The sequence below is a fragment of the Epinephelus lanceolatus genome, chromosome 11 (assembly GCF_041903045.1).
Source record: "Epinephelus lanceolatus isolate andai-2023 chromosome 11, ASM4190304v1, whole genome shotgun sequence".
Classification (NCBI taxonomy): Eukaryota; Metazoa; Chordata; class Actinopteri; order Perciformes; family Serranidae; genus Epinephelus; species Epinephelus lanceolatus.
In genome coordinates, this window is record NC_135744.1 from 34,084,522 (window position 1) to 34,228,700 (window position 144,179).

At 42.2% G+C, this 144,179-nt stretch overlaps 2 protein-coding genes across 2 annotated transcripts; one reads left to right on the forward strand and one right to left on the reverse strand.

The window, feature by feature from the left end:
- Positions 1-2,532: 2,532 nt before the first annotated feature.
- On the reverse strand, positions 2,533-106,458 carry kctd16b (potassium channel tetramerization domain containing 16b). Its single transcript, XM_033634550.2, has 2 exons — positions 105,390-106,458; positions 2,533-5,288 (listed from the first exon to the last, which is right to left on the reverse strand). The coding sequence occupies exons 1-2, from the start codon at positions 106,225-106,227 to the stop codon at positions 4,825-4,827; spliced, it is 1,302 nt and encodes a 433-aa protein (XP_033490441.2). The 5' UTR covers positions 106,228-106,458; the 3' UTR covers positions 2,533-4,824.
- Positions 106,459-128,920: 22,462 nt separating this feature from the next.
- Positions 128,921-134,406, forward strand: yipf5 (Yip1 domain family, member 5). The gene is made up of 6 exons (XM_033635960.2): positions 128,921-129,022; positions 129,879-129,996; positions 130,207-130,382; positions 131,751-131,896; positions 132,087-132,268; positions 133,159-134,406. The coding sequence occupies exons 2-6, from the start codon at positions 129,887-129,889 to the stop codon at positions 133,319-133,321; spliced, it is 777 nt and encodes a 258-aa protein (XP_033491851.1). The 5' UTR covers positions 128,921-129,022; positions 129,879-129,886; the 3' UTR covers positions 133,322-134,406.
- The last annotated feature ends 9,773 nt before the right edge of the window (positions 134,407-144,179 follow it).

The following is a 144,179-nucleotide window of genomic DNA, read 5'->3' on the forward strand; positions in this document are numbered from 1 at the left end:
AAACTGACAAACTTAACATCAGTTCAGTCTCTCTTCTTTTTCATACATCACATTTGACTTAAATAAAAAAAAAAAAAAAAAGAATCAGTCACTCTTTATCAAGAAGATTTACATCATCTGTTATTCTGTTCAGGTCCTCATGTGCTCTGAGTCTGGTCAGCTTTCTGTCTCATGACAGACACATTATTTGTGGCTGTGTTGTGCATGATTATTAATATTTATCTCTTTTCAAATACTTTCTTGTTTGTGTTTCTTTATAACTTTATACATTGTGCAAAAACAGCTGTATTCTACTCTAGAAGGCCACCGGGTGTCTTGGTATTCATTTCCACTCTGTGTCTGCCCAACAGCATTCCTAATCGCGTCCTAAGACAAATCTTTGTTTGAAAATTCTCTCCGATGTGACTGATCGACCTTGTTGATGAATCATCTCAAAGTAAACAAATGGCAAGCAGAGTCAAGCAAACACGATCCCTAATATCAACTTGCTTTCTTGCTTAAGCTGGGCTAAATGTGAATGGCACAAGACTAACTACTGCAGATGTCTAAAAAAAATGCAAAAGCTATGCGTTCACCTTCCACGTGAATCATGTTTACAGCAGTTTACTCAAACTGTTTACTGTGTTTGGATCATGTGGCCAGATATTAATTGTAACAGCAACTGAAAAGACACAATTTATGGGACAAAAAGGAGATACGGTGTCTTAAATCAGCATGCTGGTTTCAAAAGCTTACGCAAAAATGAACAAAAGTCTGGCCTACTGCTCAAATTCAGCTTTTTCCTCCTGTATTTATAAGCTGTTTGAAGAGCAACATACATGTAACTTATAATCCAATCGCTGTTTGTATCTGGTCAGTATGAAGCCACTGCATTTTTCCTTTGGTTCAGACCAGGAAAACTAACAGGAAATACAGTACCTGCACACACATTTATATTTATATCTATAGTGCAGCCAGTTTTGTTGTGTTGGAGATTTAAATTGAAACAGACTGTGATGCTGAAGCTCTGATTCTCAGCTTTAACTTGGTGGGAAATGTTGAATTGTGGCCTTCAAATTAAGTTGTCTTACTCAATATTTGCTGTGCAAATCCTTTGCAGTCAATGCTCCCCACCTGGCCAGGCCTGCTGTATACTGCGGCCGTCTGCACTTTTTGTGGTTTTAGAAGCTTTTTACCTTCAGTCTTGTATTCAGGGGTAAAACGTGTGATCAGCTGGATCGAGGTCAGGCGACTGACTTGATCAGTCAACAACACTGACTGTGTTTGGCCATAAAAGCTCCTCTGTTGCCTTGCCTGTGTGTTTACAATCATCCTGCTGCATTGCTCTATGACTGGGGGAGAAGGGCTGTGAATCTCACACTGTTCACCCACTGAGGATGTAAACACCCTCAAACATTGTTAGAAGCTGAAAGTCAGCACTTTCACCTCATAGTAGTTGTTTCATTTCAAATCCAATGCTCTGAAGTACAGAGCCAAAACAAAACCAAAAAAAAAACCAAAACATATCACTGTCTTAACACTTTCTGACTGCTCTGTACGGTAACAAACGCTCAAGGCTTAAACATGGTTTTACCTTTGGAGCTTTGAACAAACTTTTTGTTTTTGGTTGCTTTTCTAAAGCCTGAACATATATATATATATATATATATATATATATATATATATATATATATATATATATATATATATATATTTTTTTTTAGATTTACTGATTGCAATTCAGCACCACTAAAACATCTGAGTCACCAGTGACTGTCTCTGTGGCACTGCTAGACGAATGTGCAGGCAGTCAGTTTATGACAGTTGTCTCGGAGAGCAAGTAGCTCATCATTTGTTACAGTGGTAAATATATAATATGTTATAGATGTGTATTATATTTCCCCTCGTCCCTGATGGCCCAACACCCAAAATGATAAAACGTGAACGGCTGTAATACATTAGCGTCAGTCTACTGCATCACTAAAAGCAGCGCAGCAGCCTCACCTCATGGATTTGCATGTTATGTACAGAGAGTATAATACATTATTCTGGATAGGTATGATTTATGGTGTTTATTTACATATAACATGTAGTCTGGATTAACATATTTCAACTTCGGCTCTTAAAATAAATGACTTTAAAATGAAATTGTAATATACCAGCAATGTAGAAAAATAAGTCGTATTCACTGTATTGACATGAGGAAAATGGTTTTTATCTAGCACCTATTGCAACCATGTTAATGTATACTATAATTTACCACAGCAGACGTATGGGCACCACAGAATATACTATAACTCAAAAATGTCTTACTACCTATGAACTGCTTCTCTCACAGGAAATACATTTCATGGGCAACAAAAGGACATTTGATAAACTATGAATTTAAAGGCCTTTAGATAGAAAAATAAGTATACTAGAACTTTTTTTTAAATTGTCCATTTCTAGTAATATATAAGGGGTGTATTTTTTAAATAAACTGATCTTTGAATAAGTTTATACTCTGCATATTTTATTCTGTTTGTGTGCTTTTCATTTACCTTTAACTTTTCATTTAACTTTGTACTTTGTGCTGTGTAAAAGCTATGATTGTTTATAAAGCCCATCCCTTTGCACTTTCATAAGCTGCAATAACAACAAATAATGAGAAGCTTTAATCAAGTACCTGTATGGAAATGTGATCCACTGTCTCCTGTTTTTATTGTCCTCCTACCATCGAGAAGGTCGTTCTAAACTTTTTTTTTATCTACACAAGTCAATACATCAATATTTATAAGTTTTTATTCCAAACTACATCTTTCATCACAGCTGTCTATCAATCTGTTCACAAATACCAAGAGTTTTACCTGAAGCTGAGATCGACAAATATGTTTCTGTAAGCAGTTTAACAGCTGCTTCGTCTTATGGAAACTAAATCTGAATAAATTTCTTTCATACACTGGACATAATGGAGGTTTGGAAGCTTCCTTCCACAGTACTTTGTATGGCATGCTTTTTATTTGCCCCTGAATGTTATATTAAAAAGTCTGATTTTGATATTTTGAACCCTAATTCTCACGGCATCATGTATTTGTTTGCTTCATTGTTTTCTACACTTTATTCAATCATTTTTACACATGGTCTGTCTTTTATACGTCTCTCCTAAAACAGAGATTGTGCCGTCGATTACAGATACCCGTTCAAATAAACAATTTCCTTTGTCAAATGGCATCTATCATCTTCAAAAGTTTGTCCTCCAAACTTTCAAAAGAAATAAATTCATGTTTTACATTTACAGCATCACTGAACGTCTGTGTGCTTTTGCAATTCACGGTGGTCAATAATTTAATTTGCATCCTGAAATAATTTCGAAATCATTCTGTCAGTAACATATAATCCAACCAGAGCCTTAAATAAATAACAATCATGCTCCTGAGGAAATTAAATTGTGTTCTTGAATTGTACTCTTTGAAAATAACTGTTTGCCATCTTTGTGTTTTTAGCCACGTCACAATACATCAGATCGACTCTGACTCAGCCGTGACTTCACAGATGCATACATGAATAATGGCTAATTTGCACTTTAATACATGACCAGCTTGTCTTTGTAAAGTAACCCAGGGGTTTCATTAATGACTGTAAACAAGAACCGCATCTATCAGCTCCATCACTGGACCTTATCATCCACAACTATCGATCACCGTGTCAACAGCCAGGGTAGAGAGCATCCGTCTGTGTTGTCGGGTTAGCCTGTGTAGCCATCCTGTCCCATTCTGTCTGTATTTACTGTCGGTGTCATATTGAACACGATTTAAATGACCTCATGATTGATCACTCTGTGTGTTAGGAATGACTGTTTGTGAGTGCTTTGTTAATTTATGTAAAGTAATGGGAAAAAAGTGTGTGTATAGGTGTGTTAAATCAAGACTTGTCTATATGGAACCTTTGTATTTCCCCCTTGTTTGGCCATCAAATCAAATTCTCTTTCACTTATCCTCCACGCAGTAACCTGGTAATTTCTCAGCATCTTGCCAACACAGCAAAAAAATCAATGCAATGCAGGACACTTTGATTCGCTTGGGGTATGTTTACAATATAACTGATATTAGAAGAATAAAATTAATTGTGCTTCTGATGAAATTGTACCCCCTCCTGCCTCAGAAGCCCCAAATGTTACCTAAAAGTTAAGTAATTGACCTAGCTATTTACGCCACCCTGGCAGCAGAGAGCTCTGAGTGTATTTATAGTGAGAGCACTGTCGGGACAGCATGAATTATTAATGGGTCCTGATGCAGATTTATCTGTGACCTCTAGGCCACCTGGGTGCGAACACACACACACTCGCACATAAATACACACACATTCACATACTAAATCAGTTTGTCTTTGTGGACCAAACCTGTGGCTCCTGTTATGGTTTTCCAGGGAAATTATGACAGATGACAATGTGTGCAGTCCAGTAACCCTCAGCAACCCCCGCTGTAGCCATTAGCAGGCCTTCGGTTGGTTTATCGGTTCATAAGGGATGTCTTTCGCCCACTTGGGTTGGTCCTCAGGGATAAATTATTTGAAGCTCTGAAGCATTCAGCAAGGTACAGCACATACTTACAGTACATACAGTAGGCCTAAACTACATACACACACATACGTACTACATATGTCAATAAGAGAACAGTCTGGTTTTTATGCTTCTTACTAGCTTCTGTGTAGACTTTCAACCTACTGGCATAAAGGTGAAGTTTCCCCCAGAAACTGGATTCAAATCAGTTGAGCGTTATCTCCCTTTTGCTGGAAAAGTCATAATCAAAAAACTTGTAAACTGATCCTTGGCCTCATGTGTCTGCTCCCTCTGTCCTGTTTCCTGGCTCAGAGGCGGTACTTTCTCAGCAGGTCGGCCTGCCACATGTACTTCCTCTCGGGGAACCTCTCCGGGATCTTGATCTTGCGGAAGTCTTGAATGCACTTTTCCAGCTCCTCCTCGACCGTCAGCTTCTCTTTCGCCGGCCTTTTCTTGCAGGTGCTGGTGTCACGGGAGCTCGCCGTGAGTGTGCGCAGCAAGTCACTCTTCCGTCGTTGTTCGCCCTGCTGGAGCATAGCAATGGGGCCCTTTTTCAGCGGCCTGTCCAGGGTTTGGACGTTGGCGTGGGGGTGTGACTGGCGGCTGACCGGGCCGCAGATGACTGTTCCCTGGGGAGAGCTGGCTTCTGACTGGCTCTCGGAGCTGGAGGTGGATAGCTCGTTGAAGGAGGTGCCGCTCTCGCCCTCGCCATCACCTTTGTGGTTCTTGCAGCAGCAGTCACATGGAGGGGAGGACCAACGTGATGGACCACCTGGAAAGAGACAGAACCAGAGAAAGAGCTTACATTAGAGTCTATGCAGAGCTATTTTTTTCCACCTTTCATTTCTTTCTGGACAGACAATCATGAGGAGAAAAACGAGACGGTGGCACAAAGAGAGCCACAAATTAGTCAGACAGGAGAAGAAAGCCAAAGTAAGAAGCAGGGAAGACAGACAAAGAAGGAAAGTCAGCAAATGCCAAATGGCTATCACCTAGAACAAAGTAAAGTGACATCAGGGACACCTGGCTTGCTTCCAGCCTAATCAAGGAAGTGAGCTGGCTGACTCTGTGACAAGCCTACATTGTTCAGAAGACTACCCTCATAGATCCATGCTGTCACATGAAACAAGTGGAGGAGCTAAAACCGTTTGCAAACACACAACAATGGTCCCTATTTGCATGCTAGAGATATATTTACAGTTTAACAATGAAGGCAGCGGTACAGTATTTCGGATTTAATGAAAAAGGAGCCGCTACAGTACAAACGGTATACCTCTGAACTCTTAGATTAACTCTTGAGTCTTTGTGATGGCCACACAGTGGAATCTGTCACATGATGTCTGTGGCCAAAAAAGACTTTTTCCCATTGACTTACATGGCGAAAGAGACATTTGTAACTAAGTGAAAAAATGTAGTTAATGTGTTGCAGCACTCCCAAAATGAAACACTTCTCACCATCAGAATTTGATCCATTCAGTCCGATAGCATTTGGAAAGTCTAGAAGAGTCACAAAATTGAAGCAATTCATCCCCATTGAAGTTTGTGGAGCATAACACTGAGTAAAGTATTTGGCTCAGCCGGCGGAAGTCTCTAGTGCGCCCGCTCTTTGGGCCACACAGTACGAAAGCAGTGCCAATCATCCAGGTAAATATTTTTGCTGCATGTTTTGGGCTTCATGCACCACTGAGCACTTTCATAGGAATGAACAGGGCCCTGCCTTCACTGCTTTATCCAGTTCTCTCTGCACATCAGTATAAAAATACTGTATCTGCAGCTTTATTTCTCTGAAGGCTGCTGTCCTGTTCAGCAGCCAACTTATTCATCTGTAGCTGCAAGAACATTACTAGGGCTGGGTATTGTTTGAAAGACAACAATAGCAGCACCAATACCTATACCCTTAAAGCGATACCAGTACTTCATTTGATACCTTTTTTTTCTACCTTATTCGATACCTATCATCTGAACAGAAGCATTCATTTGCATGAAATACCACCAGACACCACAAGCGTGTACTACAGCCATACTTTTGAATGTTTCGGTGGCATCTTAGCATGCTGTCCATCAGATACACCCCATTTAACTTTTCCATACCACAGATTGAATGGGTTATAGCTACTGTGGTAGTGGGCCAATTACACGTCACATTAAATCCATGAATGCTTGCATTGATTTGTTGTGAGCAAATCCTTACACAGATGTTTTTGTTCTAGGTCTGGGTATGAAAAGGATCCAATGCGGGTATCATTTGACTGAAGAAGTTGCAGTACTACTTGGTACTGGGTTATTTCAAGTGGTATCTTAAACTGCAGATATCCTGCCCTAAACATTAAAAATTCATGCTTAGAATTGAAGTGGTACAGGTCAGAGGAGAGTTGCCATTGAACTATTGTGCTTTCAATCATATGATCATCAGACAGGACCTACCACAACTGTTTTCACCCACCCTGGAGCTTACAGTGAGCAGGATTGTATTTCAAAAAAAGTTGCAAAGTATCTCAGTTTTGATAAGGTTGAGGCAGCTGCCCAGAAGTTGTGGTCTGGACCAATAACAAGACAAAAGCAGTGATCCGCAATCATAGCTGAAAGGAATCAATTGCCCAGCCTAACCTCTGTGTGAGTGTACAGCAAAGGGCTGAAAGACTCACAGGAACCAGGGCAGCACCACACCTCTCACTGCAGGAAGAGGCCATTTATTTTTCATGCTAACCTCCTGAATAATTGAAGGGGTATCTGTTGCTGATGGACTCCACTATGTTTAGTGAGGAGAGAGATCAAAACCCTTGAGGCAAACACACACGTGCAACGCCCCCACCCATTGTGGTTTTGAGCCCATTCCTCGCTGTCGACACGACCACACACGCAAGCGCAGGCTCCAGCTTGTGATGCATCCTCTACTCGTCAAGTTCAATTGTACCACTGATTCTTTTTATGTTCTGCTGAGCATATCACTTCAAACGAGATTGTACTAGGCTATAAATAACGCTGCTTAAAATAAATAACCCCTCGCTTTTACGTTTGTCCTCAGCATCGTATTTGGCTTGTTTATAGAGAGGCAGTAGAACAGAAATCAATTCATCCAACAAATATTTGTTCCTTCGAGTACCACTCATTACCAGCTACCACATATCGTAACTCTATATGAGTATAAATAGAAGAAATATTTCTTGGATGGCTTTGACACTTACACCAAGTGTTATTCTAAACTGCAAGAGGACAAACATTCAGTGCAGAACTAAATATACGTGCATGCTACACACACACACACACACACTGCTGCTAGCTGTATGTGAAATAAACATCACCCATCAAAGGCAGTGACAGAAGTGGAACGCAACACCCTTTGTCACCCACAGCAGCTCTGGATGTCTTTAATTACCGCCGGCATTTACAGCTTTCACATGCGCAAACACACAACGACAGAGAATGCACTGTCATGCTGTCATAATGTGATTTGAAGGTACACACACAATTAGAAGTGTACCAGCCTCAGATAAAACGACGCGTTCGTTATACAGTTGCAGGATAGAGGACGTAACCCCATGATTGGTGCAATTATGTCTCTTCCCAACCTTTGTTTAGGGACACGAGTTAATTTGTGTCACTCTGAGTGAATAGCTAGCCCTGTGATCAATGAGATGCAGACTCGTAATTGGTGTTTTGAAAAATGGCCCCAGACTCTGGTGAATTGTTAAGTCTGCCAGTAGCCAGTCTGGCTGTCCAAATATATTTAACGCGATGAGACGGCTGAAGCTGCTGTAACAAACGTCTTAAAGAACCTTGTGTGTGTTTATGTGGTGTTGCATCTGTGTATTTGTTGTATGACACTTTTATTAAACTTCGCAATTATATCCACCTCCATGTAGCTCCTTTTACAGGAAGTGCTGACAGTGACATGCTGCTTTAATTTACAGGTATTGTGGATATCTATTAGCCTCGCTAATGCAAAGACCACCAGGGAGGGATCTTATTTATCATTTTGACCAGTTGGATTTCCTGTCAAAGCTTTGGCTTCATAACAAATTGTCTAGCAAATAATTCAATTGAGAACACCACTTACAGGGACTTTAAAATCCAAGCACTGATAAATGAGATTTGTCAAAACAAGTCATTGTGTAGTGTCTCTACCCTCATCAGTGATACTATAATTACATTCCCAAAAGGATATATCAGTGCAAAGTGTTGATGCTTCATAGCACATCGAGTCATGTTAGTGGTAAAAACCAATTTCCCCTGCTAATTGAAGGGGGAAAAAATGTGTAAATGTGAGGACCCACATTTTCTCATTGGTATTTACACTGTATGGTTATAATATTCTTGCTAATTGAGGTGAAAATTAAACCACTGCTTATGGCATCACACTTCTGTGTGACTCATTTCTATCTTTTTTCTACTGCTTCTGCCGGCAGCATAACTCAAGTTACCCAAAGCTACGGTTGGTAACTTTTATTAAAATAACTTTGTGTGATATCTGCTGAAACTGTCACTATATTCTGAAAAAGGTACATGAGACAGTCTGGGGAAAAATCATTTCACACCTCCTCTTCCTACTGCTTCAAATGGCATTTGCTAGAATCAGACCACGGCACACAGAACGCAGCTACTCAGAGCTGCGGATTCTCTAAGGCAGCCTTCAATCATGCCAATCACTGTAGGGGTGTGGTCAGACTTTTAAAACTAAGCAGCCCTGATTGAAAATAAACCAAGACTGTGTTTCTGCATTGCCTGTTTTTCACGTCAGATGTTTTCAGAAACATATTTTAGTGTACTGTTTACCTGTAAAATGAGAATGTTTGTGACCCAGCCACCGTGGTGGAAACAGTTACATAAAGCACCAAGTACCGCCCACTGGCCAGACCAACTTTCTCATTTTACAGCTAAACAGAACACTGAACTATGTCTCTGAAATCATCTGAGGTGAGAAATAGGCAACGCAGTAACAGAATATTGATTCAAATTCGATCAGCGTGGCCTAGTCTGACAGTTTGATCACAGTCAGGAGCAGTGATTAACATGATTGACAGCTGCATTAGAGACTCCTCAGCTCTGATTGGTTGTTTTGGTTCACTTGCCGTAAGGCCATTAGAAGCACTACAAGGCAATAGAGTGGGCAGATGAACAGGATTTTTTTTTTTTAACAGATTATCTGTCTCATTTAGTGCTGTGTGAATATAGTGACGGTTTCAGCAAATATGACAAAAGTTTTTTCTGCAGTAAGTCCACATATAGCCTAACTTTATAAAATATACCATACCACACCACTAATTTGGTTTTTCAATATACAATGCCCTATTTTCCACAGTTGGTCAGATTAAGGGTCAAAATATTTGCCACAAACGTCATTTTTCAGACGCCCCACTCCAATTTTGCCTAACCATAGATTAATGATGCATTTTGGCAGTGTGCTCTGGAGCTTCAACATTTACACTGATGGAGGTGCCATAATTAAAGGTCAAGGTTTCGGAGTCTAAAGGCTATAGCTGCCACACAAACTGTTTGATTTTAATTATACTGGGGAGGAATGATGCATCTTGTTACTAAGCAGCCCCAAGGATGCCTGCATCCATCACTTTAGGCGGACAATTTTAATTGAGGCTTGCTTCTTCTTCTACACCTGAGGTCATTTAAACTGCAGGAACTGAGATAAATTTCCCTGCATTATACCTGAGCAGTCCAATCACTGGGGTTATATCTTTGTACAGCTTGTGAAAAAAAAAAGCCTACACGATTTTTAGAAAAGGACCAATTTCCTGCCTGCTTGTCGTCATAGACGAGGTATTTTAGCTCTCTAAATGCCAGGGATTTGACGGTTTCTGTCTATGACAGGTAGGCGACGCTACTGAATGATCCACTCAGTCAGAAAATAACCTGAGGTTCATTATTCATACCAGTCAGGAGATGTCTTGGGGAGAGCGCGTCCCCACTTCCTGTCAATCACGCCCACGTGCATGTCAGCATTTTTGGAAGGATGTAGAATAAATCACAGGAGGCGAGGCGAAGCGAGGCGGAGGCGCAGTTACTCAAGCGAGAATGTGTCTGAATTTTAACGGAATATTATTGTTTCATTTTGCACCATATGGCATCTTTATGCACAGTTTTACAGAATGTGTTTATTGTCAAATTACAGTTTCATTTCTAATTGAGATATATGTTTAAAAAAAGTGACATTTACAAAAGGATTTGTAAGATTAAACAGCAGAGCCTACTGACAGGACAGGACAATACACTGCTCAAAAAAATTAAGGGAACACTTAATGGTCACAGTATAACACCAAGTCAGTTAAACTTCAGGGATACCAATCTGACCATTTAGGAAGCACAAGTGATTGTGAATAAGTTTCAGCTGCCGTGGTGCAAATGAAAGTGACAACAGGTGAGGCAAAAGCAAGACAACCCCCAAAAAGAAAATGGTTTTACATGTGAGTTGCTCTCTCCTTATCCTTCCTGACTGATTCTTCTCTAGTTTTGTGTTCTGCTCGTGTCCTTGTCACTACTGGTAGCATGAGGCGGTACCTGCAGCCCAATCAGGTTGCACAGCTCCATCAGGGAGGGCGCAAGAAGGTTAGCTGTGTCTCCCAGCACAGTCTCAAGAGCATGGAGGAGATACCAGGAGACTGGCTGTTACATAAGAGAGCTGGACAGGACCGTAGAAGGGCATCAACTCAGCAGCAGGACCGGTATCTGCTCCTTTTGTGCGAGGAGGAACAGGAGGAGCACTGCCAGAGCCCTACACGATGACCTCCAGCAGGCTACTGGTTTTCATGTTTCTGACCACACTGTCAGAAACAGACTCCATGAGGGCTCGACGTCCTCTAGTGGGACCTGTGCTCACAGCACAGCACCATGCAGCTCGATTGGTATTCTCCAGAGAACGCCAAAATTGGCAGGTTCTTCATTGGCTCCCTGTTCTCTTCACCGATGAGAGCAGATTTACACTGAGCACATGTGACAAGCGTGAAAGAGTCTGGAGACACCGTGGTGAATGTTATGCAGCCTGAAACACTATCCAGCATGCCTGGTTTGGTGGTGTGTCAGTGATGGTCTGGGGAGGCATATCCTTAGAGGGTCACACTGACCTCCATGTCATAGCCAACAGTACCCTGACTGCTGTTAAGTACTGGGATGAAGTCCTCAGAGGGACTGTCAGACCTTACGCTGGTGCAGTGGGCCCTGGGTTCCTCCTGGTGCAGGACAATGTCCGGCCTCATGTGGCCGGAGTGTGTAGGCAGTTCCTGGATGACGAAGGCATTGATGCCACTGACTGGCCATCTTGTTCCCCTGACCTAAATCCATTGAACACCTATGGAACGTATATCGATGCATCAGATGCCATCAAGTAATGCCACAGACAGTGCAGGAGCTCACTGATGCCCTGATCTGAGTCTGGGAGGAGATCCCCCAGGACACCAGGAGCATGCCCAAACATCAGGAGTGCATACAGGTATGCGGGAGTCATACACACTGCTGAGTCATATTATGAATTACTGTTATAAAATTTATAAAATAAAATTCTCAGTGGGTTAAAGATTTTGGTTCCCACTGGCTGCTGTTACGTCATTTTGTTCTCAACAAATTATACAATATACATCAGTAAAGATTTTATACTTGGATAATTTGTTCATCAAGATCTGATGTGTTAAATGTTCCCTTCATGTTTTGAGCAGTGTACATAACAAGATCAGCGGATGAGGTTCTGTACATTGCTTGTTCATTATTGCCATACACATCGTCACATGTGACTCTTGACGAATATCTCTCTCACTCTTGTTGGTCTTATTTCTTGAGGCTAAATTATTATGTCTCTCTCCATAACAACTTTTTTTTTCAACCACTTAATGACCCAGCTGCCTCCTGCTATTATAATCACAATGAATAATATATTGGTTAATTTAAAAATAAATTAAAAATACCAGCAAGACGGGAAACGACATGTGTTAATAAACAGTATAACAAGAATACTGCAGGCAAACAGCTCTTGTGATGACATCAGCCAGCCTCACAAACTGATAGCAGTCTATTCAAACTAGACTTCACAAAGCTACATACTGTCCAACAGATCGCCCACAGCATTGTTTAATGCAAAAACAGCAGCCCAAAGGTAGAGAAGTGGGCTTGTGGCTGGAAGGCAGCCAGTTCAAACCTGGACCCTCAGGCTAAAATTGTTGCAAGCAAGTGAATCAGGGGTGTTTGCCTTGAGTCTTGAGCAAGGCACTTACTCCCCAAACTGCTTCAGGGACCAACAGAAAATGCTTTGGTTGCACTGAGCTGCTCCTGGGTGAGATCATGTTTAACTGTATAAATTTGAGGCTCATTGCTCAGCCGGCGATAAACAAACATTCAGTCTTGACAAGTGATTTAGTCTCACAGGCATAAAATGCGTTTCTCTAAAACACACACTCCTTGACTCTGCTGGTGACATATGCCTCTTTTATATGTCCACATTGCAGATTAAGTAACGCAAGTGGTAAAAACACACACACACTCCGTTTCTGTTTATACATCAGCGTGTGTGTATAAATATGAAAGTATGACACTTATATATAATGTGGCATCCTGTGCTCTCATGTGAAAGTAAGGTCACACTTTCCTTCAGGGCTGAGTGCATGATTGTGTGGAGGTGTGTGTGTCTAAGTGCACATGGGAATGCATATGTGCACATGTATGTAACATGTGAACGATGATGCACCGTAAGTGAGAGCCTGATGTAGGTCAGTTTGTGTGCTTCACTGCCGCCTACTTTCCTCCACATACGTCACACATGCTGTAGTGTGGGGTGTGTGTGTGTGTGTGTGTGTGTGTATGTATAAAGTATGCACCAACAGTGTGTGTGTGTGTGTGTGTGTGTGTGGCCCGCCTGTGGTCATCCCTCAGTGTGTAAGTGACATTGGCCTTGGAACTATTATCTGTATGCCGTTGGGCAGAGAAAGGGAGGCTGATGTCAGGTGGGGTTCCCATTCGTGTCATCAGAGGTGTCAGACTGTCGGCCGTGCCTCTGGCCAGCATCACTCAGCACACACACTTTGCCTCGTGTGTGTGTGTGGGTTTCTGCGTGTGTTGTGATGTACTGTAGCCTGTGTGCTATGTGCAGCAGTTGATTCATGTGATCTCATGTTGTTTCTCTTCCAGGGAGGTGGGCAGGAGGTCTGACTGAAGTCTAATGACTGTCACATGCTATTACACAAACACACACACACATACACACACACTCGATGCTCCCTGACAGGTGCTTCAGGCTCTGATGTATTGATCTCAGCGGGGACCTTCACAACTTCTGTTAGCTCTGGCCAGTAAAAAGACCTGGCTGACTCACACCGCACTCACAATTGAATAAACATCATACTCACGGACGCACACTGCACACTGAAACGATCACACACACACACATGTATTCAATACAAACCTAATTTTCTGTCCACATATATCATTCATCATCTATCATTTCCTCCCGTCAACTACTATCCAAAACACTGACACAATATGTTATCCAGTCACCAGAATAAATGTTGGCATTGTGTGTTTCTGTAAACCATGGATATGTAACATTTGTGTGATATTATATTATGGATATGTTGAAACTTTCTTTACATTTCAACAACACTAAGGTTAATGTGGTGTTAGGTTTAGACACTGCAAAATGCAGTGAAGTGAGGCCAGAAAACACCACGGCTGGAAATACATGTGTTGCTGAAAGACGCTCAGTTTTGTTCTTTGTTGGTCTAGAACATCCATCCATCCATTTTCTAACCTAACCTATCCTAGTCTCTATATACAGACTCTACATTCAGTGAATGTAGAGTCTGTAGGCAACCCCCGGAGATCTTGCCTCCGGAAGAAAAGCGGAAGAGCCCTGGTTTCCGGTTGTAGGCAGTTTGTAGTCTGCGTGATATTGACCAATCACGTTTGAGTCGGCTGCGGTTGTTGCCAGGTTAAACGGTCCGTGCGGTGAACTAACGAGGCGGAACACAATTGGCGTCACTGCAAACTCTGAATCCATCACAATGATTCAGCATATTTACTTATATATAAACGGAAGTCGGAAACGGAAATTCGCCTCCTCCGCCCAAATCAAATCGGAATGCCAAAAAATCGGGGGTCTGCCCCCAGAGTCTGTATCGCTGTCTGCTGGAAGTCAGATGCCGAATACAGCTGATGGGGTCTGAGAATTAACCTGTCCCAGCTGACATTGGGCAAGAGGCAGGGTACACCCTGGACAGGTCGCCAGACTATCACAGGACTAACACATGGAGACAGACAACCATTCACACTCACATTCACACCTACGGACAATTTAGAGTCACCAATTAACCTGCATGTCTTTGGACTGTGGGAGGAAGCCGGAGCACCCGGAGAAAACCCACACTGACACGGGGAGAACATGCAAACTCCGCACAGAAGGGCTCCCACACCCGGGATCACCCTCTTGCTGTGAGGCAACAGTGCTAACCACCACACAGGTAAGCACTGACTGAGAACACTAGCAAACCAATGACTGAATCCATCTTTGATTCTTGTATTTGTCCATTTGCATTTTACACAAAGTATCACCAAAGTTTGTAAAACCGAAAGCAAAGATACAAAAAAGTACGTACAGTTACTTTCCAATGTCTTGACACAGTTCATGCAACATAATTCAAGTCTTTTGTTGGCAAAACACTGCAGGCAAACTGAGATATTTCCCTCGTCATGTTGGGTTATTTTGGGAAAAAGAAGTAATTATGTTTCCTTACTGAGTAGAGTTTCAAAACAAGGGAGCTGCTGGAGTATTTTGTGGTCATACAAACAAGGAGAGAACGTTTGACTGACACTTGAATGAAAACACATGCACAATATTCATTCATATTCATTAGGGATAATGAGCTCCCATCTCTATTCGTCTGCTCCTCTTTTTATTTCTTTTCTCCTGTATTTTTTCTGCATTTTTCACCCTCCTCTCTTCATATTCTCATGTGTCTTTTCCTTACTGTTCCTCTCCTAATGCCTGTATCGATGGGTTGGTGCATCAGTGGAAGGGTATGGACGATTGCCCTCTGATTGATTTCTGTCATACAGCCTCTCAGCACTGGGAGGCTGTTCACCAGAGATAAATGATGTTGGCACAACAAAAGCAAATAAACCTCTTCTATCCATCACTCCCTCCCCGTCAGTTTTTTTTTTCTGTGTCCCACCTTAGCTCTGCTGTCTGCATCTCTGTGCCACTGTGTCTCGCTCCCTGCGCCCTCTCTTCCCGCCTTCCTGTCTCTTCCTCAGCCTCTCCCATCTTCCTCTGTCTTTCTCGCTCAGACTGAGGTCTCGCCACCTTCTCTCTCCGGTGGTCACTTTCCATTTTTTCTCTGTCCGATGTTTTTCTTTTTACTTTAAGCTCTCCCTCTAACTCTCTGTCCTTCCTAATTTGCTTAATTTTGACAAGTCAGCAGCCCTGATAGAAGGTTCTGTGTGTCATATACTTGCTCTGTTTCTTTGATATCGAATGGACGACAGATTTATTATTTCATGAAATAATGCAAATTAGCTCAGGAGATCTAACCCTAACCCACAAAAAACACCAAGAACAGTTCTAAATTAAAAAGACAAAACACGAAGAAAAGCTCACTGATTGGAAATCATTTCTTTCATTTGTTTTCATTGTCATCTGATTTAAGAAGAAACATTTTGGAGCTATATCCACTCAAATGCTTGTTACATACCATCAGTACTTATTATTTGATGAGGTGTTGCAGGTAATTTTTTCTGTATATCTGCCTCCCGTCATCGTGCTTCGTATCAACTACTATTATTCAATAATTGACCTTTTACTAAGTCCCGCCCCTGGACACAGACTGGCCAATCATAACGTAGCATCTCTCAGACCAGGGTCCGACAACAACACAGCTGTGCTCCATTGACTCTAATGCAATCGTTTCAGATTTCCTTCATTTTCAGGCTGGTTTTGTGGATTTGGAGCTAAATGTTGTGTCTGGGCCACATCGTGTATTAATGATACTTGTTACCTGGAGAGGTTGGAAAAAGATATACGTTTCTTCCCTGTTCCAAAACCAAAATCAAACCCTGAAAAGTGTAGGGTTAGCTAGCTAGCTACTGAAGATATAGCCTACTGAATGTATACACATGCTGCTTTTGCTTTTTAATGATTATAACAGTGAAACAAAGACCGACCCTGCTGTACAGGAACCAGTGAAGGGAAGCAGGGAAACTTAACTGATATTCAACCAGCTGTGTGTCATCGCATTTGACTTCCCACGGAGATCCCTGCACATCCGGCGGCAAAGGTCCGGGTGCTGGCAGCAGCACGGGGTTGTAGCCAAACACTGTTCATCTGCACACACTGCAATGCCACACAGCTGGTTCAATATCAGCAAAGTTTCCCTTTATATTCATTGTCTTGTGTGGCGATCAGCAGTGATGTGGTGGTTCACTTTTACACTGTGATCTGTAGTCTATAGTTCGGCTTTAGCTTCTAACTATCTTTGTCTTTTTAACTTGTTGTTGCTGCTGAGTCAGTTTGACATCCTGGATATATCCTTCAAACACAGACTGTAGACCCCTCTGTCTGCTTCTCTCTGGAATCACTGTTTCATTTCTCCAAAAATGTGATTTCTTCAGGGAGTGCAGTTAGTTACAGTGTGGGTTCTGTGCTTACTGCAACAGCTTGTCAGACCGTCGCAAGGGGGCGGGGCTTAGCAAAAGGTCAATTGTGTCACACTGTCACACTGGGGATTTATGTAATTCAAGCACAATTCAGCATGTGGCTGTAAGATACAAAATTGTTTTATTTCCCTCTCTAACCTCTCACTCTAGCCTAGCATTAAAGAGACGGTTTTGGTGTGAGTTGCCGAGTGTTTGAGAAATTGGCCTTAGAGATGTCTGCTTTCTCTCGAGTGCCATCTAGTTCCAGTATATTCGGGAGATGGCAGACATCTCAATGGCTGATTTCTCAAATACTCTTCAACTCGCACAAAAATGGTCTAGCTTGATGAAAAGCATGACAGGTAACAGGAAATATATGTATTTTTGATTTTGAGGTGAACTGTTCCTTTAACCTTTATCAGGCTTATGATTATAAGACAAGAGCCCTGAAATGTTAGCCTTAATCCCTGTGCTTACCTGTCAGCTAGCCCAGATGTCTGCGTTTGTGCATTGATGTTAATTGTCTGTACAAACAGTCACCTTCAGTCACCTAATTCCCAGGTATACCCAAATTTAGTTGTAAGACTGCAGGTCTTGACTGGGTATGGTTTGGATGCCTCATATCAATAATGCCCATGTTTTTTTTTTCTCTTTTGAGACGCTGTCTACTGGATCAGAATGGATTAGTTTATAATACATAAAGTCTTTGTCAAAGGGTGCCATAACAGCATAATACCACAAGGATGAAAATATAAAAAATCCCTGAGCCTTAAATCATACATATAGTTTCTATTGTATTTCCCAATGAGGAGAGTAGCCCCTTTGATCAATCACCATACTGCATTTAATACAATTAAAGCAGAATTATTAATGGACTCAACCCTCCATATGCTTTGACTACAATCCCAGTGAAAGTTGAAATGATATGAGTGAGTGTTCGGTCTACCCGAGTGAAAACAGTGAGAGACAAAAAGAGAGAGTTTGTTCCTCCCTTGAGCATCAGACCGATGTGTAGCACCATAGAGAATCAATCAGAAAAGAGGGAAAATGAGACGCTGGCTGTACCCTGTGTGATTTTCTGGGCATATGAGTCTATTTTCTGGTTCAGAGCTGATATCACTTGCTATAAAATGGATTTTATTCTAGTTCAAAAGCTCAGACAAAATGCTCTTTGGGTCCACAAAGTCAGTCTTCTTTTATTGTGGAGCCGCTCCCAGCGCCGAGGCACAGCCTGAAGTTATCACAGGTTAAATGTAATAAAAAGGTGATAATATGTTTATCCCTATAAGGAGATTATATTTTCAAATGCCCTCTTCCAGGGCAAGGAGAGGGCAAAAGAACAGCAACTAAAGTTGGCAGTAATTCAGACTCATGCCTACGGACTCTTCAGCATGATAGATGCTGGTCAAGTCTGAGCCTGCAGGAGCCTGCTTTACATCTCAGCTGTCTGGCTTTTAGCTGTGGGAAGAAGCTCGTTCGGTCAGATATTGATTGAACTGTCGCTGGCCCTGCATGGGAATGAGTTCTGGACAAAGATGTCAGCTGCCAAATGAAAATTCAGCATATTCAGAATGCAAGCGGTGTGTGTTCCTAAGCAGATTGTTGGTTCGAGCTATATTTGCAAGGTTGGCACGATAGATAACAAGAATGAAGCATTTCTTATCCCTTCCCCCTTTCCCTCTCTCTTCTTCTCCCTGTCTCTCTTGATGCAGCATAATTAGTCCCTTGCAAGGCAGCGTGAAATGATGTGTTTGACTGTTCAGCTTCTTAAACCAGCCACTTCTTTCATGCCAGCGTGTTTTCACCCCTGTATTTAAGAGCTGTGTGCCTCGGTGAGTGCGCTTTTGCACTCACGCTTGTTTTGTTTTGTGTGTCTGCTGAGCCAAAATGCCTCTCTTCCCTACAAGCAGGTGTAACGTTTCGCTTCTGAGAGCGACACTGCATGGTGACAGGAGTTTCCATCTCTAGCAGCAAATTTCTTTCCATCTTCCCATCCCTCATTCCTTCCATCTATATTGATTTCCTCCACTCTTCCTCCCCTGGAGTGCGTACTGTAAATCTTAGTGTGTCTATCATAACGCCACAGTAACCTAGAACAGTATGTCTAAAAAAAAATGTACGTAGCACATGCCAGTGAATGCATAAGTCACCATATGTTACAGAAGCACACTGGCAGGCATTTTCCTCAGAGATTACAAGAGGTACTTCGGCAAATTGCTGCAAGTTCCGAGAACAAATGTGATACCACTGGCACTCGCTTTTATTCTCATTTCAAGTTGAATGTGCAGAGAAAACTACTAATAGAAGTATGGGAGGTGGAGAACAGAATGACGCAAAGAATCGGCAAGGAAAAATAGTTTTCAAAGTGTTGGTAATTTGTATGGTTTGAACATGAAAGAAAATTACCCTTTAATGTCTGACATCGATCACAGTGCCCTCATCGTAACAACAGCGTGTTTGAAAAACCCCACAGTAGCTCTACTGATGCAGGCACAGTGACATTTTCCTCTTGAAGACCAATCCTACTGATTACTAATCAAGCCTCCTCTCCAAATCTTCAAAAAGTTCCCATTTTAGAGTTTTTTGACAGGCACCAGCCTCCGTCAGCACTCATTAATAATACTTGCAAATTATCACTTTCAAACCACCGTATCCAGACTGCTCTCTTAAACATTCATCATGATGCAAATTAATGATCCTTCTCTGAAAAACCACCAACTCTGGTCTGTCTCTCGCAGCTCACACCGAGCGCCAGGCCATCAGTGCTCACACTGTTACTGTTTACATTTACAGCTTCCCTTTTAATTAGCCATGCTTATATTAATACATGTCACAGGAGAACATTTCAAAGTTTAAATAAAAAGTATTTCTTCTATAAGTTGTAGAGATGAGGCTTCGTGCATTTTCCTTTTTGGGTCACAAACAGAGAAATGTCCCAGCTAGTAACACTTGTTAGTAATGCATGAAATGGTTATTGCAGTATCAGCCACATTTAAATATGTATTGATTCCCGCATTGTTAGTTAGCTTGATGGCTATTTAGGGGTTTCCAATATTATCTCCACTTCTATTCACAGCCATCCATCAATCCAAAGACCTTTCAGTCAGTCCTACATCTTCTGTTTCTCCCAACACATTGTCACTCCCACCTTATCAAATACCAATGCTTGGTCAGTGGCACCACATGTCAAACTATGACGCTGAAGGTGCCTCTCTATTGTTAGTTTTGGACACTCAGTTTCAGCTTGTTATATGCACAGTGTCCCTTCAAAATAAAATTACATGTTCACAGACACTGTGTAGAGTTCTCACTCAATAAATGCATACAGTAAAGTGTCCTTTCAAAATAAACTTCCAACGTAGATTTAGTTCATTGGTTAGGCAAGAAAATAAGTGGTTATGTTAAGAAAAAAGACCATTGTTTGATTGAAATATGTACGTTTGTTACTAACATAACATATCGTGCAAGTAAGTAACTCAACGTTGACTTTTGGTTTCACACAGGACAAGAACAGTGGTCTTTTGGGTGAAAGTCCTCTGTTTGTTTGACCTGCCCAGCCATTCTATGTGGACTTCCTCCCTCTTTATACTATGTCTGTTGCTTGAAATGTCAAAACACGTGGTGACCCAGTGCGTCTCATACAGACGCTAAAGGGTGTCTAGATATCTGATGCCAAGGCCTACTGACCAAGCGTCCGTATTTGCAGAATTGAAAGTGAGAACAGGTTGACTTTTTCCAGTACTTTTTTACCTTCGACTCATCCATTTATCAATCATCCAGCGCATTTGTATGTTAATGAACTGGAACAGCAAACATCAGTATTACTTACAAAAAAAAAACAAATAAAAAACTGATAAATGCCAACACAACATTGCTGCAAAGGGTAAAAATTGCCGTCAGATTTTTTAAAAATACTGGTAAAAATAAAAACGTGTGCGTTAAAGCTATAAAAAGCATTAAATCCAACGATATTCATCTACAGTTTTCAAGACCAGTTTCCTTTGCACTGATTTCAAATTTTCATGTGCGAATATGACTGAGTTCCCCATGGGCAAACCTGGGTGATTAATGTGAGCCTATGACCAGGTGATTCTTTACTCTGATTCTTTATTCTTTGAGAAATAGAGTGGCTTTTAATCTGAAAGCAACCGAGCGAGCAGCCTGAAGCAGCAGAAAATCTTGGCACCGTGCAGCCAACAGTAAAAGGAAGCACAGACCGCACATACAGTAAAGCACTGCTTTTTCCAGTTACAAAACAACTTAACCCTACAGTCGAGGGGTGGGAGGTGTGCAGGGAGGAAAATATGGCAATTTATGAAAGGCAGATTAAGTTTAATGTAACACGTTAGTATTGGTTTGATTAAGACAGAATAAAACATTTTTCATCTTAAATATAAATCAAGGAATAAATGTAGATTTCTATAGTCGGGTGTGGTTGTACGCACAACAGTTACTGTATGTAGGCTACATCTGTGGAAATAAAAGTGCACACCACCAGAGCATTTGTGTTTGTCAGGAGCAATACACATTGTGTCCAGTGATGAATTATCTATGATGTCAGCATCAACAAACAGGCTGTAATCAGCAAACAATCGCACGGGCATTATCACTGCCAAGCAGAGCGCTCGCTATCTCTGTCCCTCTGTCACACACGATCACTCATTATCTATTACACATACACACACACACACACACACAAAGGTTACTTTCAAACTGTAATCACTTACAGATTACTTAATATTTCCTCATGACTGTAGTAATCCTGACACTCTGCAGACTCTGGTGGTTTCAGTTATATCTGGATAACTCTGCTTGCAATCTGAGGTTAAATGGCACTTCATTTCATTTTTATTCCACCATTATCATCACTTGCAAGAATGATCATCCATTCTTCATCTTTTATAAAATAATTAATTTTTTTCATCATTAGCGACATTAAGCCTTATTTTCTCTCTTTCCCTCCTCCTTTCCTTTTCCCCTCTGCTCTCCATCAGTGTCATTTTTGTTCATTTTCCGTCCAATTGTTTCATCCATTCTCAATCAATTTCCACCCTTTGTCTCCCCAATCTGTCATCTGACCCCTCTTACCCCTTTTGCAAACATAATGGAGTGCCTTTGCAGGCTTTTCTCCCTCCTCTCTTTTTCTTACTTAAGACTCAGTCGCACTTAACTTTATAGCTCTATCCTCTATTGGAACTGAAGATGGCGCTTCAATAGCACTTTTGCTGTGATATGTGACAGCCTTTTCGGCTGTCCATAATAATGAGTGTCAGCCTGAGCCTGCCCCTTAGATTCTTGAAGCAGTATCCAATCTAGTCAGTAAGTGATGCAAGACCTCAGCCACATACACTTCAACTTATAAAACAACCCTGCTCCTCCTGTGCTCAGTGGCCCGTGTATCAGTTATACCTACTTAGCAGCATATAGGACCCTCTTCTGCCCGCAGGCCCTCCTGAAATTTTTCAGGCTTGGATTCAACAGAGTGCAGGAAATGTTCAACACGAATCACATCGGCTTCCCCTTCTCACATTTCTCACTCTTTAGACATTTTCATCCACAAGAGTGAAACTGATTGCTGGTGTTTTTGTTTATTGTCATCCTCGGGAGACGAAAGACACTGTGGTGCGGGAAAATCCCAGGAGGCAGGCTGTTTCTGAGCCGTAATGATAATGCTGTGTTCCGTTAATTAAGTCACACATCTTGTCCGTTGTAACTGGAATTTTCAACACCGTCTGCATTAGTGACTGCATGACTGAGCTGTCTGTAACTACAAGGAGGTGGAAATTAAGCGGCCACTTGGTGAATTAACTCCTACTGGAATGCATTTTTTTCCCCAAAGCATTTTCATTGCAAAGTATGATTCAATTTAAGCACTTACATACCTGAAAAGTGGGTATTGACTTATTGAAGATAAATAATCATCTCCTGTGCTGCTAACTGTATCTCTGTCACTGCTGTACACGTCAGGTATAAAGGTATGTGGTGCATGAACATGACAAATGTACTATTACTCTGCTGCCTTCGGTGGACACAGCTCTACAGGAGTTCATGATCAGTCAACCATAGCCTCATGTGACCATTTGAATCTAACAGTTCATGGGACTGGCACTGATTTCCCCTGAGGAGTCTGCAGCCAGACGTCTCAAGTGCCTGGGCAGCGGGAGCGTTGTCCATTTTGTGGCCTGGATGCCAACATGTGCAGCATGACTGAGGCGACTGCGAGGAGTGGTGGACTGTCAGAGGCAATCCAGGCAGATGTCTGAAATATTACAGATACAGAAAATAATCAGCTCGGAAAACAAACTGCGAAGAGACTTGTGCCACGTCTCAAAATCATAAATTTCAAAGCCGAACAAGGGTTTAAGACAACACGAGCAATTCTGGATTTTAGACAGAATCGATGCAGATGTCCAGGATGGATGGTCGGAGTGATGAAAGGATTGACTGAAAAGTAGAGGAATCAAAAGATTAAGAAGGGCTGTTGTTGGCTCTGAAAGGTATACAGATTGAAAGGCGTCTGATCAATACAACCTTATCGTGGTGTTAAATCCTCTCACGTCCTGGCAGGACTCTCTGTACTTGGCCTCTTTATCTCTGATTCCATCATGCTCTCCTTTTTTACTCGATCTGTTTTACTCCTATAAAGCAGACGGCCACATGCTCCGGAATTGTTTTTCTTTATTGAGAGGAAAAGCCAAGAGAGGAAGCAGATGCGATGAGCTCTGCAGAGATTTGGTCCTAGGCCAGCAAGGATAATTTTCAATTTAGGCATTTAGGCAGGGTTTTACCACGACACCATCTTCTGGTGTTGTGAATCTCTCTCTTTAATGCTTTCTCTCCATGCAGGTGGCTGTGAGAGTGCATGCTTATGAGTGGTTTAACATCTCATCCCCATGAACTCTGCGAAAACAAAACACTACGTGAACTTGAGAACTGCTTTTCCCTCTTTACACTCCACTCCAAGCATCTACTCTATGTTAAGTGCCTCAGTCTGGAGCATCATCTGTAAAAGGCTCATCGCAGTTGTCCCATTTTACCTGGAGTATTCCCAGCAGGGAGGGTGTAAAGAAAACAGCACAGGACAGGATGTGCAAGAAAAAAAAGCATGGTTGGTGAACCAAAAGGAATATTCCCCGAGGGGAAGTGACATTCTTTAACTTAACCTACTGTAAATCTCTACATGTTGATGCTCTCTCTTTCTCTCCGCCTCACGCACATTAAGCAGCCTCTTTCTTCTCCATTTTCTCATTTCTTTGCAGCTTTTCATTTCTGCCTCCCCGCCAGTTTTTCCATTGTGTTGCCCATTTGCAGGCATTTTGTTAAAACTAGAGGCATTATTTTTCTCGCTGTGTAGTCGCTCTGTTTTAAGTCACTGCTGATTCTCCTCGAATGCCATTTGCAATGAGATGACTGACAAACGGGAGAGAAATGAGAGGAAAATGAAACAAATTTGAGCAAGCAAAGTCTGCACCATGCGAGAGGCTCTAAGCAATTTGTTGTCGAGTGTTAGCTCGCCTGCGTGGGCAGTTTCTCAGTTTGTGCAAATTATGAACAAATGGGTGTTTGACACTATTCCAAACATCATCATATAGTCCAGATCTGATGGTGATAATGTCATTAAGGGCAATGACAAAGCTGGACTGCTGGTTACCACCCGTGGCAGTTCAAAGGCTGCACAGCCTTGCAGAGAACAGCTTTGAAATAGAGTTGGAACGGGGGCCGTTCTGGAGAACCACAAGCTCTGGACAGCTTCCCAGGGGCCTCATTAGGGACTATGCATGATGGGTAGATGGAGGAAGTGGGGCACAGCGACCAAACACACAGACACAACACAAAATCGCACATGTGCATGTAAACACCACACACACACACACACACACACATGCTGTGTCTCTGTCGCTTGCCCACACACATTCATACATGCAGACACGTAGCAGGGGGCAAAAGCCTAAAGCATGACAGAGTGCAAAAGTAATTGGCAGTAAAGTGATGTGTCAGAACTGCTGTGCAAATGGCAGAAACAAGTTCAGACAGATGAAAAGAAAAAAAATGTGATTGTGCCACTTGAAATTTCTTTACAGCAAAAGCCAAAGGAGCTTACTGAAACCCCAGTGTTTAGTATGCTATGTTGTGATTTTGTTGTTATTTTAGTTAATTATTTTCATGTGTTTATGTGTTTGTTTATGAGTGTGCATGAGTGTATACATCTTTGTGTGTGCATGTGTGTGTATGTGTGTGTTGGGTCATTAGCTACAACAGCTTTGGCTCATTGTGACTTTTAGAGCGTCTCCAGAGTTGATCTCACGCTAAGTGTCATTAAGCCACTCGTCTTTTCACGCAGCTGGTGAGCATGAGCGTACGTCTCAGTGTGTGCGCGTGTGTGTGTGTGTGTGCATATACTGGGAGCGGGCTGTGTTCCGACACCCTACATTTAGCTCTTCTACAGCTCACTGACGGAGCTCCATATGGTGTCTCTCAGTTTCTTCCACACACACCCATCACAATGTGTGATTTATGCTTTTTTAATAGGCAGGTCCCCGTACGTACACACACAGACAGGACACTCACTTTTTTTAATGATGTGGCATAAAAAACAAATTCCCCCCTAAAAGTCCACATTTTCCCAGAGAGATCCTGGCAAAGGTAACTTAAAAAAAAAAAAAAGGACAAACAACCACGTCTACCCGATATTGTCACATCTGCTGAGAAAGACAACCAAGTAAGCAGATACACATTTTCTCATCTACAACAGAAAAAAATAAGTCATATATCTAATCCATGACGTTGAGTTCTCTTGGCTGAGCGAGCTGAAGCATGAGTGTTCAGCACCATTTTGCTCACTATGTCAAAGATTAAATCCAACCCACATAATCATCTGCTCTCCCTCACACATAATCCCTGTCACTCTTCACTTTAAGATACTCACCAAAAGACATACTGTGAAAATGTCAAGTGTAATTGTATTTAATATACTGTAAATGGAAATACTCACCATGCTTAAATACTATATGTTAAACAAAATGTATGTGCACATTTGTACACATACATTTTTTTTCCATTTTAACTTCAATTATTGATTTGTTTCAACATGATTAATTGGGATACATGCCATTTTGAGCAGACATGTTGGACATAAGTGCGAAATACTGTATGCATTGTAAAAAGCATCTGTAATGTATCTTGAGGGTATTTATAGTGAATTATAAAGCTGTATGACTGCACTCATAAACACATATAAGACTTCCTGATGCACTATGCCAACAGTCATTAAACATTATAGATTTGACTTAAAATGAATTATAAGTGTCTTCTGGATGTTCTTGACTAGTTATAAACTAGAGGCTGACTGATGGGGCTTATGACGCATTACGAACACCTTTACTCACCTAGACTCACTTAAACAATCAACTGAAATAAGGAATCATGATATGTCTTTGTGAAGCTAACAATCGTGTAAATAGTGACTCTGCAAGATGCCCAGTCTTTGTATAACCTTATTTTGTGACTAAAAACTCTCTGACTCATGACACAATGTCTTTAGATGTGAGAGGGCGTCAGTCTTTTAAAGGTTTTTCCAGTGTATGATGACATTAATCACTTATGATGAATCATAGATTATTTTAAATATTATATAGTCATTATAAGTCACATCTATAATGTTTTCTGACTTTTGATATGGTGCATCAGGAAACATTATGTGTGTTTATGGAGCCCGGTCTCACGCCAAAGTCATCGAAATCCGGAACTTGGGCAGTGACTTGTGGCATCAGAAGCCAATGAAGAAAGACGTCCTTTAACATTAGCACGTTTAACGGCATGAGGGGGAAACACGGTGGGACATGGTCGAAAGTGAAGGCGGCTAAAGTCTGTGTGAGGTGGGTGGGAAAAGTGGTGGACAGGTCCAACAAAAAACGACTTTCACCAGAGAGAACAATGCTCGAGTCCCGTTTTGTTGCCTAAACCTAGCCATGTGTTTGTTGTTGAAGAAGGAAAAAAAAGTAAATTTGCACTGTTGTACCAACGTAGTGCGTTTATTTTAAAAGAGACTCTATGTAAAAGTTAAATTTCCTGTGAAAACGGAAGTGTATTAGGCCAAAGTTGACACGGTGTCCCAGATCGTCAACAACCACTGGACCCAGGGTACCTTTCATGTCATATCTGGACGTAGAAAGTCCATAACCAAAATGTCAATATGTGACGAGGTCAGAGTGAGAATGTGTTGGTTTATGAGTGCAGTCATACAGCATTATAAATGCATTTTAATTCATTACAATGGCCTTATAATGCATTATAGATGTGGTCGTCATAGAAAGTGTTACCAACATTTTTTTTATTATTATTCAAACAAGAAGAATTTAAATGAAAACCACCACATTATGAAACTAAAGGAGTTGTTTCCCCACTGTGGCTAAATATGTCAATTACAAATACATAGTGGAATGTAAACTGATGCTTTTTTGTAAGTTAATGGCAGAAGATGAGGAGTTTCACAGTGTTTATTTTCAGCTTTTTAATTGATCTATCTCACCATTTAATGCAGACTGACTGCAGAGAATTTTACCTCAGCATCTGCGACTGAGACAAAAACAGCTCAGAGGTATTGTATGCCTCCAAGCTGCTCACATAGCTCCCAGTCATGTGGCATCCAATCAGATCTGCAGTGTAAAAAGACACACACACACACACACATATTGTGTATGCAAATGTATGCTGATATATATGTATACAGCTAGTCACTTCTGGCATGCAGAAACAGTGTACACACAGTTAAGCTCATTGGTCAATAACTGTTCAATAACATACAGACGTTGTACTATAATAAGCCCAGATGGCACAGTAGGAGGGTCTGTTTCCTCTCCTCCCCACCAGGAGTTAAAGCATTTACAGTGCATCATACTGCCCCTGGCAGCAGGCAGCAACATACCCTTCGGGAGGCAGACAAGCAGAACTGCTTTTCTGTTGTTATCAAGAGGAAATTTACAGTAAGGAACAGCACGGGTGTAAATAATAACATAAACAATGGCAGAATTCTGTTTAGCTGCTTCAGTTTCTGGGTCCTGCATTGTGAGTGGAAATCCTGAGTGAAATGGATGAAATATTTTAAAAGTTGAAAGGGATGACTTTACCCCGCTAGCATTTCCTAGCTTGTGCCGCTGTCACAAAGACAACCAGATTGCTTTCCATTTTCCTCAGAGCCTTTGCAGCTACCACAGTTTCCTTGGTTGTTCCACTGTAAACTGGAGATAGTTTCTGCAAAAACTTAAAGTGATATTCTTTGTAACTGGGGATAGCTGCCGATAGCTACCAGGGAAAATGAAAACACTCTACTTCTCCTGTTTTGGTTGTGCAATGGTTGAGATCTCCTTTGGGCCAGAAGTGCATAGTTAAGTGTAAGGTGATGTCATAGCCATTACATTGTACAATCAACATTTACTTCGTAATCCAACAGCAGAATGTGACAAAGTTTAAACAGAGCTGGCAAATGAATCGTGACATGGAGCATGTGATTTAAACATCCATTGCAGCTTTTGCTCCACGAAAGAGATAAAACTTTTCGGGAGACAGAAACATCAGATCTTTGTGGAACAATAAGGAGAATGTAACATTACTACAATTAACCTCTTAAGACCCTGTGTCCTCGTGCAGACATCACATTTTGGGTTTTCTTGACCTTATACTTCATTCTGCTTAACTTAGACCTGTCGTCCTCGTTCATGGACACTTTTTTGTGCCATCTAGTGGCACTAAGAGCACAATACACTAATCCATGTAAAAACAAGATGGCAGCCATCTCTGCTAAATCAGTCTGCAGCCGATCCTGACACTAATTATGTTTGTAGTTTTAATATGGCAACAAATCACCAATTTCAGCAACAGTAACAAGCTAAGACATTTATTTTTACAATTAGGAAGTACTCGTCTGAGGACACTGGGACTTTATTACCATTAATAACATTTAGTTTTTTATGCTTATTGGGTTCTACTGCTCCCAGATAGCAAGGAGAAAATTTAAAAATGCATACCAAACAAAAGTTTGGGTCTCAAGAGGTTAAGACATGAAATACACATAAATGCTATATTTCAATCATGTTTTCCATGTTTTCCTCTGTTGTATGTGGTTTGACTGCTGCTCTTTTAATTTTGTCATCTCATCATGCCTGACTGAAGATTAAGTGCCACCAACTGTTCTCAATAACATTTTATGTTATGTAATCTCTTTTATAGCTTTATTACTATTTTATTTATTGATGAAAAACCGTCCCTGCAGCCATTTATGTGCGTCTGCATGCTTTCTAGATGTGTGAGAGAGAAAGCTGAAGCTCACTAAGGCTCGTCGAAAAATTGCACGAATGTTGATTGCAGGAGGCAGGTGTGGGTGGCTGTGGTTGCATGTGTGCTTGAAGGATTTCATGTGCCAGATGTCAGCTCCCTTTAGCAATACTTGTGACTCAGCAGGACAACGGGGGGAATGAAAATCCCTCTGAATTGCTCCCGTCTTGCTCTTTCACTGTAATGCTCCGTCTACCATATGTTGCTTTTCATGTTCGATCAGATTTTGAGGACTCCTTCTGGCCTTGATTCCAAATGCAGCTCTACCCCTCCACTCTCCAGCCGTCCAGCTGTCCGTGTGAGATATACCACATCCCTAATCTTCTAATTGGTAGGTAGTCTCAGCCATTACCTGAGCGATGACAGGGGAGAATCGATAAGAGACACAATGCTAAACGATGCATCCCGCTGTTTCTCTCTTTCTCTATTCCTCTCTGTCTTTTTCTCAGTCTCTGCCCATTTTGCTGTCTTTATCACCATCCCAGTTTAAATTCACGGTATCCAAGGCAACAGCCATTCAATCTCGACACGGCAGCGAAATGAGCACTCCTTTAATTTGTCTTTATTACTGCCCCGTTGTTCCTCTCTTGATCTTCTTTCCATATTTCATACATACTCCATATGACACAGCGAGAAAGGTTTGCAAAATGTCTCCCCGTCCTTCATCAGCTTAGAGGTATTCAATGGAAACCTGGTTCTCAATCAATGCCAGTAATTTCCCCCCACAAGAACCCGCCAGTCTCAAATAATGCATTATTCACTGTGTGTCACTGCATGACATAGTGCGGCCTGTTTGATGAACAGTCCTTTAATGGACTTTGATGACAGATGAAGATGGAGGGATGATCATGCCGGAGAAATAGAGGGAAGAGACGAGTGGAAACGAGAGAGAGGGGTCAGATAGCGCATGCCTATTTCGCTTAATTACGTTTAATTTTTTAGCCACCAGAGATGGAAACAAAAGACTGAGTCAAAGAAAAAAAGTGTGCTGGTTTCAGAGTTGCTCATCCTTCCTTTTCAGTTTATGGTGAGGAAATGAATATCATCATCATCAGCAACATCTTTGTCATCATTATACAGTTTACTCTCACTTAGAGACAAATAAAAACTGTCAGAGTAGCACCTCAGCGTGAGTAAACATTTATCCATCTTTCTTTGTAGTGCGGCACTTCTTTACAACATGCCATTTGAATAAAGGCACCTTCATTCCAAGCTGTGTGAATAGACTGCACTCCTTGGACCATTGTCACGTCTGAGCTTCTCGAAATACGTGCATGCATACAGAGCAGAAAATGAATAAATTCCCCCGGGTAGAATTATGTAGGGTTGAAAATCTTATTTGAAGCCTGCAGTGAGCGGTCCCACCAGATTATTCTCCGAAGCGGCGCCAGAAAATGGTGACAATCAGTGATTTCTAACGCAGGGCAGAACTTCTTAAAGCTCTGTCATGGTCGAACAAACACCAGTAAACAAAAAAAAAACAACAAAAAAAGAAGAAGATGGATGAGAGTAAGGGAGATTTCATAAAGTTTATGAAAATGGTTATATCATATGTACTATATCTGTCAATGGTAGTGCGCGATCTTGAAAGGAAACATAATATAGGATATAATATACCCTTTGGCTCACCTTTGTTTGATTAAAAAAAGGGGAAAAAACTCATTTAAATGTCAGAAATAACATGAAAATAAATATAGGTGGACAAACCAGATCTGCTGCGCCCCGGAATATGAAACACAATTTATATTTTTCCGTTTCCTATTTACTGAACATGAGATTTTGTCAGTCAATCTCCTGATATGAAACAGCACCAATCCTTCATTACAGATTGTGCTCCATATGCTGGCAATACAAACAAGCCAGAGGTGAAAGAATTAACATGGTTCCCTGCTTTCAAAACAGCATGATACACAGACAGAGAGATTTCGATAGAACACAATTACTGTAAAATAAACAGATTTATTTTCGTTACAGGTATTGACTTTTCCTTACGACCAGAATTACTTTTAAACCTTGCGTAATATCTCTGCAAGCTAAGAATAGCATCTCCTCTATTTGGAACAGGCTGCTAAAAACTCCTGCTCGCATGTTGTCTTTTTAATTAGGACATTTTCTGAGTTTCAGCCTGGTAATCTTTGAATATTCCTGGAAAGCTCTTACTGTTCTCCAGACCAATTAAAATACAGTGTGCAAAATGGCCTCGGAGGGCCCCTTAGGTAGTCTCGCCTCGTGCTCGACAGGCTCTCTGTCAAAACTTATCTGGCAGAACAGATGATATTTACATATTGAGCACGGAAACAGATATCATTATACCGATACTGAGCCGGTACTTCTGTATGAAGGAGGGAGGGGTGGGGTTAATCACAGCAGCTGGATCAGCCCAGACTCACTCTGTAGTACTTGTAACCTACAAAAGCCCTTACTCCATTTTCAAAGCAATGTCACTTTTAGACAGCGGGACACGGGGGATTTTTGTAGCCCTTCAGATTTTTTATTAGCATCAGTGTTAAGAACACACTGACAGAATGTGATGTTCGGTCATTAAAGCCTGTGTTAATTGAGCTCTAATCGCCTTGTCAAAACTTAACAGTGGATAAATGTTGAGCTGGGTGGTGAGATGACATGCACACTGTAGAATCTGCTTTAAACATTGTGTTTTGTTCATTATCCACTCAAAGTTTGATTGTTTTACTGGCTATATTATCTCCACTTTCCTTTCTGGGATGCCCAGAAAAACAGATTATAAATCTAAAGGTGGATCATGCAGTGGAGGAATAAACATTTTGCTCGTCATTTTCACCTTAGGAATAGTTCAACACTTTTAGCAAACACACATATTTGCTGTTCTTGTTAGAGTGAGGTGAGATTTATGTCTTATGTCTCGGCATTAAGTACAGAGCTAGCCTGGTTCCAGACCATAGACCCCGCCCACTCAACTGAGTAGGCTTGCATCTCTGGTCTGGCATACTGCAATGAATTTGCGATTTATCTCGTCCAAACGATGGACGGACCAATGAACGCTGGGGGTGGGGGCAGGTCTAGCGATTAGCCAATCAGCGCCACGCTGATGGCGATCGCTGCAGATCCTACAGGCCACATTAACGATACTATCAAGGTATTTCACCACTACTCGCGTTAATGGAGGACCAAATTAAGGAAGCTGCTAAAATGGATTTAACGGCAATGCAGCTGGGCGTGCACGACAACAGAGACATTTTAAACGGGCAATGCTCGCTTGTTTTCAGCACCCCCGAGGCATGGATACTAATGACGTCAGATTCTGGGTGAGTTGTTGATCTCTACTGATTGGTTAGGGAAAAATCAAATTCCCTCCCCCTTGTAAATCGCCTTCAATGGAGGCAATGTCAGACTGAAGGTTGTGGGAGCTTCAGTCTGACACTCAGGCTAGTACAGAGCTGCAGTCAGGGCATGTTTAGCCTAGCTTAGCTTAAAGACTGGAAGCAGGGGTAAACAGTTAGCCCAGCTCCATCCAAAGTGGAAACAGTACAACACCTGTAAAGCTAACAAGGCTGTCCCCAGTAACTTTTTTGTTCTCCAGGGCTTCAGGACTAATGATAAACGTGACTCAGGAGGTCAGCCAGATATTTCTCCATTCTCAGCTGACATGGACAGTCCTATCTATGCACATTTTGTGACATAATAACAGCTTATGACAATTTTATCACAGATAAATTATGGTAAACGGTAAATGGACTGCACTTGTGTAGTGTTTTTCTAGTCTTCCGACCACTCAAAGCACTTTTACATGACATGTCATATTCACCCATTCACACAGACATTGACACAGTGGTGGCCGAGGCTACCGTATAAGGTGTCACCTGCTACTCACTAACCATTCACGTGCACTTACACACCGATGGAACGGCCATCAGGAACAATTTCAGGTTCAGTATCTTGCCCAAGGATACTTCGACATGTGGACTGGAGGAGCAGGGGATCAAACCACCAGTTCTTCCAATTGGATGACCCTCTCTACTTTCTGAGCCACAGCTGCCCCACAAGTCCCTCCATGATGTTGTGATGTTGCGAATGCAGCACTCATTCATCTAATCCCTGTGCATTCTGCATGACCATGCAATTTTGTTTAATTAGCGCAACTTTACAGCAAATTTGATAATTGAACATGGGTAAGATCTCATTTTATTGTAGAGCTGCACACGGCGTATTGATCCATCAGTTCTACTTTGCTCCTCTTGAATGTGAGCGCTGTGCCTGGGACAGAGTCACATACACACAGTGTCAGGGTTAATGGTTAACAGTTACCCAACAGTTATTAATGGTTTGACGACAACGTTGAGCCGTTTAGATGCCAGTGTGAGATTGCTGGGACTATTTTACTGCTCTTGGTTGGATGTTAGCTGCTGTTGCTGTGTTAGCTCGTGCTACGCAGAGAGAGGAGAGTGGCTCACGGGGCAGTCCTTCAGTGCTGTGCCAAATAGCAGCAACAGCCAACGATCAGCAAACTCCCCTGACTCTACATTTTAGTTTGAGATGCTAAACATAACATAATAATCTTGGTGGAAGAATTGGTTGTGATTTGTCAATAAATAGCTCCAAACTGTTGTCTTTCTACCACATTTGATACTCAGCAACACACATTTGGTTCCCCATGTTCCAAGATATTCTAATTTTGGTTTTGAGTGTTCAATACTTTATCAGTAATAGCATCTGAAGTATGATTCCAGAAAGCCCTATTCTAGAGCAGGTATTAGAGAAAGGGATTGGAGTGTCTGGATGTAGAATAGGTAAACAGGCGGTGATTGCCGTCTACACACAGCCAGGCCTTCCAGGCTGATGGATGAAATGGCTTACAGAGGACACAAGCGCTGTGACATTGATGGACAGTCTGATATTGCCTCCCTAATCTTGCCTCCACTCAGTCTCACACACATTTCTCCGTGTCCCTCTCACTCCTCCATCTCCCTCTTTCTTCTTGTTTTCTCAGTTCTGCTCTGACTCATACTTTTTCTGTCTCTGCCCTTATTTTTCTTCTCTTCCTTTATTATCTCTCACTTGCTCATCTCTCGTCACATCCTTACCGGGTCTTATGATGTCTTATTTCTTTGTTTTCTGACTATTCTGCGCCGCAGTCGCACGCTCTCGCTTTGCCTCTCCCTTCAACTCTGCCGCTGCTCTCTCCATCCTTGTTTGCACACACCGACGTGCTCAAAAACACACAGATTCCTATAATCATTTCACAAGATCAAACAACCACTACTTTGTGTGAAGGACACAGAGGAAAGACGTCAGACAGTACACTAAAAATAAAAAAAAGACCTCACTCATTCACACACACACATATAAAAAGTAGCACATTCCTCCATTAGTGCAATAGATTGTTAGCCTGTCTATCATACAGAGACACTGTGTGAGACATTAATACTAGGGCTGTCAAAATAACATGTACATTTTGATTAATTAATCACATAAAAAATAACACATTAAAATAATTAACACTGATTAATCGCATTCCATGGTGCCCTTTAACTCGGCGTGTCATTGAAGGCCACAGTGGCTTTGTCACATGATGGAGGCAGACGCTGCTTGGCCCCGTGAATGGAACATTTACATTTAAAAAATCCCCAAATGGAGCTTTTGATAGGAGCGCTGTTCCCTGCAATGCCTGCTGTAATGACTTAAAGGTTAAATGTTTAAAGCCTGTTATATACATATTTATATTACCTAAACGCAAAGCATTTAGCAGTGAACCCAGAGGTCCGAGCTAGCAAAGCTTCTGATGCTAGTGCTAGCAGCCAGTCTCACAAGCTAAATTCAACAAGGCTGGCTGATGAAGCAACCTGAGTAAGTCTACCTGTGGCCCACTAACTAACTCCATGCAAAATGGATTGCAATGGACTGTAGACCAGTTTCGGTGGTAGAGGACGGGGGGACAATTGTGTCCAACATCCAGCAGCTTTACTACGACACATCTGCCAAAATTTATTTGAATTGAAATTCTTAAAATACTTCCACAGCAAAAAATGATGTATGTGATTAATTTAGATTAATTATTTTTTTTAATCACGTGACAGCACTAATTAATACAAGTTTTATTGAGACACAAATAACAATTGTTCAGTTTTGCAAGAAATAAAATGTCCCATATCATGCTCCTTTTCAGGTTCATACTCATATTTTGGGTTTCTATTAGAACAGTGGTTCTGTTGGGTCGTGGTCCAAAAGTGGGTTGCAAATATGTCAAGTTTGTAAAAATCCACTATACTGTAGAGTACAGTGAGTTTCTGGCAAAGAGCTTTTATTTTGAAGTGCTTTTTCCTGTTAGAGTGACTAACAGACAGCTACTTGACAGAGACAGCAAACTAGCTCAACAACATGGCCAAACGCAAGCATGATGCTGAATATATTAAACTGCGTGGACCGTGAACTAATGACTAAGGAGAATCTGGACCCCGAGGGCAGACCAGCTGGGAGCCACTGTACTAGAACATGTTTACACATTTTAATGTTCAAAAACACATTATTTTGTCTTATACTGTCTGCCTGAACATACCTGCAGTTGACCTCTGTCTAAAATGCGTCATTGTAGCGCCAACCTCCGTCCTGAAAAAGCCCAGTCTGCTCTGATTGGTCAGTGTTTCAGGGTCTTCCATGTCTGCGCTTTGGGCTTCTCTGCATCGTCATTACAGCTGGGGAAAGACTGTAAAGTCACTGTACCTGCACTTTCTATAGCTTGGATGCAATCACGTAACTATTATGTCTTGCAAAATTCAAATGGAGGGCAGGAAGTGATCAAACTGTATAGGGTACTCTGTGATCTCTGGATTGAGTGTTACTTTCGAAGTATTTACATAGCACCTATACCTGCTTTATATTTTTTTAAAAAGACATGGATATCCAGCTTTTTACAACACAGGACCTTTAAAGCTCCTCTAAGAAACATTAAATCATTGACTAATTTTGCAATAGTTTACCAATTTTGGGTTGAATGGCTACATAAAATTTGAAGGTGTTACGTGTAGTGACAAACCCACAGAGAATTATCCCATAACTCAGAGCCTCCTTCTTTCACTTTGCTTGTTTTTGCTCTCATCAACTTCGTCTCCTGCTGAAGCCAGCAGCTGTTATCAGAACAGAAACCTCTGATAAACCCACTGTACGCTGCCACTCTGGCTCCAAAAGACAGACAGACAACATTCGCAACTAGCTGGTGAACATAGCGGAGCATTTAGGAGCTTAAAAGCCAGATATATCTCTGAGGAGATGGTGGAAAACAAAACAGAGCTAAAGTGGAGAGACTTACTCATCAGATGCCAAGAAACATGGCTCCATATGAATGTTAATGTTACTGTGTGTCTGCTGGACATGTCAGTGGGCAACCATTTGCTAACAAGTTTATCATAGCAACTTTAGAAGGTGATGTTATGTCAGATTTTGCATTTGCAGCCCCAGTGGCAAAAGAAAATAAAGCTTTGAATGGATGTAATCCTCCAGAGAAAATGCTTTGACTTGTGGTTTATGATGCAGCCACAAAAGAAAATCCTTTTGGCTATAGCTGCCAAAAAAACAATGCAAATCAATATATTTGCTTCAGCATGCAGAAGCGGGCAAAACATGAAAAATGCCTGTACATGTATTTCCTTTGTAATATACATACAGTAGATCATGACAAGTCATTGGTGCTTCCCATCTGCTACCTTTTATCAATTACTGCAGTTGGTTTCCTCTGTCTGTATGTAACATGAGGTTACCATCTGCTGCTGTTTTTATTTTTTCTTTAGACTGCCTTTTATTGATACGCCAACTTTCCCACACGAGCCAAGTGTTAAAAAAAAAGCTTGTTTTTGTTAATATTATGTTGTTTTTCTCCCTGGGATTTGCATGCAGAGTTGTATAGACAAATTGAAAAAGCACATAAAAACAGGTGGATGGGAAACTCGCTCATGGCACCCACCATCGAGTGAGAAGAGTACAACAACTGATGTGTGAAGTTTTGTTATTTTGACTCATTTCTTGTTTACTTGCCTCTTCGTATTAGACACGGGTTGCATCACAGATCAGAGGCACAAACAGTAAGTCTAACCTGAGCCTGAAGGTCCGCCGGCTGAATGTAGCCTTTGTCCGTCTCTGCCGTGAAGCACCTTGTCTGCTCCGACTTCCTATCTGCTGCCTGTCTGCCAGCTTGTCTCTCTGCCAGACGATTAACCTGTGCGCACTTACTGTCACTTGTCTCTCTTCGTGCCAGGAAGGAATATTTTCTCTCTTTCAAAGAGCGCCACATTATGGGATGAAATAAAATAAACACACAGCTAGGCCTAATCATTTTCACAGTTTACCTTGTCTTTCCACTGTGTCATTTTCCCTGCCACCCACATGAAGTCTATCAAAACATGTCTGTCCGACTCTTTTACTACAAAGAGTGGTGTTCTTTTTTTGTTTTTCATTGTCATGCTTTTGTGTTCGACTTTTGTTTCTCCTCTTACCTGTGACCTCATTGGTTTTGTGACCTGGTTGTGCAGAAAATGGGAGTATTCCACCCAGCATGGGCTGGAGAGAGTGGAAAATAGCACGGCACTCTCGTACGACCTGGCTACAACACGCCATTTGATTACAGCAATCAATCGAGAGAGATAGATAGAGAGGGAGAGTGTGTGCGTCCATGTGTATACATGGGGGATTGCGGGTCAGACAAAGCAGAACAGACAATCACAGAGGCCTCTCGAACACACTCTTCACTCCACTCTTGTGCTCATCTGAAGAACATGTGGGCCGAATATCAAAGAGAGCACCGGATTCTCCTGAAGGGGAGATAAAAGAACAACAAGAACACATCATATCCCTGCTGGACCACAGTTTCTCTCCCTGACTTTCTGTTCTGCCTTGCACTGGGTCGGTCAGTGTGGGTGGTTTCAGTTTGACGTTAGCAAGCTCCGGTGCTCTCTGTCGACATATCATTGCTTCCCAGTGATGCATTACTGCCCCACTCTAATAACATCTCCAATGTGGAACACAGGTCAGGTAAACCAGTCGGGAATTGAAATCACATCCAGTATTGGGGGGTACTATTGGTTATGAGCTGTTGTAGTGTACTGTGTAGGGTCTTTTGAGGCGAAAGTATGAATAAATGAATGACTGATGTACACTTCAGAATGCTTTCTGAATAAAAAAATTCACAAGTCATATCCGCCTCTCACATCTCTGCAACAACTGTTGCCAAAGTCCAGTTAACAGGGCTGCATATCAATTTGGATATTACACAACAGCTTTCTTCAAAGGCTGTCCTTAGATATATGCATGACCAGACTTGTTTGAAATGCACTAATCTGACCAAATGACTTTGTGAGGCGTGATGATGCAACTAAAGTTTCAGAGGTGAGATGAGTTACACACGTCTGTTAGCAATAGGCTGTCTGAAGGCAGCACTGGAATCAGAATGACTGGATAATGATCTCAGGGACGGGGAGATTGATCCAGTCTTCCATCACTGTAATGAGAGACTATAAGACCACTCTGATTGGGCTCCCTGAAGAAGTGCCAGCAAATGTTGGACAATTTCTCCTACTGACTCTAACAGAGACATTTAAGGTCCCAGCAGGGACCGTGGAAACGGAGGGGCCACCACTTTAAATGACAGGCCTTTACATAATCCCTGCACCCTCTGTGAGAAAGGTGCACGCAGTTGCTTGGGAGACGAGGGAAAGGGTGTTCACATCAAACAGCTGGAGATTCAGCCTGTAACCATAAATGGAGATGCAGTGTGCTGGGTTGTTAATGATAATGAGGCTAATTTAGCTAAAACAATTGCAAAATTATGAACTTCATCTGATCACAAGATCTGTCATTTGATCTGGCAAAAAAAATCCTCTGCTGGCTGAATACAAATGTAAATGTCTGTGTGTTTGTGCAGCCTGACAAGCAAATGGTGGGTAAAACAAGCTTGATGATTTGAATAACTCAGCACCCGTCTTGGTGATTTTAAAACCATTGTTCTATATATGGCCATAAATAGTCTGCCTATAATTTGATTGAACCCTGAACAGTTTCTGCAGTTCTGCTAATGTTAAATTAATTAAGCCGCTGAAACCCCATCACACAAGCAACTGACATTTTACAGCCATTTATTGATTAGCACGGGTAGTTTCAGCGCAAGATGAATGATCCATCCACACTTTGATAGTTGTCGTAAAACATCGGGTTGGATTAACTCTAAAATCGTCTCGTCTGTTTCCTCTTTTAAAAAGCTTTTTCCCGTGTATCTCCCCTTCCATCATCACATTACTGGGAGATTCCAGGAAGTTACTGGTCCCAGCTTGAAGTAGTGATTTCACAAATCAGTCACTTATACTATTTCTATAAATTATTATTTCCTCATCACAAAAATACTGCCTTTTATCGCCCTTTCTAAAGTTTGCTATTAATTTACTTCTTTTATTTGAAATTTACTTTTGGCACAATTTATTGCCCTCCCACACACATCCAGCTGGCCGAGATGAAAAAACACTCTGACATTCTCTTCTCCTTACTCAAACCCAGCAGAACAATTACAGGAACATTGTGCATCAGAGCTATCAGGTTGCCTTGATCATTCACACCCCAGTGTGCAGCAGAGCTTTTTGACTTCTCCTGATTTTTTAAATTAGTGTGATGAATAACTCCTTCCAGGACATAATGAGTAAGATGTTGACACTACTTTTAACCTGACCAATAGAAAATGAATCCTTTACTTACATTACTTTTGTTTGGATGAATGGGTTTTGCATTTCATTTCTGAAAAAGAAAGATCATTTTTGTATTTCAGTTTACCTTACAGAGACATGATCAAGTGTGATACAACTCTAAAACAAGACTGAGTTTAAAGACCACTCAGACTGAAAGGAATATTTCACCCGCAAAATAACTGGTACCGCATTTTACCTTGAATTTGTGAAGAAAATTTTAATTTTTTGCTGCTACCTTTGTGAATGGAGAATCTAAATCAGACGAACACTCTTCATGACTTGAAGTAAACAGGGACACATTGAACAGCGGCACAATTATATCAAAACATCCGATTTCTCAAACCACTCCTGCAGTATAATCCAAGTTCCATGTATCCAGCCGTGTGCTCTAAACTTCTCACTAAAACATTACCATTTAAAACAAACCAGTCTCATGCACGGCCGAGTAGTGTGCCTTGGCAAGAACGTGTTTGAACTTGGCTCAAGCAAAGCACTACTTATAGTGGCAGGGTTTATTTTGTAACATTTTAGTGAAAATGCATGTGTTTGGGAAGTGCTGATCATACAGCTGGATAAATGAGACATGGACAGAGTTTGTAAATTGATGTTTTGATATAGTTTTGGTGTTGTTAAATGTAGTCCCAAAGACTTAAATTCAAGAAGAATGTTTGCATTTTTGAGGTTCTCCGTTAACCTGGGAGGCATGTAAGGTCCCGTTTATACGACAACGATTTCAACTGAAAACGGTAAACTTTAGTTGCGTTTTGGCCGATCGTTCACACGACAGTGGCGTTTTGGTTGCATGCGCGAGAAAGTCGACCATCACAACAACAATGGCGGACTTCTGAGCTCTGCTTGTGCTGCTCACCCTGTTGAATTTATCAACGCTTCCCCATCATAGTGTAGATTTACTGTAGCAACTCCACCTCGTCGTCCGTCCAGACAAACGTTCGTGCGGTTGCCATTTTGTTTGTTTATACATCGCCGCTCTGTAGAAGGAAGCATAAGCGTCACAGCGCCAACTGCTGGCCTGGCATGTATACTGCAGCGTTTTTGGTCATTTTTGTGTATCTGTGTGCACGGCAATTGTTATCCAAACATTGTCGTCTAAACGCGGAACTTTTTTCAAACAAAATGTTTTCAGTGGATAGTTTTTGGCCTAAGAAAAAGAAGCTGTCTTTATAAATTCAATGCAATGTGTAAATTATAATTTTAATTGCTCAGTTTGAGGGTAAGATATTCATATAAGAGAATTTGCACCAAAATAACATGCGCTGTCAATATATAGTTCAGTGCTCATGCCTACAGTGCTACAAACACTGAAGCATTATTCCATCACCAAGGCAGTTACAGTCACGGACATGCAGAGTAAATGCATATATTTTTCTGTGGCTTTTTTCTTTGACTATATATTGCATTCATCCTATCTCACATTATGTTGGGTTTATTGGCAATGCAAATTACTGTAGAGTTCAAGGGCTCAATTTAACATCAAAGACATGGCTGTAGTGCTGCCTTCAGAGAAAGACGAAGCTGCATGTGGCAGCTTTCCATTTTTTCTCCTCTCATAATCACTACCTTTTCATTGGATACTTAGAATCAACAAAAGGAAGTGGCCTCAATCTCCATCACTTGTGTCACCCTCTATTCACTGCCATAGCTTCCACTACCATTACCTTCACCTTAGCTACCTTTGAACTAGCCAGATGCTCACATGTGTCTCATTTGCATAAATGCTTTGCATACAGCCTCATAACATGCATTATTGATGCACAAAGCTCAAACAACTGCAGCTTCCCAATGGAAGTGAATAGAAACACAGCACATGTAAACACCAGTAGTACCTCTAATATATTTATGAGAAACTAAAAATATCTGTTCGTGTTTGGATTGAGTGCTTCATGACTGACACATCCTCCTGAAACTCTTTTTTGTTTTCATTAAACAATGTATCTATGTATCGTTCAGCTTCATAGAGTACATTTTAATTTGCAGAAGACAACTGGTTCTGATTCAGACGTGAATAATGTAATGTTTTCTATAAATAGATATTTCTTTCAAGTTGGCACCTGGTATCACCATATTAATCACACTTCATCCTTCCTGCTTCTTATGCTGCTCTCAACACTTTCACTGTACATTGTTACCGTTACGTACTGCTTCATATCACATCTTCATGATTGTCACGCCACTATTGACAACCTTGCTCATTTGTGCAGCAGCTCTTTTTCCAGTCACCTTCACAATCCATCTGCTGAGACGATCATGAATGGCTTGCAGAAAAACTGTTACGGATTATGTAAAGTTTCCAGAGGCTGATAATTCCAGATCCCTTTTTGGAAGATCTATGTTTGAAAAATTTCACTTGCTTGATATCAGAGAGAACTGTCAACTCATTAAACTCTGTTTCCAATGGACATTGTGTCCACTTTAACTGATATCTGCTGGGGAGTGGAGTTTGATTTTCCCTAACCAATCACTAGAGACCAACACATCTGCCTGAATCTAACATAAGTTTAAATACATGACAATGCGTAGCCATGCCAACATTCAGGTTTTGCCAGGGTTTTAAGAGTGAAGGTAAAACAAACTACAGTATATCTGGTGATATTGAGCAGTAGGGCTGGACAAAAATTCATATCTCTGTATTTTCAGGCTGAATGGTGTTACACAATATATATCTTGGTACTTTCGACAAAATGGGCCACATGTTCAGTTGCACGCTGATCCACGGCTGAAGTCCCCTGTTATTTTTGCTGCATGTGTTTGTCCACAGCGGGGCAGGTAAAAGAAGTCTACCTGTTGGAGGTGAGCTGTTTACAGAGGTGCAGTAAGAGCCTGTTGTCTGCAGCTCTTCATGAACATCTCACTGTGGCTGTTTCTGCCTTTCTTTCTTTTTTTTAAAGATATTTTTTTGGGCCATTTTGCCTTTAATCGATAGGACAGTTAAGTGTGAAGGGGGAGAGAGAGGGAGTGACATGCAGCAAAGGGCCACAGGCTGGAGTCGAACCTGGGCCGCTGCGGCAACAGCCTTGTATATGGGGCGCCTGCTCTACCACTAAGCCACCGACGCCCTGCTGTTTCTGCTTTTACCATTATTTTATTATGTAACTTCTTCTATTGTGAAGCAGCACAATAAGGAAATGTTGAGTTTTCGAGCAGCAGCCTCACCCAACTTCTAATACGGCTCATAGCGAACATGAAACAGTAAAATAAAGCAGATATCTAAAGTAAAAACAGGAAGCAGGAGAGAAACTAGACTCTAAATTAAGTACAGAGAGACTTTTAAAAACGCCTTTCTCTCTGGTCTCCCGCAGACAGAGGTGAGTAGGGTCTCGTGATGCACATTTGTTTGAGGGGGAGGAGCTGGTCGTCGAGGTTTGGCTGCGGTCGGTGAGACGTCACCGCTACCCACTTGAGGGCAGGTGGCCCAGCAATTGGACCTACTCCAGAGAAGGTCCATCTGTGGCGCAGCTTGGCGTGGCACGGCGCGCCTCGACTGATCATGTTAACACAAAGTGGCGCAGCATGGCTTGACTCTGTGCAGCCAAAAGTGAAAGTGGGAAAGGCCCACAGTATTGTACGTGTGCTACTGCGGTAATTTCATTCATCTCACAGACTGATTTGGTGTAGCTTGTGCAACATATAGACCAATGTCGTACTGTAGACTAATTAACAGACTGATTAAACAGAGGAGCAGCTCTGTGCGGAGATTGTGAGAGAGGAAAGAGGTTACGCAATGCGACTTGACCCTGTATTGATATAAACATCCATCCATCCATCCATCCATCCATTTTCTAACCACTTATCCTCTTGAGGGTTGCAGGGGGAGCCGGAGCCCATTGGGCGAGAGGCGGGGTACACCTTGGACAGGTCGCCAGACTATTGCAGGGCAGACATGTAGAGATAGACAACCATTCACACTCACATTCACACCTACGGACAATTTAGAGTCACCAGTTAACTAGTCTCTATATACAGACTCTACATTCAGTGACTGTAGAGTCTGTAGGCAAACCCCAGAGATCTTGCCTCCGGAAGAAGAGCGGAAGAGCCCTGGTTTCCGGTTGTAGGCTGTTTGTAGTCCGCGTGATATTGACCAATCACGTTTGAGCCGGCTGCAGTTGTTGCCAGGTTAAATGGTCCGTGCGGTGAACTAACGAGGCGGAACATAATTGGCGTCACTGCAAACTCTGAATCCATCGCAATGGTTCAGCATATTTACTTATATATGAACGGAAGTCGGAAACGGAAATTCGCCGAAGGAGGAATGCCAAAAAATTAGGGGTTTGCCCCTAGAGGCTGTATCGCCATCTGCCGGAAGTCAGATGCCGAATACAGCCGGATACAGCCGATGGGTTCTGAGAATGCCAATTAACCTGCGTGTCTTTGGACTTTGGGAGGAAGCCGGAGTACCCAGAGAACATGCAAACTCCGCACAGAAGGGCTCCCACACCCAGAATCGAACCGGCAATCGTCTTGCTGTGAGGTGACAGTGCTAACCACCACGCCAGGTGCTGCCCTCGATATAAACAGTATTATCTAAATCTATATCTTGCTTGAAAATATATGGATATATCTTACATAGTCTTTATATCGCCCAGCCTTATTGAGCATGTCTGTCTTGTCTATAGTGGTTGCCGTTGTTGCTTTCACTTCTCATTGGTTCCAGCACAAAGCTTGAGAATGCTTGACAGTAGCCTGACAACCAAGAAACCGCAGCTTCAAGTCATGACGCCAGACAAATCAGTCAACTTGGTGGAGTGGGTGGATTCAAAGGTCTGGACCAAGGCAAGACGTGTTGTTTTAGAAGTTGCTGCAATCACAACTAGAAACATAGGTTGTGAGACTACTCCCACCCATTTTTCTTCTTTTTAAACCTTTACAAACAACAATTACAGAAACAAACCGATCCCTTATTGTGTACTGAAATCACTTTGCGGACCCAAACAACATTATGCAGAAGTTAAAAGGATTCCCAGCAGCTTGGCATTAATTATATTTGGACAGACACCTGTGTAGTAACACTGAAACCCAACTCCAACAGCTAATAAAGCTGTTTCACAACAATTGTTAGTTTTAACTTAATATTTTATGGCTTGTGAAGGAAAACCGATACGAAACCAAGCGAAAGCAAACCATTTGCATGTGAGGTTGTGTTGCTGATTCACAACAACGTAATGCTTTTAAAAGTGAACCACCAACCTCATTGTGTCCCTCGCCCCCCTTATATTAACCTTCATCCCCTCCTCTACTCTCCTCATCACATCTTCTGTGTCCTCCCATTCCCACTTCTCCCCATTACTCTTGTACTCCTATGCATCACCCATTCTTGATTCCCCAGTACTGCAATGGATTATTTATCCAGAAAGAGCTCCATAAATCATGTCAACCGCACCAGCATGTCAGGCCTACTGAAGGATAGAAAGTGAAGTATGAACATGTGTGTGTGTGTGTGCAGAGAATTTGCTTCCCCCAGAACATCGTGACACCTGTGCTGTAAGTGTCAGTGTTGAGCTAACTTCTTTCTCTAGAGAAGAACCTGGAAGTTGAACAGCATTTGAAGGCCAAACATGAAAGCTTCGTAGCTATAGCCTATTCATAAAACTAGGCCAATGTAAAGAGCATGTGCAGTTTTATAAGTGGTAATGAGTGCGGAGGTGTACTGAAATGTATGTATAGGACAGTTTTAAATATTTAAACTACATATAAATAATTACTATAATGAAGAGGAAAATGGAAAAGGTAGGAGAGGAAGAAGGAAAGCTGGCAAGGCAGGCTGAGCAATCAAAGTTATAAGAGATTTTAATTGTCAGAAGTGAGCTGCAACTTACATCATGCCTGTTTTCGACCATGACTCTGTAATTGCTTTGCATGAAAAGGAGGAGCGGTGCAAATAGAATAAATGAATGAATGAAGCATTTGCTCACTGCTGTCATGGTTACCATTTTTGCATATTTAGCCTAAACTTTTATCTCTTACTCTGAGCAGAGATCGCTGTAAGAAACAAGTCAGTTCTGTCCAGGCAGATGAGGCGAATTTATGGCATTTCACTGAGGAATGATGGTATTTTCTTCTTCATACCATGTCTTTATATTTCCCCACAAACCCTGTCAAGTGTAGTTTTAAAGTTCAACTCTTCTAAAACGTTCTAAAACTTTTCCCGAAATGGCTGTGACAATTTGAAAATGCTCATGTCTCCAGAGAGTGCTTTTTTAAACTTGGGAACAAGCGCACTAAATATGTCAAAGAGTGAGCCGGGTGACGGTTGATGACAGTGCAGCTTCTTTCTGATTGGTGTCACGCACTCTGGGATTTTTGTCACTGCAACAGCAGTGTCACTGTGGCTATAGATAGGTTAGCAGAACTGAGACGACTTAGAGCCCTCTCTCCTCACCTGTCTGCACAGACAGTGGCGGTAAAACCGACTAAAAGAGATGTAGAGAAAGTGAGAAATGGGGAAAAAAGAGGAGTAGGACCAATGAGGTGGCTGTCTTTCAAAGTGAGGTAAAGATAAAGGGAGATAGGCTGGAGGAGAGGTGGAAAAGGGAGTGACTTTGAGAGCCAAATGAGAGCGCAGCCATATATATATAATTGCGGCCATTACCATCATTAGTCTTGTGCTCAGATTCACTTGGCTCACACTCTGCCCGCACTCTTGCCAGCCTGCACAATGCCCTAAAATAGCCCTGTGTTTTAAATTATGCATGGTGATAGAAATAGACAAATTGCAGCAGGACAATTCCCTTCCCTCTCACTGGCATATTGCTGCTTTACAAAGTTGGAAAACAATGAAAAGGGAACAGTCTCTTACTCAGGAACAATCACTTTATCAAAACAAAAAGTCATTAATAAAAAAGAAGTTTTATTTCAAATTTCGGGCCTCATTAGAATGCATAAAATGTTTGAGCGGATACAGTACAGTACGTAGTCTTGATTTATTACAGGTAGAGGAGGTCAAGGCTTCCTTCCTGGTTGGATGGGCTCTGGGAAATGGAGTGAAAAATGAATTTGTGCAGAGGAGTGATGATAAAATGTGGGACTGTTTGATATACCCTGTCTTGCCAGTACAATTTAAATGTTTGATGGGTGTGTTTTTTCCTACTGAACAGCCTCACTGGTGTCATTACCAGAGAAGATTATACCTCTACATGCAGTTTGCCTTCACTCATTTTCTAAATAACACCAAGACCCGGCTGAGAATTTGAGTATAATATCAGAGGTAACCCATAAAGGAGGTGTCAGGAAGTTTTTAGAACCGATAGAGCTTCAAAATGCAATGCACACATTCGGATAGTCCTCAGCTGAGGGTAAATACGAATAGATCTTCAGGGCAATATTAGATTTTGTAAAGACATTTCCTGCCTGACTCCAACCTGTGTTAACAGAGGTTTTTTTTAATTATTTTTGGTCACAGCAAACAAGTTATAAACACAACATTTGCATACCATCATTACCTTTTAAAGCAAACTTGTTTCATTCAGTCATTCATTCATTCATTCATTCATTTTCCGTAACCGCTTATCCGTAAGAAACCTCGGAGTAACATTTGATCAAGGTCTGTCTTTTAATTCTCATTTAAAACAAACCTCACGGACTGCATTTTTTCATCTGCGTAATATTGTGAAAATTAGGCCTATCCTGACCCGAAAAGATGCAGAAAAATTGGTCCACGCTTTTGTTACCTCTAGGCTGGATTACTGTAACTCTCTATTATCAGGTTGCTCTAGTAAGTCCTTAAAAACTCTCCAGCTAATTCAGAATGCAGCAGCACGTGTACTAACAGGAACTAAGAAACGAAATCATATTTCTCCTGTTTTAGCTTCTCTGCACTGGCTCCCTGTAAAATCCAGAATTGAATTTAAAATCCTACTGTTAACTTATAAAGCTCTAAATGGTCAAGCTCCGTCATATCTTAGTGAGCTCATAGTGCCATATTATCCCACCAGAACACTGCGCTCTGAGAACGCAGGGTTACTCGTGGTCCCTAAAGTCTCCAAAAGTAGATCAGGAGCTAGAGCCTTCAGCTATCAGGCTCCTCTCCTGTGGAATCATCTTCCTGTTGCAGTCCGGGAGGCAGACAACGTCTCCACATTTAAGACTAGGCTTCCTCTTTGATAAAGCTTATAGTTAGGGCTGGCTCAGGCTTGCCCTGTACCAGCCCCTAGTTAGGCTGACTTAGGCCTAGTCTGCCGGGGGACCCCCTATAATACACCGGGCACCTTCTCTCCTTCTCTCCTTCTCTCTCTCTCTCTCTCTCTCTCTCTCTCTCGTATTCTATTACTGCATCTTGTTAACTCGGCCATTCTGGATGTCACTAACTCGGCTTCTTCTCTGGAGCCTTTGTGCTCCACTGTCTCTCAGGTTAACTCATATTGCAGCGGTGCCTGGATAGTGTGACGTGTGTGGTTGTGCTGCTGCCGTGGTCCTGCCAGATGCCTCCTGCTGCTGCTGCCATCATTAGTCATTAGTCATACTTCTACTGTTATTATACACATATGATTATTGTCACACATGTATACTGCCAGATATTAATATATTATTATTAATTATAATATTATTACTTTCATTAATGTTGTTGTAAGCTACTGTCATTACCGCCTGTCCTGCATCTCTCTCTCTCTCTGTCTCTCTCTCTCTGTCTCTCTTTCTGTCTCATTGTGTCATACAGATTACTGTTAATTTATTATGTTGATCTGTTCTGTACAACATCTATTGCACGTCTGTCCGTCCTGGAAGAGGGATCCCTCCTCAGTTGCTCTTCCTGAGGTTTCTACCTTTTTTTTCCCCGTTAAAGGGGTTTTTTGGGGGAGTTTTTCCTTATCCGCTGTGAGGGTCATAAGGACAGAGGGATGTCGTATGCTGTAAAACCCTGTGAGGCAAATTGTGATTTGTGATATTGGGCTTTATAAATAAAATTGAATTGAAATTGAAAATTGAATCCTGTTGGGGGTCGCAGGGGCTGGAGCCTATCCCAGCTGACATTGGGCGAGAGGCGGGGTACACCCTGGACAGATCGCAAGAGTATCACAGGGCTGACACATAGAGACAGAAAACCATTCTCACATTTGCACCTACGGACAATAAACAATCTGTAATTAGAGTCACCAATTAACCTGCATGTCTTTGGATGGTGGGAGGAAGCCGTAGTACCCACAGAAAACCAACGCTGTTCTCCCACAGGGGGGACATGCAAACTCTGCACAGAAGGGCGACCCCACCCCGGGGTTCAAACCAGAGACCATCTTGCTTTAGGACGACAATGCTAACCACTGCACCACCGTGCCGCCACGAACATCTATGCAAACACTAATTCATTTAAAACATCCAGCAGATACAGAGCAACATTTATTCACTGTGTCTGGCACAGAGACTGTATAAAATAATGAATGTAGCACTGATTGGTTTGTGGACTCCCGTTTAGAAGCCTCAAGCTCAGCATTTTGGCCGTCACCCTCTTGTTTTTGTTTTTGTTTTTTTTGTTTTTTGAGCCATAAGTGAACATATTTGGACAAGAGGTTGGAGCTGTGGAGGAGCGAGAAGTGGATCTGACTCACAGACTGTTGTGATGCCTCTCAGACAGCCTTTCACTAAAAGTGGCCACACCCTTAATTACCCACAATTTTAAGCCTTAAAGCAACACTTATTCTGGAAATTTTACGCTTTTCTTTGTTTAGGTTCACATGCTATTAATAAGCTGATGGCACACTAAAATGTAAGTGAATTCCACCAGAGATGAAAACTCATAATTATACCATTCTCATATGGTTCTAAGAAAACCTCCGAACAATGCAATGATTGGTCGAGCGTCCTGTCAGCCTCCGACTGACGTAACCGCTCGCGTAACATCCATTGAGTTCCATGCGTCTGACTGTCTTGGTTGTAACGTTACACTCACTCTCCTCTTCCGTGTATCTAACGTTACCTTGCCAACGCCTGCGTCTATCAAAGACGTCTATGAGGACGTAATGGAGGAGGGGGGAGTAGGCCTTTGGAGGGAGGTGGAGTTGCAGGAGGAGGGGGATGGGACTTTGGAGGGAGGCGGGAGCTGTGGATGTTCAAATTTTTTCTAAGTGCTGTGTGAAATGCAAAAGAAAGGTAACAGCAGCTTTAATACAGTTGTAATGAATGTCATGAATGAGAGACAAGACCTTTTTTGTACAACTAGTTAAAGCATGTTTAGAACTGCTGTAAATTTGGGCATTTTAATATGGATGACTATGGGGATTGACACGCTTCTGGAGCCAGCCTCAAGTGGCTGTTCAGAGAACTTCAGTTTTTGGCGCTTGGTTGTCTTTATTTTTCAGCCCAGGGGTTGCTGCTTGGTCTGGCCATCTGAAAAAATGAAGTCCAGTGTTCAGTTTCCTTTTAACTTTTAACCTACCAGCTAGTTGCTAACTTTGTCTCTCTGTTGTTTGGTGCACTGCACAAAGCTTACATTGGGTTTTTAGAACTTTGTCACTGCAACATCAGCCTGCTGCATGTGGACACTTTGCTAGTGAGAGTGTTTAGAGTGAATGAGAGCAGTAAAACTTCAGGCCATAAAACGAGAGCGATGACCTGACATGCAATTAACAAGACATCTGTACAGCTGAGTTGGGTTATGATTCTCTAAGAGTCATTTAAACCATTGTTAATGGAAAACATTGATTAGAGCAGCAAAAAGCTTTGTATTTCATCATGAATAAAACCTTAAAGTAATCTTTATGATACTTTGGCTGCCTCAATCCAATCCTTATCTCCTACACCTGAACTAGTTCAAGAAGTTAACCATGTAAGTACAGAAATGTGATTCTGCCAAGATAGCAAGATAACAATAATTAGCTTTACGTAGCTCCCTATCATAATCATTTCTCTCTTAGGGAATCAAAAAAGACTTTAAAAGTCAAACTAATCAATCAATCAACATCATGGTTAGCTTCCAGTAAAATGTGTTGGAATATATAGTGCCAAGTAAGCAGGTTTTATGCCTTTATATGCAGGAGATGAAAACATCAGTTGGATCTCATTGTAATTGGATTTGGCAACAGCTGAGCCTGCCTTTAACTGCTGCAATACCTTTTTGTGTGAAAATAATATAAATAAAATGTAGGACATGTATAAAATCATTTTATTTTTACCAGAAAATATACAGAAAATTCCTAAAGGAGACAGTACTTAACATTCACCATGTCTGGAATAATCCTGTAAAATAAGCTTAGAGCAGAGCTGGCATTACTAAACTGAAATCTTAGAATGTTGTTTACCACTCAGCGTGGTGTACTGTTGTCTGCTGTATGCCGCCTATGACTCACACTGTTTTCTTTGCAAGGCTTGAAAACTGAGTTCCCCCCGGGACAATGTGAACATTTTGCGTCTTGCATCTTGTAAGTTAGTCGTATCAGTCTTCAGGCCTCTGCAGCTCTGTTTGTCACGCGGTATTTTGATGTAAATGAGGAGTTCGGAGGCTGTAATTCAGAGAAGTCAGGCAGCCAGATTAACCAAGATAACTCTCTGTGCACTAATTTAAGAAATGATTGAAAGACATTTGCAGTTATTAATTGGAAAAGAGCATCTTGGCACTGCCCCTCCCCACGGGTGACTCATTACCGAGGGCTTTTCAAAAAGAGCAAGCTATGTATGTTTTTGTTTATATTGTATTTTTTTTATTGCCCCAGCCTGTGCTGTTACAGCAGAGTGCCTTTCAAAGAGTGCTCATTAAGAATGCAAATAATGCTCCGTTCACTTCAGCAGCCATACAGAGGCCTGAGTGAGAGCAGGCGGGAGGGGGAAGAAGAGAGGCTTTATAGTCATTCAAAACACAACATGTGAGGCACAGAGAGAAAGGGAGTGGACAAGAGGAATGGAGAAACAGATGTAGAAAAGAGGATCCAGCAAATGAGCGGAAAAAATGGAAACAGGGAAAAATGAAAAAAGAGTGGGGGAGAAATCCCCACACAGACTTTAACACACCATTGAAATTGTTCATTTACAGAGGAAGTGGCTTGAAGGCAGAGCACAGATATTGTGTTTGTGGAAACACAGCAGCACTAGTTTAAATTGCTCAAGGTATTTTCCATTTAGATGCACTGTGTATTCATGTGCTTCGCTCGGCTGTCAGCTCTGCGATTTGAGCCACGGTTCACTCTACTGTGTGGTGCAGTATTTTCACTACAGGAGCCGATATGGTACAGGGACTCGTGCACTTTTTCCTGCGGTCAATCATGCACACACACAGACACACACACACACACACACACACACACACACTTATAATGCTTATAGTGTTTATTAGTGTTACTGCAAGTGGCAGTTCGATCCTCTGATACTGACTTCAACATATCCTCTTCACCCACAGAAACATTAGCTGATGTTAGTGGTAATCCCATTATATTTGTCATCTTACAACGTCAGCCAGAGCAAACTGACCACAGCACAATAGCACAGCCATTGCGGGGCGTGATTACAGTAATCTGTTTTTCCTTTTGTAGATAATTGCTTAGTTGCATTTCTGTGTACTGTATAATTAAAGCCCCTCTGCAGAAGGTCCTCGTCATAAAATGCATTCTGTATACATTTGATATTTCTGAGAGGACTGTCAGATACTTCATGATTTTCAACCAGCCTCAGCCTCAGCAGCATGCTCTTGGCATGTTGTAGTAATTTACATTCATCCATCCATCCATTTTCTATACTGCCTTATCCACTACAGTGTTGCAGGGAGCTAGACAGATCCTGAGCTGGTAACTGATTTATGAAGTCAATATGAATGACTGAAAAGCACGATTGTCTGACAGTGGTAGTGATGACCTGTTACTTCTGGACACCAGAATTCTGGAAAATGGTTGAAAATACAAAACTGCAGTTATAGTATGCAAATAAATTAAAGGTCAAACCTGTGGGAATCAAGATACTGACTGCAGGTGGCATTTAACAAACTGACATAAATGTTAGCACATTATCAACATGAGTAAAAGGACGACACCTACAAGAACAGTTACGAGCTCCATCAGCAGATGGAGGTTCCTAGAGGCTGATTTATACTTGTGCATCAGCTCTATGTAGAGCAGAGCCCACAGCGTAGGGCTTCTGTGCCATTGTGTTAAGTGTCTGTGACATGCTGTGAAATTTGATTGATTCAAACCACACCTAAAACACACATAAACATTGCTTAATAGTGACAATATTAAACACAAGTACAAAATTCAGCTGAAATATAACTCATAAGGTTCATGACAAAACCAGCTGTCTTTTGCTGGACACATTTTCCTCTCATACACAACATGCGTATGTCAAAAGGCTATGGCATTTTACATTGCATATATTAGCCTAGATGCTAGTGGAGTTTCCCTCTACTCATATGGGAATGACGGCAACATTAATCAAAGTTAAGATTACAAAATTTTGCTCCATTTTAACTCCAAAGGTTCACCGATAAAACATTTGCCTTATACTAAGAACATTTCCCCACTTATTCTTAACATGCTAACGTTACTAGCACAAGCCTATGACATTTTACACTGCATAAATTAGCCTAGCAGCTAGCAGTATTTCTCCTACTGATGTAAAGCCAGGATAAATTACACACAAGACTTAAAATGCTGTTTTGTGTGGGGTTTATTGTCGTCACAATTTGTGTTTTATCTGTTAAAATTCAAACTAATTGCAAGCTTTGTTTTAACCGGGAGAAATGGTTTTCATCTTAGAAAAATAAACACGATGTCTGCGTCACCACAAAGTATACTGGCATTTCTGTGGCGGTTTACATCAAGCGATGGCACAGGGTACATATCCACGTAGAACCTACGCTGTAGGTACGGCGTCAATTCAGCATATAAATATGAATCCCGCTTAAGATGTCTGTGAGAGTTGAAAGCACCAGAAAAAGCATACTAAGCAGACCTTGAATTAGGATTTTAATTTTCTAGCTTTTCGTGTTATTTTCCTTCGCAGGTGAGGGCACAGTGGGATTCTCTCATTCTGGAAATTGGATGTACCAGCACTAATTGTGGGAATGAAGGTTTTAATGCAAGTTCAAGCAGGAAGGGAATTACCAGTCTAATTTTCTCATCACCACGCTTTCTAACTCTGAATTAGTATGAAGTGAACTCACTGGCTAATGTGCACCGTTATTTTTCGGTGTATCACTAACCAATCTAGTTTAATGGTGTTTAAAGTACTTTGTGTCTTTCGTCTCTTTGCTGTCATTGCAGCAAAGCAGCACATTGCAGCCAAGTATTTTCTGACTGAACTGCAGTTGCTCTCACGTATTGGCAGTGTAGCATTATATCATCATTCAGTCATTTTGACAGGATACTAATTATGGAAAAGATGGCCAGTCTTTATCAAGCTCTACACTTCTTACATGTTTACAGTGTTGCTGCATTTCACAGGAAATCTGTTGAGTTTCTTACAAAGTAATGTGTTAAAGGTTAATGAAAAACCATTTCCAGCATGTTTACCTTTGATAGCAGAGCAGAAAACCTTAATGCAAAAGTCTTCTTTGCAGCAGGTTTCATGGGAAATTGTTATATTTTGAGCAAATACTGACTCAGTGCTGTTGCAGTGCTGGTCCTAACTATTTCATGGCATTGCTGTTAACCTCGCATTTATGTAAAAGAGATGTCAGATGTTTTCTGCCTCAAGGATGTTTTTATCTTACTTATTTTATAAGTATGTGTCTTTATTAGAACTGATTTACTTTCACTGCCTTGTCATGCATGTGGTAAAAAGGACCTCTATCTGTGTGCATGTGTGTGTGTGCAACTTACAGACTCCATTTATCACAAAGTGGTCAAGACCCAGATCAATGATGAGAACATTTAGGAAATGGAATGAGCTATTCCTTTACCGAGCTTCAACAGGAAAATTGATTCTTGTGAAGAAACCACTGCTAGTTATAATGATGTTTTTGCTGCAGTAAAGAAGTACAGGGTGTGTGTGACTGGAATGAGCAGTGCGAGCAAGGCCATCGACTGGCTGAATAAGACTGAGTAAACCTGCCACTGTGATCCTGTCTCCCTTGAGTCATCTTCTTGCTTACCTCTCCGCAGCCCTGCCGAGAGCCGGGCCCTGAGCTCATGTCTCGCCTGGCACACCTGGGGTACATCCACAGACACACAGCCTCCACTGCTGGTACAACATCCTCCTTGACCCCAATATGCTGCCCTCAAGAAGCTATCAGTGGACCCGGGGAAGCGAGGTTGCAGTGATAATGGTAAGCGTTCAGATGTCACACCTGCAGGTTTGCTGGGGGCGACTCGATGAGCCATGCAGTTCTGTTTTTTTTTTTCCATTTGTGTATCCCTCTGTCTTTCTCACTTTTTGCCCAGTTTTAGCTCACTGCCCTCCTTGCTTCTTCTTTCCTTCCCAGCTCCCTTCCCTCATTTGTTTCCTGCTTCACCGCTTTGTTTCTTTCTGCTCTGCTGGCCTTGACGCTTACTTACACCTTCCCAATGACTTACCAATGAGAGAGGTGGAATCTTGGGGGTTATTTTAGGAGGCACTTGACCTTCTTAATTTCCTGTTTTCTTTGGATGCAATTAGCGAGGAGAGGAATGAAGCAACAGCTAAGCATAACGAGAACACCATTCAACCAGCTGCCACTGCCAAAGCTAGATATCAGTGTTTATGTAATTGGAACAGTGCGCCTTTGTAATTGGCTTGCCTGCCTCAGAATATAACAGAGAAATGGGACGACTGACTAAAATACAAAGAGAAAGTAATGGGACTGTTCATAGTGATTATCTTTGTGTGGAATGCACAGTGCCACACAAAGAGATGCATTTAGATGCCGCTGCATGTATGTTTATGTGTACACAAACACAGCAGTGCTTTATTTGGGTGCTCACAGCATACAGGCATAATTGTTTGGACCATTTAGATATTAGTCACAGTGTACAAGCAGACATAAATGGGTCAAAGAGCAGTTGAAAGACATGTAGAAATAAACAACACCACCTGAAGTTCTTGCCCTGTGTTGTATGCCAGATGCCTCCGCTCACCTCCTGTGCTTCATCTCTGCTCTCCATAGATGAAAGGAGCTGCCGACTCCTTTGGCATGCATTAGCATTCAGACACCCACCTTCCACCTTATCTGCCATCAAAACAGCCACCTCTAACTTCCACAGAGAAACACTTTGACCACACATCAGTGACAAGCCTCCTTATCATTGGCCTAAACAAGCTTGGTGCATGTCAAAACTGTGGACAGCGGGAGACCAGGAGCTGCGAAAAAAGGAGTGGGGAATGTGCCTCTGCAGAGAGAGCCAGACAATCACACAGAGAAAGAGAGAGCAGTGAGTGTGTCTGACATTTCTAGCGCTGGTATTTTGCTCTAAGAGGAGACCTAGAGGGAATGGAATTGAAGAAGCTTCCATCCCTCCTCCCTCCACCCACACATCCCCTCTCTAAAATTTGTTAGGGGCATCTTTGCAATGGCTAGCCTGGACCACTAAAGCACGCAGGGGGGTGAGCACTTGTCATAGAGTGGCTCAGAAACATCGAGCAAGGAAGCGAGACAGAGAAATGGTGTAAGACTGAGCGGAGAGAGTGAGAGACGGAATAAGACAACGAGACAGCTCAAGTGATGGCAGAACAATTGTAAGGGTCTAAGGGCTTGTCATGATAAAGCACACATCTTGTGTCGCCGCAGGGGGCAGTACCAGGGCTGTAAAATTTGCATGCCTACTATTGGTAGACACTACACGGCGGAGGGGGAAAAGCCTGAGAAGTACTTTGGACGCCGTGTTACTACAACATGCCCAACAGTGGAACACGGTGCTTTCATGTGAGAGTAAGTGGTTCTGTCTCTCAAAATCCGCTGTGTGACCACTGCAGTTTCACAGTATTTTACTTCTTTCCTCGAGTGCTACAATTTTGAAACCCTGTTGAGATGTTGCACAAAGAGAAAATGTGCCTAATACAAATTTGCACCCACTGCTTATTTCATGCATCTGATTTAAACTGAGATGTTCTGTGCTAGTATTACACTGTCATTAACTGTCAAATTGATTGACGATTGTTTGAGATATCTGTAAGGTAGTATTGTAGCACATAATATGTACGTCATGAACTTGAGGGAGCCCTGAGAGAAAGATTAAAAAAGAGTGGCTCATAGAGGAGAAGCTGAGATATCCTGACTCTTCATCTCCTGCATGGGAAACACCAGAACCTAAGCTCAACTCAGAAGCATCTTTTTGTTTAAAATGGTTAAAGGCCACATCTTTCAAATGTCACACCCCCACTTTGTAACACAGAATTTATGTTATTAATTTGTAATTTGCCCCGACAACCCTGGTAATATTCTCTCAGACTTGATAAATCTCCCTCCAGAGCCACAAAAAAACAGTATACAACAATTTTTACATGCTGAGTTGTGCAAACTGTGATGAGTAAACCAATTTTGATGTGTACAATCAGCAGAATTCCCCCGTAAGAAACCAGACAGGTTGTCCACCAGAGAAACTGAAGCCAATTTCAGCCATGGTCCCTTTGTTTCAATGCAGCAGGAATCTTTGTGTGTGGCCCATCCATTAATAACTATGCTGCTGTATCTGCATCTACAGTACAGTAAGCTGATTAAAGAGAAGATGCTCAGACAACACTTTTGTGCCTCCCGAAGACCATTCATCACAGCTGGACAACAAATATTGGGAGGACACCAGCACTGGGTTGCTTGTGTTATATGACCACAGTCCTCTAAGGTTTCATCTTACAGTCTAAACTGACTTGATGTGTAACCGCCTTGGAAGCCAGAGTCATGAAGACACATCAGTGTTCCTATGACACATCAACTGACAACAAGCTAACTAACTGTTTCTGCAAATCACAGACACACACATTTGTACAGTTCATGCGTATGATATCAACACTTATGAAGTGACATGGTTTAGATCACATGTACTGTATATGAGCTTCTCTTCAGGTGGAGAAGGAGATGACATGACACCTAGGTATGCCAGCCATGTTTTTACCAACAAAAACAGCTACTTTTTTTAGCAAGAACTGGGGACATTTCCAGCCATGTTTATCTGGACAAAGCAGGTATTTTTTTAACAAGAGTGTGGGACACATCCAGTCACATTTATAGCAACAAAAGTGGGTACTTTTTAACAAGAGTTTGGGATGTTTCCAGTTTTTTTTGTAGTGACCAAAGTGGGCAGACTGTTGAAAGCCAAAACATGATGTTTTCCTAACCCTAACAAAGTGGTTTTGTGCCTAAAGATAACCACACATTAACGATAGTGTTGTCAGAACATAAAATTCACGTTAATGTTTCACTGTACCTGCCAAATATGACATGTTATTTAACACTCCCATGAATTTCAGAAACGTACAGAGCCAACATGCATTTTTGCGACTGGGTTGAAATATGAAGCACGTAATGAAGATCCCATTAATGCAGCATTTATGCTGATGCCCCATTACTTGTTTTTGTTTAAGTTGACGCTCAGCTGTCTGACTCTATCATCTCATCAAACTGCTGACAGTGATCAATGGGCACAGCATGAACTTGCCCTGGCTTATAAACCATTGCCTCTAAAGTTACCACCCTCTCCTCACTTCATTTCTACCCTCCCTCCCGCTCTGCCTATATACAGTATGTGTTGTATCAGCAGAGTAAATATGCCGGCAGTGATTGAGAGTTTAAAGGTCACCCGCAGTCCTTGCAGAGATGAGGTGGGGTTGGAGTTGGAGGGCTAAATGTCATTCACAGTCTGGGCAGTGTAGCCAGTGCACGGCCAGAGGCGAGGTCACAAGGTCTGATGAAAACAAATCCATCACTTTGCTGCTCCAGTAACAGGCCAGAGAGCTGATGGGCTATCGGGGTACAGAAGAGCTTTAGGTTACGGAGGCAGAGGGCGGGAAGGCCAGGGATCAAAGGAGGTTGTGTGTGTGTTTGTGTGGTGGTGGAATAATGCTAAGCAAGGCTAAGCTGGCCAGAGAAGGCAGCAGGCTGGGGATGTTTAAAGTCAGGGATGAAGAGGGATGGTGATTATCACAGTCAGGCCACACTCTTCTGCCTGTGATCTGAGTTGTCTATGATCCACAGTCTGGCATAACAGGAAAAACACTACCAAAACACACCATAACACTATACAAACACACAGTGTTGCATAGTTGAGCAGAAAAATAGATTTAGGTATCAAGAGATAAAAGAGTATGCTGCAGATTCACACAAACACAGCTTTTACACATTAATGCCCAATGTCTCCGCTTAGGGATGCATTGTAAAGGTATGGTCTGTCTCATGAGTGGTTTACAACACACTGTCAGCGCTGCCAAGAGGTTTGGCGACATTGCAATTGCTATAGACAAACAATGGCTCAAACCAATGTAAAGCGGTTCTTGCAATGATTATTGGTAAAACAGGACTGTTTAGATGTTCTTCGACATGACACCAAAATCTTGGGGCCCTGACACAATGAGCCAACGGTCAGTCTGTGCTGAATGTCAGGGCCACCAGCGAGCGTCAACTGTCCTAGTTTTTGCAGTGTGTCTGGCACCGCTGGCATTAGTCGGCCCTTGTCAGCTTTTTTTTTTTTTTGTCAGTTCAGTATGTTGAAATGGTGGTGGAGACGGTGGAGACAGCAGAGCCCGTGGGTGGGAGAAGTTACTCTGATTGGCAGTTCAACTCAGTGCACTAGAAGAGAAACATAAGTGAGGAAAGCAAACAAACCACTAGGGTATTAAGGGCATGAGATCAAAACAAACTTGTTATATGAAGTAAGATAATGTTTTTTAGCCATCAAGATCTTCAGAAACAGAAACAGCCTCTTCCACGTACCTACGTGGAAAGCATAAGGCGGAGGGAGAACACCTCTCCGCCCTTCCACACACCTGTGTGGAAAGCCCTAAGGCAGAGAGACCAAACCTCTCTGCCCTTCCATGCGCCTACATGGAAAGCCTAAGGCAAGGAGAGCAGCTGCAAAGACCCCCAGGAACAGAACAGATCAGCATCAGTGACAAACAGAAATGACACTGATAAGTCAGACACAGCATGAAAAGGAGGAGCTGGGGTGGAGGCGGGTTGCAAAGCGGCTTGCAGAGGAAGCAGCAACAGTAGGCAGGCCAGAGCAGTTTAAGTAGGGCGACCTGAATGACATTCGCCAATTGGTTGCATGGAAAGGAATCGTGTGATCTATCAGCTGACTCCCTCCATCAATCAGCTGCTCCATCAGTTGACTGGGCTGTTTGAGATCAGCTGATGTAGCTGGGATGTGAGCTGAGCTTGACATTGTGTCCTGCCTGAACTAACGCTATGCTAAATTTGTTCTTTCAGCATGTTATTATGCTAACTGGCTACCTAGCATTTTGAATCCATCCTATCGGTCATCCAGTTTCCTTTTTTAAATGACAAATACAGACTACAGCTGCCTGCTGCTATGATGAGTTATTTCTTTTCATGCAGGTGCAGTACATATATGCTAGTTGGCTGTTGGTTGAAGTCTCTGCAGTGTGTTCAACTTTTTGGTTGAGACACAGGCAGAATGCAGCAACACAACAATTAGCCTTCATCGCCACTAGTTCTTTGATGTCAGTTTGGTGTGTCTGGGCCTTTACAGATGTCCACAGGCTGCATCTCCACAGCTTGTTCACTGTAGAACACCTTGGGCTCTGACCTTGCTCGAGGGCGACTGGCAAAAAGAGAACCTCCCAATAGTAATCATCAAGGTATCACATTATCATTATTAAAGGAATATGGCTCATTCAATTTCTATCTCTGTGGCCACTCTACCACCTCCCTCGCTACTCTCTGCATATTGCTAGATGAAGCAGAAGTGCTTTACAAATCATAATTATGAAATGTGCTTCAGTGACAAATGAAGGAGAGGAGTGTTGTACAGTGAGGCACATAAAGGAATATAATACAGATGGAGCATTGGGTGCTATCAGACAGACATATTAAAACACTGATTATGCTTCTTACTTCACCTTTTGCATAATGTGGTTTTGTACCAGTGCAGTTTGAGTATTGCATAAAAGGTGGCAAGACAGAGGTCTACATTTTTTTAAACAACAATGCGTGTTATACAGTTAAAAACAGAAAACAACCTGCATGATCTTGGATGCTGGCCAAGACTTTCCCTTTAAAACACAATAGCGCCCAACACCAAACGGTTAATCACTCTTGGGTGGAAAACTGTTTCATTCTGACATCTGATTGGTCAAGAGTGCTGACTCCATCAAGTCCCAAGAAGTTTAGCTAGACAGTGTAATTGCTAATCTTTCAAGCTTGAGACACACCTAACAAGGCATGCCGGGCCCCACGCCTTGAGTACACGCCATTCTCTATGGCTCTCCGGCTATAGTGAAAGTGATAGGCTGTCCCCTGAGACCAGAATAATGTACATCTTGCTGCAGCTTCTAATGGGCTAATGGGGTGAGTGGAAATGAATGGAGAACAGCCTCCACTCTGACTGGTGCGGATAAAGAAAAACCCAGAGAGACTGAAGTAGCGGTGATGGTGGTGAGGGAGAGAAAAAAAAAAGATGAAAGTGAGGGGGAGAAAACTGGAGGAGGAAAGAAATGGAGTGAGGGGAGGAAGACAATGTGAGCGAGATGCAGTGACAAGGGTAAGAAATTGAAAGATTCGGAAGGGGAAAAAAAGAAGTGAGATGTGCAGCAGTATTAGAGACAGACTAGTAGTAGTAAGAGAGTGAGAGGGATAAGGAAAGAAAGGGAGAGAGATAGAGAGGCGAATGGTAATTATAAAGATAGAAGGCGGGTGAGGGAGACAGAGAAAAAAGAGACGGTGAAAGGAACTGAGATAGGGTGTGTGTGTGTGTGTGGGGGGGGGGGGGGGGGGGGGACTGTGAAAGCGCTAAGAGGTTGAGCGGAAAAGCCATTTAGAGCTCTAATCAGATTGCTATTGAATGTGCAGGAATTAGACTTTGGCCCCGAAGCCGTCTTGGCTACGACCAGACACACTCAGCATCCAACACCCAAGTACAGTTGGATCTGTGTCAGCCAGACAACACGGAGGCTAAGAGCATCCCAGAAACCAGTCCTGTGTGTGTATTTGTGTGTGTGCAAGTATGCAAATTTATGGGAACACATGCGGGTGAATCAGGTGAATCAGTGCCGTTTCTATGTGTGTGTGTGCATGCCTGTGAGCCTCTGTGTTTTTGTATTTGTGTGTGCCGTGAGAACACTGTCGTGGAGATTAGCGGATTATATAAATTAGTTTTGCGCATTTGTAATGCTTGTGTTTGAAAAGAGATAAGATGCTAGCTGTGGAGTGCATTGTTCTTAAATATGCAGCAAACAGCTAGAGTAACATGGAATTCAATTTAGTCATTGCTGTGTTATTAATATTACAAAAGGGAATCCTGTAGTGTGTATTTTTTTGTAAAAGACTCAATGAAAGCAGTGATTGAAAAGCAGACATCACTTCACATCACATGTGCATTTTGTGGTTATTTTTAATAATGTTGCTAATGCTTCCTGTACGCAGTTGATACAGGAAGTAAATTCTTTTCCTACAGTACACTATTTTTTTTCCTGTGCCATACCAGTAGCTAGCAGTGTTATTATGTTTGCTGTGTCCTGTACCGGCTCTGTGTTTTCCCCGGCCGCACAACTCCTAGGCTGACGGTCCTCCCATCATGTCCTATCTGTCTGAACCCCAGCCCAGGACGGGCTGCTCAGCAATGGGAATTATTTTCGACACAATTCACTGTCAGGGCAAATTGGTGCAGTGGGCTGAACTTGAGCATCATGGGTGATGGAGAAGGAGAGGGGATAATGAGGAGACAGACGCAGTGGGAAAGGCGGGCAAAGGAGGATAGACAGAGAGAATGATGGGGTTATGGAGAGCTGTAAAAGGGGTGGCACGACGAGGCGTAGATAAGGACAGAAAACAAACAGACGTGAGGAGAAAAATTGGCAAAAGATAGGAGTGGCGGCAGAGAGGTGGAAAGGGAGACGGATAGATGAGAATCAAAAAGAGAAGCGGGAGGAGGGAAAACAAATGACAAACAACCACAAGTGAGTAAGCAGCTTTGTTGATTCTTGTTAGCAGAATCAACTTGTTAGTTCTAAATCACTGAACCCAGTTGGAGATGTTGACTCTCCGCTATACTCTACTTTATTTCCACACTATTACTGATGAAAATTGACTGACTGGAATCTTGCTACATGTTGTGTAAATGTGCGTGTGTTTGTGTGTAACAGTGGAGGAGTGGATGGTGTGGAAATGAAGAGGCGGTGTGCCGCTCCTCTGCATGTGAGTGAATGTGGGAACAGAAATACATCCAACTGATGAGATCTGCAGTACGTTCTCTCTCTTCCTCTCTTTCTCCGCGCTCTCTCCTTCTCTCTTCTTCTATCTATGTGTAACCTGACTACTTTGATGTGCGTGAGACTCAGAGGAGCAAAAAGAAGGGAAAAAAAAACTTCAGCTCCTTCCAAAGGCCCCAAACAGGGGAAGAGACGTTTGAAGAGAGAAGGCAAACTTGCCTAATGGTGTGTGGGTGAGTGAAAAGACAGATCTTGGCTATAAAAGTGAAATGATTTCTATTCTGTAATATAAATGCAGAAATCCATGATATAATTGTATTGCTCGTCTGAAACATATTTTAATATATGCTTGAATATTTAAACGTAGCAGTAAATGCTTCATTATATGTGTGTATGTATGATCATACACCTCCCCACATTCTAACACACCAAGACACAGAGAGAAAGACTAGGTTTAAATGTTTAGACACTTTGAAGAGAGACAACATGTGAATGTTTCAGCACCACAGCGAGAGACAGTTTGAATATTTCAGCACCACGGAGGAAGACAGAGAGAGAGAGATAAAGGAGCTGTGCCCCAATTCCAAACTACAAAGTAATTTCAAATAGAGTTTAGAGTATGTAGTGCCTTCACATCAAGCGGCAACCTCCGGGGCTGAAAAATGAAGCCAGTGCCAAAGTGCCAAAAACTGCAGTTCCTTGAATGGCCAATTGAGGCGGGCTTCACAAGCAAGTCAGTCAACTCATGTTAAACTGTCCAAGCTTACAGCACAGATTTGTTTTCTAAGGCCAATTTCCTGCACATGATAACTGTACGGGTGAAAAAACGTTTATTATACAGGCTTGAAGTTGACTAACAGACTGTCTGCGAGGTGTCACCACAGTCTGTGAGTTGGAACCATCCCTCACTCCTTCAAATCTCCACTCTCTCGTACAACTATGATCACTTCTGGCTCCAAAAAAACAAGATGGGGATAGCCGAAATCCCAAACTCGTAGCCTCAAAAAACGGGAGTCCACACACTAATGGGTGACTTCACAGTAGCTGCATCTATTATTTCATACACTCTATGACTGACACTGGTAAAAAATGATGATGTGATGTCAATTATGTCATCCACGACATAATGAAGGTTGCGATATTGTAACCCTAGTTCTATTAGCACAGACAGAGCCCTCTACTGGACTCTTCGGTTAATACTTCTCTCATCACAAGCATGCATCTGCACACTGAGGAAAGCATAAATGTAGCTGGCCAATCAGGACTTGCCTACCCAAATACATGCAGACCCCACAGTATATAGGAAGACGGATTCCCACCGACACACATCCTACACCCTCTTCAGCGAGCGGCATTGGAGTTATAGGGCCCCTGTGTTAATAGAACTAGGGTTACAATATTGAAACCTTCATTCTGTCTCACACAGGCTGCGCCCTCTACTGGACTGTTTGGGTACAGTCGATGGAGAACGATGAATAAACGCCCTGTTGCGACATAACATTGACCCAGCCACGCTGACCCTGAGTCGCTGTAGATTGCCTTCTTTATAACCTAGGCCATCGCAGCAGAGAAGTAGGGGCCCCAGCCAACTCAGGTGGTGAGCAACCAAACTGATTGGAGCTGTGGCCTTGCCTTGCAGAGGTGGAAAGACAAGCACCCTGCACACCACATTTCCCGGGTCAGGAAGCAGCACAGAACCATGTTGGTGTATCATGCCTAGAGGCGAGACTTAGGTGTGACACCACTGACATACACCCAACCCTTTTCACCAGTCCTGTGTTCCAGCAAATATAGACCCCAAAGAGGAGCCCAATGAGTCCAAGAGATAGAACCCTATAAACAGACAGGGTGTAGACCACAATGCTGCCGTACAAATGTAGTCAAGACTCACCTGGCTGAATAAGGTGGCCAACTCTGCTGCACCACATGAGGAGTTCATATGAGCCATAATGAAAGGGTCCCTGTACACCTCTCTCACAAAGTACTCACAAAGCCATCTCTGAAAGTATATTTTGGAGGGGATTTGGTATGAGAGAGGCCCTACGGCAGTCAAAATAAAGCAGCAAGCAACAGAGGTGCACTGATTGGGCGGTTAGTTCACACACTCCCTTAGCTGATGCCATTGCAAGCAACACAGCTGTCTTGAATGACAGGCCTCAAGCACCAGTGACAGGTCCCATTGAAGGGAGGAGGTGCACATCACCGGGTGTTGTCTCCTGACCTCCTCTAAGGATCGCTTCAGGTGAGGGTGGGCTAAGACCAGGCTGAGGCAAGAGATGGCTGCTGCGTACACTTTGATAGTGGCATGTGACAGCCCTCTATCCATCAAACACTGCAAAAAGGAAAACATAAAGCCAGCTGCACACGTCTGGGGATCTAGCCTCTTTTTCCTTGCACCAGCGTTGGAACCCCAACCACTTCTGCACAACCTGCACAGACAATACAGTCCCCCTCAGCCTGTCCCTCTCAGAGGTCAAACCTGAAGAGGATGACCCAGAGTGGGCAACACGCTTATCGAACCAGAGCGCCAGGGAGAAACATAGCGGGCAGTTGGTGTTGTTGACTGGCGAAGAGATCCACATCTGTATTCCTGAACCAAGTCCAAATCTGCCTCACCACCTCAGTGTGAAGCCTCCACTTGTCTGGTAGGGGAACACCCATTGATATGAGGTCGTTGCCCCTGTTTTCCAGTCCGGAAATGTGAAGAGCCTTCAGAGACAACAAGTGCTCTAGGGCCCAAAATCACAGGCTCTCCACCATCCTCAACAAGACAGCAGACCAAACTCTGCATCTCCACTTGCTGATGTAGGCCACTGTGTTGCCGTTTTCAGTCCTCACCAACACATGATTTCCCTGTGCTGGGGGTTTGAAGTGTTGGAGGACCAGAAACACTGCCTGTAGTTCGAGGATGTTAATCTATCAGACCTCTGTCGGAGGCCACACACCACCTACTGCTCACCCCAGGCACGTCCCTCTCCACCCCATCAGGGACGCAACTGTGAACGCCATAATGCTAAAGGTCACTTGCGGTGTGTGGAACAGAGCCAGCTCCTTGGACTTGGCCATGACAATGAGGTCCTTGAGATAAAACAAGACCCTCATGCCACAGTCATGCAGCAGCTAAGGCGCCAACGGCAGTCTGCTGTACTCATAGGCTATCCCCTGGAGGGTGAAATGCAAAAATTCCCTGTGTTTTGGAGCCACCTCAACATGAAATTATGTGTCCTTTAAGTCAATCCCCAGCTGGACTAGTTCCAGCAACAGATTGATGGTTAGCATATGGAACATCTTGCAGGCAACACATTGGTTTAGGATGCTGGGATCCAAAATGGGTCTAAACTCTCCCATCTTCTTCATCAGAATCAGAAAGTACATGCAGTGATACCCTTTCTGTCTGCCATTCGTGGGAATGACAGACACAGACAACAGGTCCTGGATCTCTGCTGAGAGCTAATCTATCTCCTCCTGAGTAGACAGAACGCAACAGAACTGGAGAGAACAGCCCTTGTCCAACCATTTTGTTTATGTGCAGTTGCAACGCCACTTCCTATAATTTGTTTCAATAAATACATTTTTCACATTAACAACATGAACATCAACACCAACACATTACAACATTGACGCTGTTCACTTTGGCATGGTGGGGGGAATGATGGAATGCCTACAAAAAAGGCAGCAAGAGGGCTGTAAACCTGTGTACTGTCATCACTCCTTCAACTCCTCTCCTTTCTGTGGATGAGTGAGTGAGCCATCTCTCAAAGCACCACATTGAAGCATCCGAAGCAAATCTACTACTGCTTGTATCTAAACTAGCACCAGGCAGGCCTTGCAGGCTGGAGGCTGCTGAACACCACTCTGCCTAGTCTGCGCCAAGGCCCCGATGAGGTTCTTGAAGTGGCGACTCTATCCATGGAGGAACCTGCTCAGTGTGCTACTTGCCGTCACTGAAGAGAAAAGCAAAAGGATGTCTGATGGCAGGAATACCTATATATTGCAGGGTCCACATGTATTCAGGTAGGCACGTCCTCATTGGCTGGCTACGTTTATGTTTTACCCAGTGTGCCAGTGCATTCTCATGATTAGATGAGTATTACCCAAAGAGTCCAGTAGAGGGCAGAGCCTGTGTGAGATAGAACCCACCACCCAGCAGATTCCAAAGTGTCCAATTATAAAGTCTGATAAAACCGCAACTAATTTCACAAAAGGTGGAAACATTTTTAATTACTAATAATTTCTGGAAGGAGTTAATTTGTTGAGAGTGTTTCCAGCACGCTAGAAAATTGTCTTGAAGGAAACTAAATGATGGAAAAGTAATTATGCAGTACGATAGTATTTGGGCTGTGACACATATAAAAAAGCCTATTATCCTGATGCACTGACAGCACTTTACTTCATAGTCATTGTCTCATTTCAAATCAAATGGTCTGGAGTACAAAGCCAGTATGACAAAAAATGTGTCACTATCCTTTCAGGAAATTCACTGACTTAGAAAAAACAGCACTAGACACATTCATACTCCCAGAAGCGTGTTTTTATTATTAACAATGTCCATATCTGCATGTAAAGTCTAGCAAAACAATAGGTGCTTTTCATTCATCTAATGAAGCAATGAAGCATTGTGGTCTTTATGGGAACTACTGCCTCATTGTTTTCTACTATGACTCAGAAATAAACAAACAAGGAAGAGATCGCTCACTCTGAATGCATCTTTTCCACTTGACTGGTTGTTTTTTTGTTCATTGTTTTTTTCTCAGTGATATAGTGCAGTCTTCAGATCTGTCTCGCTGACGTGTACATGAGCCAGTGGTAGCTTAAAGATTCATATTATGCCAGGTTGCATATGTCTAAGTTCATTATGCCTTCTTCCTGCACAGGGAACAAGTTAAGGTGCTTGTCCCTCTGGGGGGTGAATGCATTCGTCTGCGGATTGGGTCAGATTCGTATTTTCTCTGTCATCATCCAGCCTTGCTGGACATCAGCTTAGAGGCAGCATCCCAAAGAGCACTGAACTGTCACTGAAAAATGCTCTGCATAATCTGCATCCTTGTCAATCAAAGTGGGACTCTGGGTCCTTGAAACTCGCTCTGGTAACTCATGGCAACTCATCACACCTTTATCTGATAGCATTAATTACAATTTTTTGTTTTATTTTAATGTTGCTTTATTGTTTTATGTCATTAACACTTCTAATGACCACTCCAATAATGTTTCTTGTAAGATTCCCAGTACTTCTTTGGCCGCTGATTAAAACAGAGACTGTTGGGCAATTAAGTGCTTCAATCCTGCTGCATCACTGTCATACCAATAATGATGTTAAAGCACTCCCTCTCATGTAATATTGCAATTATACAATAGTTACCAACAAAATAAGAGATGAAATCAAAATGAACTCATATTAGGGGGCAAACATTTTTTGCTAGTTTTGTCCTTGTCTCCATGGATATACATAGGGTCTGACTAATCACTGAAAACAATCAGTCATGTCGGTGGACTCCAGTGTAATGAAACCTAGTTCAGTCAGGAATACATTAGTCAAAAAAAAAACTTAATTTCTATTTGCAGTATTAGATTTGGCAGTATGGCCCTCCCACGGGCTTACGTGGAAAGCCTTAAGGTAGAGAAAGCACACCTCCCTGCCCTTCCATGCGCCTACATGGAAAGCCTAAGGCAAGGAGAGCAGCAGCAAAGACCCTGCAGGAACAGAACAGAGCAGCATCAATGACAAACAGAAATGACACTGATAAGTCAGACACTGCATGAAAAGGAGGAGCTGGGGTGGAGGCAGGTTGCAATGCAGCTTGCAGAGGAAGCAGCAACAGTAGGCAGGCCAGAGCAGTTTAAATAGGGCGACCTGAATGTGATTCGCCAATTGGTTGCATAGAAAGGAATCATGTGATCTATCAGCTGACTCCATTCCTTCAATCAGCTGCTCCATCAGTTGATTGGGCTGTCTGAGATCAGCTGATGTAGCTGGGATTTGAGCTGAGCTTGACATTGTGTGCTGCCTGAACTAACGCTATGCTTAATTTTACTACTCCAGTAAGTAGGCCGACCCTGGCAACATAGATGATTTCTAGTCCCTGTTGAGTCCGCCAGCCAACTTGAGCTAACATTAATACTTTGTAAAGACCATGCGTCTATTCATCCATCCATCCATCCATTTTTAAATGCTTATCCGGGGCTGGGTTGCAGGGGCAGCAGACCCCAGACATCCCTCTCCCCAGCAACACTTTCCAGCTCCTCCTGGGGGACCCCAAGTTGTTCCCAGACCAGATGAGATATGTAATCCCTGCAGCTTGTTCTGGGTCTGCCCCGGGGCCTCCTACCAGTAGGACGCAAAGGAGCAGCGGCTCTACTCCGAGCTCCCTCCAGATGTCCAACTCCTTACCCTATCTCTAAGGCTGAGCCCAGCAACCCCGTGGAGGAAACTGGACCCCTTCTTCCCCCCAGCTGCGCCTCAAGATTGAGAAATACCATGCATATAAACACAAAACTGCCTTGCTAGCTCAATTTTGTTGTAACTTAGGCATCCTTAATTTTTCCATAAACAGATATAGCTAAAACGTCCACAAACTATTGCGATGTCATTGACTTACCGGCACAGCTGATGTAGTCCAAACATTTCTTTAATACTTAACTCCAATCTGTTAACAGGTCAAGAGGTCAAATTTATTGAATAAAGATAAATGTAGTCTTTTCCAAAATTCACAACATGCTTTTATCTTACAAAATATTCTGCTTCAAACAGTATTTGTTGGCATTTAGCCTTAAAAACAACATTTTCACTGTGGTCTAAAACTGTTTGCTCTCTGGCTTGCTGCACTCAAGGGAGATGCACAGTGATATTAACGGGGCGGTCTAGCAGCAATCAAACAGCACCATTAATGATATTCATTAAAGAAAGTTGATTTGAAACAATCAGATTTAATTTTGCAGCCTGCTGTCATGCTGATTTGATCATGTTCTTAATGTCTAGTTGACCAATGAGATTGCCTGGTTGGATATACTTGTTGTATAACACAGCAAGAAAGGCAGGGCATCAGTCCTACTGTCTAATTAGCAAATGTGATTTCACTCACCACCACGTCTCTTGACTTGAACAAATTCTCACAAAGCACAGCAAGGAAGGGAGATATAAGCTCATTCATCTGCGTTCTAATATAGCAAACATTGAATTTCAAAAGTTTCCTTCTGTGCATTAAGAGCAAAGCAAACAAACTCCAAGACATGCTATATATCAAATTAAGCCTCAAAGCCTCAAACAGTCTTTCAAGTCCAAGTCTTTGAAGTTTCATAATTCTGAGTTTTATAAATAGGAGTCGAAACAAAAAAGCTTTACTGGTGTCTGAGTGAAAGTGGAGCTGGCTGTTCTTGGATTGCAGGACAGAATGGTAGCTGTGTGGGGTTAACATGTCAGTGAACAGCAACGGACACAGTGACTCGCACCTATTTCTTTTTTTCCCCAGTGGGTCATTGTTGCATTTAAACTTTTCCTTGCTCACAATAATACCAACCCAGTTGGTATTAATAGGTTGTTTTACCTGGCGGTGTAGCCTAAAGGTTAGATGGGTGATTATACTCAAGGTGCCCTTGAGCATGGCATATAGCCTCCAATTGCTCCGGTGATGCTGCTCAGTAACGAGTTGTTGTTCTGGAAAACTCCCTGAGGTGGTGATATGAATATAAAGTGTGTTGCTGTAAAGAGCATGCTTGAGGAAGAAAATTAAGATTAATTTCCTGGATAAATGAAGGTTGCTGATTATAAAGGGACAACAGCTTCGCTCCCTCTTCACTGTTTTCGAGAGAAGATTCACCATCCAGTCACAAAGGCTATCAGTGGCATTCAGTTTAAAAGAAATGTCTCTGTCTTTGTGTGTGTCTCTCTCCTTCTCCTTGAGAGCAGTGTCTAATTAATTAATAGCATGCGACTGTAAAATTGCTTCCACCCAGAGTTCTCTATTGTGTGTAATGCCAAGTCTCTGTAGCAATTATATTTTCTGTGGTATTGTCGGGGAAATGATTGAGCATTAGCTACATCGCTATTACATTAACAACTTTCTTTTATGCATTTTAATTCTTGCTTAAACTCATCTTCAGAGCTTTAATATTGTGCGTTATGTTAAATGCTTAGCTGTGTGTGAGAACGTACAATTAAACCTTCATAAATTGATTTTTGGCCAACATGACATTGACTTATGATCACCTTATGAAGTTGATTTACTGAACATGCCGGAGTGGCATTACCATCCATTTGGAGTGGTGATTTTGTCAACGAAAGTAAGTCCAATATGAATCCTTCATTGAGCTCTGCATTGGTCTCCATTCACTCCTGAGGGGAGTATATATTCACCAGCAAGTCGCTAACTTTGTTTCTCTGCTGCTGGTGCTGAGCGGGTAGTTTACAGAGGGTAAATCAGAGCATTTTTGCTGAAAACAGCTGCCTGCCTCTGATAGAGAGTTTTGATTCACTCCCATGGCTCTCATCACAACTCTCTATCAGAGGCAGAGGCAGGGCTGTAAAACAAAATCAGTGAGCTGACAGACACTTGAAAGCTTTGCATAGCTGAGGGGAACTGCAGAGTCAGATGATATTTGTTTTTGGGTTCTTCACTATGAGCAACACCTTCAGGAAATGACAGTAACTTGACCCACTGTTTACAGTATAGAAATTGAATACTAAAATGTCTAAAAAGTGTTTTGTTGGATCATTCACTTCAAAACTGGTCTTGTTTCACGTCACCACGTAGTGATCTTAATGATGCTGGTATTGCATATATGCTTTCACAATATATTTACACAATGAGATTGTTGGTAGATATAATGACCAAGTGGCTAAAGGCAAATAGCGGTAATAGAATAGTCAGAAAAGTCTAGTGAGTTCAGAAAATTACCTCACTTTACTGTAAAAGATTTTTTGGAAATTTATATCAGCCTTTTCCCAGGCAGGAGTCTTAAAATGTCATCTTGTTATATCATTGGGTGGTGGAATAGGAGTCATGGCTCAAAACTTTCAACATATACCAGCCGCAACAAAGCAAAGACAACTAGGGTTAAATGCAATAAGACGAAAGGAGTGGACGGAGGCAATCATCAAAAATGCTTGCATGTGCAGCGCTCACTTCATATCAGGTTAGGGAAATTTACTGTTGTAGGGATGAATAATGTTGTGTATTAAATGTTATTATGTCCACCTCATCAGAAATTCAAGAGATATTAAGACCTGACATGGTGCTTTCGCGAATTCAGTCTAACGCCCTACACTAAATTGAGAGCGCTGTTCATTGAAGAAATGGCGCTTTATCCTTATACATAAATTAACGAGCGGTTAAGTTAATCGCACATTCACTCCACTTGGTGCTAGGGATGCACCGAAATGAAAATTTGTGGCCAAAGCCGAATATTATTAAACGCTTGGCTGAATACCGAGTACCGAATACCAAATATCACTGTTTAGTTTTTCATTAGTTTTTGCAGATAAACCCCCTCCAGATTAGTGTTGTCACGGTACCAAAATTGGATCCCACTGTGCGATACCAATAAAAATATCATGGTTCTGAGTAGTATCACGATACCACAGTGAAAATGAGGCAGATGTGCCTTTTGTCATTTATAAAAAGATAAATCACTTTTCTAGAATACATCAATGATATTTCAATGAAATAAATTACTTATTGACTTATTCATTCTTCAAAAACAGCATCAATAAGTGATGAACATAGGGGGGATCAAAATAAAATAAACAAATGAAATAAGAATCAACCAGCCACCCTCCTCCCCTGACAAGTTCCTTCATAAGTAAAGAACAGTCCCTAAAGTGCGGTGAGGTTTGTGGGCCGTTACTGACACAAAGAGAGAAATGTGAACGGTTCATTTCTCCTCTGACACATCACATACCTGTGTTCGGCTGGCTCGGCTGTTCAGGTACTTCTGGGCAGTCATGACGCCAAGAAGAGGATATTATTGGAGCCGACTTCTCCGTCGCAGTAAGCCCATGGCCGCCATATTTGACAGGAATACATTACTGTCTGTGTCTGTGACCCCCGTTCAACCCACAACTGATGGGATTCGCCCTTTTGTTTCTGCTGCTGGTTGAAATCTGTAGGCTGCTCGCACAGCGTGCTGAATGATTTAAGCCTATTTTGCTCGCTCAAAACTATTTTTAGTCGCAAGTGCGAGTGTGGTGACGGATGGATCGCCACACTGCCAACATTTTATTCCGCCCATCACGGCACGCCGTTTGATTGCGTTATCAAAACACGCCGCTATTATTCAGCCTTGCTTTTAACTTATTCCACTGAATACCGAATGTGTGTATTTTTTGCAATATTCGGCCGAATATATTAGGTTACCGAATATTCGGTGCATCCCTGCTTGGTGCTCTGCTGCTCCGTCTCCTTAGACAGAGTTCGAAGAGAGCACTCTGCCACTTCAAGAGTGAGGTGCTCTGGATAACCAAACGGTGCATTCTGACAGCATTACGGATTTATGAACGGTGCCAGAGTGCACTCAGACACTAAATCAAGCAAAAAGAACTCGCTAACTAGCACTGGCTAATGGCTGTGAAGGATTGTTTTGCCTCTAGCTAAGCCCCGCCTGCTGAAAGCGTCATACTGTTTACCAACAGTAAAAGGGTCTTGTTTTGTGATGAGGTGGTGATAGCCATTTTCCTTTTGAGTGCTTAAAATGGACCAGTGCCAGACTGATTTTTAATACATGTATTAACCTTGGTTAAGGCAACAGGCTTGAGAGCCTCAGGGGGCCACTGTCTAGGATCTTTTCTGACAAATGCATGACAATCTGGTATCATTCGCCATGATTTGGCAAAAGCCACATAAAGGAACGGAAAAAGGAGAAAATCAGAGAGGAGTGTAACGTCCATCCCTCAGTTATTTATGTATATTCACTAAGCTGTAATAAACATCATGCAACAAAGTCACAGTAAAATGGAGAAGACATGAACCCTACATATTCCACACCGGACCAAATGCACCTTTGACAGAGCTTGAGCTGCTGTGAGACATATTCACTTTGTTCCTTAAATCAGTGGGACAGGGTGACAGCACGGTTAGACTGCCCTTTAAGAGAAGGCCTCATGTTCTGTCTAACTAGCCTTCATCAAGTGTCATTAAGTGAAAGACACTCTCTTAAGAGAGCACTCTGGACAAGATGGTCAGGTAATTGCACAAAATGTCCTCATCGTGTCTGTTCGTGGCACTATAGACTTCAACTGTGGGCTAACATTCATCAAATGTGGTCATGTGGATGTCGGGCAGACACTCGGTGCTTATCCAGTCATGTACTTACATGCAAATTGGTTTGTCTGTTAGTGGCGGTGGCTTGTGTAAGCGTGTGCTTTTATGCAAATCAAGTTCACATGAAATTCATAAGTTGAACCAACCTTTTAGTTCAATAGACATCACACAATCACTAAATGCAAAGGTGAGGACACATAGAGTAATTACAGCTTGTATTTTTCTTGATGGCACAGACTGACTGAGGCAGTAGGGAAACAGCGTACAGAACATTAGGTTCACTGTGGGGGAAAAAACAGTAGCGACTCTTTAATTCATGAGACAGGCAGTGAAGTTTAATGGCCTCCTTAATCAGTTGCAAATACCATGTGAAGAAATATGTCCAGAAAATGGGAATATATGAGAGCGGTCAGAGTGCATAATGCCTCTCCTATTTTAACTTAACAATTTACTGATTACAGCTGTATATTTTAGGATGAAGTATTGCACCATTTTTACAGGACTATCAAATCAAATCCACTCTCGATCCAATATGTGCCTCTTTCCCTGAATCTCTCTTTCCTTACAAAGCACCTTGCAATCGATTATACAAAACCACAGGTCAGAACGGTTCACTGAATTAATGAGAGCAGAGCAGGCTTTGCTATTGAAATAAATAATGAAGGACCTGACACTATTAGGGATGGCAGTTATATAATGTTTGCGGATGCTGATGTGTTTTTTATTGCAAGAGACGTATTGTGCTTTGCAATAAATCTCCACTTTGCGTCATCTCAGGATTCAACTCTCAGAGAAGCAGAGAGTGAATTAGATTCAGTTTTGAAATTCGACTGCTAATGAAATTCTCAACATTTGTTAGGAGTGCTTGCAAGGTACTCGTATGTTTTGACACAATAAAGACAGTTTTGGTGGTTCAAAGGCATCTGCAGCTTTCCTGACGCTTGATTTATCAACTGTCAGCGTCAGTCCCTGCTGTTAACCTCGTGAAGCAGCTGTTCACATTGGGCGCAGGAATTTGTTAACTTTGAAAGCATTGCATGTGCATGTGCGACTGTAGCTCATTACCCACATCCTTTACTTTGTAGTGGTTTTATGACATTATTAGATGTTGTCTCTACTTTTTAATACACCCAAGCAAAATATTATATGGCACTGCTGCTATCGAAGACAGGGACAGAATGAACGCAAAGCTTATATAAAGGTGTCTTTAATCATGGTGCATTTGTGTAAAAAATAGTCAATAATTAACATTCAGGGGATTCAAAATATTAAAAAAAAAATAATGGAAAGTCTCCCTCAACAACCCTTTCTAACAGTGTGCTTATTTACGCACCAGGCAATATCCTGTCTGTTCATTTCGATTCTGGGCCCCAGGCTGGGTGCTGCAAAATCAGGATGAAACACCCGTGCTATATATCTTTTTCACTGTAAGCTAGAGGTCCCCAGAGCACACTGAGACACACATAAATTGAATTCAATAGAGAATTCCATTTGGGACCAGACATTTCCTGAAGCCATCAGCACTGGTATCATAATGTACAAAAGACACGAAGTACGTTTCAGCCAGAACAATCACGACTTCAAAGGCCCCCCCACCCTGAAAGCGACTGTGAAAAATCCTTTTCAGGCAAACCTCAAGGTCATGTCTCTCTTAGAGGTACCATACTGAAGAGTTTCTATTGGATGCTTTCAGGCTGCCTTAAAATGAACACTGGTGAAAACAAGACTCGTCATTTGCTCTTTTATCTTCCTGTCTTGCAATTTCCTACCGGATCACTAATCATATGGCGCACCCTCTGACAGTAAGAAGTGGAGGAACATTTCAAATCTTCAAGTGGAGATGTTGTAATTTTCAAACCCTTGGGAGGCCCTCAGCTGTAGATATAGGAGTCATGCCTCTCAAGTCAGTGAGATATCTCAGAAAATAGGTGGATTTTGTGTACATTCCCCTATGATAATCGTAAATATACCATCCTGCAAGGTGCTAGCCTAACTATCTGAAGCAATTTGGGGTTTGGAGTCTTGCTCAAGGACACTTCATCATGTGGAAAAGAGAAGAAGGGGATCCATTCATGAACTGTGTGATCAATGTGACTTGCTCAACCTCTTGAGCCACAGCTGCCCCTTTCAATATATAGGCAATTTTAAAAAAAACAAGACAAAATGCTGTTCATGTCTCTCTGTTTTTACGTCTGCATTTCTATCTCTCTGCATTGTGCATGTGAATTCCTATTCTTATTATCTGTGTCTCTCTTTGTGTGTATCTGTGTGCGTGTGTGCGTGCAAACAGTATGTGTGGCAGTGCGAGCTGTGGAGTGGCGGAGTCTCCAGAGGCACTGCCAGCCAATAGCTTCCCCGTCAGAGTGCTGCCTTATCTGATGATCCATGAGCGCGTAAAGCAGCGGTGAAAGCCAGCCCATCTAGTGGAAATATCGCTTGATAATACAAGATCAGATCCCCTCTTTCATAACACATGACCTTGCAATTTATGGTTCATATAATGCTGGGGATGCATCGGGGAAACTTCAAGGAGAGACAGAGATTATATAAGTTGGCTTGGACAGATGTTTGTGTGAACTGGAGAAAGAAAAAATAAGACAGGGTGGAAGTGAATAAGTAATTCTCTCCCATACTGCTCAGAGGCCTTTGAGACATGCTTGTAACTCATAACAGCCCCAGTGGAGTGTCTTTGATGCAAATGGCAGACGACTGTTTGCACCCAGCAGCTAATAAAGCAAGGCAATCCAGAAAAACTGAGTTATTTTCTCAGATGATAAAGACTCAAACTTCTTCTTTTGGTAAATATCCTAAAAACAACGCATACAACTTTTCTTCTATCTACTTTGGTGATCAATTAAAACAAAATGTACACAACTTTATTTCTAATAGTCACTTGGCAGGGGTCAAAAAGCCCAAACCCCTCCAGCTAGACAGCACATCATGCATTTTGAGTAACGTCGCTATGTGACAGTGCAAAAAGTTGTTGGCCAAGAGGCTGACAGTCGTACAGTGGTCTCTTAAAGGGAAATTTCGGTTTATTTCAACCCGTCTCCTATCGTCCAAAATTTGTTTCAAGTGACTAGTGACATAGAAATAATAGTTAGCATGTTAGCCATTAGCTTAGATACAGCCGGGGCATAGTACCATCAGACCTGTTAAAACATAAGTGAACGGGCAACCTTCAAGTGCAAAGTTAGTCCACTAAACAAGCTTTTTGTTCCACAAAGACCGCCTCATAAATGTCAGAGGACATATAGAAAACAACATGTAAACGTGTTGTCTTACCTTACCGGTGTGCTGCCATGTTTGTTTACCATTTAGCTCTGCTTTCCAAAGCGCTGCTGAAATATCGCGAGAAGCAGCGATCTCATAGCGTGCCTGAACAAGCAGCAACAGCTGGAAGGCAGAACCAGACAGTAGCCTGAAAAGTTCTTTCATTTATTTTATGAAAGATTTATAGAATAATGGATTACTTTTTGCCAGACTTCGACTTTGTGGAGGAGGAATTTGATTTTGCAGAGTTTGATGGCCGCCCTTATTTATTTGAGCCAGAATACACTGATGAAGAGCTTTGTGAAATTGAAGAACGGAGGAGAGAGAGAGGCGCAACAGGTAGAGGACGACAGAGGAGGAATGGCTGCTGCAAGGCTGCGTAGCTCTGGAGATTGGTGGTGTACCTGTGAATGCTGTGCCCCAGTGCCCACAGAGGAGGAATGCCTCTGTTGCAAGGAATGGACCGGTTGCAGCCTTATTTTCAAGGTCTGGATGTGACCGAGGACGAGACACCTCCACCTGGAGTAGTATCCAGCTGGGCTTTATCTAGAGTTCGCGAGATATATTTCGGCAGCGCTTTGGAAAGCAGAGCTAGAGGGATAAAAAAACATGGCACCACACCGGTAAGGTAAGACAACACGTTTACATGTCGTTTTCTATATGTTCTCTGACATTTATCCTAACGATATGAGGCGATCTCTGTGGAGAAAAAGCTTGTTTAGTGGACTAACTTTGCACTTGAAGTATGCCCGTTCACTTACGTTTTAACAGGTCTGACGCTACTATGCGCCCCGCCTGTATCTAGGCTAACGGCTAACATGCTAACTATTATTTCTATGTCACTAGTCACTTGAAACAAATTTAGGATGATAGGAGACAGGTTGAAATAAACCGAAATTTCCCTTTAACTCACAGAATGAAAGCAAGTCAAACAGACTACACAGCTTAGCAGTTACAGCCACCTTCAAAACATAGACTCACAAGTCAGTCTTTAGACGCTTTGCTTAACTAAAGACTGATGACTTTCTCCCTGATTTTGTGTTTAGATGGGCGGATACAATTTCAGAGTTTAAAAAAACTCCCTACGTTGCAGAACCAATAGTAAATCCGCAGGGTGGTCCTTCGGTGGCTCGCTGAACTCTTGTGCTCGTAAACACAGTCCCACTAGAAACACGTGTAGCAGTACAAAATGGCTCAGCCGCGCTCGCAGAAAATGCCGTCAAAGTTAGTGGATGTTTGTCGCGTTTGCGGCAACACATTCTCGCCAACTAAAAGAAACAAACTTAATCTTTGACAAGGCCATGACTCATCCGTCTGGCCGGACTATAGAGAGAATCGCTTTGTTGTTTAAAAATACTTCCGGGTAGAAAACCAGCAGAGCTTTTAGCTATATATATATATATATATATATATATATATATATATACATATATGTATAAAAACACATTTTTCACATCATTGTATCACTGTTTAGACTAATCTGATGTTTGTAAAGTCTATAAACACAATGATTGAACAAACACTACTATTTCTTAGCCGTTAGCGGTGTCTGTAATAGGTAATAACTCATTAAATGGTCCGTGAAAAAAATATTTTTTCCAGCGGATACTTAGTTACAACATGATTGAGCTAGCAAAGCAGTTTTGTGTTGCTATGTGTGGGATTTATTCAGTTTTGGGAAATCACGATGTCTAGAAAGCATCAGTGGCTGCAGCTGACAGGGACAGCTAACACTAGCAGCAAAGCTAACATCAGGACGTCATCTGTTAAAAGCCTCCCGTTGTCGGATACGACATGGAACTACTCCAGTTAGCTCAATCATGTTGTAACTAAGACATCCGCTGGAAAAAATATTTTCTTCACGGATGAGCACACGTTTGATAAAACGGAGTTTAATTTCTCGGCATTCATTTTCAAGCTCTCTGTGTGTTTGTTTCCTTGCGGACGAGAAAAGGGGGAGCGCACATTTCCGAGAAGGCGTGTCCTTTTCTAAAATGCAAGAGGCGTTGCTTTGTTGCCGGCCATTTTCGCCGGTGTGTTAAACACACTTTAGAAAGGAGTGTCCCCAGACTATCAGAAGGCAGAGATCTCTGATTGTCTGGTGGTAAGACTATCCAAAACATGAAATATGCAACAGATCCATTTTGGAAATCTACCATGAGCTGATATTTAATTTGGACAACATGTTTGACCTAAATTTACCCGCTGATTTCTCAAATTGGTTTTGTCAACAAAAGCACCATAGTATGACTGAATCCCTGTATGTTTGTCTTGTTTAAACTAACTTAGGGTACACTCACATTACAGGACTGTGCTCAATTCCAGTTTCCCCAGATTCAGTCTTTCTGCCTAGACTGTTCACATCAGGCTTGGACAGTATCATGATATTACAGCATGCCTTTATGATTTAAATACCATCAAAAAATACAGGCGCTCCTCTATCTACTAAACTCACTGTATGTCGTGCACATCAGGCACCATCATAGGTCGGTCTCTGGTCTCTACCGGTGGAACAGGCAGCTGAGCTGACAGACACCTGACTGTGTTAGTGTGTTGGTGGTGGGGATAACATTAACGTACTGTAAACATCCAGCCAGAAACAGCAGAGACTGTGGCAAAAAAAACATCTTCATGTCTAACATAATGAATTAAAGATTTATTTCGACCAAACCAGAGTTGGTGGAGCAGTGGACTAACTAGATTACACAAGACAAACTAAGACAGTTTTGGTGAGTTTTGTCTTGTTTCTGTTGAGTTTGAACAAAGTTTTAGGATGAGTTACTGTAATAAGGCAGTTAAGCTAGTCTTTGTTCAGAGAAAGAGAGATACTTGAATTCAGAGGATGCACAGTTGGTGTAAGAGCGTACAAGAGTATTGACCTTCTTACCATTTTGTGAGTTTATATTGTTCATTTATCAGACTGAAAAAAGCTAAGACAGGCTTGCAGAGTGTTGGTCGCGTGGGGGAGGGATATATATATATATATATATAATGCAGTGTACCCTGCTGAAATGTCAGGAAGGTATGAAAAATAGATACCGCCAAAGCCTAATTCACATTCATGTTTGAAGAGGCCCATATCTGACACCAGCGTGAAAGGATCTCTGCAGTGAAACGCCTCACATGTAACCAGTAATGTCACACGCATGCATGCTGAAATGACAAAAAACATCCTATTTGCAAAACAGGCATTTGGGGGAAAAATGAAACAGCAGTGCAAGCCTTCATCTCCCGAATGATTTGCTGCTGAAGCCGGATGACAATTCGTTATATGTTGAGGATGAGGGTGAGAAAATGAGGGAATGTAAAAGCCAATACAAGCCAGTCAGAGGCAGAGTAAGGTGGGTCATGCCTTTGTCATAGTCAGAGGCTCCGTGTGCTTCTGTTTGAGAGTTGCATCAGAGAAATGGCCATTTATAGCAATGGGCGTTCATTTTTGTCCACAGTACTCTGAAAAAGTCAGATCTGTGTCACATAAGAACAAAAAGAACAAACAAACAAACAAATTGAGGCCATATTTGTTGGTAATGTGAACTCAGCCTTAAAATACCTAAACTTGAAGTGAACAGACACCAGACACATGCAGCAGTCTGAATAACATAAAACCAGTCGAGCCAATCAGAACTAAGCTTTCACCCGAACCGCTGTATTACTGAAAGATTTGATAAAGTGTCTCTCATATTCCTGCTATCACATAATAAAGTACGCATCCGTACAGGTGAAACTAAATGAGAACCTGCAGCCAGTCTGTCAGTTTCAAAGTTGTTCAAAAACAAAGTCATCATATCCTGCCACAGAGACTTCCAGTACCTCACATCTCCGAAATGAAGTCGTACTGACTCGCATTTATCACACCGTAACCAAGTTGATCACAGGAAGTCCTCCGCTCAGCGTGAATGCACAAAGTCATCACTTCAGTTGTCTGGTAGCTGCATGCAGTATATGAGAAGCATCCATTCACATTAGCACCCCACCCACTCATACCACATCACTCACACTCTCTCTGGGCTACTCTATATTGATAATGGATTCCTGCCTTACCGTAAGCATTAGGGTGTGTGTATGTGTGTGTGTGTGTGTGTGTGTGTGTGTGTGTGTGTGTGTGTCTCTGTGTGTGAGTGTGTACTCAGTAAAGCAATGTGTTCCCAAATGTCCTGCCTCATTTTCTGGATGTTTGGATTGCAGTGTTAAGTGTTTTGATTTCAATGTCTGGATGTCACTATGACTCTTCCTTTGGTCATTCAGTGTCTGACTCGCATGAACAAACACATGAATACACGCAAGCGTAGATGCAAACACTAACATAAAGTAGAGACGTAGTAAATACAAACAGACAGTCCTGAAACATGACTGACACAATCTCCGCTCAGTTATTTAGTGTATGCTACAGAGGGACGCACACAAGTACACGGCCTGACAATTTCATCCTGAGATTGAAGGTTACAGTAGGAGGCATTTCTATCTGTGTTAGAGGGAAGACAGGAATAAATCACCGCCACAGAGACGGAGAGGAATAAACAGCCTTACACAGTGAAACAAAATCCTGAACTTGCATTCAAAGTTAAACTGTAGGAGCATTAAATAAGCAAACTCAAGAAAACAAAAAAGAAAGAAAAGAGAGATGACAGGATATCAATAGAAAACATTTTGCCTGGGCTGTTGCTCTGAGTCATCCTTTGCTTTTAATATAATATTTATTATCAGGGTTGGGATTTGTCTGCATTACTGCCAGTAAATCAAGTGTATTCTCAAAAGATAATGGCGTCCACCAAGGCTGTGGCCAGCAGTCGAAATGAAGCAAAGATCAACCAATTTACATCCCAACCCTCGTTATCACTGGCTTTAGGTTGTGTAGCTTTTCTACTTCTGTATTATTATTTGGACTTATGATGTCTTTTTTTAATCTACACATTCTTCTTCCTTGTCAAAACCTGGCAGTTACATTTCCCATAATGCAACTCAGCTCAGTGTGCAGGTTATGCAGCTGTGCCTACAGCATAGCTAACATGTAGCCTGTGTCCTCAGAAATAGCAGCACATTGGAGCTCTGTCTCTACAGAGATACCACGTGGAGACCGCAAGCACTGTGATTGGTCACCTCGGGCTGTTTTGTGTTTCCTTTTACATGTTTCAGATGAAAACTAGAGACCAGATCAAGGCAGATAAGGCAACACATTCTTCAAGTGTTGCAGTTGAAATCAGTGCCTATATCAGAGGCATCTATGTTGGATCCACCAGACACCATGACATACAAGTATAATTTAGTCTACATCACAGTATGTCAGGGCTTACCCTGCAGAACAGGGCGAGGAACCCTGATATCAGAAAGGAGCTCTGACTAGAGTCGTTGCATTAAAAGAAACCAGTCAAAGTAGTTGGGCTTCTGATTGGGATGCCAGTAAGATGCCTCCTTGTGGAGATATTCTGGGCACGTCCAACTGATAGGAGACCTTGGAGCAGACCCGGAACATGCTGCAGGGATTACGTATCCTGTGTGGCCTGGAAACACATAGGGATCTCCAACAAAGGGCTGGAAGATGTAGATGGGGGTAAAGGGCATCTAGGGTATGTGGATGGATGGATGGATGGATGGATGGATGGATGGACAAATAAAACAGAGACAGAGTAAAAATGTGCAGTATGCTTGGGATGTGGAAGGTCATTCATACCTGCAACACTTGAAGCCACCAGGGACTCAACATGCCTTAGGCCATCACTGCCTCTACCAGGTCAAAGGTTAAAGGTCAGAGGTAGGCAGGGGTCACTTTCCTATAGGGTGAGGCTTGTAGAGATTGCATTCTGTAGCAGAAACTCCACTGGGGAAAGATTTTTCCTTTGCTTTAGTGGTGGCAGGTTGTACACCAGCTATTGGATGATAGATGCTCAGAGATCACTATGGGGTCACTAGATTATAAGGTCAGCTCTCTTTTTACCTACGCAATAGTTTCATGCGGTAGAAATCAAAGGTGATGAAGTCATTTCAGAGGGGACAGAGCCTTAGGGTGCAAATTAGCAAAAATACAATAATATAAACTTTAATAGCTGCCAGAGGGACCTGGGAAATTGTGAAAAATGTGACCTTTTTTCCCCCCCAACTTTGCCTTTTCACACTTGGGCAGTAGTGCTTTCTAATTGAGTATAGAAAACACCTAACAAGGCACCCAGTCTCACTTACAAATGACTCCCAGTCCCTCTCATCCTTCTTGTGCTGACCTTTAGAGGTTTATTTTACGGTCCCGTGGACGACCAAAATGTACGCTCGGTTAGGCCGAGTATTTATGTTATATAGATTTAGTATAAGAGCAACAAACGGCCTAGAAGTGCATCTCCTGTGCTGACTCCCATTGCTCTTACTGCTGTGAGTCTCCTCTCTCCTTGGGAGTAGTAACCAAGAGAGAGGATGTGAGGAGCTCGTCAAGAAACTACAAAAAAATGACGCCAATAGTGTTGAGTGAGAGAAGAGCAGAAAATGAAATGCAATCGAATGAAAAGGACCAGTAGCACCGTCGTTTTGGCTGCTGTTTATTTTACTCCTCGGGCTCTTGGAGAGAAACAGAGGTAGAGACATAAACCAAATAAAGAGAAACAGGAGGATAAAGACATTGAAAGCAATGGCAACAACCGATAAAGAAAATGAGAGCCAAATCACAGCAATGTTTCTCCTGCAGGAAACAAAAAAAAAACGCAGAGAAGAGGCGGATACAGACAGAAGGACAGAAAAAGACAAAGGCCCGGGGAGGTGAAAACAGTGAAATAGCACTGACCAAACACTCCACTCCAGCTGTCCAAGAGACATACAGGGAAAGGAAGAGAAGGATAGAGGAGGGTTGAGATGAGAACCGGGCTATAGTGCGAAACAAAAGCTTAGAGCGGTAAGAGCAGCAAAAGCAACAGCCGTCAAAAACATCTGCCAGCAGCTTTAGCACTGGCTGCTATACCACTCTGTGCACTCCAGGAAAGATGTTTGAAGCGAAACACCAGCCAGAGATTGTTTACCAAAGACAGAAGGCTGAGCTCTCCGCGTAACACCTTGATGCTTTAAATGCTCCAGAGAAAACCATAAAAATATCTGATCTGCACAACTGGCAAAGAATCAAATGCTCTAAGCGTCAGATACAGAACAGGAAGGTGGGACCTGAGGAGAAAAACAGGAAATCAGAAAAAAAAAACATGCTTGTAGCATACATACTTGACGCCCACTTGTAGATTTCAATCCAAAACATATTTGTACGTTGCCAATGAGCCAAATCTAAGCGTCTATTGGTATTTTTTCCCAACGTGTTTGTTATCCATGATGGATTTGTTCACACTTAGCCGTCTCCACCGCCCATAGCTTTTAAAACGGGAGGAACTGTTAACTTTGCAATGCCAACAGGCACAGAGATACACTGATATCATCACCAGAGATTAAGCTGTGCCCCATTCTAGATACTCTCTGCGTGTGTTCTTTCCTTCGCTGTGTTTCTTGCTCCCCCCCTCTCTGCTTCTTTTCACCATCACTTCCTGTTCTTTTCTTGCTCATTTAAATGTTTTCTGTCTCACAGCACAAACTGTCATGTGCCATTTGGTGTCATATAGCATATTACATGCTGTATGCTGGACACCTCCTTAACAAATCCTGCCCAGACGGTCCATGTGGTGTATCTTAAAGCACAGAAGGAAAACAAACCACCTGATCAGTAAAGCCAGCTGGGGATCATAAAACCAAACATGGCAAAGCCCTTTAACGCCCTTGAGGATTTGAGGTATATAACAGATGAGCCAAAAAAAAAAACTTTGAAAAGGTTTGGATTTCCATGGCATACTGAACACACATTCTGAATTTTCAGTTTTGGCTCACTGGTTGACTAACTCACTATGCATTTTCTTTTTTGACTTTGATTGTTTTTGAGCCTATTTTTTGTATTGTTTGCCTGCACAATCTGGCATTTCTCCTACCATACAATCTTCTGCTCTGAAAGAAAATGAAACAAAAAAGCATAGCTAATTGTCTGTTCATGAGGAGAATTTAAACTGGAGTGAGGCTGTGTTGAAGTAGAGAAGAAGAGAGGAGAAGGGCCTCTCCAGCGGGTGAGTGATGTCTGAGGGTGGAAGGCAAAGTGACATTTGTTATTGGGTGTTGCATGAAAACAGGAGAGTGAGATCTGAAAAGGCCAGTGTCCTCTATTCCACCTCACACACACACTCAATAATGTGCACATGGAACACACACCAAGTCCTAATCAAGATGAATGAGATTTGCTCTTCAACCAGGACATGTCATTACATCATGAGACAACTACATTATTGCTCCGATCCCACCGTTTTATCAGCGTGAAATGTCGTGTGTGTACGTGTGCTTGTATAAGTGTATGTGTATGTGCACAACAGAGGGCACCTTAATGATTAAAGGGAATCGTTGGCACCTAAATGTCAACCTGTAACGGCTTTAATTGGCTAAATGAGTTTCTGAGGTGATGGATGTTGATAATTGTCTTGCTCCATTTGCTTGTTTCTCGTCCCAGCACACACGGGCATGTACAAATGGGGCGTACCGCGCTCCGCAGATCAGATCTGAGTGTATGGTATGGCTGGAGTCTGCATGCAGACACAAACATAGATCTGAAGATTGGAAAACTGTTAGTTTGTGTCGGTACATTGGTTGTGTTGCCGTGGAGAGACACACACTGTTTACTAATCCCTCTAAAGCTTCAGCCAGGTTAATCTTGTGGTAAACAATGTGTCTCCAGGCTAGACTGTGCTGTCTGATCTTATCTGCATAATATGTGCGTGCGTGTGTTTGTGTTTACGTCCTGTCGAGTGTTTACGCGCTGGCGCGCTAGCTGTTGTCCTGCAAACCAATTTACCATCAGACCTCCTGTCTGCAGACCATAATCACACAGGTTTACAGCCAGCAAATCATTATCTACACACAGCTAATACAGGCTTGTGTAGTTAAGAGACCATAATACAGGTAGTATGTGTACATAGGACCCCAGGTAGCAACCCATTACTTTTGCAAACAAACAGCCGGGGCCTTCTGTGTGGCTGCCACAGACTGCGCAGTCCTCTGTGAACAGCACTCAATTATTCATTACACCGTGAACTGTAAATAGGAGTGCTGGTGAGATGGGGCGATAGCGGACACTCTCATTTTCTATAAATCATCATCGCTATGAGACAGAAAACACAAAGTCATTAACCACAAGCTCTTCAAATCCACTGGATGTTTGATGAAGCACAGTCAGGAAACACGGACGGATGTGATGCTTTTTCCTTCTTTATTCATCACAATCCAACATAACCAACGAGTCTTTCTTCCCTGTTTTAGTCTTTCATGTGTAATGTTTTCTTTACCATGGATCTGTTAGATTAACTGCATTCAGGCCAGACATTTGGAATTACGGACAGGGAGACAAACTCTCCCACACGGGGTGCCTCATCCAAACCCACTCCAGCACCAACACCAACCAACCATCCACTTTTAACTCTACACAGGTAATTTAAAAAGGCTACTATGGGGACACACACAAATACAACTGTGCTCATTGATTCCACAAGAGGCTCAGTTTTCCAGTCATACCCAGTTAGTTAGTTAGTTAGTTATTTACAAGACTGTTTAAGGACCCCAGTATGCAGAAATATTTGAATACACCATTTAAAAAATAGCAACACACTTTCTCCCTCGCCAAAATTTAGCCTAACTTTAGGGTGTATTTAGCCCCTTCTTGGCAAAAATAGCATGACATGGTTGTGTATAGGTTATAGGTTTAGTTTTATAAGACACCAAAACACTGCCCGTTACAGCTGGTTTTATTTACTTGTCTGCTTAGCTCCTCACCTTTGCCACATTCAGCTTTGCCTGTCATACCTGTTGCTTCTTCACACTTTTTTTTGGCCATTTGGCCTCTCTGCTCTTTTCATTTTCTTGTTCCCTCTGTGCCCTGGCTTTTTTTTTTTTTTTTTTTTTTTTTTTTTGATTTTTGGAGAGACATTGAGTTAGTCAGGCTGCAGTTTGCTTTACTATATCAGTGGAACATGTATGTTCTGCACTTTTAACTGCACCATTTTCACAATAACCGCAGGTGGTGGCATATCAGATGACAAATAGAAATGTGTTTTTAATGATAACAATAAATGCATTTATCATTTAAAAACAGTACATAGAACTTGTTAGTGTGTCAGTGGCGTAAGTCAGTGTGTACATTGTCAACCATTTGCACTCCTCGTCACATGTCGACGTTTGGTCATGGACCTTCCACCTCCAGATACAACGTGGAAGGTATCCTGGATGCATTGTTGTCAAGTTATGCCTCTTACATGCATTGTCACCTGTAAAAATACACTTCCATTTTCACAGGAAATTTACCCTTTACATGCTGTCTCTTTCAAAATAAACGCACTATGACAATACAACAATGCAAACTGACGTTTTTTCCTCCAACAACTGACACACGTGGTTGGGTTAAGGCAACAAAAACATGTGGTTAGGATTAGGAAAAAAAAGAGTTTGTCACGAACACCACTCTCCTGGATGAAAGTCGAGACTTTTGCTGCCTTAACCACCGTTCTTGTTCCGCCGCATCTCCCTGCCGTTAAGTATAACAGCAACCGGTCACGTATCATGCCGACATTAAAGGACGGCTTTTTTCGTCAGTGTCTGACGCCACAAGTCACTGCCCAAACGCTGGATTTTGACGACTTTGGAGTGAGACCTGGTTGGTCTTATAGAACGTAAGTTAGGTGAAGGTGAAGTAAGGCAGCTGAGGTGCCATGAATGAACTATGTCAACTCTACAGCATTTAGGCAACAGACAACATGGGTTGCATTCATAACATTTTGGTTCTCATGCATTCTTGATTTCTTTTGAAGGCCCTGTACTGACTGTATTCCCCCCTTTAGCGTCAGCAGATACAGGATGTTGTACAAATCCAAATTTGAATATTTAAAAGAGCAGAAGAGTCTGGCTCCTGCACACATGGGGAACTAGCACGTCAGCCTTGTTGTGGTGGTATAAACCTGCCTTTTGTGGCTCCAGAGGGCTGCGTGAAATCTAACAAATTGCCTTGAGTGGAATGGAGTCAGACAGAAGTGAGTTAACCAGACCTCTGCAGCCCTCTCTTCATCTCTACTTGAGAGCAGTGGCTCAAGGATACATTAGCAGCTATTAGAATAACACACCTGAATCTCCACTTGCATTTGGGTAATGAAATGAAGCACCAGGTTTTGACAAGGAAAGAGAATGCAATCTGTTTTCCTTTCTTTTAAGATAGTCCATCGTGAGTCCGACAGTGTTATATGACACTGCTTGCTCTCCAAACTAGGTTTTCAAAAACCATGCGGCAATTTCTAAGGTGTACTGATGACTGTTGTAGTGAAGCGTGTCTCAGGAACCATGTTACAAAGTACAACAGCGTCTGTGCTTTCCAGGGAATGGGAAGAGTTGAACTCAAAGGTTGAGGTGGGAACTCTGATCTCACTCTGATATATTTGCCCGGTAAATCTCCTTCAGTCTTTAAAGGCAGCTACTGATGAAAGCAAAAGAAACAGATTAAAGTGGAAATTTTAAGCCATGAGGTGACTTGAGGTGCAGCTCGGTAATAGCATGGTGTTCCTAATATTTTGTGTGCTTGGCGTTTATCACTTTGCCACGAATCCAGAGGAATTAAACAAAATCCATCTTATCCGTCAAGGTAAAATGGGTTTAAAGAGTTAAAGCGCTCGCTCCCCCTCCTCCCCCTTCTTTACATTAATAGATAGACCGGAGTCAACACAACAGGGAGAGATATTGCAGATATCTTTTCACACAGTGTGTGTTTAGAGATCTAGAACCGTCTTTCTAATGAGAATCATTTGTCATGGGTTAGCTGTTTGTATAAGATAACCTCCAAGTGTGTGTGTGTGTGTGTGTGTGTGTGTGTGTGTGTGTGTGGGGGGGGGGGCAATCTGCATGGCGTGCCTAAGTCTACAGTATATATATATGTGTGTGTGTGTGTGTGTGTGTGTGTGTGTGTTTTAATGGACAGGGAGCTTCACAGCCACTTAGGAATGAAATGGTGATGACAGTATGCTCTAGCAAGCAGCCGAGTACTCTGAAATGACACCCAGGAATTACTAATGAGACACAGTATTAGAGTTTTGAAAAATCCTCTGCAGTGGCATAACTTCAGGTACTGCCTGGTAGGGCCAGGAAACGCCAAAGGACCCACGATACTTTGGTCACGATACGATATTATTGCGATATGCTAAGTATTGGGATAAACTATATTGTGATATATTGTGATTTATTACCTTTTGTTCCAACTGCAAATTACATCCCCAAAAGAAAACTCTATCAACATCAGTTTTACCTCATAAGATATGGTTTTCAGTCTGTGCATCTGACTTCAATCATTGATATTGCAGCAAAATGTGATGCAAAGCAGACAGACTGACCAACACCGTCATTAAACCTGTCAGAAATGCTGCATACACCTGACAGACTGAACTGTTGGCACATGTAACGCTCCCTGTGAGGCCACATTAAGCCTGTGAGTCAAACACTTCACATGCAGGTATCCTGCTTACTAAATGGCAACACCCATGTAAGAAGTGTTGTGTGTTACAACAACAATCCCTCAATCTTGTGCTGCATTTTGCAGGAGGTCTGCAATGTTATAATCACATTCCTGCTGCGCTCAAAGATTCCTCAGCTTTACGCTTCACTTCTCTGTAGAGTTTGGGTACAGCTGTGTTGGTGAAAAAATGTTGGGACATGTAACGTTGTTGTTTTCAACAACACTGTATGGACACAGATCTTTGCACATGAAGTAGGTGATGAGCAGAGTTATTTTCTTAGCTTTCTCAGAGTTGGATGGTAGCTTTGTCAGGCTAAGTGTGTCCAGTGTTGGTTGATTTTTCGGCAGCAGAGGCTTAGCATTAGCTTGGCTGTCAGTGGCTAACGCTATCTCTGGTTGGTGGAGTGTGAAGTGAGCCCTCATGTTCATAGTATTCTCATAGTATTTTATTTTCATATGACAATGCTTGCAAATCTGTCATATCCAAGTTTTTCTTTACTTTTGTGTTAAAAAAAAATCAAAAATAAGTACAGACGTTTGATTTATACGCTGATGGTGGATTTCTGATTTCTTTCTTTCTATCTGCCTCCATCTTTGTTTTGGTAAATTTCCTGCCAAATGCCGCTGACTGGGACCTCCACTGACCTCGCCAGGAAAAAACTTTAAAAAACAGCACCATCTAGTGGACCAAAAGAGCAATTGATTTTATTATTCTAGTACCAAAAGTTTTATTAAAATGAAATAAAAAAATTCTAAAGTATCTTACTATATAATGACGAAAACTCTGTGTGTGTGTCTGCTCCACGTTTTTCTCCTCACTGACTTGGTCAATCCATGTGGAATTTGGCACAGTGGTAGAGAGTCATGGGAGGATGCCAATGAAGCAATATTACATCAGTTGGCCAAAGGGGGGCGCTATAGCAACCAATTGAAATTGCAAACTTTGAATGGGCATATCTCGTGCCCCGTATGTTGTAGAGACATGAAACTTTGCACAGAGATGCCTCTCCTCATGAGGAACAAATTTGCCTCAAGAACCCATAACTTCCGGTTATACAGATTTTCCGCCATTTTGAATTTTTTGAAAAACACTTAAAATCGATCTCTTCCTAGGAAGTTTGACCGATCTGCATGAAACTGGGTGAACATAATCTAGGGACCAATATCTAAAGTTCCCTCTTGGCAAAAGTTGGAAAACTTACTAAAACTGAGCTTCTATAAGGCAATGAATATTGCGGAGGGCGTGGCTCATCACATAAAGGTGTATAACATCTCAAGGGTTTCACCCATCACCACGCAACTTTGTAGGCATATGACCACACATAATCTGAGGGGACCCCTCCATTATTGACCCCATCAAACAAAATGGGGGCGCTAGAGAGCTAATTTCTTATCTAGGCCTAACCGCCATATTGATTTTTACTAAAAATGGTAGATATGTAGAACAGGACGCCTCAAGGTGACTGGAGAAATTTAACTCTAATTGGCAACTGGGTGGCACTATAACAACAGAAAAATGCTTAAAAATGGCTAAAATGTGACCGATCGCTGTGGCTCCCCCTGTGGACCAATGTTTTGCGGTTTTTTTCTAATTTTTGGTATGACTAAGTCATGGTATGGTATGCTGTACTCAATGGGTATAGACTAGTATACTTAACGATTGATACTTGGTGTCTGTGTATCAATACAATATCGCCACGCAAAATATCTCAATACTATGCTGTATCCATTTTTCCCCCACCCCTACTGTCTAGTATCACGTTACAGACTATTAGGCACTTGGTCGATACCTTTTTATAAAGCCCCGACCTCACCTGAGCACTGTGGAGAGTACACGCCCATAAACATCCTGAGCAAAGAAACTAATATACAAAAAGAGGACAGACTCCCTGCAGATTAATTCACTGCCACACACTTCTAGTGGGTCATAAGTGATGATTGAGAGGGCTTACATCTATATGAGTCTATACACAGTTTTTTTTTAAGATAATTCTGCATACTATATCCTTAACTATTTTAATATTGTGTACTATCCAATGTGATTATTAAATTAGTTAGAAAGTGTCCTCATTTTTCTCTGGAAGGAAATCTGTAATGCCAAATTATAAATCTCAGGACTCAGTTATTTGACAAATCCATCCCAACTCCGCCGCCTAGGTTTCCATTCTCTTTTTTTCTATTAAGCCCGTTTTCCACTGCACAAAAAAAAGCACTAACACTACTTACATCTGGCTTTTGTCTTTACAGGAAAATGTTACAATTGGCAAACACTTCCAGGACAAATGTCTCTGCAGTAGTCATGTGTATTTACTAGCTCCAGCTCTGTTCAGCTCAGATCGGCAGTGATAAAATACATAGAAAGGCATGCTGGTATACTGTAAAGCCATGGAGACGGCTTTAGTCCACTGGTAAAGGGAAAGTGGTCTATTGCCTATTTTTTGCAGGAAATGAGTAAAAGAAATGATCCTGTCAGTTTTATGTCTTTGTCTGACCTTTATTTGTATCTCTTCCTGTGTCAATAATGAAAACAAATCAATCTGAAGCAAACTACTACTCTCTCATTTCCAAGAAATGAGAAAAAAGAACAGAGATATTATGTTTTTATGAAACATCAAGACACATTAGGCTTTTATCACAAGTTACCATTGGTGATTTCAGTAATTTCCTCCGGAGTTAATTTCCTCTGGAGTTGCTATATTAGTGCCTCTAGCTTTCTTAATGGACATAAAGACTTCATTGCCACTTACAAATGAAATGCCACTGACATTCTGCCCTTGGAAGCTATAAAGCACTGCGGAATGAAATTACAGCGGTATGACCATATGCTCGATCAAGCTGTGGACCACTGCTGCGTGAGTGACAATGTGCGATTCTAATGAGGCACAGAGGAATATGGAACGATCCAAAACGATCAAACTGTGAAGTTTCATCACGAAGTTTAAATACTAATCGTCTGAATATTGACCGACTGTTTCATCAGTCATACTGTCTTAAGACTGAAGGAGACAAATGAAGGGGCTGGTAGAAGGAGCTGAGCTAACTGAGGACAGATCAAGACGAAAAAACTCCAGTGAAGCAAAGACTCACCCAAAGCACCCACATGAAAATCCCTCCAAAAACACTTGTAACTTTGTCTGCCTTTGAATATATTTTGGGACGCTGCAATCAGAGGTTAGATATTTCAACTTGTATTATTCTCAGAACTTCCCAGACAGGATTTAAGTCTCATTTTGCATCAGATGCTCTGTTTGAGAAACTTTAATAAATGGCAGCAGGCATTAATCTGAACTGTGACATGCACTCCCACAGTGGAAACAGACGTTGGTGTGATTAGCCGATGCAATTACTGATGTGATGGGAATTCTGTGCATCCTTTACATTGTGTTTCAAGCCAATCTGGGCCCGTGCATAGCGGGGCTATTAAAGCATTGATGCATTGCAGCAGCCAGCCAGTGGGTTGAGCGAGTGAAGAGGCTCTCCAGCTGCAGCTTCTGTCATTATGGCAATGCTCCACACCTCGTCGCACCGCAGAGCACTTATTCCAACACAACAGGGGAAGAGCATCAGCATTATATCAACTGTGCCTACCACCGCAGAGAGAATAGAGTGTCAAGAGTCACAGAGGAGGAGAAAATGGGCTGATAGACGGCCGAAGAGAGGAGGGAGTCGCAGAGGGCTTAGGGGAGCTTGTTGTTGATGCTCCGGTGTTCACTCTCTTTTCTTTCTTTCTCTCTCCCTCCCTCTCTCTCCTAGAGCCCTGTAGTTCCCCATATTCTCCAGAGTCTGGGGATTATGGGAATCTACGCTACGTAGCTACACTAAGCTTCCAGGGGAGAAGGTCAAGGGGAGGCTAGACAAACAAGAAAGTCTATCTTCTTTCCATATGACCCACTTGCCCTTTATCCATTATTTCTTCTATAATGTCCTCCCCTTACTTTCATACGACCCCGCCTGCACCTCCCACTGTGAGATCTTACACAAAATCAATCAGGAACCAGCAACATAAATGCAAAAAAATATATTGTTTCAGAGTAAGGTCACTATGTTTATTTCCTTGAAACGCCCCTCTCTTCATCTAACTTCATCCACTTCAACATTTACTGTAACTTTCTGTCGTCTTGAAAAGGTGAGTAAACTCTATTTCAGAAGTGAAAATTGAGTTCAGTTTCTGTTTACTCTCAACTACATTCACTTTCAGTCACACTCGCTCCTCTCATTGCTCTCGCCCCACAGATCATCTCATATTGCTAGTGCTGCTTGAAATTAGGTGTCCTCTCTGACAAACAGGATTCAATAGTTACTGTACTCAATTTAGTTTCCTTCTTTTCTCTGAAGAATATTCCCAGTGTAAAGCAGTTTTTTTTTTCTTTTTTGTGGAGGGGATTAGGTCATCTGTGCTTTCATTGCTTTACCACCCTCTGTATTCTTGACTCAGTCAAAAGTCTCTTCCTCGCCTGCAGCTTGTACAAAATGCAGAAGCTCCGATTCTTACAGTACCAGAAAAGGCAAGCTCCTGCCAGTTTTTTCTTGCTATATTTACTCTGTAAAGCAACATATTACAGTGAAAGGCAGTAACAAGATGCAAAAAAACAATGTAAATAGAGACTACTACATAAACCATCACCCAGGCTGGTTGCAAGGTCACCACAAACTGAAAAAGGCTAAATATGTGTTATATTTTAAAATAGAATTTTTGTGAAGCCTTCCTCGAATATGATAACTTAAAATTCAATGTCAGGTCCTGACCTTGCTTTTATACTCCTTACCTTGATTTTATTGCATTTGCTATAGATTTTATTCACCTTTTTTGTACATTTTATGAGGTGGTGTTTAAGTGTCTGGTGGTTATAGAAGTGGTTATAGTAATATCAAAGGTCCAGTGTCGAAGATTTAGGGGGGATGTATTGGCAGTGATGGAATATATGTTTTTAATGTTTTATTGAAACAACACAGTGATACATAGAGCAAGTAGAAAACAAACAATATTTCTCCCTCTCTTTTTTGTTATTAACCAATACATTTTCTCAGTCCAGTCCAATCCCATCCCACAGACAGTAGACAATAATGACAAAAGGCACTGTAATAAATTGGTACATAACATAAGATTAAATAAAATCTAACAAAATAATTGCAGAAAGAACATTCATTAAAATAATATGAGAAAATAATATGAAAAAGAAGACTTAGTAGTCGCTGATATCCGGGCCATTGCCCTGCCTATGGAAGACCTCAGGGTGAAAACCTTGTAATCGCAGCTCCTACAGAGGCACACACATGCACATCTTAATAAAGACATAAACTCTGAAATGACACCCAGGGGATCTTATATAGGGGGCTCGCCGTATATGTGTGGCGGACAGGCAGCAAGGCATGTGGACGCATACCAGGGGAACCACTATGGTGAGACTCCACCAGGGGCAAGCCGAGCAGCATAACTGATTAATGGCTTAATGGTTCAGAAGAACCTCTTAGTGTTAACTTTATTTTTTCAAAATTTAGAGGAGACAGAATATCATGTAGCTAAGGTTTAAATGAGGGTGGCAAGAAGAGGAGTTTTCCATCAGGCAATTAGGGAGGCAAAGGTGATCACATTAGTTTGAAAAGCTGTTATAGTGACTTCGTCTGGAGGTCTGCAAAAGATAGCTGTATGAGGTGATGGATGAACTTTTAACTCCAGAATTTCAGAGAGCATGTTAAAAAAATGATTGCCAGAAGCTAGACAATGTGGGACATGATGAGAACATGTTAGTCAGATCGCAGGGGACCTGGGTACATCTGTCACATTTTTCATCCTGTCTATTTGGGTCTGGAAAGTGTGGTGTTGCTATTGTGGAGTCTGTGGAGCACTTTGAATTGTATATGGTATATGGTACGTTCAGCACAGCTGGAAGATGGGTTGATGGCTCCCAGAGCCCCTTTCTAGAGGTCATCAGAGAAGGCAATCTTTAGTTCATTCTCCCAACTGGCTCTAATCTGATCAATGACAGACTCATCAACTAGAGATAAGAGGCCATAAAAGTAGGAGGCATGACCCTTGGGTAAAGTTTTGCCTTAAGTATAAGATCTGTGCCACTGGGAGGTGGGGTTTGGGGGAACAGGGGGGAGTCGGTGCCAGCAAAATCCCCTAACTGAAAGTATCTAAAAACCAACCAAACAAAAAAAACCAACAATTCAGAGCTGTTAAGGCAACCACTGCACGCAATTGATCAAAACTGGCAAACAGGCCATCTGTGTCTCCCAAATGATATGGGCCTCTCCTCTCTAAGAAGATAAATTGGGGTCAGTTTTGGCAGGCACAAATAGATGATTGTTACAAACTGAAGTCACTTGAGGAAGAGCAAGCCAACTAAAGTGTTGTCTATCCTGTACCTAAAACCTCAGAGTGCCAATTACAATGGATTAGAAGTAAAATGTAAGGGGAAGAGCGGCAGTTTGCTGCACACTAGAGGATCAAGTGAAGAGGAAGTGCATAATGTAGCCTCAATCTGACACAGATTATTCTAGGGTGTAAGCCAAAGCATGATCTGGTGGATGCTGGCAGCCCAGGAGTTGCGGCAGGTTGGGCAAGTCAAGCCCATCCAGGGCCCCGTTCCTCTGCAGCAAGGCTATACCAGCTCCTGGATGATGCCATTTATAGGGGTAAAATGACCTAGGTAGGAAGAAGGCACACTTCCTGCCAGAGAAAGCGGCAGGCAGCTCCACCTCCACAGGTCAGATTTGACTGTTGTCGTTAGGGAAGTGAAGTTTCATTTCCGCAATCCGCGGATTGATCCTGTGGTCATGATGCCCAGGTACTTAAATCCCAAGTAGGCTAGTCAGAAGGGTACTGATGATGGTGATAACTCTAAAGCCAATTTATTGATAGTAAATCATTCACTTTTATATATATTACACTAATATCCTGTGAGCACACTGAAAGATTCCAGAAGTGGAAGAATAGGCAGAGATAGATAAAAGGTTGTGCACAAACAAAAGGAAGTCATCGGCATATAGTGAGAGCTTGTGTTCTATTTCTCATCCCTGGATCCCCATAAATCCTCTCTCAGTCTTCAGAGCAATTAAAAGTGGCTCGATAGTGATTGCGAACAGGAGTGGGAAAAGTGGACACCCCTGACACATCCTGCAGAAGAGAGGGAAAGGCTGGGAGCGCTGGGTGTTTGTGCACACTGATGCATGATGGGAAGAGTAAAGTAATTTGATCCTGGAGATGAGGCCAGCATCAAAGCCGAACTGCCACAGGGAATAGCACAGATAGGCCCACTCCACTCTGTCAAGGGCTTTCTCAACGTTGAGAGAAATGATCATCTTCAGTTCAGTAGTGGAGGTGAATGACACTGAGAAGTATTCAGACATTGACAAAGAGAACCTCGCTTTTATAAATCCAGTCTGATCTTCAGAAATAACTGATTGCATGACATATTCCAATTGGTTGGCAAAGACTTTTGTAAGTATTTTCAAGGCAACAGGTATTAGCAAGATTGGACAAAATGATGCACAGTTCAACATTTACCCCTCTTAAAGATCAAAAAGATAGGGGCCTTCTGAAGTGTACAGCTGGGAGTTGAATGTCTTAAAGATATTATTTATTTCGTCAGGGTCCGAGGCAAGAGAGCCCGTTTCATCTCGTATCTGAGTAATTTGATTTTAGGCCATCTTGGCCTTTAATTGGCGGGCCAAGAGAAGAGTCAGCCTTGTCTCAATGTTCGCACATGGACCCCCAAGAGTGGAGGAGAAGTTGTTCAGCTTATCCTGTTAGCAGAAGATCAAGCTCTATTTGAAGTGTCATCTTTTCTTTATATGAGTAAGGTGATTGATTAGTTGAGTATAGTTTATCTGCCTTCCCTCTGGCATGCTCTTCGAAGTTTGCTGGCATTAGACAAATGTAAAATAATTTTACCACTAATGAAAGCCTTGAGAGATTCCCACAGTAGAGGTCTGTTTTGATTGGTGTCACACAATAACATGAGGCTCAAGATCAAAATGGAGATCCAGATCCACAGTTGAACGGTCTGATACAGTTAGTGAAGAATACTGAAGGGGACAGTTAATAGGATGAGTTTTTTTATCAATAATGAAATGATAAAAAGAAAAAAAACACCCACTTTTTTCAGTGTTTTACTGGTTTAAATCACCGCATCCATTCATTTTGAAGAGGAGGACATCTTTTTTGATAATTTGGCCCATGGTGAAAACCTCTTGAATGTCTGGATCCGAAGTTATCAGAGTGAAAAAGGTGAACAAACATTAGCAGCCCATCTCCAACATGCCAACCAGCATCTGAGAAACACTGATTTGTAACTTGAAACTGCTTTATTCAGTGTTTTACTGGTTTAAATCATTGAGGCTGTTTATTTTGGAGAGGAAGAGGCCTCTGTGGATAATTTGGCTCTCGGTAAAAACCTCCTAAACGATGAACACTGACGGAGTATGAACCAGGAGAAGTTTCAGCTGGTTGCAATCTGTAGCATAGGAGTTAAGTAGCATCACCAGTAGTCATAGAAACAGAGGCAGTAGTAAGAAGAATGGTTGTATTTTTCTCTTCTGTCATACATCAAACAGTGATCTCCACCTGCTCCCCTCTCTCTCCTCTTTGTCTCAGTCTGAATAATGCAGAGTTGAGGTGTGTGGTGGTGGACTCCCCTGTGGAGCTGAGGCCAGGGTAGCAGCTGTCCCTATCAAGACTCTCCTCAGAGCTGTCACGGCCTGTCTGCTCCTCGGCTAATCACTTCCTACAGGCCTGAAGCATGGGACCGCTGCTGCTAATGTCGTCACTGACTGGGCTGAGAGAAGCTCCCAGGATGAGCGTGATGTAGTTTCATATGGTGGGTGTATGTGTTCCTATGTGTGTTTGTGTGTGTGTGTGCGTGTGTGTGTGTGACGGGTCGGGGGTGTGCAGGTGTGTTTAGCCAGCGGCTTAACGGGTGTGCAAATGCCTCAGGTAGTGCAACATGGATCACGTATTAACACACACATACGCGCACACACACACACACCATGACCATTACCACAGCCCCTTTATTCCCACCTGCCAAAACACATTTGCTACACAAGGAGTTACCCATCTGTGTGTAACAAGCTAATGGCACAGTGTGTCACACACCAGCACACATGGTCATATGAAAATGGCCATTTGTAATGACACACACTTCACTCTGGCATGTTCAGCTGAGGTGAAAGCCTGGGGAAATACATCCTGAGCCAAAAAATGTGATTTTCCTATCCTCTCAGTAGACTTTTGAAATGTTTCCCTTTTTTTTTCCACACAGACGATGATGTGTTGTTCGATGGTTTTGTTGTGGTAGGCTCTGTCAGGCCCTGCGGTGAATACCACAGAACCAACTGTCAGCGGTGATGATTAATTATCAGTCACTCCAGCCATGCAACAAATTGGTAAATACATTTGCCTTCTGGGGTTTCAGAGGCCATCTTGAATTTGAATAGCCACAAACAGAAAAGAGATTGATAGGTCCAATCAGGAGAGTGTAGATTCCAGGGCTCTAGATAACAAGCAAAAAGAGGATTTGAACAGATAAAGTTGGTTCAGGCTTCCTGCAAGAAAACATCACTTGTAAGTGGAAGTAGGAAAAGTTGTGTCAATCAAACTGTACTGTTGATGTGCCCTTAACCAAAGCACTTTACTTTAAATACATATGGTCCCATGGAGAGTTCCCTTCTTTGTTTCACCTGGACTCTAAAGGGATGAGCCTGCTCAGATGACCTAAACAAACAGCTGGTTGTGTTCATAGGGTTTCTAACTTTCGAGCAGGCTATGGTAGCAGAGCAGGGGTCTGCCCATTGGTCCGACAGCCCATTGTTCCGACCATATTAAACCCATTGTTCTGAAGTCCCGTTGTTCCGAAATCATCATGATGCCCTGTGGTTAAGGTCTGGTTAGGTTTATGCACAAAAACCACTTGGTTAGGGTCAGGAAAAGATCATGGTGTGGGTTAAAATGAAAAAGAAAGTGGCAAACACATAAGCTGTCAGCCTGCTTCGCCTCAAGCCTTTCCCAGCTGACCCAGAGCCGGTCACGGCGCACCATCAAGGCAGAAATACGCCTGCCGGGAGCCATTCAGCACCGCAGAGAGCTCCCCATACAACCCCGACCCCAGAGTTAATAACAGGAGGTTATGGTGTTTCACTCTCTTCTCTCTATGACACTTGTATCTCGACCAGTAGCCTACTTTTGTTGTGTTTGTGCTCTATGGTACACAAATACAGTATAGCCTAGTATAATCACATATCGGAATAACGGGACGTCAGACCAATGACATGGACCCGCAAAGCAAACAATGTTAGGGTTAATGGCAGATAACCTGCAATCACTAATGCTAATGTTAGCATCCTGTAAATAATGTTATCCACTTTTCAGCAAATCAAGTGTGTCAAAATGTAGACACACCCCATGTCCAAAAGTATGTGGACCCATATTTTGTTGCACCTCTCATTACTATGGTGGCCAACAAAAGCAAACACCCTACAACAATCCAAAACATTTCCATCAGGAGAAGTGTTCTGCAGTTTCAGAAACTACGCTAATTCAAAAACACATGCAAAACAAAAATACAAAACAAATTCAACAACGGAGATGTGCTGCAGAAAGCCAAAACATATTGAAACAAGCTGCAAATACAGAAACAACACAATGTTAACAACACACAAATCCTGACAACAAATGCAACAGGAAAACGCTGCATACGCAGTCAACACAACGAAAGTTCTCGAGGCATCTAGGATGAGTGCTCAGTGGAACAGCTGGATTTTTGACCATTTAGTCTTTTTAAACTGGAAAACAACGGCGGTAAAGAGGTGCCATAAAAAGGAATATTCCGTTTCTTTTTTTACATTTGGCCTTAGTCTTTAACAATATTCTAAAAGACAAAGTCTCAAGCACACCAATGCTTCCTAATGGAAATGTTTTGGGCGATGTAACGCATTTGCTCTTGTTGGTCACCATACATTACAGAAGAGTGGGCATTTATTTATTCATTCATCTCTGTAACCACTTATCCTGTTTGGGGTTGCAGGGGGGCTGGAGCCTATCCCAGCTGACATTGGGCGAGAGGCGGGGTACACCCTGGATTCCTACGGCCAATTAAGAGTCACCAATTCACCTGCGTGTCTTTGGACTGTGGGAGGAAGCTGGAGAAAACCCTGCTGACACAGAGAGAACATGCAAACTCCGCACAGAAGGGCTCCCCCCACCCGAGGGTTCGAGCAGGTAACCCTCTTGCTGTGAGGTGACAATGCTAACCACTGCACCGCCACGCCACCAGTGATTCCAAAACAGCCACAACTCTTCTGGGAATCCATAAGATTTTGGAATCAAGCTCCAGGGATTTGCTCCCTCTTAGCCACAGGAGCATTATTGAGGTTGGCCACTGATGTTGGGATAAGACCTGGCTCACAGCTGACATTCCAGTTAATCCTAAAGATGTTTAGTGAGGTCAGAGCTCTGTGCAGGCCAGTCGCATCTTTCCACACCAAGCTGGGAAAATCATTTCTTTATGGACCTTTCTTTGTGCACTGGGGCATTGTCAATTTGAAACAGGGAAACTTCCCTAAACATCAATGCTGTCTAAAACATGCCCAGAACATAAAAACAGTCACAAACCACAAGTAATGCACATATATGGACATACTTTTTGGGTATATACTCTGAAGTACAATCTGTTGCTGCTGTTGCCATAGATGTCGGACCTTTAATACTCGGGGGCCAACAAATAAGAAACATAGCGTCTCTGTATTATAAGGAGAGGCACAAACACAAAGGCAGACAAAATGCCTAAGATGTAGAATGAGACAGCTGAAGATGAAGGTAAATAAACAATCATGAAGATGGACAGGCAGACAGACACAGATATGAATAAGAAGCGAGACAGGAGGTGTGACAGCGCAGTGAGGCATGTAAAGGCAACTGGTGCCGCCGCGCTGCTCCTTGCCCCTGCGGCGCACAGAGCAAAATGAAGCTGGAAAGAGGGAGGGCGGGGACCAAGACAAGAGAGAAAAGCCGGGTGTGATTGACTAGAGCAAAATGAGAAGACATGAAAGGAGAAGAGGGAGAGAAAAGACAAGAAAGGCGAGGGAGAGGGAGGATGGGGAGAAGGGGAGAGAGGAGCGTGCCAAAAATGTGACAGGCAGAAAAACAAGGGACTGTCAGTGACTACATTTAATCCACTGGGTGACTGTAGCATTTAACAAACTCTGCATGATTCTGTGTGTGTGTATGCATGCTGAACCTGTGTGCATGTGTCTTTGTATGTGTGCACACCTGCCTCTGTGATTATGCCCGGTTACCTGCGTTTGTGTGCGCGCTCTTGCCCCTGCTCAAGTGGACGGCGTGCAGGCTTTTGTGTGACCGGGTGTGTTGAGATATAGGCCCGACACATCTGCCGCTGTGCCCTTTCCTTTGAGAGTGTGCCCTCTAACAAGCTGAACATTTGTCAACAAAGCCAGGAAGCAGTTGTTGTTTGCCAGTAAGCAAGAAGAGGCCTGCAGAGGCAGCCCACAGACACACTGCCAGATATTGCATAAGCAAGGTGTGTTTGTGTGTGTGTGTGTGTGTGTGTGTTTGTGTGTTTGTGTTTGTGTGTGTAGCGTGTGTGTCAGCAGCCCCCACCACCACTTGAGTTGGCTTGTTAGCACTACTTCTGGGGGTTATAAGAGCCAAGAGCCATCCAGTCATTGTAGCTGCTTCATGCAGGCCATTAATGCAGAGCTCATTTAGCCCGGAGCCAGCCCAGCGAATCACTCTCATGTGTTTTCTTTTTTTACTTGCTCTGTTCTGTGACCATGTGATCATTTGACTTATGTGATTTATGGGGCTGGCAGTGGTTTTCCCTAAGGTGGGGAGGGGGGGGGGATGAATGCACAGCTCAGTGGCTCCTAACCAGCGGTCCTGGCCCCCATCCCAGTCGTTTTAAGGGAAATTTTGGAGCAAGATGAATAAAAGATATTTTTTTGGGATGTAAAGAACTTTACAGATAATGCTAGAACATCACCAAACACAAGTCCTCTTTGAGTCACATGTATGGCAAACTACAAATTATGCTTTTAAGGTTGTTTACACATCGGCTCGTAACTGTTTTCACTCGCCAAACATCTGGACGCTTGGGCACAGAGACGAGACAGCAGAGCCAGCAGTAAAAAGAACTGGGTTAGATGTCCTTCTCCTTGAAATGAAAATTGTTTCCTATAAATATGAAACCATGTCTACCGCTTAACTACAACTGCCATAAAGTGCCAAAATTGTCTGCTCTGTAATCTTAACTCACCCTGAAATAAGGGTGGAATAAGAATTTAGAACTAGAAAGAAATCAGTAATTCATGAGTTACCAAAGAGAGTTCTGTGTCACAACTCGTTCTTCAACCGCAACCTTTTTAAGGGCAAACAAACCATATTTTTTAAACCACTGCGCCTATGAGAGTACAAACTCTTACTCTGCATTATTAGCGAATATCATGATAGCTGCCTTGACACACTGATCTCAGTACAGTTGGCAGCCTTTCCTGTTTTATTTGCAGCAATAGTTCTGTTGTATCTCATGTGTATCTTTAGATCTGTATTAATGTTTGGGATGATTTTAACATAGTAAACCACTAACTCAGATATCCACATATTGGTGTTACTGTGGTAGCTGTGGGAGCAGCACGTCTGCACAGTTATGTTAGATTCAAAAATTGATTTTGGTGAAGACATATCTGGCACTCATTGTCCTACAGTATGTGCTCAGACATTAATAATGTGGGTCTTATTATAGGTTAAATAAAGAGTTTTATTTCATAGTTAAAGGCCACTTTTTTGTTTTTTTTTCCACAATATTTCATGGTATCTCAAAAATGGCCATCGCTACAGATTAAGGAAAGTCTCATAACATCCAACTATTTTATACAGCTACTAGGAACCCCCGCACATTTACAGTATCACTTCCACTCTGTCTCTTTTATAACAGCTATCAAACAGTTTGCCATAGATTACACACTGTCAGATAGAGGAATATGGATTATTTTGTTGTCTCATAAAAACTAACAGAAGCTATAATTTAAAAGTCACAATGATCTCGTCACCACTTCTCTTGCCAGATTCCTACCAGCCAGTGAGCAGCAAAGATGGAGAGAAGGGAGGGAATAGGGGAAAAAGCCAGAAGGAAATGCAAGAAGTTGAAAGGATGGGATGGATGAAAGCAGACAGGAGGTGGAGTAGAAAATTGCACCAAGATGAGAAATGGCAAACGTTGACAAATCATTGCTCTGACGATTGCCGTGGCTCAGATGGGAGTGAAATTATTATTTAAAAAAAATAAAAAATCTGGTTAAATCTTATGAAATATAAACTAGCCTGCAAGAGCGTACCGAATGCTGCAATATGCTGTAATAGGTTTGAACACACTGGGATCGGAACATGAAGTGGCCTGTCAGTTATGTGTTGGCTGCTAAGGTTTCATGGCTTCCAGAGAGAAAACAACACCTTGGCTTAACCCCAATTACCGGGAGTGATCTGTAATTGGTTTTGCTCCACAAGGCTCAGACAGAACTTCAGACACTAACGGAGCGTGTCAGTTTGACTCTGTGTTTGTGCTTGCATTATAACCAAGGTGATGCAGGCTACCCACAGGTCATGGATAAGTGGAACTTTTACACTCTGTGTTTGTCATGGAACTGTAAATGAAATCTAGTAGGGCCAAATTTCAGAAACTACGGGTCACAGAAACAGGTGGAAGCAGCTCTGATCACACTGTCTGGAGCAGTGAAGCCTTCAGTACACCCACATCATTCAAAAGAGGGGTTGTCCTATGTTAGAAACGCCCATCCACCCCAACAGCCAGATGTCTCTGTCTCTCTCACAGGACCAGTAACACAAGTGCGCCTTCTAGCGGTGACTCCAACTTTGTATGCGCGCGTCAGTGTTGACCTGCTGCAATAAAAACAAAGGTGTCACTTACGGTAGAAGACATATTCTGTGTAGCTGGACCAGATCTTGTCCTCTGTGTGCTGGTTGACAAACGAGGCTGTGACTGACGAGTTGCAGGCCACCATTTGGAAACCGCACTCCGACAGCATGTCAAAAGACCTCTCCAGGTGCTTGAACTTGAGGTAAAACCGGGAGGTGTACCGATCCGGGGTCCTGTCCGGGTCCCGGCTCTCGTTCAGGGTCTCCCCGAAAACTTCTTTGGCGAGAGCGACCCTCCCGCATATCAGTATCCGAGGCACCCTCCTGAACTTGGCGTCGGTTTGACTCTCCCGGCCCATGGTGCACGACCCCCGGTATCCCACCGTGATGAAGCCGCTCTTTCTGTCCGCGGGGACCAGAGAGGGAGGCGGACACTGCCGGTGGTCGCTGCCCTGCGACCCATCTTCATAGTCGCTGTGGAAGTAGTCGTCCGGGCTGTGCTTGATATCGTCAGGGGTCAGGAGCTTCACCAAGTCGGGCAGCTGAAAGTACTCCGCCTCTTTCCTGAGCCTCCCTTTCTCCGGGAAGTGGTCCGGGAGGACGACCTGCTTGTCTCGGAGGTAGTCCAACACATACCGGAATAAAAACCCATCTCTGTCGATGAAATAACGACCCTTGGGGTCTCTCGCCAAGTCATTAGATGCGTCTTTTTTGGAAGAGAACAGCTTACCGAGTAATGAATTCGGGGTGCCCACTAAAGTTGAGTGACGAGTGTAATAAACCTGCCCCCCTACGTTTAATTCAACAACATCTGGGAAACTGTTCTGAACTGATGCTTGCTCTTTGGGGTTAGTCCTACAGTTTCCACTCAGCGCCATCGTTTCCGTCATGAACAGCTACAAACAGGCTACACACCTATACAGCAAGTCACAGAAAAGAAAAGGGGAAAAAAACGACGGATCAGGATGTTAAAAGTTGCTAAGCTGTGTCCTCGGTTATTCTGTGTCGCTGCACGGCCTCCAACTTCATCTCACAACAATGTGGAGAAGCGTTTTTCATCGATCCATGGCCATTATCGCCTACCAGTCTTTAGCAGTTGTCGAAAATGGGGGGGGAGAGGGGGCGGGGGGGGGGGGGGTGGCAGTCCGGGGAGTCCCTCTGTGAATGTTAAATTAAAAGAAGGCCGAGATGGGTGACTTGGTGGAGGAAAGAATCAGCGCTGCGAGAGAGGAGAGATGTATCCGGGCGCATCAAAGCCTTGCATCAGTGGCTAATGTAAGAGCATTACAGAGGGGGGAACCGGTGGAGGCTGTAAGATGCCTATTGCGCCGAATCAAAACTTGTCTTGCTTTCGTTTTTGCTACTACAAGTATCATCCAATAAATAGAAATAATAGAAATCCTTTTGCGCGCACGCGACCAGAAAATTACGCAGTAGAAGTGTGTTAAAGAAAAAGAAAAGTCCAACAACTTATTTAAGGATATAGTCCACACAGAGGAAGGTGCTGATGTGGTGTCACTTTCTCTTCAACTTCCCCTTGAACACCAGCAGATTTTCCGGGCGGTGCAGGTCGGCGGGAGGAGGCACAGTCCCTTTCAGAGGCGAGAAACTTCGGGGAGATGGCGCACGCAAACCTCGGGAGTCCTGTAATGGTTTTGTCTGTTGTCTGTCACTACAAATATGTCGCCTATTCCGGATTGAAATAATAAGTCCTCCACTCCACAAATATATCTTACATGTTCTCATCCAGAGTTTGAAAAAAAGAATAAATCTCAGTTTGGATTTTTCTCCTTTTGTTTTCAGAGCAGCGGAGAGGACCGACCCGCTGCTGCTGGCTGCTTTTACCGGGAGCTGTCCGCGGTGCTGAAACGAGCATCTCACCCCCCCCTCCTCTCCTTCTCCTCACCCTCCCTTCCACACTCCCGCACCGCCACCCCTCCCCTACAGAGCTGGGTGGTGTCTTCACTGCACACACACAGACACACACACACACACACACACAGAGAAAGAAAGAGAGAGGCAGAGGCTTACGGGGCGATTCCAGGCTGCTTGGTGGGAAAAAATAAAAGTCTTTGAATTATCTACAATAATTGAACAGACTTAAATCCATTGTCACAAAGTCCCTATATTCATATATATCATAGTATATTAATGTCTATAAAATATAATGTTAGCACCACTACATTCAGATGTGGACACTTGGTGCAGCCAGAGGTGAAAGAACCGCATGCCCCTCTTTAAAATAAAGTTTTAGGCATTCACAGAAATTCCAGTGCAGAGTCTGTTGAATTGCTGCATCCATCTTTGTGCCATTATTATAATAAGCTAAACGCTCACAATGCTGCAGTTTGACCCCCAACTTGAATCCATTTGCATGACATTTTAGTTTGAATGCGTAAATACAGAACATATTTTGGTTTGCACGCTGCAAACTGTCTGTATTGTTCCCAGTTTTGCATTTTGACTGCAGCCCGTTTGTAGTTTTCATTTTTGGAGCCTTTTCACAAATTAAAATCTCTTAACGAAAATGCTATCTTTCAAACCCAGATAAATGGCTGTAACTGGCACTGAGTGGTGATGTTTTGGGTCTTGGGCTTTGCAACAGCGCCTCCCTCTGTTTGCATCGCGATATGGCTAGACTTCTGCTTTCAGCACCGTGGATAGATCCTCACACAGAAAAGTGAGGTAACTACAATGTCTTGCCTTTTTTTACTTAACAATATATGAACTTTATATTTATTTTTTTTCCAGGAATTCGACTAAGATTGATCTTTGCCTGCTATATTATGCGTCACACCCATTGAAATATATAGGAAAAGCACACACTGAGGTCATGAGACGAGCATGACCAGATGAGGTACAGGATACTATGCACTGGATTTCTACAGAATACAGATTCCAGTAGTAGTGTAACCTGTAGTCTCACAAACCATCTGCTCCAGCTGCAGGGCCGAATCAGGGCTTGTAATAAATACAAATACTGTGGAGAAAAAAGTATAAATATACAAGGTCTGCTGTATCTCAGAAAGTCTGCTTCATACTAAGCAGTGTTCTGCTTACAGCTCTCTGCCTGTATGCTGCTTTTATTTTCCTTTGGCTTTCATCTGTCCACTTTCAACCAGCCTTGCCTCCAGCAAAACGGCATTTTTTGGCATTTCTTCATGAGCTGTGTTCTACCTCTGGGGACATGATGCCACTGCTTTTTGTTTTGAATTTTGCAATTAGATTTTAGTCTGTTTAGCCTTGTGTTAACTCTAAGCAGAGCCACTGAGGCAGTCACTTGCATCGTACCCAGTGGGGGTTTGTTGTTCTTGCTTAGAGGCACTTCAGCAATGTAGGGCATCATTTGTACAGGGGGATCAGCAAGCAGACCTCAACTCCTGCAGCCCTGCTTGTATGTAGCCTGAATTATAAACAACTCCTCCTGTCCGTCCCAATTTTATACTTATTGTAATACCCATTCTAATCATTTTTTGAATAGGTTTATGGTCATATAAGATAATTTTAAATTGATATTTAAGTCCCTTGGCTTTTAATTTGAAGCTGACAGACACTCCGATCTTGAATGCAAAGCTTAATTATAAAAGGTGGAGCCATTGATGCCCTTATCCACAATGTGGTGTCATGCGGTGTTTCCAATAAATATAAAAAGGCAGGAAAAACAGTTTTAGTCACTATTTGTGGCATTTTCAAATTTGAAACTAATTTCTAAAGTTGCACCTCAGTCTGAGTCCCACCAACACACACGTTGCATCATATCCAGCACAATACAGAATATCAGCTATTTTTCTAGCACACAAACTGACAAATCAGAACACTATTAGGAGTAATATAAAGCAAATGCATTTGAGAAACAGTAATTTGAAAGTGTCAGCCAGTATAATCACATTGGCAGTATTTCTTTAAAGGTTCAGGTTGAAGGATTTAGCAAGATGGACTGGCAGAAATGAAATATTCATTTAAACCTTTATTAAAGACTCTGGAAATCAATTGAGGGAGACCCTCATTTTCATTGATGTCGAGCATGAACAAAGACATTCATAACAATCAATAAGCAAACAAAGAGCCATCATGCATAGCAATTAAAACAGAAATGAAATCATGCAAAACAACAACAGCAATAAATGGGCTCTAAAAGTAGAAATACAGCGTGATAAACATGCTCAGGTGTAGATGAATAGTTAAAAACATTTACACTCAGATAAAAAAATAAATCTGAAATAAGGCCTTTAAACATCCATAAGGGTGGCAGAGTGTCCAAGTTTAAGGTCTTTTGCAGATTATTCCATGTATGAACAAATACCAATGCTGTTCCCGCCTCACAGCCAAATATGGCCAGCCAACCTTTCGGTAAAGCTGGCAGTGATGGGTGCTGTAAGAATCACCTGTTATGAACCTTAGGGCTGAGTGGTAGACAACAGGTATAATATAATATATTTTCTTAGGTGTGTCATTACCTGAAAATAAAATGTGTTTTTGTTACCTTAGAACAGGCTGTTTATATCTACTCATGGAGCGGACCCTCTTCCTCGGGGTCTGCCATGATTCTACAGTAGCCCAGAACAGACAAACCAAACACTGGCTCTAGATAAGGTCATTCATGTTTTCACATCTTTGTGATGGCCGCTGTGGTTAGCAGCCCCTTAGTGATGAGCAAAACAGCATCAGAAAAACACAAATTTAGTCAGAAACACTTTAGTCAAAGAAAACCTTATTTCCATTTGCAGTATTATTTTTGGCGGTATGGCTCTGTTCTGGGGCCCTTCTGCCTTTCCTCGGGCCCACGCAGAAAGCCTCCTCCACACAGCTACATGGAAAGCATAAAGCGGAGAGAGCGCACCTCTCCACACTTCCACGCACCTGTGCGGAAATCCATAAGGCAGGGAGAGCGCACCAGTCTGCTCTTCCATGTGCAAATGAGGAAAGCCTGAGGCACAGAGAACAGACCTCCCTGCCCTTCCATGCGCCTGCATGGAAAGACTAGGGCAAGGAGTGCAGCAGCAAAGACCCCCCAGGAACAGAGCCAGGATCAATGACAAAAAAGAAATGACACTGATAAATGAGACACAACATTAAAAGGAGGAGCTGGGGTGGAGGCGAGTTGCAAAGTGGCTTGCAGAGGAAGCAGCAATGGTACACACTGCTCTTATAATTAAAATGACAGTGCAGTTTGAGACACTTCTCCAATCACTGGCTATTTACAATATGCCCTATCCAGTCAGACGGAGTTGAAACTACAGGAGAGAAATGGAGCAGGAGAATGAGTGATATTAACCAAAGTGAATTATATCCAGAGAGTGAGAGCGAAAGCAAGGAGGTGTTCCTGACTGGGACCTGAGCAGTCACCCAGAAGTAGGCCACGCTGGTAGCTTCATCATAAATACATGTAGCCTCTATACCACTCCCTGCTGCACTGCTATTTAAAGGCCAGATGACTGGTCACCTGTAAAGGGTTAAACCTGTTTGGACCGACATAATTCATTTCAACTCGACTCTCTCAGTCCCCAAAGAGCACTCAGTTTAATGGCATAAGAACTTACTAAACACACAGCAGGACCATCACCAAAGCTGACAACACATCCCTCCATGTTCTCTGCATGCATTTCAGAATACATCATCATAGACTCAAACACATCTCAGTAAATGGTTATGTGAAAAAATTTTGGAAAATCAGAATTCCCATTTATTCAGTCAGTGGAACAAATCCCAGAGCTAAGGGACAGACATATTTACATCAAACAGGCTGTGACATTTATTTTAGTTTCTTGGTTTCTTTGCTGTTCTGAAACCTCATTTCAGTTGCATATTAGTCAATACCAAATATATGATGAAATATTTACTCAACAAGCACAGCAGCAACATTCATAATTTATCGTTTTTCCAAGAGAGACGTGATATCAGAGAGATTTCTAATTTTTCACTTGCAAAAGAAACTCACTTCTTACACTGAAAATAAAATCCGCTTCCTTGACACAGACCGACTCGGAGCACGCTCATTTTCTTCCTGTGCAGTGCAGAGAAAACTATTAAAGGGAATTTTCAGGCCGGTCACAGATGGTTGAAATAAACAGCATACTACTTCCACTTCCATCTCTCATTACAGCCACACTGAATGATGCCAAGCCTTAGATGGGAAATCTGCTAGTACAGCAGGCAGACATTCAATGCATAAATTCAGTTGACTCAGAGAGTATGAGTATTTACCAAAATGAGTTTCTGTGTAAGCCCCAGCTATCCCTCAAACTTGGACGTTTATTATTTCTTATTTAAACTTGGTCAGCTATTTATAATTTTGAAAAGTTTCAATGGGCAGCAACTTTAAATGTCAGTGAATTTTGTGAGAAAGGAATGCTAAAGAGGGAAACTGTTGAAAATGAGAGAAACCACGATACATAATACAAAACTAATCAAAGGAAAGAGAGGGACTCAGGTGGAGAATGGTGTTTGTCAGGTGGAATATGGTGTTTGGGGGAAGTCATTATCAATGTCATGGGCAAGACATTGTTGATGGTATTATGTGTATTTATTCTGAACTCATCAGTGCTGCCAATTGGGAGCCATCCCATGTAGTGAGTCACTGTGTGATTAGATGATCTGAAAGCAAGCTGGAATGGTTGTAATGCCAACCCATATACCTCTATATACCTATATATAAGACAAGCATTTTTGTTTGATCAGTTATCCTCTTTTAATCCTCCCATTTTTGTCTGTGAAGTCAAAACACAGTCAATAAAAAAGGTAAATACAAAAAATAAATAAATAAAGTGGCAAGGGCCTAGGTGTGGATGAGATTCACCCAGAGGTGGTGAAGGCTTCGGACATTGTTTGACTGTCTTGGCTGATACGCCTTTCCAGTGTTGTGTGGAGGTCACGTAGGGTGCCTGTGGACTGGCAGGCCGGGGTGGCAGTTCTCATTTTCAAAAAAGGAGAGTGTGTGTCACACTGCTCAGCCTCCCTGGGAAAGTTTATTCCAGGGTGTTGTGAAGGAGGCTCCAGCTGGATTCAGAAGGTGCAGTTTGGATTTATCCTAATTGAAGACCGTGGACCAGCTCTTTACCTTTGCAGGGCTGCTGGAAGGGTTATGGGAGTTTGCCTATCCAGTCTACATGTGCTTTATGGATTTGGAGAAGGCTTACGACCGCATCCCAATGGGAGTCTTGTCGGGGAGTACTGCAGGAATACAGGGTACTGGGGTTGCTGCTACAAGCCATCCGGTCCCTGGACAATCAAAGTGAGAGCTGTGTCCACATACTTGGCACAAAGTCAAACACGTTCTCAATGGGTGTTGGCCTCCACCAGGGCAACACATTCTCACTCCGACTTCATCACATGTTGACGTTTTGGTCATGGACTTTCCATGTCAACATATGACATGCAAGGTACCCTGGGTGCATTGGTTGCTGGCGTTCTGGGACACTGTGTCAAGTTCTGCCTGTTACATGCATTGTCTTCTTTCAAGATACACTATACACTGTTTTCACGGGAAATTTAACATTTACATACAGTCTCTTTCAAAATAAATGCACTACAAATTGACATTTTTTTCCCCTTCAACAGCACACACATGGTTACGTTAAGCCAACAAAAACATGTGGTTAGGTTTAGGCAACAAAAGCAGGTGGTTATCTTTAGAAAAAAAGAACAGCTTTCGCTCTCTTGGCTGCAGTTGGTGTTTGTTGGACCCACAAACCACCCCTTCCGCCTGCCCAACTGGGACTTTCGCCATCTTAACTTTAGTAACTGCCGGGTGCCGTTGCAAACAGCAACGTATCATTCCAACGTTAAAGAACGCCTTTTTTGTTAGTTTCTGATTCCACAAGTCACTGCCCAAGCGCCAGATTTCAATGACTTCTGAGTGAGACCGGGCTCGCCAGGGTTCTCCCTTGTCTTTGATTCCGTTTGTGATATTCATGGACAGGATCTCAAGGCGCAGCTGAGGGGAGGAAGTGGTCCAGTTTGGTTACTTCAGAATTGCATCTCTGCTTTTTGTAGATGATGTGGTTCTGTTGGCTTCATCGCACCGTGACCTCCAGCATGCACTGTGGCGGTTTGCAGCCAAGTGTGAAGCGGTTGAGATGAGAGTCAGCACCTCCAAATCTGAGGCCATGGTTCTCTGCTGTAAAATGGTGGATTACCTAGTCCTGGTTGGGAGACAGTTACCACCCCAAGTGAGGGAGTTTAGGTATCTCAGGGTCTTGTTCACAAGTGAGGGTAGAATAGAGCATGACATGGATCAGCCGTTTGGTGTGGCGTCTGTGATTCCTGCTGTGCCAGACCGTCGTGGTGAAGAGGGAGCTCAGCCGGAAGGCAAAGCTTTCAATTTACTGGTCCTTGTACGTCCCAACCCTCACCTATGGTCATGAGCTACTAATGAATGAAAGAATGAGCTCAGGAATACAAGCTGCCAAAATGAGTTTCCTCCATCGGGTGGCTGGGCTCAGCCTTAGAGATAGGGTAAGGAGCTCGGGCATCTGGCGGGAGCTCAGAGTTGAGCCACTTCTCCTTCGTGTCAAAAGGGGTTACTTTAGGTGGTTTGGACATCTGATCAGGATGCCTCCTGGGCACTTCCACTTTGCGGTTTTCAGACACATCCAACTGGTAGGAGGCCCCGGCGCAGACCCAGAACATGCTGGAGGGACTACATATCTCATCTGGCCTCCTCAGAAGGAGCAAGAAAGCGTTGCCGGGGAGAGGGACATCTGGAATACTTTGCTCGGCCTGCTGCCCCCGTGACCCAGCTTTGGATAAGCAGTTGAAAATGGATGAATGTATGGATGAAAAAAATAGCATGCTTGTGACTGGAAGGTTGCTGGTTTGATACCCCGACTGGCAGGATATGTCTGCGAGGGAGAGCAATGTCCTTGAAGGAGTATGTCACTGCTGTAAAGATTGTCTTTTAAAAAAACTGGGCTGTCTATGTAGTAGAAGGACACACATACTTTTGAAATTGGCTCTACATGACCAGGACAAACAGGAAAAGGAAAATGTGCAACTCCCACAATGCACTTTGCTGCACCAGACCATAAATGCTCCCGCTGATGGGTGATGCAGTGTCAGTGTCTGTTTTGATGCATGAAACAATATGGCGGCCAGCTGGTAGCAAACAATCTCGAGTCACAGTTTAACAGTAAGCTGAAATATGTTTCTGAAAACATTTTAGGCAAGAAATAGGAAACACAGTAACAGAATCTTGTTTGAGTTTGGTCTGAGTTTGAGAGAATGAGAGAGAGGGGTAGCTCTATCTTTGAATCTGCTGGCGGGCAAACAAAAATGTGGAAGTATAATCTGTAGTTTGAGCAACAGCCTTAGAACCAACTCAAGGACTTGAGCTGGGAGATGAGCAGGGAGATCTGGGGTCTCCTTTGTAAAACAGTGCATAGGATTCATACTAAAAATGCAAGTATGGCCAAAAGCCCAAAATGGCGTGCGCCAAAAGATATTTGATCATTTCTTCAATCAGGATTCCACCTCTGCTTCTCCAAAATGTTCGGAAGCATGGGTCAAAATTTCTCCCATCAAGTCTATTTTTATAGATCAATACTTTTGAATGGAAAGTGGCGTACACCTCTTTCAGGCCTTGTTTTGTGCGTATGCAATGTTTACAAATGAGAACCCTGGGCACTCTTAAGATGGAGGGAAGTTTACCATAGCTCTTTTCCACATGCTAACCACATTTTTATGATACAGAGCTGTTTGAAAATCAGCAAAGTATCCCTTTCATTCATCCTACTCCACTGGAGCCATCAAATCAGACTGTGGTTGAGCTGGAAAGCTTCCAGATGTGAATGTGTGTGAACATTGTCAAGGCGTTCCTGCGAAAGGGAGCCTTGCTCTCTATGAAACTTGAGCCCTGAGGAAGCAGCAAAATGTATATGAATAAATACATAAGATAATCACTGATGGTGAACACCCACTACATAAATTACAGTAAGTACAGTGCTTTGTAGTTCAAAGCAGATGCAGTTTGTTGTGTCAGGGAATCTTGTATGTGGTTACGTTTATGAAGTCCATGAATGAACCCGAAAACTTTCCTGAAAAATACATTTGTGTTATTTATTTACTTATTCTGTTTTTGCATGAGACCAAAATACCCTTCTGATGCTCGGGCCCCATGAGATCGTCTCAGCAGACTGGTGACTGGACTGAACTCTTACCGTCCTACTGAGCAGGTACACTCCAACACCTCCGGCTACTAATGCAATGAGTCATCAGCCTCAAATGTGTCTTCAAAGACTGCTCGGCAAGGTTTTCAGTTTATTATAGAAGTCTAATGATGAGTTCATAATCATTAAGAAAATTCCTGTCTCTGCAGTATTGATCTTCAAACATAAACTCCATGAAGTCCTTGTGGGAATCAGCAACAAGTCCCAACGCCCCAGATTTGATATCAAAACAAGATATTTTTAGCCGATTCCAGCAAACATAGAGCATCTTACCACTTTCACTCAGATCTGCTACAGGAGTCAGTTGAACTGAGGAAGTAGATTTAGTTGCTACACTATAATCATCACATCTCAAATGATGGCATAAATATTATGATCTACAAAGAGTTGCTTGTAGGAAGTTATTTCCTCCATGGCTCAAAACACAGACTAAATGCCGGCAGACTGACAAATTGGGGGCATATTTGTTGTGAATGTTACAGTGTGATACCCTCCTGGGTACTGAGCAATAAAATTACAATATCTCTGGATTTCTGTCCAATTCAGCAGGTCAAAAAATGAGTTTCTTCTTGCTTGGCGTCGCTTTGTTGACCCTCCCAATCCCCTCCTCATCCTCTCTCTGCGCAGGCCCAGGCAGCTTTCCCTGCTAAACTAGGTCCACTGCTCTCCCTGGAGACAAGGCTATTTAACAGGAAGCCCACTAAACATTAAGGGCTTTGGTAGCCGGAGCAGAGCAGGGCAGTGAGGGACAGACACTCCCGGAGCCAGGATAAGTATAAGCCTGCAAGACACCAGAGAGAGCCGGGAAGTTGAACATCTCAGCTTGTCTTCTGGCCAGCAACACAGCAGCAGAGCTGTCATCCCACTCACTAACACTGACTCTGCAGGTGTTTGCGTGTGTGTGTGTGTGTGTGTGTGTGTGTGTGTGTGTGGTGAAGGCATCAGAAAAGAGGGTGTATCCTTGGAGCCAGGTCCAAACAGAGAAAGGAAATGTGGATCCAAAGCTATTTTGGTTGCAGCCAGCTGAGTTATGGTACTTTTTTTGAGTAATAAGCTGTCAGCTCCAGTAATTTGTGAAGCTGACAGCAGGGGCGTTTCTAGATGATGTGGCTAAATTAAGCTCAGACCATTTATATAATATTTTTGTTGGTTCGTGGACTCAGACCCAACTGAGAACTTCTGATTTTTTTATTTGCTTGAGGGACAGTAGCAGCACATACTTTGTTGTTATTTTTAAGACTTGGTTTTTAAACACTTCTGCATGTGAGAGTCTTTTCTCTTTATGTATATGCACCAAAAATGTTCCTATTCTATAATTTTTGCACTGAGATTCTCTATTTTGTCAGTATATTTTTTTTGAATATTCACTTAAAGTGTAGTTGTAGTATTTAAGTGTGTTACGTAAATGCATATGTCAATCAGGAGAGACGAATGAAGAATGAAGTAAAGATAATATTTAACACAGAATGTAAGTGTACAGATGAACAGATGATAAGTGCTGATTAAGATTTAACAGAAGTCTTTGGCACTTGGACACCAGAGGGAGATATTTTGTGATCAAAGGACATCTGAGCGGCAGCAGGATAAATCCCCCCATGGAGTCCAGACACAGGTGGTGGTGGTGGTGGTGGTGGTGGTGGCTGATGACTCCGAGGCTGATGGCTCATGAGGTGGATGAGGCTGATGAATCTGTAAAGACTGGGTGGTGATGGGGAGGTGGAGGGCATGCACGACTGCAGCAAGAGAGAACTACAGCAGAGAAAGAACAGTAATTAAAATGAGGAGCAGTAAGATGATAGGCTGACAGAGAAGGTGTGGCTGTGCTATTGGCTGATTGTGAATCAGCTGATGACTCAATTGACAGACCCAGACAATAACACCTAGAGATAGTGAGTGAGCATGTGTGCAAGGAGTGAATGGCAGGGTGGGAAAAAAACTTATAGTCTGAGCATGAAAAGTGTTGTCTTCCTGACTGAACTTCCATCAGAGCTTCATTTGTATTCTTTTGTGGCCTGATTGATTTGAATGTAAGCATCCAGATGTTTTGTTTCCCTACTCTGTTATGTAGTGTATTTGCTTTTTTGTATTTGCTGTTGTAGTGTGGACATATTTACTTTCTGCTGGAGGCATTTCTCGGCAGTGAGTGACCTCTCTGTGGACTGAGATCATCGATCAGAATGGCTGATCTCATATACTGTGGCTTTTATCGTGAAGGAGTCAAGATGTGTCAAAACGCTGATCCAAGAGATTGGTTATGAGCGCAAAGCTTTCCCGTTCTCACCTGTGAGCCATTCATGTATTAGAAACAGTGTGTGGGTTTTTGGCACAACTTCACCCACTTCCGAGGTGCATAAGAATGGAAAAAAGTCACTTATTAGAACAGGTTTTTCTCAGAGTCTTAACAAGGATGATGATATAGCATGACAACTTGGGAGACTTGTTTTGGGGTAGGCAAGCTAACTACAGGCTCCCTAAAAAGCAGCTGATAATTCATCCATCTCTCAAGTTTCTTAACCTTTTATCCTTTTTAAGAGTTGCAGGAGGCTGGAGGCTATCCCAGCATGCACGGGGTCAGAGTTAGGTTACCTTCAGGTTACCACTCTGTCACAATCACAACTGATAAAGCAAAGGAAAATGACCATTTTAAAAAAATCATGCTTTTTTTCTAGGCACATAGTTGTGATATCAGTCTTGTGTGTGGGCACACAGTACTTGAGTCACAATGAGGAGGAAACAAGTAAAATCAGTATCATCTTTACAAATCCTTTCATGATAACTAGCATTTATGATTTTTGCATTCATGGTTTCAGTTCCCAGCAGCAGCTTAGAAGACTGTCTGGGATTGTGAATGATAATATACATGACAGGAATGTGATTATGTGAAATGATTGCACTGCTCATGGCGGATGGATGGTAATGCAACAATCAGTTGTTTGGATTTTAAGTGCTACCGTATCTGACAGATTTACTCTCCCTGTCTGCAACTTATGATTTAAGTTAAAAGATAATTGTGGGTTTTTAGAAATAAAATAGGACTGATTAACCAGCAAAATAGGGCTTCATTTCCACGTGGAGACAACTAGTAATTTTGCTGAAAAGTGATAATAACAGCCGGGCCTTTCTCCAAATGTTCCTCTCCACTTGTGTTACAAGGGAAATAACCCATTTGCACTGAAAGAAATGATCAGACTTGTATGCTGTGTTAAAACCAGGAGGTTTTGTGTGTATCTTACAGTACAGTAGCTGGCGTTTGATTCAATTTGCTCCATGTGGGATTCAGAAAGCAGTTGGCCAGATCAAGTTGTGGGTGTAGTGAAAGGATGGGAGGGGGCGGATGATCTGACAGCTCCACAGCAAAGGAAAAAAAATCCTTGTTCGTTTGTTTAGAAAAAAAAAAAGACATTCATTGAGTCAGAGCGTGTGTAAGTGTATACTGAGTCATCGATCTCTCTGATTTGCATCAGATGCCGATGAGCCATGATGAGCATGTATGGTGTAATCGCTCAGTCCAGATTCATGGCAGATTGCATGTAGTCACTGGACATGAAACATTAATACTGAATTTTCTGTTGTGATAGTTGCATTTAAAGTAACCATTTGTGAAATCCTGCTGCTGTCTTGTATTGGAAAGTCTTGGGATGCTGCACATTTTTTCAGTAGACTGCCATATCAGCAGGGAGGATGACAAAGTCTGTGTGGTGCAGTTTCGATGGTGATTAAAACTGTAATGTGCTTTTAGACTTGTTTCCTAAGCCAGTCACCAGAATGAATGTTGGCATTGTACATTTGTGCAGACCATGTTACATTTGTACATTTCAAATATGTAGAGGATATGTTTGACACTGCTCAAAAACATTAAGGAAACACTTAATAGTCACGGTATAACACCAAGTCAGTTAAGTTAAGTTAAGTTCAGGGATACCAATCTGTCCATTCAGGAAGCACAAGTGATTGTGATTCAGTTTCACCTGCAAAAACAAGACAACCCCCAAAAAGGAAATGGTTTTACATGTGGTGTCCACAGACAGTTGCTCTCTCCTTATCCTTCCTGACTGATTCTTCTCCAGTTTTGTGTTCTGCTGGTGTCCTTGTCACTACTGGTAGCATGAGGCGGTACCTGCAGCCCAATCAGGTTGCACAGGTAGTCCAGCTCCTCCAGGATGACACATCCATATGTGAGGTTGCAAGACGATTTGCTGTGTCTCCCAGCACAGTCTCAGGATCATGGAGGAGATACCAGGAGGCTGTCTGTTACATGAGGAGAGCTGGACAGGACCGTAGAGGGGCATCAACCCAGCAGCAGGACCGGTGTCTGCTCCTCTGTGTGAGGAAGGACAGGAGGAGCACTGCCAGAGCCCTACAAGATGACCTCCAGCAGGCTACTGGTGTGCATGTTTCTGACCACACTGTCAGAAACAGACTCCATGAGGGTGACATGAGGGCCCGACATCCTCTAGCGGGACCTGTGCTCACAGCCCAGCACCATGCAGCTCGACTGGCATTCGCTGGAGAACACCAGAATTGCTGTTAGGTACTGGGATGAAATCCTCTGAGTGGTGGACAGACCTTATGCTGGTGCAGTGGGCCCTGGGCTCCTCCTGTTGCAGGACAATGCCTGGCCTCATGTGGCCAGAGTGTGTAGGCAGTTCCTGGATGATGAAGGCATTGATGTCATTGACTGGCCCAGTCGTTCCGCTTAGGGTTAGGAAAACATCATGTTTTGTCTTAAATTACCCAATTTCGTTGCCACAAACACGGCTGGAAATGCTTGTTAAAAAATACCAGCTGTGGCCGATTAAAATGTCTCGACATCTCCTTAAAAATACCAAATTCTGTTGCTATAAACACAGCTGGAAATGCTCCAGCGTCTTGTTCAAATGTACCTGGTTTGATCAACACAAACACAGGTCTCAAACAATGGTCTGTTGCTTGGTAGCTGTCTCGCCAAAGTCTCACACTATCCGACATACCTTTCTCCTCCTGATGAGAAACTCAGCTCATGTAAATGGAATCTAAACTACACCAATTTCACTATAGAAATTTTGATATGAAACATTTGACACTTGGTTTGCAGAAATGTAAATGCCAACATTTTGTTCTTGCAACAGGGCTGCATTTCCAGTATTTCCCCTTCAGTCTGCCTTAAACTTAGATTTTGACACAGAAAATCCTAATAGAAGAAAAACTGTACTGGAAACAGATGTTCGGATCACCTCACACTGGCAGCCTTTTTCCTGTTTTAAGAAGAATAAATCCTGAAGGCTAAAGACTGAGACTAAGCAACTTAAGAGGATTAATTTATTTATTTATTTATTTTTTTTTTGCCAAGATGAGAGTCAGTCCTTATCCGTGCCGTTCTCTCCATCTCTGAGGCCACTCCTCGGCGGTGCACAGCGCAGCGGAGTTCTCCAAGCCTAAAGGGATCTTGACCCTGTTGATTTGGCAAACCATGCAGATGAGATGTTGCTAAGCACCCGTTCTCCCTCTGCCAGCGTAAAGGCCATGTGGGAACACTGTGGAGGGGTAGATAGCTGTGCTAGTTTACTGCCACAGTCAGCTCTCCTGTGGTGTGAGTTTCTGCCTCTGTGAGCGTGTAGGAGAGTGTTTGTGTGTGCGCGTGTGTGTGTATGTGTGTGTGTGTGTGTGTGTGTGTGTGACATTGCACAGCATCCCTCTCTCTCTCCCTCCAGTATTTTCCATGCTTTACTCTCTCTCTGGGATTAAAGGTTGGTTTCCACAGGTCCTCAGTGTGTGAAAAATCTTTTGATGGGGCCAAATCTCCAAAAGCCCTTAGAACTGTAAAACCCATTTAAAGCTGTAGTATCCAGTTTTACTCTTCAGCTAATATCATCAGCTTTTTGCTGTTAATACCTTGAAGGATGCCCAGTACACTGTGATTAATGTTGCAAATGTGTTGCTTTGATTTATTATTTTTTTCTCCTCATCTGACAAATGCAATTCATATGCACAGCTTTTCAGAGTGTCCTTTTATCTTCTACAGCTTTCTCAAACTGAGATACAGTACTGTATAAAGCAAACGGAATGAAGTGAGCAATCAAGAACTGCACGAATCTCTCTGCACACAGTGACAATGAATAATTTCTGTCAGTATGAGAAAGTGAAGGCGACAGATACTGAGTAAAAGATGTATAATTGAACATGTGGTGGGTGTCTTTTCACTCCTGCCATCAGTAATTTCATCAGGAAAGCAGAAGGTCCAGTGGGGAGTCACCCCAAAGAAAGTATAACAGGAATTACAAGTTTGGCTATGTCTGCAGCTGCATATATAGGCCTACATATACATATATATATATATAAATATATATATAATCCCCCTCTCCTTGGGGTGGTGGTGTGTCTTCCTCAATTTTGGGTCCTCTACCTCGGGCCTGGGAGTTTGAGGGTTCTGCGCAGTATCTTAGCTGTTCCTAGGACTGCATTCTTCTGGACAGAGACCTCAGATGTTGAACCTGGAATCTGCTGGACCCACCCTCCCAGTTTGGGGGTCACAGCCCAGAGTACTCCAATTACCACTGGCACCACTGTTGCCTTTACTCCCCACATCTTTTCTCGCTCTTCTTTCAGCCCTTGGTGTTTTTCCACCCTCTCATGATCCTTCTTCCTGATGTTGCTGTCACTCTGGGATTGCCACATCTATCACCACTGCCTTCTTCTGTTGTTTGTCCATCAACACAATGTCCAGTTGGTTAGCCGTCACCAGTTTGTCAGTCTGGATCTGGAAGTCCCACAGGATTTTAGCTCGGTCATTCTCCACCACATAAGAAGGTGTCTTCCATCCTGACCTTGGGACTTCCAGCCCATACTCAGCCACTTGGTTACGGCATTCCATGTACGCTCTGCCTGCATCTTACACCCTGCTATTATGTTATGAACTGCCTCTGGAGCATCTTTGCACAGCCTGCACCTGGAGTCCTGTCTGGTGTGGTAGACTCCTGCTTCTGTTGATCTTGTACCAAGTGTCTGTTCTTCTCCTGCCATAATTAGCGCGCATGTGCCTTTTCCAGTCACTGGTAGGATTTCTTGATGTTGGCCACTTCTTCAATCTGTCGGTGGTACATGCTGTGCAGGTGCTTGTCCTTCCATGATAGTTAATCCTCTTCTTCTGCACTATTAGGTTTTTGCTGCCTGAGGTATTCACTTGCTGGCTTATCTTTGGGGCCATCGAAGTCAAAGGACACACCACCTCTCCAAATATTCTCATAATCAATTATTTTCAAGGTTCTTTGCATTTGTGGGCTCATTTCCTTGTTTCTAGTAAACTTCAGCTTTTGTGTTAGTCCCACAGAATCCAAGCAAGGGCTCCTGTCCAGACTCATCTTACAGCATTGGCATTCAACAGTCATACAGGGAGAAATCTATCACCAAAGGTCACATATTTATTCCTCCATTGACAGTAGCTTTAATAATGCAACAACACAATGGAGCCTCGAGACACCAAGCATCCAGTGAAAGACACTCATGGCTGTCATTTTTTTCCCTCAGCTGGCGTCCAGTTCAGAGAAGCAAACACAGCTGAAGGCAACAAGATCATACCTGTTCTCAGAGGACTGTCAAAAGGCATTCTGGGAAATATAGGATGAAGTAGAAATAGAGGAGGCAGTTTGAGGGGAAAGTGGGTATACTGCAAAATAACACCTAAGAAATTGCAGCACTTCATCATAACTTCTGAAACTTCTGAATGCGTTAAACATCATAAAGCGATGATATAAAACCATGCGAGAGCATCTGAGGGAGGATTTTCTGACACTTAGTGGCCAGAAGGATGAACGGATAATGTAAGCTGGCAATTTCACTGAAGTCCCACAAGAAATATCTGCCTCTCGGTCTTGGACCCACTCTCAGATCTGTCGAGTCATTAGTTTCAGTTAGATGGAAAAATGCACTTGAGGAAGAGAGAAACATTTCAGATGGCTTGACAATTAGATTGATGGTATTGGCCTTTTATTAAATTAATTTTGTTGTTATTACTATTACTATTAGCAGTAGCATTTCCATCATAAAAAAAACTGAACCTTGTGAAAATTGCTACTTTAAAGATATTACATATTGGCACAAAATATTGCTTATTCGCAGCTCTCCATCCAAACAAATTGATCTTGGCATCAACCTTGATGCTAACGTCAATCTCAATTGATCTTTGCATCAACGACTTAAGAACTTGATATGGGATTTTAATTGTAAAATGTTGATTCTGCACTCTGGAAGTGATATAAACAACAACCCCCAAGATGCTGTCAAGTGTAAAAAAATATTGACTTTCTTTCATTTGATCTGCAATAACAAAATACCACAGCACTGACCCACTGGGCCAGAGCTAATTGAAGTCCAGCATGACATATCTTGAAGTGAATAAAATCAGTATGTCCAAACCTTGTAACAAAAAGTTAAGGGAAGTGAAACTTGGCAGAGTGTCTGTTAGGGTGGGAAGAAGAAGGAGAGCCAAGGCCATGCTACTGTTTATAATATGAGACTTATTTTAGAAGCCTCTAAATCTGTTTTGACATGTAGAACACTCGTGGGTTGACTGGTGCTGTCCCTGTTGCCAACCAGAGGCAGATGGGAAAAAAGGGATGGCAAAACTCCACAGTACATTCCATCATAAAGCATAAAGCATCAGTCCTGTATCAAGGCTTACCTACCATTCCAGGTTTAAATGAAATGACATGTATTTAATGGTGCATGTGTTCATTCTGGATAAAATATAGACTGTGGAATACATTCTATATTTTGTGCTTCATAGTGCATTTGCACAAGCTTTTTGTCTCTTTTGAATCCAGCACAAATTGCTCAAAATAATTTGGTTCCTGAACGGAGAACGCCACCATATTCATTTTGATGGTCTCCTGATTTTTGTCCAAAATAGTTTAACATAAGAGGAATAGAGTGGTGCAGGAGTGAGTCCTAAAACCTGGAAATGAGTTAACGTTTTAGCACTTCTGGTGCCCTTGTCTCAAAGTCAGTGGGTTTTTTTGAAAGGGTTTTGGGTTAAACGCCTGAAATCCGTGTCCATGTCCGTGGTTAACACAAGCTTAAGAGACTTTTAGGTTTTGATCTACAACATAAAATACACCAGTGAATAACCAACTCATAAATTTTTAAGCTGTTACATGTCTCTAAAAACTGGGTTGCTAACAAGTGGCTAAATGAGACTACAGAGCACCATCATGCAGAACACAGCTTCACAGCCTCATTGTGATGGAGACAATGAAGCCATGCAACTGTGGTGTTCATTTATAGCCTAATCTTGGCTTTTACTTCTGGGGTTTGCATTTATAATAATAATAATAATCATAAAAATTGTGTTCTTCTGTGAAGATTATCATGCTAAAAAAATGTGTAAGTATCATAACCTTTACGACAGAGCTTATTTAATGCAGTAATCCAAAATCAAATGAAAAAAAAAAATCCCATTTTCTTTTTGTCGAGGGAACCAGGGCGACGCTAACTTCCCTGTTGGCCTACAAATAAACATCAGCCCTGCAGCACTCTATTCAATTTAATTCAATTTAATTCAATAAGCTTTATTAGCATGACTTTTCTTATGTTCTGCTAAAGCACAATTACAATTTAAGACGCTAAAAGTTCAAAAACAATTATTCATTCACTTTGCTTACCCTTTTATGGGTCGTGGGGGGGCTGGAGCCTATCCCAGCTGACATTGGGGCAAGAGGCAGGGTACACCCTGGACAGGTCACCAGACTATCACAGGGCTGACATACAGAGACAGACACACATCTCACATTCACACCTACAGACAATTTAGCATCACCAATTATCCTGCATGTGTTTGGACTGTGGGAGGAAGCCGGAGTACCCGGAGAAAACCCACGCTGACACAGGGAGAACGTGCAAACTCCACACTGAAGGGCTCCCCCACCCTAGGTTCGAGGAACCGTTTTGGTAGTGATGGGCAAAGCAGTTATTTAGATGTTACTGAATCACTAGAATCAGTTCATTAAAAAGATTCATTCAAAAGATCACCGAATCGTTCAGTGCTTGGCGGGAGGAGCCCTGACTGTGTACTGCATAGTCTGACTCAGTCTCTCTCCGTAGCTTGGAGAAAACAGTCCCTATGAAAGTGTATCGCTGAGAAGAAATTATTTGAATCACTCAGGAATCGAGCTTACGTCATTCACTGAGTGATTCGTTCACCGAGTGATTCGTCATGTGGTAAGCAGTTCCTCCCTGCACCCTGGCTGCCTCGCGACTCGCGAGTGATTCATTGTATGCACGGACCGAATCGGCAGTTCCACTCCTGGCCTGCATGCTCGCTGCTGAGCTCAACTGAACTGAGAAATGAACAAATCAGTTCCAGAAGTGATTCAGTTCATTACGTTCAGATTCGTTCTTTTGAACGATTTGTTCGCGAACGACACAACAGTATTTTGCTGTGAGGTGACAGTGCTAACCACTGTACCACCATGTCGCCTCAAAAACAATTAGCAACAATGTATTATTACAAATGCATAGACATACATTTAGTTGTGTTGGTTGTCTCTTAGGTCAGAGAGTGAATGTGTCTGTCAGTCTTTATAGCCAGGCTGTTTGCACCCTAATAATATATATTTAGATGCTTTGAAATCAGCGGTATCATCACTACTTTCCAGAAGGAGATGTATTTTCATGTTGACTATCATTTTGTCAGAGACTGTTAAATCTCAAGTGGGTGGAAATCTCCATTTTGGAACAAACAAACTTCTCCAAACTCTTCAGCTGCTGATTGTTATTTTAGTTCTCATGTAGCTCACTCACAGAGAGATGAAAGCTGTTTCAGAGAAAGGACACTGCAAGCACCAGATGCCTACTAATTTCATGATCTGTGCAGCAGCCATATCAGCGGGGTGGCAGGAAATTGAATTAGATGAATTAAAGGAATTTATTTAATCTCGTAAATGTTCAGAGAAAATGTGCTCATCCGTTTCTGCTAAAAATAGACCTCTGTGTGTGTGTGTGTGTGTGTGTGTGTGTGTGTGTGTTTTGTGCTCATTCACATGTTCAATATGTTGTGTGCAGAAGGAGGAAAATTATCTCCCATCTGCATTTTTTTTTTGGTCCCGGAGAACATATAATAAGATAGCTTCATCCCCTGCTTTTTCCTCTCTCCTTGAGAGGCGGAAAAAGAAATCTTAATTGAGGGTACAGTAGGTGGTTTGAGATGAGGGGTTGCGGCAGTAGAGGAAATTTAGTAGTTTTAATCCACTCATCCACCCAGGCAGTGACAGCAGGATTACAGTAGAGACTTTATAAAAGAAGCCAATTATGACAGCATATAGCAATACACTGCCCTAAATTCAATTACCCTCTCTGGCACTTTTCAATTTTCTTTCATTAAGTGGATTAAGAAGAAAGACATGTTCTTCAAGTTTAGAAACGATTAAAAGTCTAAAGGAAGATGAGAGGCAATGGAGGGGAGGAGACTCATTTCTGCTTATGATTAGTCATGGGTGTTTGCTGTAGGAATTCATGTTTCCAGCATCAAATTGATTTTGTTCATCATGAGGCAGAGAAATGATCCATGTCAGGCCTGCACAACTGAGAGGTTTCTTAATGACATTTTTTGTTTGTTTGTTTATTGGGTTTGTTTGTTTAGTTTTTTTTTTTTCCTCACCCACCCAAACTTTCCACACGTCATGACTTGCCTGTCCTTCAGCATAAAAAGAGACCTGCAGTAGAAGTGTCTTGGGGCTAGCCTGGAACAAGTGGTTTAACATGAAAGGCTTGAATCTAGTTGCCAGCATTGCCTTCAACAGGAAACTACATTTGACAGATCGTCACAGAGTTTCCTGGCAAGAAAATTTCCTCCAAACTCGTGCAACCTTGCTGAGACGACTGCTTTGTGCAGCGCTGACCAAAAGGCTTCTCTACGTATTGTGGCCCTGAGACCCATAACTCAATCAGAGTTTCTCTGTTTAAGACAGAAGAGGCTCAATACGTCTCCTCTGAATAATGACAAAGTTTTCCTCCATGCCTTTTTCCGCTGTATTTATTTTCCCATTTCTCATTCTGTAAAGAATTCTGTAACTCCAGGCCAGGAGCAGAGCCAAGTGCGTATAATTTACTTCCTTTTCACGCTGCACCAGTTAATCTATGGCTAAAAGTCAGACATTTTATTGTTATGGATGCCAGAGGTGTTTTTGTTTCAGCACTGGTGTGGAAATAATCTCGTTTTAATAACCCTTGGGAAGGACGCCAGCATGGTAGTTTTCATAGATGTGACAGAAGGACATTGGTATGAATTTCCTAGTTTTGCAGAATCACAAAAAGTCAATTTGATCATTTTATATTTACCATATGTCTTTGTCATCTGAATTCATATATATTTTGTTGTTCCTGTTGGCCTTTTCTCTTGTATCCTCTTGACTATAATATAAAGCATTAGTGAGGATCAGCATGATTGTTCCTGCTTCTCATCTGTTCTTTTCATTTAAGGTCAAGCCTACATCAGTGATGCTGTGCGCCTCCCATTCCTTCCCGTCCCTCAGCAGAGGTCGTCAGCCTATTATTTTACATTATCTGTCATCACCAAAGAGGATGGATCCACCTGCAGTATTTGGTAGCCGTGCAGTTCTTCTGCACCAGCAGAGTGATTGATCTCCTCCTTTGCATCCTGATGAAAGGGTACACCTTTGTTCTTGCAGGTGCCCAGCGCTTGTCCTATTAAATCATCTTCTACCCTCTGCCTGTATTTCGTACCAGTACCAGACACAGGTTTTCTCAAGCTATAGGTCAGAACCCAGTAGGGCCTCATACCTACCTGTGGTGTGCAGAAAAGGAGGTAGTTTGTGATGTTTAACCATATCTCTCTCTGTTTTTAACACAACTCTTGGATGTGTTTATTAATCATTGTTAAAAGAAAGACTGAATATTATAATAGGGGGTTATTATGTATCTGCACACAGTAGCAAGTGGCCTTTTAGGTTTTTTATTGGTACTTTGGACTACTGTGTAAATGCATCATAACCACTTAATAGCCTATTAATGTGATATTTGCAAAGCATCCATGACCTCGTAAAATGTAGGCTGCAGATGTTCATTTTTCATGAGGGCAATCCATAACACTAGAGAGTCTAAGAACTAAAAGTGGATTGACCTTTACAATAAAAATATTTCTGCTTCCATAATGTCTCCCATTCTCTGTATTAAAACACCATTTCAAAGGTGAGCAGGAGGACTTCATAAGGATTTTTAGCACAGGTCTATAACATTCAGAAGTGCACTATTTCACCCAGAAAAACCCCCCATTATGAGGCATAAAAATAATTGTATTTACTATACTATGTAGTATATTCATACAATATTCCAGCCTGTAGTTGGCAGCTATAGTTGTAATACCGACAGCCGCCTGTAGATCGCGCCATATTTTCTGCAGAGGGCAATTTGCCAATGTCCCTAACGACTTCCCGTCGGCTATGTTTTCACCCGGAAACTTTACCTTTCTCCTGACACGTAGCAACCGCAACCAAGTTGGCAGGACTCTGGGTAGATTTGTCAAACAACACAGGTAAGTGTTAGCATTTGCAATGCTTTATAGCTTAAGTATAATGCTTATGTAAGGAGAGTTGAACGGCATATTAAAGCCGCTGCTGACATTATGCACGAAACACGCAAGCTAGGTCTCCGCAACTGATTTAGCTAGCATTAGCTAGCCTGCTAGCAGCAGAGTTAACGGTACGTTAGCCACCCCGAGATTAATATTAGCGTTTGTTTACTTAACAAGATAAGTTACTTCTTCTTTTAGGTGGTTGACAGTTTATACAGTTAAATATTTAAAAGTCAAGTAGACTGTCAAGATATAATTTTATCTGTGTTGTTTGTGTGTGAAGCTGACTACGTTAGCTAGCTACTTTAGCTCTCAGTTGTTTTAAATTGTTACGAAGGAACCTTTAATGCTATCTTAACCTAACAGCAGCTAGACAGAGCAGTGAATAACAGTTCAAATGTATTAAAGACAACGACGTGTATCACGTAAAGTAGGGAATATTGGTTAAGCTAACGAGATACAGAACGTCGGTCAGTTAACGGTCCCTGACGTTAACGTCGTTATTTTATTGCGCTAGCGTGATTTAGCGCTCGGTAGAGATGCTAATAGGTAGACGTGGTAGTTTAAGTCCTTGTCACGGTTTTACCAACAGCAGTATTGACGCCTCAAACATTCTCAGCCCTGGTAGTGGTGGCAAGTTGTCTTTTCCAGGTTATGTACATGTTGTTGTTCAGGCCAACTGGACTTTATATTACAAAGCTTAGTCATTCAGTGAAACAGTTTTATAACGTTTGTAACGTATTGTATCATCTCACTGTAGACCAGAGTACCTAGCTGATAAGTTGTGCTTCTGTTTCTTCTCCTGTGTGTCCAACAGACTGAAAGATGTCAGGGTTTGACAGTTTTAACACAGACTTTTACCAGTCCAGCTACAGTGTAGATGACCAAAACCAGGCAGCCTATGGCTACAGCAACACTGAAAACCCCTACAACAAGTAAGTAAAGACAGCCTTATGCTCCTCAGCTGTTAACATCTCCAAGAGCAACATTATTATTATTCTTGTATGTGCCATTTCAGCTGCTGAAACTAACCTATGTAGCATTTTGTTCCCTGGCTGCATACTATGTGAAATAGGCAGCTTTAGAAATCATCTAATATCCTTTCAGTCAGTGAATACTGTTGAGTGTTATTCTGTGTTTCCCAGGCAATACGCTGGTCAGTATGACTACTCCCAGCCCATGGCTTACTCCTCCCCAGGGATGATGCCGCCCCAGCAGCCATACACAGGACAAATCTTCCAGCCCACACAGACCTACACCCCATCACCAGCACAATCCATGTATAGCAGCAGCTTCGATGACGAGCCACCACTGTTAGAAGGTAGGCAGACCACAACCTGGAAGCTATGACTGCTACCTGCCTCCTTGGTTCTCATGCAGCTCCTCTCACTTCTCTTAAAATGTTTTACATTTGCGAGAGCAGGAATTTTGTGAGTGATTCTGAGTGATATTCTGTCAGATGATTGCTATTTCTATACTTAAAATTGATAAAAACCACTGAGTCAGAGTTGGTTACAGCTTCTCAACAATGAAAATTTGCTTTAGTTACTCTGTTTCATATTAGTAGTTAGTACTTATAGTTGAATACCTTTATTGGACTTTGTAATTTGGGGTAAACTGGAGAATAATCAGTTAGTGAATATAATCATAAGTTTCACTGTCAACCATTTTTTGGAATAATTGCATGTAAGTTGTAGAGCACCAGCTGAATTCCTAAAATATAAAATTATAGTGGTCCTGTTGAAATCAGTCTGCAATCTCACTTCTGGGATATGAACCTAAGATCTGTTATTAAGGCGTGAAATTAAAGTTTCATTTGCCAGGTGCAATCACTACCAGAGGCAGAGAATCTCATAGCTGCAGAGTTTTGATAGCATAGACGGGACTGATGGATCAAAGGCTGGCTACCTGGCAAAGTGACTGCAAAATTGGCAGACCTGACTTTTCCAAAAGTTTCGCAGCAGTTCTCATCTAGTTACACACATGAGAAAACTTAGCAGACATGCTGCCACTAAAAACTTTTTAATTACATTGTGTTGTTGACTCTTTGGACCGAACCATCCGGGCTTCAATGTGCAATAGTTGCACTTTGTGCTTCTCACACTTACAGAAATTGAAGATTTTTTAAAATTATTTTTTATTAAATGACAGACTAAATCAGTTTAATACATCTGACCCCACCTAGACCTAGAGGTCAGTCTTTATTGATCTCATTGCATCCATTCCTGTGTTTGAATATACGTGTGGTACCACACAGCTATGTATCAATGTCAGATTGACTGCTGAGCTTTATTAAATGCACTGAAACCATGAAAATGTTGATGATCGTTTTAATTTAATTCACACTTTAAACTAAAATGAGTGTGTCCTGGATAGGAGAAGACAAACCTTCAGGCTATTCTGAGGAGAAATCCTTCCTTGCTCCTCATGCAAAGCTCTGAGGGAGAAGTTTAATTATTCCAGGAGGCGAGACCTTTCTTTGTAACCGTGAAGGCGTAGTGTTTATATAGTAAACCAGTTGTGCACACTGTATGCTGTTGCATCTCTTCCACGCGTTATTCTGTCACCACTATTCTTTCCAAAGTTGTTATGCAACTCTTAATAGTTTATTTTTTTCCTACCGGCTATGTTTGATCATAGATCATGTTCTAATATCCAACATTTCTGATGTGTGTTTTCTCTGCCTTAGAATTAGGGATCAACTTCGACCACATCTGGCAGAAGACTCTGACGGTGCTCCATCCATTGAAGGCAGCAGACGGCAGTATCATGAATGAGACAGACCTGGCTGGCCCCATGGTCTTCTGTTTGGCATTCGGAGCGACACTTCTCCTGGTAAATCATTTGGTTATCATTGGTAAATAATAATTTGTAGGAATTTGTGTCAGTAAAACAGGCACTGACATCCCTGCAGCACCTTATGATACGAACTGTACACCTACCTGTACAGCTGTCATCATGTAGGTGTGTGTATATCTCTGTCTCACTGTGTGGATGTATGTATTCTTTGCCTTTCTGTTACCAGTCAGGTAAGATCCAGTTTGGCTACGTGTATGGTATCAGTGCAATCGGCTGCCTCGGCATGTACTGCCTCCTCAACCTAATGAGTATGACGGGCGTCTCGTTCGGCTGTGTGGCCAGCGTGCTGGGATACTGTCTCCTCCCCATGATCCTCCTCTCCAGCTTTGGAGTCCTCCTCTCTTTACAGTGAGTACACAGGGAAACAGTAAAGTTTATGAATGTTATCATAACCTGTAAGTCAAACAAAGGCTTTTCTTTGTCTTTAGACCACACTGTTGAGTTCAGGTTCAGTTCACATATAGCAGGAGTTTAGTACATCAGGGGAAAAAAACAAATGTCAAAAACTGACATAATTCTCTTACTGGGGACTTTGGTAACATTTTGCCCACTGGCAACTTTGGTATAGTTTAACTATTTTTATTAAAATAAAAATAAGAAACATTTCAAACACTTCTATAATGCACTGTATAAACACTGATCAAACACTTTCCAAAAGGCAACAGGTCATAACAAGCTATTAAACTGAAAAGCATCTATGAAACTGAAAATACGAAATGTCGGTTGCTTTTCCTTGTCCCACTGATCGACACATCTGATGCCCTCTAATGTCAGCATGTTTCCATTCACATGTCCTTCAAGAGTGGAGCAATGCCAACACACCTTCCATGTGTTATGCACAACTCTCTCTCTGTTGCTGTTGTAGCTGCTTGGGAACTAGCATGCAGGTCTTCAAGCTCCAGCATTTCATTTGCAACCACCATAGTGTGGCTGACTAGCATGCCATTCAACATGTTGTGCTAACCACAGCACATGTTGCTAATGGCATACAGTTAAACGTTTTCAGGCAGAACATCAATCAACACACTGCATATTCTAAACGTTACACCCCTACTATAGAGAACTTTGCGTAGTTTACACTTCTTAGGCAGGGGTTTGTTGTATTTGTACTTTAGTTGGATGTTTAGGAGTTTTAAAAATAGCTCTACATTTAATAAAACTATATAAATGTAGCCTTACTCCAGCTAACTGTTCAAACACTGAAAGGTAACCTCCTTCTACCTTCTTGTCCTTTTTAGGGGCATGATTGGAATTATACTAACGGCAACAATCATTGGCTGGTGCAGTTTCTCGGCCTCAAAGATCTTCATCTCGGCATTGGCCATGGATGGGCAGCAGCTGTTGGTTGCTTACCCGTGCGCTCTCTTGTATGGGGTCTTTGCACTCATTTCTGTATTCTAAACAAAGTCATCGTGTAAGAGTTTGAAATAACCACTCCCCAGTTTCTGTAATTTCAGTGTAATTAGTCGTCAGTGTAATTAGTGTAACTATTGGCCAATTACACTGTTACGCTGCAGAAAAATGGGAGTTCCTGTCTAAAACGGCACCAAGGTATTTTTTTTTTCTTTTATAAACAAGCCTCCGCCTCTCACTACATTCCGACTTGACCATCTGCAGGGTGGAGTGTATTGTCTCTCTCATGTCTTCTCTCCACTTTGTTCCCCTCACACATCTTAAAGGAAAGGACTGTCAAATAAACCTGGTGAAAAATATCTCTCCTGTGGACCACGTTGAGCCTCGAACGACCTGGTGCAGTCCTATGATTTTAAGGACATCAAGGGGGAAGGAAGTGAGCAATTAGTTCACACACTTGAAACCAGAGGAGACAATTTAATTTGGACACAGACGGGAAAAGGTTCTCAATTTTCTCAAGATGGACTGATAACCAACCCTCCGCAAACCCTGCAGGCTAATTTGGAGCCAGTGGAAACATCATGATTTTTGCAAAAGCTGTTGTTGGTTCTGGCAAACCCAGTGATTCTACAGCTGCAAGACTAAGGGAAACACCCATTTTCCTTCTGCACAAGACTACAGTAGCTCATTCTGTTTTTCCACCCTAGAAAAGGTGGAGAAAAATAGGGGATCTTCTTCTTTCCTCCGGGACTGAGGAGTCATGAATTTTATCATTTGCTCATCACAGCAGCGATCCGATCTTTGATGTAAAAACAGCCACTCTGCTATATCTTATGTATTGTTTCATTATATTCTCTTGAGATTCGTTTGAGTTTTGATGCCTTTAAAGAAGAAAACACTGTTTGCACAAAAGCATTGTTTTAATTTTCAAAACCAAACAAATCTGATTGGATATTGAGAATTAAGAGTCTGAGAGATACTGTATATTTCTAGGTACAGACACGTCTCCATAGGTTGTTGATACAGTTTGCATCCTTACATCTTTATTTTAGAGTCAGCTCACTTTGTATGCTCTGATGTGTCATCTGTTGTTCATGTCTTCTCATGCACATTAAAGTTGTCTTTGAAAGTTACCTGCCTTGTGATATTAAAAGGTGCATTATACAGTAAAGCAGATAATTGGAAGAAGTCATGTAACCTCTTTAAAGAGAGACTGAAACTTCGATTTTGTTTGGCCCGTGGAGCTATAGCTATTAGCTGTGTGGCAGAAGGAAGGCAGGTCTGCACTGGAGGAAGTGGGTGTGTGATGCATATTGACAGTTACCAACAAGCTGGGCTGATATCACAGCTGGTGGGTAGATCAAAGGAAATATTCTGCATGCTTTGATGATCATCATTGTCATTTTTACTGCGTCTTCGGTCTGGAAGGCCTTCAAGATTTGAAATGAGGTCTATAATTGTATGAAAAGTGAGTGCAGACATTTCTCTGTGGACATGTTCACACCTCCCAGCACTTGACACATCACCTCTTAGAACATTTCCAGTTCTTTAGTCATCAGTTTCAAAAACTCTTTAAGCCATTATTTTTTTTTCTGTTTATTTTAACCAACTAGGCAGTAGGTTTTGACAAGTGCACTAAAACAACCTCTTCCTTATACCCTGCCACATAGGAACTACATATTCTCAAAATACTCAAATGTAACACCAAACAGATGACAGGATTTCTTCCTGACGATGTGCTCATGGTACAACACCACTGCATGTGATGTCTGCCACTTTTAAATATTGCCTTTGGACCATTGCACCAGAGGACCAACTTTAAAACAAAACACAGAAGCTTCTGCAGAGATTACTGTTGTATGTTTTTTTAATTTTGTCACCCTGATCAGTGAAGCTACATGCTCCAAAGCAGGGTGTCAGGTCCCTTTTTAAGTCTTAAAAATGTCTAAAATTGCATTTTATACACATCAGGTTTAAAAGTTATAGTTGTCTTATATTGAAATTTGTCAGTTCTGAATTGCTACAAACATTTTGTCCAATTTAATTTACCCATCTTCTTGTCAAAAAGAGTCGAGCAGTTCCGCAAAAAGGTCCGTATTTCTGATATTCCTAAAACTGTCTTTTTACCTTTATACTTGCACTTACTGGCAAAATGTAGATTAACTTAGCTCAATTTTAAAACCATATTCTCACATGAAACCTACCTCTACGCAGGACCACATAAGTTAAGCAAGTAAAAGATGATCTGATTTCAAAAAACATAAAGTTAAAGATGACACATTTCTTGAATAATTTATGCAAGATTACTTTGTTATTGGAATCTTTAACAGTTTCAAAATAACAAAAAAAGGAAAAGGGCCTGAAGCAAAAGTCTGGGCACCCTGCATGGTCAGTTCTTAGTAGTGCCCCCCTTCGGCAAGTATCACAGCTTCTAAATGCTTTTTGTATCCAGCCAAGAGTCTTTCACTTCTTGTTTGGGGGATTTTCGCCGATTCTAACAGCAAAAGGCTTCTAGCTCTGAGAGATTCTTGGTCTTTTGAGGTCCATCCACAGATTTCCAAAGATGTTTAGTTCGGGGGATTGCGAGGTCCATGGCAAAACCTTCAGCTTGCGCCTCTTGAGGTAGTCTATTGTGGATTTTGAGGTGTGTTTAAGATCATTATGCCGTTGTAGAAGCCACCCTTCCTTCATCTTCAGCTTTTTTACAGATGCTGTGATGTTTGCGTCCAGACTTTACTGAAGTTTAACTGACTCCATTCTTCCCTCTACCTGTGAAATGTTCATTGTGTCAGTGGCTGCAACACAAGCCCAAAGCATGATCGATCCACCTCCGTGTTTAACAGTTGGACAGGTGTTCTTTCTATGAAATTCTGCGTCCAGGCTTCTCCAAACATACCTTTGCTCATTGTGTCCAGAAAGTTCTATTTTATCTTCATCAGTCCACAGGACCTGTTTCCAAAAAGCATCACACTTGTTTAGATGTTCCTTTGCAAACTTCTGACACTGAATTTTGTGGAATATAAAGGTCATATTTGTACATGAGTCAGTGCACAGTAGAAGAGTGCACCACCACTCCAGACCTACCTGAAAACACTGTGCTATCTTCTTATAACCTTCTCCTGCTCTGTGGGGATCAATTATTTTAGTTTAAGGTCGAAGAGCTCAGATGTCTCTGCCCAAACTTTTTCATGGTGCTCCTTTCCTTTTTTTCACAAATTGTACCAAACAAAATTAAAAAAGCATTTCCTGTTGTTAACTTCATGCCTTTTAAAGATCCCTTTAACTTCTACTCACTTAACTATTCAGAGTAAATGAAATTTTGACCAAGGGTGCCCTAACTTTTGCATGCCACCGTACATACTACCTACCTTTATACTAACAGAAGAATTATCTAAAAATCTGTCTTAAGTTTGGTTAGAAAAATGATCTTGAAAAGGTCTTAAAAAACCCCACCCTGACTTATTTTAAAGGGAAATTTTGGTTTATTTCAACCTGTCTCCTATCGTCCTAAATTTGTTTCAAGTGACTAGTGAAAATAATAGTTAGCATGTTAGCCGTTAGCCTAGATACAGCCGGGGCGCATAGTAGCGTCAGACCTGTTAAAACGTAAATGAAAGGGCATACTTCAAGTGCAAAGTTAGTCCACTAAACAAGTTTTTTTCGGGAACAAGCAGCAACAGCTGGAAGGCAGAACAGGACAGTAGCCTGAAAAGTTAATTCATTTATTTTATGAAAGATTTATAGAATAATGGATTACTTTTTGCCAGACTTCGACTTTGTGGAGGAGGAATTTGATTTTGCAGAGTTTGATGGCCACCCTTATTTATTTTAGCCAGAATACACTGACGAAGAGCTTTGTGAAATTGAAGAACGAAGGAGGAGGAGAGAGAGGTGCAACAGGTAGAGGACGAGAGAGGAGGAATGGCTGCTGCAAGGCTGCGTAGCTCTGGAGATTGGTGGTGTACCTGTGAATGCTGTGCCCCAGTGCCCACAGAGGAGGAATGCCTCTGTTGCAAGGAATGGGACCGGTTGCAGCCTTATTTTCAAGGTCTGGATGTGACCGAGGACGAGACACCTCCACCTGGAGTACTATCCAGCTGGGCTTTATCTAGAGCTCACGAGATTTCAGGCACAGTATGAGATTGCTGCTTGTTCTCGCGATATTTCGGCCGCGCTTTGGAAAGCAGAGCTAAAGGGGTAAACAAACATGGCAGCACACCAGTAAGGTAAGACAACACGTTTACATGTCGTTTTCTATATGTTCTCTGACATTTATCCTAACGATATGAGGCGGTCTTTGTGGAAAAAAAGCTTGTTTAGTGGACTAACTTTGCACTTGAAGGTTGCCCGTTCACTTACGTTTTAACAGGTCTGACGCTACTATGCGCCCCGGCTGTATCTAGGCTAACGGCTAACATGCTAACTATTATTTTTATGTCACTAGTCACTTGAAACAAATTTAGGACGATAGGAGACAGGTTGAAATAAACCGAAATTTCCCTTTAAGTAAAGCTTCAGAATGCAAGAACTCGCATGATGCAAACAGAAGGCTGACAAGAAGAAATATTGAACTTTGTGGTTAGAACACAACCCTCTATTTCTTTTTCTCCCTTCTGGTTTTTCCTTGCACTAACATACACTAAACGTATACACAGTGGGGCCCCTTAAATGGATGATAACCCACTTAGGAGGAATGAATAATTCAAAAATGAAAATGGAGTGCTTTTTCTATTCCAACAAACTCAACATCAAGGAGATACTTTGCATTTCAAGCAAACCTAACAGGCGCAGTCTGCTCTCACAGGCTGCTCTCTCATATGGCCTTATGGTGTTTATACATGTATCTTCTGTATGTGCGATCTGTTTTGTGTGTTGGTTTAAAAAGGAGGTAAAACCAACCTGTACTTTAGTGCCAGTTAGATTCTTGATGCATTAAAAGGATCAGTGTCACATTTTCATGAGGATTCTTTTGGTAACACTCTAAATACAAGGTTGCTTGTGTATGTCATGACTTGTTTTTTCAACTCATTTTATGCACACACACTGTGGCGAGTGTCTCAAGTGCTTCAAATTATTCTGCAGCTCTGCGTCTTCTCAGCTCTGGGGATCTCAGAAGCGGCTGAAAGGCGTTGTGGGTACGACAGAAGTGAGCAGGATGTTGACATTCACGCACCCTTCGTGTGTATGTACAGTGTCTGGTTTCAGCCAGTTTGCAGTCGGGTTTCAATATCTTGCATCTGGATTCACTCAGGGGGTATCTCACATTTTCACATTTTCCCTCTTGGGCCTAGAGGAGGAATTCATTCCAAACTTCTGTATTTTCCTTTAAACAAGACCTCCGCACCATCTGACTGTCCTCACCCTGGGGTTCCCGAATTTTTCACTGGGTGCTTGAGTGACCATTTAAGATCATTTGCTGTGTGCATTCCTGTGGTGTGTTCAAGGACAGATGATATGTGACTCATATCCTGTGTGCAAAATGTTTCATGTAAAAATTGGATCACAATCAAAGTTTGATCAGCCGTTTCTATTTTCAGACAAACAGCTGATGATGTTCGGCATGACTAAAGCCCACATTTTGCATAAACCTGCTGCATATTACTGATTAGCGTCAGCTTCTCATGTGACCAGAAAAAACATTTAGATTACAGTTTACAGTTGCATTCTTTTATGTACATTTGATTGCTTGCTCAAATAATACAATACTGTGTACAAGTAGCAAACTGGTTTGACAGTCACATGATCTCTGTAAATATACAGGCAGAGGCAAGTGTATAGCGCAGAACAGGAAATGCCTCACGCTAAGTGTGTGTGGAGACCTGATTTAAACCCTGTGTAGCTGCCACGCACTGGTTTTCAGTCACACATAGGATGCATTTAAAAAGTACTTGACTATTGTTGATGCACTGACTTGGTCTAAGCTCAGTTTACAGAAATCCCTACAGTATATACAGAAGTGTAGTGCTTCATCTGCTTATGATTAACAGATCTTATTGTCAATAGAGTACTCTGATTACTTCTTTTTGCACCTACTGCTGTATTTCAAGAGTTTATCATTCCATAGGGCAAATATAGTTTCAGAATTTGCTAAATGTGCTGCTGTGCGCCAGCTTGTGCAGCTGCAGTACATCCTATTCCTTTCCACTATGTTTTGATGATACCACCGCTGAAACTTAGCTTATTTATGTTCTCCATAGCTGGATTTAGTGGAGTTCACAGTGCATATCCATCCATATATAACAGGTGATGAGTCACTGATTCTACAGATGTGTTCACAACACAGTGGATGATATAGAATAATATATAATATATATAATAAATAGAAGCTTGAAGCCAGAAAAGTTCACCTCACACTAATTGACTGTTTTGGATATTCGTTCCGTCTCCCATGTGGACTATTTGCTATACTAGAAAGTTATGGAAATCTTGATAGGAGCCAGATGGCTGTTGAAACGACAAAATCGGCACCAATACAAGTCTGAGAGAAGAGTCGAGTCTTCCTGTTTGTCTTCGCCCCCTGAAACATTTGCACCCAAGCGCCTCCAGATGACAGTGTTGAGTTAGTTATCGTCCATCCTCTTGGCTGATTGAATATTGTTTTTGCTGTGTTCATTGGCCACAGTCTGACATTTCCCCCAGAGCAATGACTAAATCCCTGCATCTTTTTCTAAACTTCCCTACAGTCATCATCAGGAAATTTATGGCTCTCTCTGGATCAGAGCAGCATCTATGTGGAGCTCCAGTCTAACCCACCCAGCTCACGACTCAGACTGTTTTATGGCTTTCTTGTCTACACATTTGTTTAGTTGGCTCCTTGTTTGGTTGCTTAGTTTGCAGGATAATCGCATCTTACATAACGTAGCGGAAAATGCCATTTGGTGGCGACTTTTGTTTTTTTTTTTAAGTGCCTCAAGTATCCTGAATGCACATACTGTACTTTAACCATGGGTGGGCCGTGAGAAATCTGTGGCAGTCCCTAATTTTGTCCCTGTAAACACCTATTGCACAATATAACACCATTACTGTTACTAAACTTAAATGGTTGTGGGTGGAACATTTAAGTATGGTTAATGACTCGACTGCAGTAAGAAACAATATCGCTGAAAGGTGTAAATGTTCCAATTTAAAGTCCTGGAAACAAAATGACAATATTAGTCATCACTGGAATAAATATAATGCCTAATTAACCTGCAATAATGCTCCTCCTGCTGCCGCCTCCCATCGCTACTTTGTCGTACTTTTAACAATGCAAATAATCATAAAAATCAGCATCCTCATCATCAGGAGCTGTTGTAGGAATGACTGACTAGTGGACCAGTCTGCTTGTCTGCAGGGAAAAAGGGCCACTGTACCATTATGTTATCTAATGGAGGATAATCTCACCTCCATCTGGCCAGCCTGAGCCGCAGTCTGTTCTGCCCAGCAAGCTGGCCCGGCTGACTGGTGAGTAGCAGCTAATGATGAAAGCGTCTCCTGCTCTGCTAGAGAGAAATGCATGGAGAGCGACAAGCTGTAGGGATGGAAGAGGAGAGTAGGAGGAGAAGGAAATGCATGGGAGTTGTACTGAATACTAAAGAAAAAACGCAAGCTAAATTCCTACTTACAAAGCAGCATAAAATGAGTAGCAAAATTAATTGTGAATCTGGCATGGGCAGGTTATAGGGCTGTGTGTCATTCACAGCGTCTGGATAAGTCACAATATCATCTGATGCCCAGGGGATTTTGTGTACATGCAGCTGCTACTGTTACGCCTTCACAACTGGAAGCTGTAGAATTAAACTTAAACGTGACATTTTCTGTCTTTTTTTTATGTGAACTCATTCTGTTGTCCTGATCTTAATATATACCGTTCCAAAAAGTGACTTCAATCTCTGAAAGACAACAATATGCATCTGTATTTACTGAAACATGACATGACTTTGCAGCACGGCGGTTTCCTCTTCTTGTTTTGCTTTGCCATCTTAACTTCCCTATAATTATATTGCTTAAAGGGATAGTTTGGATTATTTGAAGTGGGGCTGTGTGAGTTCCTTGTTTATAGTCAGTGTATTACCTACAGTACATGGCAGTTGGCACGCTCCCTGTTTGGAGAAGCAGACAAGAGTACCACTAGGGAAGCTCAGCAATGAACTGCTGTTGATGGGGGTGTTCAGCAAAACGTATATTAGCCACTTAAAAAAAGGCCTATCTGAAATGTTACGATCAGTCTACAGCCCTTTCCGCTGGCACTACATTTTCTAAACTGTATAACTTTGCTATGTCTGTGCATACGCACAACTGGGCTGCAGACTGCATGGTCAGCTGTTTGGGTCAGGCTTGCAGCAGTTTATGGAAGAGACAAAAAATACAAGAACATTTTTAAAAAATTATGACAGGGATGATGAAATGCCGTTCACTCGGAAACAAAAGGATAACTTTGTGAACTAAAGAATACATGGGGTAAAGCTTTTGCAAAGGGAGACTGAACAGGAGGAGGAAAGGCACAGGAAGCTAGAGGCAAAGAAAGACCACAAGCTAACTGTGTAAACTGTAAACGTGTGCTCATGGACCCAGAGAGCTACTGTTCCCATGAGTAGAACAATACAACTTCAGGCTATTTCTGAATTGGACGATGCCAGTGCTTCACACTCAGATCGCTGTTTGGCAAGTTGTTTCATTTATTTGTAGGTATTAAGTGTGATTTTAACCTGATGGCTGGGTGCAGCAGAGCTCTTCAGCAAGTGTCTCTCTGGCTTATTTGGCAGTGGCGTTACATGATCCTCTTGATGAGAATATTTATTGCCATTGCCAAGTTTTCTCGGTCTTGCAGGTGAAGCGTTGATGTCTATATTTAGTTTAACAAGCCACAGCTGTTTTCATTTCTTTGTTTGAACAGCCCGGAAAAACACAAGCACGAACCATCTTTAAAATCTTTTGAAAAGTAAAGTTTTATTTCAGTCTGGTGGCGCAACAGCACTTTCTGACCCTGATCTGCAGCCCAGTGGTGCTTATGCGTGGGAATACCTAAGCTCTACGGTTGAGAAAAATAGTGCCAAAGGAAAGTGCTGTCAAACGGCAAGGTGAGGGGGTGAAATCTTCTCAACACATCGTCCACTTAGACTGATACTGTTGTAGTTGTTGTTTTTAGTTGGGACTTTTTAAGTGGCTAAAATACGCTCGCTTGTTTTGGTGGTTCTCCTGTGTCTTTCTCCAATCAGGGAGCGCGCCAACTACATCTGCTGAAGGCAATACACTGACTATAGGTAAGTACCTTAAACAGCCCCACTTCAAAAAATCTGAACTATCCCTTTAAAGCAAAATTACATTAGCCAAGCCCTGGCTCGTTTTACCTCCACTATCAGTTTCAGAATACGTAAATTAGGCAATATTTTCTGCAAAAGGTCTGTTTTAAAATGTACCGATTGCACGCAATTGCGCAACGCATCCCTCATAATAACTGTGTCCAACCATGGGAACATTCTCTCTGGCTGCATCCTAATGGCAGATTAAAACACTATGGGTCTAATTGATGCTAATCAACACGACTAATTACTCCTCCTAGATAAACAAGCTTCACGCCTCTTTTCAAAATGTATCGAATGCATGCATATAACATTAGTGGTGAGGGCTTGAATATCTTAAAGATGCCCTAATCAATATTTGTTATATGACGATTATTGTGTATAATGCAAAGATATTGCTAGTATTGACAAACGCTCAACCTCTGCACTGTCCCACAGCTATACGAAGCTTTTTAGTCCGGTTTAGTGCATTGTTTTGGTTTCCCGGCCTTTCAAACTCAGCTTTTATTGATCTTGTTTCCAGCCTGATATTGTGTTTTTAAGCTCTGCCCCCAAAAACACTAGTGCAGCACTTTGCTGAGAATAAAAAGAACAGTTGTCTGGTTAGCACAAGCAGCGATGGTCTTCATGGATAGAAATTCATACATTACAGTTTTGCCGAATGAGTTCTGAGAATGCACTGACTCGTTAAAGCCCACTATGTACAAGATGTATAATATTTGTGAGAATTATTCATTCATTCATTCATCTTCTAACCGCTTCATCCTCTTGAGGGTCACGGGGGGGCTGGAGCCTATCCCAGCCGACATTGGGCGAGAGAATTATTAGTGATAATATTTTTTTTTAAAAAGTGTCAAGATTCTCATGCAAAATAAGAAACCTTTATTTTTTAATCTGAATCATTTTAAAGATGGTAGAAAAACACTTAAAGATATAATCTCAACCGGACTAAAGCATAAAATCACTTTAAATAAAATTCTCTGGTCCACGTCGTGGTCTGACACCATCTGCTCTGTCCTTGAAAAATCCTGTTATGTGTCTTCATTATTTTGTAAAAGGTGAGAAGGTGTCACTGGTTTTTAAATGGCGGACGGCAGCAGCTGTAGCTGGATAGCATAATAAATATGGCCTGTGTACAGGATGCGCTCCAAAAAGCCTCACAGCAATGAGGCTGATTAGGGTGTTATCTTCACTGAGGGAGCAGACGAGCGACAGGTGGAAATGTAACGATTGGTATTCAGCAACGCAGCGCCGCCTTTTAATGCATCTGCAAAGCCAACAGCACATGAATATTCACTGAGCAACTGTTAGCACAGCACTGAGTGTGATTTGCTCCTGCACTTCATTAGGCTAATTGTCCCCCCTCATTGCACTGCGGCCTCTTCTAACAGTTGATTCGGAACTCAATGAACCAACACACACACTGCAAGGGATGATCAGCAGAGTCCAGCTGAGGGAACCTGTGTTTTTTATGTGTATGTGAATGCATGCTCATGTGTATTCATGGGTGGGTGCGTATGTACTGAGTGTGCATGTACTGTTGCACAAGCATTACATTTATGTACATGCCTCTGTGTATACAGTTAGCTTGTGTGTTTCTGGGGGTGGGGGGATGCACAGAGGAA

Coding starts and splice junctions, on each gene's coding strand:
- yipf5 (XM_033635960.2), top strand. CDS start 129,887: ATGTCAGGGTTTGACAGTTTTAACACAGACTTTTACCAGTCCAGCTAC. Junction 130,383..131,750: donor CGAGCCACCACTGTTAGAAG/GTAGGCAGACCA, acceptor TCTCTGCCTTAG/AATTAGGGATCAACTTCGAC. Junction 131,897..132,086: donor TCGGAGCGACACTTCTCCTG/GTAAATCATTTG, acceptor TTCTGTTACCAG/TCAGGTAAGATCCAGTTTGG.
- kctd16b (XM_033634550.2), bottom strand. CDS start 106,227: ATGACGGAAACGATGGCGCTGAGTGGAAACTGTAGGACTAACCCCAAA. Junction 5,289..105,389: donor CACAGAATATGTCTTCTACC/GTAAGTGACACC, acceptor GTCTCTTTCCAG/GTGGTCCATCACGTTGGTCC.